Source organism: Phaenicophaeus curvirostris, chromosome 4, assembly GCF_032191515.1.
Source record: "Phaenicophaeus curvirostris isolate KB17595 chromosome 4, BPBGC_Pcur_1.0, whole genome shotgun sequence".
Classification (NCBI taxonomy): domain Eukaryota; kingdom Metazoa; phylum Chordata; class Aves; order Cuculiformes; family Cuculidae; genus Phaenicophaeus; species Phaenicophaeus curvirostris.
Window position 1 is genome coordinate 24,443,347 of NC_091395.1, and position 141,657 is coordinate 24,585,003.

General features: G+C 38.7%; 2 protein-coding genes across 2 annotated transcripts; both read right to left on the reverse strand.

Annotated features, from left to right (window-relative positions):
• Nucleotides 1-520: 520 nt before the first annotated feature.
• Nucleotides 521-54,886, reverse strand: NPNT (nephronectin). Its single transcript, XM_069855527.1, is given in 14 exon segments — nt 521-2,696; nt 5,320-5,576; nt 8,345-8,443; nt 8,856-8,951; nt 18,659-19,136; nt 19,138-19,190; nt 20,975-21,097; nt 22,236-22,370; nt 27,707-27,826; nt 28,625-28,744; nt 37,056-37,148; nt 44,864-44,914; nt 52,984-53,084; nt 54,816-54,886. Coding segments are annotated over 14 exon segments (1,893 nt in total). The 3' UTR covers nt 521-2,600.
• A 19,790-nt stretch (nt 54,887-74,676) lies between these two features.
• GSTCD (glutathione S-transferase C-terminal domain containing) lies at nt 74,677-139,387 on the reverse strand. The gene is made up of 11 exons (XM_069855526.1): nt 138,926-139,387; nt 135,904-136,365; nt 131,203-131,457; nt 130,411-130,504; nt 92,915-93,030; nt 92,649-92,693; nt 92,121-92,249; nt 88,201-88,334; nt 86,390-86,420; nt 82,242-82,311; nt 74,677-77,249 (listed from the first exon to the last, which is right to left on the reverse strand). The coding sequence occupies exons 1-11, from the start codon at nt 139,385-139,387 to the stop codon at nt 77,113-77,115; spliced, it is 1,935 nt and encodes a 644-aa protein (XP_069711627.1). The 3' UTR covers nt 74,677-77,112.
• Between the last annotated feature and the right edge of the window lie 2,270 nt (nt 139,388-141,657).

Below are 141,657 nucleotides of genomic sequence, written 5' to 3' on the forward strand. Positions count from 1 at the left end.
GAGTACTTATTTCTGTTTACCCTCTGAATTCATTCAGATTCTAGGCTCTAAGAGCCATTTGTAAAGGGGAAAGATAACTCCTCTTTCAGTCTTGATTTGTCTACAGGAGACAGAGATTTGTTTTAACCAGCCAGTCTCAATATGTAGTAATATATGGTAAAGACCATCTTCATCCACTGTAGATGACCCAAAACAAAATGTGTTTTTCTTGTTAGATGTCAAAGAACTTAACACTTCGTGCAGGTTCAGTAATGTGTGGAACTATGGTTGCTGCTGCTGCTTGTAAAATGCACATTTTATATTGCAGAAGCTCTTAAATTATTTGTGTTGAAAATTTTCATTCTTCCTTTTGAATAACACATAACACTCTTGTCATATTATAGTGAAATGTACTTACATTTTTTAAATCTGGTAACAAGAGCTACTTGGTTGAAGAGTCATCTTTTGGTTCATTTTTCTGCAATAAAAATGAGATTTTTTGGGTCCAGAAATAAAAACAAGATTTCCAATTGGTAGCAAGTAACAGCCTCCTTTACTGATTACTTTAAAATAATGACAAGGTGTTTCAACTATTCACAGATATTTCTGACATATTACAAAGTAATGTAAAAGATCATATTTGAAGCAAAACAGATTAAAAGTGTTTACAAATGCATTGTTGGGTTTTTTTTCCTTTTGAAAAAGTTTCTGGACACAGTTTTGCAGGATACTATCTGTTTGGCTGAATAAACTTCAGCTATACACACCGTGCTTTGTCCTAGGGGCTAAGCTGGAAATATATTGACTGTCAAAGCACTACTTTGTCAGAAACAGGATGGTTTGTTTTTTTTTCATAGAATCACAGAGTCCTGGAACAGTTTTTATTGGAAAGAACCTTAAAGATCATCTAATTTCAACCCCCCTGCCATAGGCAGGGACACGTCCCACTAGATCAGGCTGCCCAAGGCCCCATCCAACCTTGTCTTGAACACCTCCAGGGTTGGGTTTGGGATATGGCATCTAACGGTCTTGCAGTTTTGTCTCTGTGGACTTTGTGCAAGGCTTAACATGATTTTTTTTTTTTTTAAATGATGGTCTTATAAAACCATGTTATAACATGATATGAAGCTGATATTTATTTTACATTGCATTTAAGTATTTAAAAGATCCAAAACCTGTTTCTTCTATATAAACATTTTTTAAGCCTTAAGGCTGCACCACTAACAACATTTTATTGATCTCGTCATTTTCTTAAATGTTACAGTTACTTTGTCAAATTTAGCATTCTTAGCAGCAAAGATGATGGTGTTCCTCATTTGAAAATCCAAAACCAAACAGAAGAATTCCCTGGGAAACTGTGCACCAAATGCATGATACATAACTAAAAAATTAGTCCAAAGTTCTGACAAATATTTTGTTCCAGCTAGAGCTAATAGTTGTTCTAGTTCTAAAGAATGAGTTGTTTATTATGTACAGAAAGGTTGGAGGCAATATGGACATTTGACAAAGATCACTCAAGGCATTTCATGGTCTGAGTTGTTCATATGGCATTAACACAGCTGCCCTTTTTGCTTATGCAAAGGCTTGTACCACCTGTGGGAAGGGAACATTCCTGGCAGTGTCAAGGGGCTCAGTCTTACAAGATGTAAATTATCTTCTTCACGCTGCTCAGTCTTCAACTGAACCAGGAGTTTCTTGCAGAATTGAGAGCTCTTTAGAGCTTGCTCCTGAGCTAAATGCAAGCTTTGTACAGCATTATCAGATGCCAGTTTACATCAGGTAAAGGTTTGGTCTTTCGCCTTAAGCATATTACAATATGATAAACTGCATCAGCATTTTTCAATAAGCACCATTATCTGATTTTGGTAATGTATCTATTGGCATGACCAGCAGGATCAAAGAATATGTTGAACTGCTGTCTTGTACAATAAGAAAGCGCAGCTACTAATTACCTTGCAACTAGATTCTGTAAATATTAAAAACTTAAATATGTTAATAACCATACACATATACACAAAACACAGCAGTAGCAATATTACAGGGTGCAGTGCCTGTTCAATATAACTGCTTTTCGTTAATACAGTTGTGACACCAAAATAAATGCTATTTAATAAGAAGCAAACCCTTCTTTAAAGGTCAGTGGCAGTAAGGCAAAGTTCAGGTCCAGGCTTCTGCTAATCTAAGGTGACGCTGAAGCCAGATTAATCCCACCGTCTAGCAAATCTAAGCAATGAAAGTATAGCACTATGGGAAGATATTGACTAGCAGCACTAAAATCTTCTGAACTGGAGCTTTCTTTTGCCACCACTTGTAATTAATACTCCCTTGTTCACAAGTGCTCTTTGTGTGAGCACTCACCAGGCTAAACAAGGGTTCATGTTATTAATAGGAAATAGGGGTAAGGATTAATAAAAACAACCAAAATGAGGCTGGAGTTCCTGAATCATAGGAGGTACTCTCCATGTTTTTAAGTGAAGTTTCAGTGAGATTGCACTTAGCAGACCAATAAGAAGTTATCAGTCTCCAAGTTGTTGTTCTTTTTATTAAGTTCTCTTTCAAAGCTTGGCAGGAATAGCACAAGAAGGGCTATAGGAGATGAGTCTGCTGGTCAATTGTCTCTGCTAATGCTCTTCAGAGCAGCGTCCTCTCCTCAAGATCACATCATCCAGTCCAATATCTCCAGTTCTTCCTTTCCCTTTCTCCCCTCTGAAAATAACCTGGGAAGAGAAATAGAACAAATTGAGTGCAAAAAAATAAAGCAAAAGGGAAGAAGGTTTGGTTGAGAGAGGTCTCAACGGCTATAAAGCAGAAACATAAGAAAGCTCAGGCACTCGTAACTGACTCAAAAAACCCTATTTATCCTGCTCAGAATTAGGGCTCTGTTTCCTATTTCTGATCCTATCCCTTCTTCACTTTGGCAGGATCTTTGTGAAGAAACAGCAGTTCAGGACAGAACTGCACCAGCTGCTAAGGTGTGATGAACTTCCACATAAGAGAATCTCAGGCACTTTCTACATATCCTCTCTGCACTGTTTTCAATGGCATTCATGGCAAACACATAAAAACCTCTCTATTCTTAAAAATCATGTCTAATAGAGGAGCTTTCCATTGCTAAAGCACCTTGCAACTGTCTTCATTGTGGGAACTAGAAACACTCATCTTTTATTTAACAAATTCTGACCCCTGCAGATTAAAGGTAATCTACGGAAGGACTGGCTGCTCGCAAAATGGCAGAGGATGCTTGGGCAAATCATTGATTAAAGCAAATCATTAGCAGTCCAGATTTAGCCTGAGTAGGAGAAATTCAACAAATATAAAGCTTGACTTGAAGGACTGGAGTGCAACTAGAGTTGACAGACAGAATGGTCAGCTGACTTTAAGAAACACTTCCCACAAATCTGTATTGCTCACCTGTGCTACTGCTGTGGACTCAGAAGCCTGAACTGTTCAATACAGTCAGGTTCTTTTACCAAGGTTTAAAAATTATTCAAAGACTAAAGCAAAACTTGTTAAGAGTCTCCTGTTATCACTCAGCTGGAAAGAGTTAACACAGATTCATAGATCAGAAATTCAGCTGTGTACTTAAAAATAATTTGAATACTTGCTGAAAGCACACTTTTAAATAAGGAGTGGAAGTAAGAGAAACTCTGTGTTGAACACTGAATTAATTTTTTATTCAACTCAAATGAATAAATGAATTAATTTTAGAAATTAATTATTTTGGGCATGCTTTATAAATACTTTACACAGAGCTAATTAATTGGAACGCCTAATGAAGCAGTCTGGTCTCCATTCGTATTCTCCTCAGATTTCCAGTAGGCCCCCTAAAATCACTACTATTTAGTTGCTTTTGGTTTATAAATAAAAAAGAAATGGCCGCCATTTCTTCCCCAAACAGTTCATTCATGAGTCCTGTTTTTCCTCACAAAGACTCAGAGGGCACCAGCTAGAAAATAAAGCTTCCATGTTTCTTTCTGATTTCTCTATGGCAGAGACCTTTCTGGCTTACCTAGAGCTTTCTCATTCCCCAATCCTGGGAATAAATGTCCCAGTGATCCAGGCTCCTCATTTCAAGCTCAACTGTTCTGTAAGGTGCTGTGAGGCAGCTCTGGCCTGGTTATGGCTGGCAAGCCACAATGACATCTACTGCTGAGGTGGTCAAAAGAGGCAGGGGACAGTGCAAGAGTACTGATGGTCTTGTTTGCCATCTCTAAAACTCATCTGCTTTTCTGTCAGGCAATATGTTAGTGATACACGCTTATTTAATGAACTGCTCTGTAAGGTGAGGCAAAACTGAGGATTCCAAGAAGCGTTAAACTTGATGGAAAAAAGTAGGAATGGGGCAAATATATTGTTCACCTGCTATAAACATCCACATTCACAGTCTGATATTCATTTACAGCTAAGAAAAGGTCAGGCATCTTTGTTACTTTCACTGAGGTAAAGTTTTCAGAAAATTATCTGCAGTAATTATAGCCTTAGTATTACATTTTAGAACCATATACTCTGTGTGTGTTGTAGCCTACTCCCACCAGGAACACTATGATGTGTGATTTTTTTTTTTAGACCACTTGATATAAGTCAGAGCAAAGCAGGCCCTGAGCCACTTCAGATCTGAAATAGAAACAACCTTCAAAGCTAAGCAGAGGTTGAAGAAAAATGCTGAGCTTTTGATATATCATTTCATCACCCAAAGATTCTAATGTTTCCAGGTATTAAAAAACTCTTGATGGCTCTTCAGACAGCTTCTTTTGATTGCATTAAACCAGTTTGTGCTATTGGCTGAGTTAGGTCATTAATTACCTCCTTGGCCAGACCAGCTGCAGGTATGCTGAAGAGCATAAAACTATGTGAGATGGCACATGTAAACTCCCTGTGTTATAAAAAAATACTTATTTTCAGTATTTTTTCGTGGCTTAGTTATTAATCCACAGGGGATGATTCTTCCTATTTCATGGCACTGTATTAGTAAAAGCATTATTTATGAGCAATCTTGATTCAGGCTTCTTGGAAATCCACGTATAGTACATCATTGTTAGACTCCTCTTTCTGATAAGGTGATTCCCTTAAAACAGGCTGTACAAGGTAGCTCAGGACAGGCTGTTTTGCAGTTTCCTACATGTCTGTTGCTGTAGGTGGAGTTTTTGCTTGCAAAATATTAATTTGACAAGATGCACAATGACTTTTTTATCCTTCATGTGATTTCATTGACAGGGATCAAAGAAGTAAAACAGGCTCAAATGATACCCAGAAGACAAAGTGGTCCAGTACTACATCATCTGTCTTCATCTTCTCATGCAAAAAACCAAAATACAGCACACATCACATATCGGTACTTACACTCTTGATGTCTAGTCCTCGCAAGGTTATGTGTGTCTGTCTCCAGCCGTGGCCACCAGTCCTTCCCCAAATGGCTGGTCCGTGAGCACCGTTTTTCCTTACAAAAACTTGGAGGGCACCAGAATGCAGTCCAGGTACCTTATGCCTAAAGGACAGGCACAAGTCACCAGCCTGAGCCAAGTGACCCAATGGCAGGATAAGATGTGCTACTCTTCCTTCTTTGCCTTTGGGGTCGGAGATGGTAAGATACTGTCCCCCTGCAAATGAAAAAGCAGTTAGGTTTGGTTTGTTTTTTTAAATTCTACTGTGTTGCAGGACCAAATGTATAAGAGTCATTACAAAACCAGAGAATAAAAAAAGGGCTCCACAAGTTCTAGTTAGTCTCAAATAAGGCATATAGTCACTGGAACATGAACCAGAACTGATGCATCTGCCTTCTCCAGGGTGAGGTGCACAGTGCTGGTCTTCATTTTCATCAGTAGCAGGCTGGGTCTTGCCCCTGTAATTTCTTTTATTAATTTTTTTAAAATAATGTGATCATTTTTGTAATATTTTTTTAATTAAAAAGAAAGCTTAATGAACTGAAGCTAAAGGTGGCATTTAGGCTCCTTAGTTGAAACGGATGATGTAGACATACCAGGGGTTTGTAATGTTGTTGACATACACAGTCTTTACTTAATTATAAAACAGGAAAATATGATTGATTTTGTCACCCTGTTACTGGTCAACCAGAGGTTTATTTTATTAAAGCATCTTTTTGAAAGCCACAACTCTTTCCCTCAAAAGCTGAGGGATTTAATGATAGTGTACCAGGGCTTATCTCACAGTCAAAAGGAAAGCCAGTCTTGTCTCCAGTCCACCACTTCTACATAGGTTTGCAAGTCCTTTAGTCTCAGTGACATTTAACAAAGTAAAGTGTTACGCTGCTGTCTGGGGCCCAAGCTCTGCATCTGGGTATGAACTGGGATCCAGTTGTCCAAGGATCTGTTAAACTTTATTGTTGTTTGGTTTTTAATGCATTCTTTTTGCATCAAGGTCACCAACTGCTAAAATAAGCACAATAGAATTTAAATAACTGCACCCCTTTTGTTGTAGATACAATTATATCCCTATAAAAGTACTGACTTGACTGATTAGCTGCATGTGTTTCAGATAGTTACAGTGACTGAATCCAATCAATAGGAAACAGATTTAGGTGAGCACAAACCCAATGTAACTGTAGACAAGCCCCTACAGGAAAAGGTGCCCTCAAATGAGCATTTTCTGTAGGCAAGATAAGCTTATAAAGCTTCAGCATGGCACCTTTCAAAACATAGATTCTGATAAAGCAATAAATTGCAAACTTTGAAAGGTGTTCAAGCAAACACTCAAGAGCAAGCTGTGAAAATAACTCTCTGCAACAAAGTATTCCAGACAGGAGGGAGTGGGTGGGTGACTTCAAGGGACTAGTTTTAACAGGTTATGTCAACAGCAGCAGAACATACACAGGAAACAAAAAGCTGAGATTGTCTGTGACTGGGAAGCAACGCAGTAGGAAAAAAAGGTCTAAAAAAAAAGCCAGTTAAAAATCATAGTTCTGGAACTTAATATATATTAGCAGCAACTTTGGAGAACAGATAATTAATATGCTTTGAGTGACTGACTGACTTTCTCAGAAACAAAGCAATTTAAAATCCATTGTTTCAAAAAGATGATTGAATTACATATGATCTTTTTTAGAATGCTAGTCTGCATGCAGGGGACACCTGCCTGTTTTCTCATCTGCAGGAGGAAGGAGTGCTTCTCTTCTCATCATTTAGAAGACCTCTAAAGTATCACAAGGAGCATGCAAAATACCAGAGTGTGCTGGTAGGCAGGGAGGGGGCCTGCCCAGTAAGCAAAGCCAGTGCCAGTGCTTCCTCTTAGCCAGCTTAATGGCATGAAAAAGCTGCCAGGTCACCCGCTGCGGTGGCAGATGACTCTCTAATCAATGGTAGTGTAAGGACAGACATCTGTGAGGAGGTGGTGTGTCAGGAAAATGGTTCTCAGTTGCCCTTGCCCTCCCTCAACTTAACCTATAACATTTTACCACCTGAGAACGTGTTTCCTGCTGAAGTCAGCCATCCCCTCACATAATGTAAGCATTGTGCATTTCAAAGGCTGCTCTTCTGGGTATGAAGTAATCCCATCATTATAGGGAGCCAGAGATGTGTATCTAATCCCTAGCGCTGAGGGACAAGCACTGCTGGGGGAAGGGTACGCAGGCAAGGATAGCCAGCTTCTCGGTGCCATACCGTAAAATCAACAGGGGATGAAATATAACTACCTTCCAGCAATGCAGATGCTCGGTTCTGCTGGGACTCTGCACCCGCAGAGGTCTGTAAATGGAAGGGGTCACTGCTTTGGCTGACCGTCAGTCTTCTCCTATCCTGCAAGTGGCTCATGCACGCTCCCCTGTAATATGCGTTGCAAGGGCATGTTTTACCACCACAAACATACCCACATTCAGAAGTTTCTGCGTATGAGCATCTAAGTTGTCTTCCTACCTGTTACTAGAACAGTTTTCCTATTTACAGGTTGCTCTAACTTAGAGTAGAATTCAGTAAAATCAAACTGAGAAGTTAAATTAGAACCTTATAGTTGGCAGCAGAACAAAGACTATTTCCAGCACTTTCTGTAATTTGTGTGGTGGTTTGAAAAATAAGCTTAGCTTCACTGTAAATAAAAGTTGTTCTATAGTCGACATTTTTGTTCTTTCTGATTGATTTAAGCAGATAATCTTTTACTGAATACATTTACTACTCCTTCAGAGACATTCCCATTGTAAAGATACCAGCTATGATAAAAGTGCAAATACTCAACTGCTCTTTCATATTGGGAATTCATGTTTTGATTTTTATACAAGGAAGACGTGTGGGTGAGAAATATATCCCAGACCTAAAGGGAACAGAAGCTGTGTAAACTCCTCATAAAGCAAGAATCATCATCAGCCTCAAGCCTGAGTGGTTCTTCAACTAGAGGATGCAATCATACATGGGTATCTTACCTGATCCATCTCTTACTGGTTCCCAGTGCAAGTCATCATCTTTGTCCTTGATCCAATCACACAGTCCACTGTCAAAATTACAGTTATGCACCAGCACACCTAGGCAGAATAGAGTCAAAGGTCAGAAAAAAAGAAGTGGGAGTGGATTTAGATTGCTTTGGTTGGTCAACAACAGCGACCTCCCTTGGTGCTCACACTAGCAAGAAAATATGAAAATTAAATGCAGCAGAAGGCATACTACAAAAAGAATCTATAAAAAAAATACTAAAACAATAGAGGGAACATTAGTGTTATTATTAATAATTCATACTATTTTTGTGCCGAAACATTTAGGAAACAAAACTATAAAAGGTTGCTTAGGTGTGGAGGCGCTTGTTTTGTTTCCTTTTTACAAAGGATAATTTAAACAAGGGGTATAAGATGCAAAAGTCCTATAAAAAAAGCATTAAACCCCAAGACATCACAACAAAACCCTGAACCCTAAGCACTGAACAAGAGATGTGATCTTTACCTGGGTCATCATTTGCTTCAAATTCATCGGCAGTGATCCCTCTTTCAATTTCAAGTATTTCAAACAGATTATTGCTCACTCCCGGCTGGCGTGGAACTGCAAGAAAAGTAGTTTTTCAGAAATTAATGAGATGATAGGTAAAGGTAGTTCGGGACCTACTTCCTTATCTTTATTAAAAAGCAGCAGAGCAGCTCTGGGCATTGTGCTTTTCTTGGAGAATTCAATGTATTTAATTACATTTGACATGAAGATTCATAAACATTTTCCTATGTAATTTACGGGGTTTTGTTACAACCTTTAACTGGGTCCTCTAAAAGGTGATTCCAAACCTGCTAAAGGCTTGTTGAATGAAAACTCCATTTTAACCAGAGGAAAAGAGGAGTTTTAACTTCAAAGCACGCTATTTGCCTCTAAACACACTTTTGAAGATAAAGATATTATATTGAGTGGTTTCTCAATAAAATAAAGCCACATTAAAGTCCTTACTCAAACTTTCCAATCCACTCACCTTCCACAGATGTTTATATAGGAGAATCTCATCAGGAGGCAGTGATACTTGCAAAACGCTCCACACGCCCCTAAACAGAGCTCAAGGGACATCCATCTGTCTGCAAAGGATTAGTGCTTCCTAAACAATTACCAGGATTGTACTGAGAGCTGAAAAGAAGGAGCTCTAGTGGAAGCTGGAATTCAACTGGAACTGTACTTTTTGGTTTCTAACACAGTCTGTCTGTCCTTCAGCTGCTTTTCTCAGCTACAAGGAGAAGGAACACTCTTGGTAATTAATGGGCCCAAAGGTTATCAGGCATCCGAAAGCCAGGGCAACCTAAAATTTATGAGGTCTTTGTGGGAACAATGGCTCCTAAAGTCAGGTGGCTACAAAGACTTCCACTTCTCTCGGATGACACTATGCCAGTCTGTATAAGTCTCCATCAAAAACACACCGATGTCACGCTTGATGGACAGCTGTCAACTAGAGATAACCAGATTGCACTGCCTTGGAAACTTGTCTTTCAGACAGGCCTAGCGCATAATTAATAACAGGAGTGATATGTTTTCAGACACGTCCTGAGATGTTACAGACGCCTCTGACACCTCCAGTGTTTGTAAAGGCCTTATCTATTAAAAACTTGACACAATAACATTCACAGTGCTAAAATAATTAACGTCTCTATAGGCTTCTTAGGCAAGTGGGAACAAGAATCGAGATGATTTACAATTCTAAACTGAAATAAAAGACTGTTCACAGGAAATCAAATCAAAAGTAAGAAGGAACTTCTTTTGCACTAGGACAGGATGTAAATAGCACCGCCACGACAGTTCTTCTAAAGCAAGAAGACAGAGGACAATGAAAAATAAGAACGAAATAGCTACCTGTTTTTTTGAATGAGGACAAAATAAGCAGCCAGATAAAAGGTCAACCAAATGCTAGTGTTTTTAAAAAGAAATATTACAGGAAAGAGATCTGGGGTAGAAATTTTGTATAAGAAAAATAAACAAACAAATGAATATATAACTTTAAGCTGTGTGGCGCAGCCGACACGCTGGAGGGAAGGCATGCTATCAAGAAAGTCCTTGACAGGCTTGAGATAGGCCCCTGTGAACCTTATGAAGTTCAACAAGGCCAAGTGCAAGGCTGTCTGTCTATTAGCAGTCTAGGATATTAAAGCTCAAACAGCCACAAGGGCTTTAGATTGGCTTGGGTAGTAAAGACCTGTTCATTTTTGAGGGTACATTGTTTGTAATAATATTTTTGCTGCTTTGTTTGATCTGTTTTCTTACTTAAGTGATGAGAATTTTGAGATTTAACATGAAAGGAATCATAGAATCGCCAGGTTGGAAGAGACCCACTGGATCATCGAGTCCAACCATTCCTAACAATCACTAACCCATGCCCCTCAGCGCTTCGTCCACCCATCCCTTAAACACCTCCAGGGACGGTGGCTCAACCACCTCCCTGGGCAGCTTGTGCCAGTGCCCAATGACCCTTTCCATGAAAAAGAAATCTTGCAGATGTGCACAGCCCACATCACCTCAGCCAATAATCACCCTCTGGTACATATCTACACAAATACTATATACAACTATATAAGGAAAAAAGATCTGTTTACCGCATGCAGCAAAAAATGAAAATAGGAATGCTCTAAACCACTGTTCATCCTGAATCCCTCCCAGCAGTGTACTGCTGTCTCTGCTAAGAGCTCTAGGTGGGACAGTTGAACAAGCACATTGTGCAGCGATAGTCCCACCTGCCCAGAGGTGCTTACAGCCACATAAACTGTTCTAACAGCACACACACTCTCACACTGCTCTAACTGCCTTACAACCATGGACCACCATGCACAGTAGCACATGGAGTAGATCGGTGTGTGAACTGTCCACGCCCGCCTGCACCACTGCTGCTGTTGTACACACAGCAGCTATTCGCACCAGATAAATCCAGCTGCATGGCTTTGCTCAGGGATGCTAAAAACTGGGAAATCAATTCCTCGTGTTTAGTGCAGGCAGCCACCTGGGACAGCAGATTCTGCAGGAGTATTTCTTAACAAAGCGTGCTAAACTAACAGCATTCTGTAAGTAAGTTACTGTAGTTTCTGTCAGGACACAGCTGACTGCAATGCTGCTTTAGATAAGCCCTCACAGTGCAGTTTTGCCTCACACTGCAACCACACTAGCAGGCTGCTGCTCCTCATGGAATGCAGCAATCCCCCCCATACACAAGACACATCTATTCTGCACTCCCAGGGATCATCACCTTGTTTTTCCTCTTCTCAGACCATGCTAAGGGAACAAGGCACTGTCCATTTCCTACACTATGAAGAACAAGTCAGGAATTTGTTTCAAAACCACTGAGCACAGTGTACGTTTTACTGTAGCTGCTAGTCTGGAATGGGCACGCAGCCTTTTCTTGAAGTGTCTTTACATCTGCCACATCCACACACCGCAGGGATGGAAAGAGGCCAGCCCATGGGGGTAGATGGAAAAGAAATCTGCCCTCTCCTGTAGCTTCAGAAGGACTCCAGCCTGCTAGGAACCTCACAGTGCCATCACCCTTGGGCCCCTGGCACCCACATCCTCTTCTCATCTAAGGTAACATTGAACTTACCGCTCTGCACCTCCATATCTTCCTGTTCTTCCCCTGCATCTTAAATTAAATTTTTCTTAGAGACCAAAGGCTCAGATCATAGACTTGCAGAGAGGTACTCATAGGCTCAGAATGAACACTGTGGCAGAGAGCACCCAGGAAAACCACTGCCAGACTATAGGATTTGTAGGATACACAGGGGTCACAGCCTCAAGGCTGCTCATTGGCTTGCTCTGTGGGTCCCCTTACCAGTCCCCCATAGCTCTTGTTTATGGAAAACACCACAGGGGATATTAGGAATTAATTTATTTTCCAAGCTACTTTGGTTTACTTACTAAAACACCATTTCTAGTGCATGGTTAGTTTTTACAAATCTGAGTTACGTCTGTGCACACATACAAGCATTCCCCAAAGCAAAGTTGATATATTTCCTTAAATCAAAGCTCTACAATAAAATATTTCTTCAAAACTTTTCTGTGAAGTCCTCTCTAAACATTGTTATTATGAACTTCTAGAAGAACATGTTGCAGAGCTTTAAGCCAATCACTTTAGTGCTCAGACCTAATTAGAGGAATGTGTGCTCAATATGAAACAAGAGGTGCAGGACTCTAAATATGATCCACGTGTACACTTCTTTTCGATACAACAACTAATACGCTGAGTGGCAATTGTGAGAGAAAGCATTTGGCACAATTATTTTCTGCAAGCTTTCCAAGTCCTTTCTGTGTACTTAATATTGCATATCAGTGTGCTTTTCTCTTAACTTCAATGGTTTGATAAAGCTTGTTAAATATAAACTTGGCTTCTTTTTCTTGGAGATTTTGAGTGAGCCAATGCATCAACAGGACCATATTCTCAAAGTTCATGTGCCAAGATGCACGAATGTGGGAGGGAACATTTAATAACTGCCTAAGACTAATTAATTTTCAGTGTTTTAATCCTTTGGGAAAACAGTAGGATGTTTTTTCATTTAGTTGCTAATTGCCAAGTATGTGAGTACAAGAGATGTTGAGTGCATATGTCAGGCTATTTGTAATTACAGAATAATCACTGTTTTGGTGTTACAAAACCAAAACAAACATGGAGTACAGCTTAATGTTATTAGTAACTGTTATTTCTATTACTAATGCAGTGTTCTGCCTTACAACAAAAACTTGGTTCTTATGCAATTCCATTCCACATGATAATCACAACCAAGCTTTCCATTTGTTAAAAACAGCAACAACAAAAAGACAAAGATTTTCTTGACTGAATAGTTACAATTCAAAATTCTTCAATTCCACTTTGAAAAAAACCCTGACAAATGATGGCATCTCATGCAGAAATAGTAGAAAATATCTAAATGGGAGGGTAGTCCAGAGGTCAGTCAGACCTCATAAACAAAAATAAGTCCTGTTTTCCTCCAAGGAACACTTGAGCTAAAAAGAAAGGACAACAGATATGTACACTTCACCCTCTTATCTGTATCTCCACAGCATCCAGGATATGTTGTCTAAAACTCTGCAGCTTCAAATTCTGCAGTAAGAACTATTTCAGGCACTGTCACACTCGCTACAGTAGCATTTGCCTAAGAGGGGAAAGATGGTGTTAGCATGTGATTCTATGTGACCACACTGAAGTCCAGTCTTGCACTTCTCAGGCAGTTACAGGGCTTATTAACTTTGATCTAAATCAAATATCTTATTATCTATATATCCAGACGATTTTCTGAAAAGTGCTTTTCTATGAGGAGTTATTCAGCAGGTGGAGAGTGCTGAGTTTCAGGGAAACACAACTAAAATTAGTAGTTTACGGAAGCTTCCACATCATATCTAGGGATAAAACCAGCTGGAAGACTGATAGGGGTGTGTGACTTCTAAGACTCCTAGATCTCATGAGATCTTTAGCTCCAGAGTACAAACAGGAACAAAGTGCCTATCTTAAATGCTTAAATATTATGAGAAATACATTTTAATAGGTGCCAGAGCAGTGAAGACAAATGAAATGTGATTGTAAAATGATTATACTCTAATGACATAAAGGAATAAAGGAAACTATATTCATTGCTTCTAGCATTTTGCTTTTTTCAACAGTTTCAAGGATCACATAACTGATTTACTTCACTAACGACTTTTCAGTCATTGAAAACCAGAAAGAATCAAGTTTTAATCCACTCTTTAGAATTTTTAATAGCTGTTACAAGTCTCCTAATTCCAATCTTTTCAGCTCCACTTAGGGCTAAGAAGGAAAATTTCTCAACTATCTTTTAATACAGATAAGGGGTTTTGTTCTTGCTCTGCTGATATCTAGTACTATGCTTTGCCTTTATGTTTATGCTTTTAATGCTTATCACCCAGATCCCAAAGGCAGGAGAAATTCATAGCCTTATTGAGAAGCTCCTTCTGTTTGTTAGAGACTTTATCCATCCAAGTAACCAGAAAAGATTCCTCTGTACTTCACTGTAGTTTGAATCAGTCCTGAAATAGTTAAATATCAAGCCATCACTGCATTCCTCCCTCATTGCCATGCCCCCATATCCATATCAGGAGAAGATTATCCTTGGTGCCAGATTTCCACTGTCTGCATCTGACTAAGTGGTTCAAAGGCCAAGTGTAAGAATTCCATTTTAAAAGAAATATCCATTATTTTTTCTTCTCTGAAAAAGAAGCTCCCCAAAGTCACTCAAAGAGTGACTAGGCGAGGGGGAAAGCATCTAAGGAAACACAACAACCCAATACCTTTCAAAAGCTGCAAAGGCATTTCAATAACATTACTAGCATTATTATCATTTGTGCTCTTTGTCACCACTGAACAGACCAATTTCACTAGGCCTAAACTGATTACAAGCTGAGTAGCACACCAAAGAGAGATTTGAAGTGAAAGCTTTGGACAATTATACTCGACATGTGGGACAGTAGGTCAAGTAACAACGAAGGAAGAAAACAGGGAGCAATGAGTCACCAAGGGACTCAGGAAAAGATGAAATAATGAAAAACTAAAATTTGGCAGACGTTTGCAGAAAACAAGAGCACTTGCCCAGGCATTTTTCCTCTCTCCCGATGCGGACCAGTCACAGCTCACCAATACGTTTGCAGGATTTGAGCTAGTGCACTAAGACATCTATCAGTGTACAGCCCACCAACCAAACCTTTGCCTCAGATTGCCTCAAAGACAACCTAGTTTAAAAACACAACTTTAAATACCAAGGTCTTCAGCAGATGCTAAAGGTTGGAAAATCATGATTGCTAGAGGTTGCTGGCTACAGTGCTCCTTTTGCTGAGTTCTGCACACCCTTGTGTGATAAAACACTACTTCTTGTGACTTTTTTGGGATACAACAGCCCTTGGCAACACACAAGGAAGCAGCCATCTAAGAAAACCTTGTAACTCTTCTGAAGACTTTACAAAACTGAAGTTAAGTCCTACTTCATGAACTTAGTGGTTCTAGCATCAGCTTTCTGCTTTCCAAGACAACGAGTGTTGTAAGATGACTGAATTGCTGCCTGCATTCTCTTGTGGCAAACAAACAAAGGTGGCAAAAGGGAGGATTTCTCTTATCTTTTCAGACAAGCAAATGAGGACATGAGTGCAAATTCATTTTTGAGAACTAGCTTCTTTGCTGCCTCAACTGAAGAAGAAGATCATGTGAGGAAATGAACCTAAAGAGGCTCACTATAAGCCAAATCACATTAGCTCATATCCACAACCCAGGTACACTGCAAAGATATCTGATGTAGGTGAGATTAAAACATCAACAGTTTTAAAGAAGCTGAAGGAAGCAGCTGAAAAGCCTCTTCCCTGAGGAAATGGAAGAGGCAAGTGCAAAAAATCCACAAATGTTCTTGGAGGTGGGGAGGGTTTGGCACATCCACATGGCAGATAAGAAGCACATCAGAGATTAGCTAAATGTTACTAGTTATTTTGATTTAAAATTCTGTATTGTTTTCACATCGTTGTTGTTAACATTGTGTTTGGCCTTGAGGGATGCTTTTTGAGAGGCCCTGGTTTGCACTTAGTGGAAGTGCTGCTGTCCTGAACTTGCGGTGCCTCATGCAGAGCAGCTGCAGCTGAACAGAGCCAACCACTGCTCTCCCACGGCCCTGGAGCAGGGACAGGGCCAGCCTGCAGCACACTAGCAGGAATGTGAAGCTTAAGTCACCCAGCAAATGCCCCCTGGAAGCTAACATAAAAGTCACTTGAGCTAATGCACTTTACTTTGTGTTTGCCACCAGCCAAGAGCATGCACGCTATCAGCTCTGCAGCCCGGCTAAAACTCGGGGACTCAGCATATGGCAGTAACACTTCCATGTTTCTGAAACCGTGGTGCAACCACATTTGGGGATGTATGAGTATCTCTCATATCTCTCAGTATCTCTCTGTATTATCCTTAGAAGTGTAGCACTCGGAGGAGGTGAGGACAGGCTCAGTCATGCTCTGCATATCCCACTGTTGTAAAGTATGTGGCTCTAAATTTTCTAGCTGATTTCCTAGACATCCCACATGAGGAAATCTAGCTTCTCCCCTTCCCTCAAAACTCCTGTACTAACAGGATTCAATAAGTGAAATAATACCTTATTCCAAAAGCAATGCTTTCCTTTACAATGAATGTAGCACATTCTTCTGGAACAGAACTGTTTTGCACTGGACCATAGGTTTCAAATCCTAAACAAATGCTTTTATGCAATCACTGCAAAAATGCTTCTGGACATAGAGATGGTAGGAAGGGACACCAGTATCACTACCTAGATGACACTTTCAAAGCAGCCAGAAAGTAAAAGAGAGAAAAAAGGAGCAGAAAGGAGAAAAAATAGAGAAAAGAGAACAGACATCAGCTTCGTTAAGGATCACGCACTACTAGTACCATGCAAATTCCTACCACCTAGAGTACAGATGGAATAATATGCCTTCAGTCACACAGTTATGTCACACACATATGTACATCAAGTATATCTTTAGCAGGGGATAGTAGAAATAATATGGGATTCAAAGGCATACATAAGATCTATTAACTTAATCTGAGGAGCTATCTCACCCTGTATTACCTCCTGAGGCCAGTAACAGCTGCTGGTGCTTGGCTTGCTGGAATCCTGCCGTATAGAGCACTGAAACCTTTGAAGCTATGTATGTATACCACAAACTTGAAAGAGTGGCAGCTGACACAAATAGTTGATGCACATTTTGCAAAGATCACTTCTTTCTTGTGTTTGTTATACGTGCCATGATTTAAGCTTACACTCAGAAAACAAACTTAAAATGCTTTTACTTTTCTACTTTCCAAACCCCTGTATCTGAAGCACAGTTCTTAAAAGCATTAGCTTCAAAACCTAGTCTCTCAGGAGAATACAGAAAGACTAACTGTAAGTAATAGGCCTTCTCCAGATCATTGTTATGACATCACAAAAATACCTGAAAACTATCCCTCTGCTTTAGAATTTCAAAGAACATTTGCAATGTGAGACACCTGTGAAGCATAGTGCTAGAGTCTACAATAATTTTTCACAGAATTCCATATTTTTAACTATTGGTTCCCATTAAATAAAATTTTGGGAGTCTCTACTATATTTCTTTTTAGAATTTTACATTAAAACATTTTTTTAATTTTTAACTAAATATAGACTGTTTAAAAATAACCTTGAAAAATCCAAAAGCACACTCCTCTGCGCAGTGTCAGGATTTATCTTTCCAAATTCTAAGTCTGCTCTTGTCTCCATTTCAAATTTATCGAACAGTATACAATAGATAAAATTTGAACAGGGAAAACAACTTGATTTTTACAAGGAACAAAAATCTTTTGCTGTGTAATGACAGCCCAAAAAGCTACCACACAGATGCCAAAGCAAAAAAAAAATCCCACGTTGCTTGTACACCTGCTCTGCGACAGCAAACTTTTCCTCCTACTACACTGCTTCAGCAGCTTCACTGTGTGTCAACCTAAGTGAGAAGGGCTGGTCCAGCACACTCTCTCCATCTCTAAAATTAGCAGCAGAACTAAAGATGAAATCGGGTGTTGAGTACTTCTTGGCAGATACGTATAACTCTCCATGTGCCAGTAATGTCTTCTGTGGTATGCACTAAAGCTGGCGTAGAGATGGTGCTGTAGAATTCAGAGCGGCTCTTAAAATGACATGTGTTTAAGCTATGAGAATCTTTACTATCTTCAGCTTTTCATGTATCCATTTTCATAGATGCAGCCCATAAAATTAGCCTCTATATTATTTTTATGCAATTTTGCCACCGCTTAGTCATAAACATTCAAGACTACTTGAATTCATATTATATGGTGACATAACAGAGTCTTTGGGTAATCAGACAGACATGGTCCCCATTTTTAAAGCTAAGGAAATATGCTGTGTGAGAGTGACTCTCAGCACCCTGAATTTGAATCAATTAACTGTTTATGAGTTATGTTGCATTTCAATGTTTTTCAATAAAAGCCTTTTGTTTTCCACAACTTTTGTCTGAAACTGTAATTACATTAAGCACTTACACAGGACAACATACAAATAATTTCAGGAAATAAAGCTGAAATTTTCAGTTGAATTGATCCAGAACTTCCTCCACACATTTTTGTCAGGTCATAAAATCAATTATTTGTGCAGTTTCACCATATGAACGCTTTGAGTTTCATGTCTTTGATCTCACTGCTGAAGTGTTCAAAAAAAATCACACAGTATAGTGCATGCTTTCGCCTCATTGCATCTACAGTTCTGATAAATGAAAGGATATACAAAATTACTTACTGAACACATCGCCTCGTGGTTTCTGAGGATCTCTCTGGATCCTGTTGTCATCTGTAATTCCTTGGGAAGATGTAGTTTCAACAGGAACATGTGAAGGCTCTTCAGTCCTGAGCAGAGGGGTTGTTTGTGGTGGTAGTGTAGGTCTTAATGTTGTAGGTTGAGGTGGTGTTGGAGGTGGAGGCCTCGTCACTGGCATTGTTATTGCCCTTGTTGTGATTGGCACAGGCCTAGTGGTTGGCTTTGGTGTCAGTCGAGTTGTTGGCCTGGGTGTGGGACGAGTCATTGGCCTGAGTGTAGGCTGAGTCGTTGGCCTGGGTGTAGGCTGAGTCGTTGGCCTGATCACCGGCCTTTCTGTAACAACAGCAGGTACATATGCTGATCTGAGGGGTTGCCTTGTGCCTCCAACATCAGGAATCCTATTGGTTATACCACTATCTCCCTTAGAGAGCGTGCTGTTGCCCTTGAATATATGATATAGAATCATAGAATCTTAGAATAAGACCAGGTGGTTCAATCATAACATTAGGAATAACTGCAAAGAGAATCAAAATGGGACCAAAATAGACAACTGAATCTCTCACTCCAGAAACTTAACAATATATTTAATTATGACACTGAGAGTCTTCACTGAAATAATTTCTCTTCTTCAAACTGTTTCCACTAATTAGAAACACACTTTAGCATCCGTGCTACTGAATTATCACATCCCTTTAATTGTACTTCTCATTACAGCAGTTTAGAGATGATTTAGAATGACTAAAGGCCAAGAGACCTCCACCTCCACCTCCTCCCAAGCATCAACTCTCTTTCAGAGGTGGTAAAACCTACCAAAAGCACTCTTAGTAAAAAAGTATGGACAGGAAGATGTGCTCAGCAGCCCTTGAAACTGTACAAATTTGTACTCAGGAGTAGAGGCAAGTTTAGTAAGATTCCAATGTTACAACTGTTTTGGTCATGGATGGATAAGCAGCTTTGGCTTAAGAAAGTTATCTTTCAGACCTCTCCACTTCTTCTAAACCATTCTTCTTGTCAATAAGCATTCATCATTTTGCAGAGATGGCACCTATGGCAATAGCCTTCATTTAGACCTTTAGCTTTGTGAAACACCAATAAACTAAGTAAACGGCAGTTTTTCAGCCTCCACAAAAAAGGAGGTGAACTGAGCAACATCTACACCACACCAGCAGTGCCTACAGCGCCATCTCCCCCAATACTTCATGAAGAAAAAAACCAAAATTTAACTTGCCTTCACAAGGGGAGTTTGTGCAGACATGAAATGCAAGAACATCTGTTTTGTTATTTATAGTTTGCAATGTTAATAAATGTTTTATATCTCACTGGAGATCTTAAAAGCCTCAAGAACAACTCTAGTCACATATTTTGTGTACAAGCGTTTCAAGTATAACAGACCTAAAATGATGTTCTACTGTTTGTTAAACAATGAATTGTTTGATGACAGCAGGTAAAAAGGTTATCTCTCTGGCCACCTGTTTATCGCTATTATTTTGAATACCCTGTGGTTTTTACATTATGGTATATTAAAATGTAAAATGCACCTTAGATTATGTTCTAGTAACACATGCAAAGTGTGTCCACATACAGTTGAAGCACTAAGTTAGTAAAAGATCACCTTAATCAAATCACATTACCATGACAACTACAGCCAAAAGAAACAAGTCTGCAATGGTGCTTCTCTTTAAAAAGATCAGTGAATCACAGCAGACCAGAACCCATGTATGAATACAGGGTCCTCAAAAAGATTCAGCAGATGTCATGGAGTTGCATAGTCCCAAGGCATGTCAAATGTAGGGGAGCTCCAATGGCCTATTCTGTACCAAGGTGGAGAGACGCTTCTCCCAAGAGAAAGCTGAGGAAGGGAATCGTCCAACAGGGAATTCTTCCAGAGAAATCCTCCATCTGGGCTCTGTTCACATCTGGGACGCAGTGGGGAGTCGATTGGGTAAGTTGCTGAAATGGGCCAGTGGCAGAGCGTACATAATAACAGGGCATGAGTAATATGTACTGTTTGACCAGACCTACCCCTCTTTACTCAGTTGTTCTCATCCCGAAGCAATCTCTAGAATCAAGCTGTGAATAGGGAGAGGTGAATTTCTTTCTAATTATGAAAATGTCTCAGGCAAAGGTATTTTTACCAAGGCATGTTAAGACTCAAAAAATTCTGACTACATTCCCTGGCCTCTTATTAAGTATTAAAAATAGTTAAGAGAACTGATCCTGGTAGTGCTGTCTCTAAAAATTTGCAACATGGGACACATTTAGTTTCAGAATCTCTTTTTTAAAAGGAGCATTACATACGTATGCAGTTTGTTCCATTGTCTCTGTAACCTTCTTTACACTTGCATTTGTAGGATCCTGGTGTATTGTAACATCGTGAAAAACTACCACACTGATGGTGGCCAAGGGAACATTCATCTATATCTGCAACAAAAAGTTACATTAAAAAAAAAATCAATTACATCAAAGAAACTTGACTTTCCGCTTACCCCTGCAAAACCACAAACAGCAGTATAGTCATTAGGAAAATATTAATTTTAAAAAATTTAACAGACAGTCACAAATCAACACAGTGATACAAACTTCAGGATAAAAAGGGATTATTATACAACTCTGGTATTGCTCAGCTGGTACCTTAGCATCAGGTTCAATGATGTGCTGTGGGTATACTGCAGTTGAGATCATGAAGATCATGATTCTAATAACTACTTCTTAAAGACGACATGATAAGAAAAGAAAAACTGAGTGTAGGAATATGCAGGTTCTTAATCATATAGGTATTAAAGATTTTTTTCATAAAATGCTTCCTTATTATATATCTGTACAGATGTTTCTGCATCAAGTAGAAACTATTTGAAAAGTCTTATGTCTGCTGTTAGTGATACAAGCACAAATCTCCAAATTCCAGTGCTCTGCATAGAGATTTCTCTCCAAAAAATACACTGAAACAAACAGAAAGTAGTGCCTCATTATCTCCACATGATCCTTTTTTCAGTTAAAGGATCATACCCAGTTAAGGCCCTGGGAAACTAAGGCAGTGAGACCTGGGAACATCTTTGTTGAAGGGCATAGACCAGTTGCATTCCAGTATCATGTCCAGACAAAGACAGGTTATTTCCCAACCCTTGCCTTTTCCCCACCTGTCTTCAGAGGAAGGAAAGTTGGGCAGCCTGGGTCACAAGGAGCTGGGGTGTGCTCCAGCCACATTTTCTTATCTTGGACCTTGGGGCATGCTATGGGGCACACTTGCATTACAGCTCAGTCACAGCCTAAGCTTATACATTGGTCCAAACCTACAACTGCCTGTGCGCAGTGAAACTTGTAGGGACAAAGGCTCTAGAAAGGAATTCCTGGGGTCGTCAGCTCTGCTCTCTTGCTAGCTACAAGAATAGGAGCCAAATATATGCTTTCTTTTTCATAGTCTGTTTCTATATTCCACCCTTTCCTGAAACACAGATGCACTGCAACCTAAAACAACCTGCTTCAACATTCCTATTTAAACCATTAACTTCAGTTTAGAATACACAGCTCTATTACATGCACATAAGAAATAAGTTATTACCATGGCATTGATATTTGCCTCCAATGTACATTAGATCAAACCCTTTATGACACTTGCACATGTAGCTTCCAAAAGTATTCACACAGTGCCTAAATCGTGGACAGATAACTCTCCCAGTAGCACATTCATCAATATCTGTGGAAAGAAAGGAACTGTATTATTCTTAATAGCAGTCTATACTATCTAAATTTAACTGTTTTCATATACTGAAATCTAAAGAAGAATAGTCGGAGTATTTTTTAGAAGGTCCTTTTGGCTAGAAGCTGGTCAGCCACAAATAATACCTGAGCACTTCTTCTGGCAGTGCCATCTCAGTTCAGGTCTTGGTCGCGCAACCAAATTGTTATGCCTCCTGTGCCAGAAGCCTTTACAAATATTGTGAGTAACAAGAGATGAACTGGCATAACAAGCATTGTTACTGAATTTGGATCGCTTGCTCTATGCTCTTGCCATCCTGGTACCCGTCCCCTTGGAGAGGAGACATTCTCTAATTCCCCACAGAACGTATGACAGCTTCTTCAAGGCCTCAGAACACTCATCCTCAAAATTGTAATGGTTCTTGTCTGACGAAAAGCTATTTTGTGCTATTTGTATAACTTTTCTTTTGGTCCCGCCAGCCTTGTCTGGTTATAAAGACAGCATCCAGATTTACAGGCAAGGAATAGTAATAAAAACTATCCCAGTAATTCCTTCTAAGATATAGGCATAAAATATTGTTCTTGTAGCACAGGTCTATGTGCATATTCAAAGTACATCACCTTGCAGTAGGAAATGGTTTGTTTATTTGTTTGTTTTGTTAAAAACTCAGGTGTCCCTAATCCATGACCTGGCCATTGAGCCTATCAGGAAATCTCCATCTGTTCAGGATTTGCTCTAAACAGAGTTCAAGCTAATGCTAGGGGCACAGTATTTCTGGTTTACCCACCAGTCAGTTGCCACAGGCCAAATGCTTTTTCTGTATCTGTGCTTTGCTATCTCTTACTCTGCACAGTGCTTGTGCTGTAGCTGACCCCTCTTTCACAGAGATGTTGGTTACCTAAGCGACCTTAAATTATCTCTTGAGGTGCTGAGATACATGGCTCCCATTTGCCCTGCCAGGCTCCCAGCAGGAACTGAAGTAGTGCTGCAGCAAGCAACACCCTGGCAAGGACAGAGGAGCAGAAAGACATTAGTGATGCTCAGTAAATGTCTGATGCTCTCACAGAAGATGCTTCCTCCATGCTGAGTAGTAAGCCAGGCAAAGGCCCAGGAAGCAGCAAACGCTCACCCAGCACTGTTTTTGCTGCCTAGGAAACTCTCAGAAGAGGTCAGGCTGATACACAAAAGCCAGTTCAACTACCACTCACTTTATAGCCCTTGAAAACCAGGCTGAAGCCGGCTGAGTGCTTAAACCCTCATTCCTCACTGAGGTAGAGCCATGCACGGCTGCCTCTGACGCATGCTGTTCCTGACATTTGTTGGTTATCTACAGGGCACAGTTCAAGCCTTTGCTCTGCAGCTCTGTCAGAGTCTTGATCTATGAGAAAGCAAGATTTTGCTCTCCATGCAATTCTTTTCCCAAAAGGAGCACTTCAGCAGCAGGTGTTGAGTCCAAAACAAAGTAGAGTGATTGATGCCCTGCTGCTTGTGAAAGAGCCCTGAACAAGGCACGAAGTTTGAGCAACCAAGTTCTATTCTATGATTCAAGTTGGTGAGGGGGCAGGAGAACAAGTCTTATGAGGAGCAGCTGAGGGAACTGGGGTTGTTTAGCCTTGAGAAGAGGAGGCTGAGGGGGAGACCTCATTGCTGTCTACAACTACCTGAAAGAAGGTTGTAGAGAGGAGGGAGCTGGCCTCTTCTCCCAAGTGACAGGGAACAGTAGGAGGGGGAATGGCCTCAAGCTCCGCCAGGGGAGGTTCAGGCTGGACATCAGAAAAACAATTTTCACAGGAAGGGTCATTGGGCACTGGAACAGGCTGCCCAGGGAGGTGGTTGAGTCACCATCCCTGGAGGTATTTAAAAGACGGGTAGATGAGGTGCTGAGGGGCATGGTTTAGTGGTTGATAGGAATGGTTGGACTCAATGATCCTGTGGGTCTTTTCCAACCTAGTTATTCTGTGACTCTGATTCTGTGAAGTCAGAAAGAAGCTCTCTCTTGCACAGAACTGAAAAAATACTACCACAGAACTGCTGGTTAGTTAGGGCAGTTACCTGAGGCAGGGGAGGTGTAGCTTCAAGGTCTCCAAGCTGTTTCCCACAAACAAAAGAAGTGACATAAAGCCATGAATTACTGGCTGGACAGGCTCTACCAATAGCTTCTGCTGGCACTGTCCCACCCTGCAAGGAGAACCACCAAGGACAGCAAGGATTTAAGCCCTAAAATCCCACATCCCTGGCCCAGACCGCTCCAAAATAACAGCCTTCCTTCACTCTCAGATGGGAGCGCTTTTGCAATGCCATTCTAAAGGCCTGAATGAGGAAGAAAATGAGGCCAATACTGAGCACCTCTCCACATGCCTGAATCTCCCTATAAATCTGCCACCTGGTTTGAATATACTGTGATTGTTTCAGGCATTGAGTACATTATTAACAGTTCCACAAATTCTACCATTTAATTAACAGTCATTTAATTAACAAGTCATAATTTTCTACTTTCTACTCTAATAGAGTTTCAAGGCTGCAATTTTCTGACTCTTGATTACTATGAATTAGGTGTTTTGTTTTTTCAATCTTTAAATCACAACTTCAAAAAGCAATCCAGTAAGAAAAAGATTAGCCACTGAATATACCTCGTTATGGCACAGATTAATGGTCTTAAGCTTTACCAGGGGAAGTTTAGATTGGACATTAGGTAAAAATTCTTCACCGAAAGGGTTATCAACCACTGGCAGAGGCTGCCCAGGGAGGTGGGTTGAGTCACCGTCCCTGGAGGTGTTTAAAAGGCAGGTAGATAAGGTGCTAAGGGATCTGATTCAGTAGTGGACAGGTACGGTTGGAGCTGATGATCTCAAAGGTCTTTTCCAACCTAATGATTCTATGATTCCATGTTCTTTAAAACCAAACACAGCTTCTTTTGCCTTTGCCTCTGTACACATTCATGTTTTTGTAAATTCCATGAGGGAAGAAGCATGTTAAATGATGAGAGCCCTGTAGTGGTATTGTTTAATTTTCTAGGCAGTTATATACGTCCTAAAGACACAGGACTGAATTGCTAATCAATACACTGTTGAAAACTGGTTCAAAAGTAATGGAAAAAAGGAGGTGTCTGCTGCCTGCTTTTAATATGAGAGGTGGGTGGATGCTTGTTACTGCTGGGAAAGCCACTTCTTGATCATTAGCTAGAAGATGGTATGCAAATGTTTATGATTTGTTTCCTGCAGTTCTTAAATAATACAGTGACCGTGACTTGTTTCAAGTCCATGGACCCATGCCAATTCGCACCTGAGCTCAAATAGCACGAGGCTGTTTCCCTTTTCCTGCTGCAACATGCTGGGTCTCACACCTGCTTCCTATGAAAACCAGTCAGGGCATGAGTGCATCGTTTGTATTCTGATCTCAGCTTGATCTGCAATGGAGGTGCATGCCCAGGCTTAGCACCAGGAATCTGCTCCAAAGGCACATAATTCCTACAGCACCTAATGAGTGCGATGGTCAGTGCCACAGAGAAGCAGAATTAGAGTCCTGCTTCTCTGTTGCTGTGAATGTGACCATATTACCAACTCACGCACTAAACAATTATGAGATTGATTTAAAAATAGTATGATTTTTAAATTTACAAGGCTGTATTTTCAAGTTTCTATACACAAACAACTAGGAAGAATTCATTCTACATTGGAAGTAATTCTTTTTAGTCCTCAAATAATTTCAGATGTTCTGAAGCTGAAATGTGTATAATACTAATTTAATTAAATGAAAATCCCAATTCAAAAAGCAGGCAACACCGATTGATATATTAATCCAAGAGTCATTAATTAATTAATTAGTTAATTAATTAGTCAATTGATCCATATTTTCATGGAATACTTAGCTAAATTCTTTTTCAATTCATTGTTATTTAGCTTATATAATTTACCTTCATAGCTGAATTGTTTGGTGGCTCCTTACTGATTGTCTGGAGGAACATTTTAATAAAAGAATGATCAGCATGGGTTAGAGCAAGAACAGAATAATGCCTAGAGGAATTTACACCTGTGCTAAAAATAAGCATTACATCCCCAGCTGTCTTTCAAACTCTCTTCAAACAAGGATTTCATGAGCTGCAGCCAAGGTACACTTACACTTTGATTTCCAAGTATGAAGTTTGCCTGAATATGAAAATGCACATTAGGAGAATCTTGCAAGTATTTTAAGTTATACCACATTTCCATACGTGGTATAACTTTCTTGAATTTGCACTTAAAATCACTTAGCTCTATGGCGTGGCACAAGTCTCTTCCAAAGGTTTCTCTCTGCCACAGTGTCCACAGCGTGATTAATCTCAACTCAATCCCTTCAGCATGTGACAACGGTAGGGCTTTTTCTCCTGTCCTACCCTTTCTTTTGCAAACATAGATGTGCCAGTTGTGCACTACAGAAAGCCTATGACTTAGAGCTGAGCCTTCTCTTCACATCAGATCTAGAATCTGCTCCTTGCTCTGCCAACAAATTCTGGGTCAGTGTGGGTCAGTCACTTGGAGAACCTGTGTCCCTGTGGACAGCCATGATACTCAAATGGATGATTAGAGCATCCACATTCTCTTACATTCTTTCAGTGCAAGTGTTGTTACTGGTTATGGAACTGTAGCACTGCAATGGATATAAATAATAAAATCACTGGAGCATCATATCCACTCAGGATGTATAGTTAATGACTAATGAAATCACACGTCATGCTGTTCTTCAGACCATAGCATACAGCCTGATTAACCATAAGCACCTATTCCACATTCACAAACATGGGAACAAAACATTTCACTTTTATACTGTCTGAATTCCTGAGTTTATTTTAACTCAGAGCTTTCACATTACGGAAAACAGACAGTAGCTTCAATCCCACTCATACTGTGAGCCTGCACAAACCTTTACCTTGTCCCAGTACAATCTTGATGATCTGAACAAATTCTTCCTCTACCATCTCTAAGCATCATCTTTTCGAGTATGAAGGAAAACTGAACTCCCTACTCCTTTTTTTATGCCAATGGGTATTTTGGAGTCTCTGTAAGCAATGGTTTAAAATGACTGAGTAACACGAGTGGTAAGGGCCAAGGACGAGGATACCAAGCAGCCTGTGCAGGCTTTAAGCAGTCAATGAAACTTGCAGGGCTGGAGAAAAATACTGGGGATCTCTGACACAGACTTGAGAGCAACATGCCTATTCCAATTCTTGTTTCTTACAGCTTTAAATAGCGTGTATGATGCATCCTAAATAAATCTGATAAACTATCTGGAATGGTGTTCAGTGTGAGGATAAAACATTTTGAAGAAAAAGAATAAACCTACATTTGACCACCTACCTATGCAGGTCCTGCCGTCTGGCCCCAGCTGCAGCCCTGGAGAAGGACAGCGGCAGCGTACTTCCCCTTTCAGCACATCACAGCCATACTGACAGTTTGCCATCGAGCAAGAAACAGCATCTAGGGAAAAGTAATTCAAAATATCTAGATAAGGACTCTGATCAGCACCAGAAAATGACTGAAAAATTTAGAAAATTAGGACATCATATAACTATGATAGAAGTGGAAAAATGCACTTTGAATTTGACAGGCAAACATTCAGACTTCAAAAAGTAAATGTATATGCAGTAATTTTTTTTCTTTCCGCCAACTGCCTAAGAAGAAACATCATTACAATTGTAGCAAGTTATATCATGGAATATAGCCACCACAAGGAATATAAAGCCCAGTGTGTACCATAAACCCCCCCTGGACACTATTGCCATTTTAAAATAGAAGCATCTCTAATTAAAGGTAATTTCTCACCCTTCTCTCTCTGTCCAGACACTCAAAATATCCACTTTCACATCTCTGATATCCAGAGAGATGACAGTAAAATTTTATACAGTAAAACAAGCAACATCTGCAGCTTTAATGATTTCACATTCATAAGGACATAACATAGCAGAACTGCAGGTGTCCTACTGGAATGAAAACTGCAAATACTCGTCCTTGAAGGCCAATTAACAGTGATTTACAGCACTGAAGAATGCTTCTGGGGAAACCTACCATAAAACTAATAAAATCAAAATATTTGCTCTTGTTTTGTTCAGCCTAATTTCATCAGAAAAAAGAACCTCATCTTGCACAACTGCCTAATTTCCAGTAAGATTAATCTTTTACTTTGGGACTCATCTTCACTTCATGAAAATTCCCTAGGGAAACACGAGCAGGGATCTTGAGGAGCTTGAAAAAAGCAAGCAACAAGCCTTGCCGTACTCGAGCACGTTCCATCTGGCATAAGCATGTAGCCATTCAGACAGTAGCACTTGTAGCTGCCATAGGTATTCATACACCGGTGTTTGCATGGCCGTGGCTTTAGTCCACACTCATTTAGATCTGAAATGAAAAGTACAAGAGAAGGAGGTGGGAAAAGAAAACACACAAAGCATATGTGAAAGAAGTTCTAGTTCAAGTTCCTGGAGAAAGCAGGAAAAAAATGGCAATTAGCTTTTTATGTGCAGTCCAGCTGGTAGCAAGTGTCCAGAAAAGCCTACATGAAGCACCCTTCAGCCCTCCTGCTAAGTGGCATATTTTCTTTTGTTTCACAGATATCTTTTCAGAAGTCATAATATTAACATTAGATTAAGGGCCAACAGAAGTTTTATTAGGGAATGCATAAGCTCAGGCTGCTCACGTAATGCCACTGTTAACGCTGATGCCATGTCAAGGACTGGCCAGAGGAGGACAGAGAAAGCAAATGTCACCACTACAATCACTGTCAGTGTTTCTGATAGTGATTCAGTGATTCACTGTCATGCTTCAAAATTAGTTGCAAAGGAAGGCAGGAAAGCTGATGCTAAACCACTTAAAACAATCTCATGGAGAAAATTTATTCCTTACCATCCAGAAAATACATAAAAAACAGTATCTGACATCAGTGATATTTGTCAAGGATTATCCATGAAGACTAGTATTTCAGATTTACAAGTTAATACAGAATTCATGACTTAAACCAAACGTATTCAGCCTACAATTTTCATATTAGTAGACAAGACTTCTAATGAGAAGTAAAGATTAAGCGAGGAATTCCTTCAGAATTCTCCTCGAAGAATAAGTACTCGTTTTATCTGGGTAAACCAGAACAGTTTGTGTACTGATGAGTAAAGACAACAATAAAGGTGAAAATAATAAATCTATTCACAAATCCAGCCAGCAAGTACTTAAACACCTGAGTTACTGACCCCCATCTCCAATACTGCACAATGTCACCTGGAACTGTGTTCAGTTCTGGGCCCCTCACCACAAGAAGGATGTCAAGGCTCTGGAACGAGTCCAGAGAAGAGCAATGAAGTTGGTGAAGGGGCTGGAGAACAGGCCTTATGAGGAGCGGCTGAGAGAGCTGGGGTTGTTTAGCCTGGAGAAGAGGAGGCTGAGGGGAGACCTCATTGCTCTCTACAACTACCTGAAAGGAGGTTGTAGAGAGGAGGGAGCTGGCCTCTTCTCCCAAGTGACAGGGGACAGGACAAGAGGGAATGGCCTCAAGCTCCACCAGGGGAGATTTAGGCTGAACATTAGGAAAAAATTTTTCACAGAAAGGGTCATTGGGCACTGGAACAGGCTGCCCAGGGAGGTGGTTGATTCACCCAGGGAGGTGGTTGATGTTTAAGGCACGGGTGGACAAGGTGCTGAGGGGCATGGTTTAGTGGTTGATAGGAATGGTTGGACTCGATGATCCGGTGGGTCTCTTCCAACCTGGTTATTCTATGATTCTATGAAGTCTGTTACCATAAAAGAGTCACTATTATTTCCAGCAACTTTTCAAAGAGCCATCCCCACCGTTAAGCCCTTTCTCATCAAGCGTCACTCTCTAACCCATGAAGCAGAGAGGTATGCCTTGTAGCTCCTGACGTGTGGTAAACACAAACACACACAGCAGCCACATAGTGTGCAACATAGTCTTTCTATGGATTAGATGTGAAGGCTTAGAGTTAAGACATTAAAACCTAAAAACAAACATACCTCTGGTTAGAATGAAGCCAGTAATTCAATGATCACTTTATGGGGTACAAGTAGCAAACTTAACGAGATCTACGTTGTAAATGGAGTGTAAATTATGTTTACTGTGGAGAGGAAGTCAGAGAAAGCATTGCTTCTAGCCAGCTACATCTGGAATTCTTCAAATTCCTAGTACTTGGGTTTCAAATTCATCTTGAAACATTTTAATGACTTAGTTTTGGAGGACAACATCCTTCACCTTATTTTTTACAGAGCAAAGAATTTTCAAATGGTATGCTAAAATTGAGAATTGTTTTCCTGTTCACTATGGCTGATACACTGCAGAGCAATCAAGAGAAAAATAAATGTATCCAACTACAAGTCATTGATCTAATCCAAAACCCGCCACAAGGATTTTGCCAGTGCCTGTGATGAGCACTCTGTTATGTCACTGCTGTTTCTGAGAGCTCCTAACACTGTTTATCTCTATAATAACATTTATAATCTTCTGACCTACTTTTCTTTCATATTCATGAAGCCAAGGAAGAACAAGTGTCATGCAGACAGATATTTACCCCTCTCCGCAACCTTTCCCCTAACTGATGGATATGACCTTTTCTACTTTATTTTCCAAGGTCTCACGGAGAGTAGCTGGCTTAGGGATAAGAATACTTCCTGCTCTCCTCTGCTATGAGTCGGTAGGCATGTAATTTTCCCTTTCTTCCTGCAGAAAGCTGAACAAGTTGTTTCTAGAAAACGGCAAGAAAAAACAGGTAAGCATAGGCAGGACTTTGGTAAGGAAAGTTTGCCAAAATAAGGATTGGGCCTGTGCATGAAAAACAAGGAGTGATGACGATTTCTACATCATATGCTGCAGAAAAAGCATCCCTTTTCAACTCTCACTCTTGGGGAGTTTGAATAATTTCTGGAGTTGCTAGGAGAACATACTTCTCCAGGCAGGCACTGATGTCACAAGAGCATACCAACTTGATTTGAGAGAAACAGCTATAAGAGAGACATAAAGATCCTTCCACAGTAGAAACGTAACTAAGAGTTGTGACTATTGATATGAGCCATAGGTCAAATGGAAAAGCAGGAGGTGATGATGCTAGAGGGGGAGGGTAAATTTTCATTGTAAAAATCTTCATGTAGAAAAAACTTTACAAAAAAATGATCAGTAATAAACAGGTGAAAGTTCACATTTTGGGAGGCAAACTTCTGCAGACAGCACAACAAGCTGGAGTTTTTTTCTCTGTAAAACTTACTACAACTAGGCACTTCCTGACAGACATTATAGCTACATTTTCATTGCACGTGCAACAGGTCTGTTAAAAAGTCACTGTTGAATTCAAACCTCCATTAGAGTTTGATGTCAATTGATAAAAGTATCCCTACAAAGCCTGCATTATTGACTATTCTGAGACTCTTGGACAACATTTTGCAGTACAAAATACTGAACTACAAGCAGAGACAGAATGAGGAATGGAAATGTTTAAATTAAGTCAATGGGATAGGATTTTAACAGTGTCTGTGTTAATTTCCAGTGCTTACATTCCCCTGCACTTCAGCTCCTAAATTTGGATGCTCCCGAAGACTTTACCTTTAATAACTGCCTTGCACTTATTTCCAGAGCTACAGCATCAATTAAAAGTTGAAAACTATAAGAATTTATGACTGTTCTCAGTTTACCGTCTTGCATAAAGTACAGATTATATTCTGAGCCTGAAATAATTGGATCTTTCTACAGGACTCTGAATACTACACCACCATTTGGTTCAAAATACTTAGTACAGAAACGAAATTCCTGATCTTAAAAAAGTAGGTGTAACAAACCGTATAAGCATATCACATCACATGCTTTTCATTTGTGGAAGTTTGAGTAAATTATTTCTGTGTCTTCACTTCATTCTACTTCTGCGTGTGAACAAATGCTGTCAACATCACCTTATGATTCATGTCTTAAAAAACATGCTGAAAGTAAAATGCCTGTGTGTCGAAAAAGTTCACGTTTTTATCCTCGGCTGACATAACAGGAAGTGAAGTACACAAGGCAGTAGAAACAGACCGTTAGAACAACTCCACTTAAACCTAAACCTCCTGTGTCATGGGTTTTCACTTTTGCCTTTGAAATTAGCTTTTAACCTTACAGATTCAGAATGAATGCTACGGTTTAGAAAAACAAGAGCTGGCAGTGCTGTGGCTCGTTAAAAGAGAAGCCAGCCTGCAAATGTGTGCAGTGTGTTAGAGCGTATTGTTCAGCCCATCTTATTTTCACCAAAATGCAACTTGTCTTTTTTTCCTTTTCACCAGCGCAGACAGACACATACTTGGAAACTGCACGACAAGCAGCACTCAGTTTCCTAGGAAGCACATTGTATGATTACTGGCAGGTTCTGCTGGTTCTTCATAAAGGCCTGTACGAGTCTGCTGACAGCTTTCTTGATCTCCCTCCTTATAATCTCTAACAGATCCCTAAGAACACTCTGGATGTACTGCACACGGACTGGCAGAGTGCTGAAATATTCGTGCTATTTATATACTCAATCTGCTTGTGTGTTTCTTGTTCCTTAAGTAGAGTCTATTTTGTCAAGAACAAGTTCAGGCTAATGTTAGCAGACAAGAAGTCAGCGATAGCAACATAACCCTTGAACAAATGCTGGTTTTAAAAATGTCAGGTTACTTATCAGCTGTGTATTTCAAGCAATATCCATAAAGACATCTCAGTATAAATGGCTATGCTTCAAAAGAGGAAAGCAGAAAACTGCAGATATTTCTTCTAAAAAAAGTGAAAGCTAAAGTTGATAAACTCAAAGACTAATAAAAATAACAGTTTTATCTCATTTTCTCTTTTCAATAATACCATAATTTCTTTTAGTCACTTACCATTTCATACTGGAATTTAAAATCTAAAGCTCAACACTACCAAGAGGTTTAACAAATCTCTTCAATTTCTTTGTGGGAATGTCCACTCACTGTCCTGCACTTGAAAATTTCATTGTTCAGTCACTTAAATTCCCATGTTGCCTACAATTGCAGTCAGTGCAAACCCAGCATTCTTTATTTCAAAATAAGGCAGTACTGTACACAAGAGCAAATCAACAGCTTTGGGCACTATGGAAAGCAGGTCTGTAAGATAAATGCTGGCTACTGACCACAAATATTTTCTTTTTAAAAGAAATGAAATGAGAATTTGAATGAGAGGAAAGGATTACAAGTGCTATGCTGGCAAATCCAGATTTGACTCCTTTGACTACTGAATGGCATCACACATGATCTTGGATAATGAGCGACTTCAGTGCACACCAAACAATGGGGCTCTTATTCCTAGGAGGATGCACTACATCATGCTATTTTCTTTCATTAGCTTCTGCAGAAGACCCCAGTGCTCAAATCTTTTCTGACTTTTCCTGCCTTTTAACTAACTTGGATCAGGCAACACAGAAGTCAATTATACAATACCAAATTTACTCAGACTTTGAAAACAGAAAGCCAGGGATGAGAAACCAAGTACAGAATTCCACTGTTAACATCATACTATAAAGAGTAGATTAGCTTTCACTTCCAGCAAGCCATCACATTACCATGTTAAACTTCATTATTAAAGGAGGTTTCTATCACCCTAAGAGAGCTTTGTTCACATCACTTGGTCTGATTCATCAACAGCTGCCAAATGCAAAACAAGTTTTGTTTTCTTTGACTTCTGGCTTTATGTAAATCACAGTTTTGTCTTTATTTAACCCGATAAACAATTTCCATCACTCTCACTTTACAAGGGAGCTTAGAAACAAATAAAAAGTGCAGACCCTGAAAAAAGAGCAGAGGAAAGAAAAAAGCAAGTTACAACCACAAGTGTGGTCGAGAGTCAAGCCTTTTCAGTGCACAGGCACACAGCATCAAGGGAATACAATTAGTTATTTGCTCTGCATGCTAATGACACTGCATGTTCAGCTTTCACGTTGCAGCCATTGGTCGATTAGACTCCAATGCCTTTACAAGAAATTGTATTGCTGTTTCAAGCCGTGCGGGTAGAAGGAGGATGCCATCTGAAATACAGGACAATCTCACCCCTTGATGCTATACTTCTTGCATGATGATCCAGGGGGTAGAATAAGAGTGCTTCACTGCTCTGACCAGGTACACTTGTATATAGCTGCTCATCTTCACAAGATGGGAAGAAGGCATAGTAAAAATGAAATTACCATATCTTTGTAATATGCATTACTTCATCATTAAAATCAATCAATCAGTAAATAAAAATAAAGCACTGACAAGAGCTGCATTACAAAAAGAGAAAGTTGCAAACTTTTGCATCATGTTCCTGGAACAGGAAAAGGGAAGAGTAAGTGACTGAAGAGCTGTCTTCCATTCTTTGCATAAAGACAACCTTTGCCAGCCACGTGAAATTACATTTCAGCTATTTCTATCTGTCTGTGAACTCAGATCTTACTGAAGAACAGGTATCAATTTTCCAAGATGAGCACATTTTGAAAGAAGCATTAATCCTGTTGTTATTACTATAAATTAGAGAGCTGGCATGGGATATTTTCTTTCAAGTTGCTCAGCTTTTTTCTTAACTGGTTACAGCTGTAAAACTGGGATCAAAAAGCTAGAATGGAAACACTAAAGCCGCTCAGGAGATTTGAATGCTCTTGGGAAAGCACGTGGTTAGCTCTCCTGCAAAGTCACTGCATTTTACTTGCTGAATATAGCAACATAATAAAAGAGATGGTATGAGCTAATCCTAACTTCTGAGTGACACAAAGCAAGGTCCAGCTTGCCACAGCCACTGCAGTGCTGCTGGAACAGAACAAGCATCCAGGTACCATCTGCTGTTGAGGCTGGGTTCTTCTCTTGGATTAGTCCCTGGAATACGGCTTGATGAACAAGGACCACAAAGACATGAGATGTAAAGCCTGTTCATCAGTGCTTTTACTCAAAGAACACCTTTCAGCAAGAACCTGAGCACATTTTACAGCCTCGTACAATTCACATAGACTAGAAAGACTTTGATGTCTGTGGAGGAACTCCAACATTTCTTTTGCCAACACCATTACTTTCTGTTATTACTTATTATTATTCTGAAACAAGAAAGATGGCCCATGGACTGAACAGGACAGCTCCTATATTAAGGTACAATAACGGAAGCCACATTTATCCTGTGCAATGTGTGAATTTCCTCCCAGCAAAAGCAGACTCCGAATCCACTATGCACATTCAGGTCTCATCCTAACGTGGAATTAGCACATGGCAAGACGCATACCCCAACCCAGGAGTAGCTGACAGGTCACACCATATAATAGGATAGATGTAGGTTGTAGTCACCTGAACCAACGCACAACTGGGGACATTGTTGTCATGAGGCATCTCAGAAACCTCATGTGCATCTACCATGACAGCTTTGTCACTCATACTGTACAGGAATATTTGATCCATACTGCTTCAAAGTCTTCCTTTAATCATTCATCTCCATATTTTTTCCTTCCTTAATATTTAGTGGCAAGTGAATAGTTCGAGACTGCAGCTTACAGCAATTTGCACAGCATTCTTCTGATATTATTAAGGAATTACTACATATAAAAACTGTTATACATGCACAGAACAACTGTTAGTTCACTGCATTGTTTTCTAGAAAAAGTTCAAGACAGATTAAAACAAGTGTAGAATAATAAAATCATAACAACCAAACCTTTAAAATGTCCACCCGAGGTAAAAGGAAAAGGAGAAATTATAATTTGACATATGCTAGAATAAATGAGACGTAAAACAAAACTGAAAAATACAACATTCATTTCCACATCAGTTTGGAAGGATTAGTAAATCTGAAAATAAATATGTATCTATTTTTAAATAAATTCATTCATTCTAAAACCAACTTGTCAAAAGAAGGCTGGCAAACATCAGGGTACATTTTTGAACAATATAGTTCAGAATGTCACATTTTCTACCATACTTCCTCAGCACTATCAGAAAACATGCGAACATTTTCTGCAGGCTGAGACAACTCAAAAAGAGAACAGTCCTACTAAGATATTTTTAGTTAAACATCTCTTAGGCATGAAAATCTAATAAATCATGTACCACAATTCTGTATCATAGTCTATGATCTTTATACCGTTACATGGTTCAGAGATAATTTTCTGGCAAAAAAAACCCCACAATGAAACTATATTGATAACTCAGTAAGAGAATATTTCATCATTCCAGCTCTTAAGTACACTCTACTTTTTACTGCTACCTAGCTAGTTCAGGATTAGAAACACAGCAATGAGAATGCATGAGTGAAATTGTCTTTAATTAAAAAATATTATTTCACTATTCAAACTGGAAAATCGCCATTTTGTGAAATAACTATCCTGACCACAAGATGTAAATAATTTGATTCAGATTCAGGAAAGCATGTAAACACACACTTGAAAATAATGTCACTGATTTCATGCGATTCTTTTTCCACCGTCTTATCCCACTGCAGATGTCATTCTCCCTACAAATGTCAGTCCCAACATCAGACAGCTACAGTAGTAACAGGCCTGGTATGAGAGTTTGCTACCCTTTAACTGCAGGCGACACACATAGCGTTTAGGGGGAGAGTGGTTTAATGGTTGGACTCAACGATCCTGAAGGTCTTTTCCAACCAAGTGATTCTGTGATAGGGACCAGCAATACTTCAGTAATTTCAAGAAGAAAATCTCTTTCTTGGACTTCATTTTCTTACCATGGTTGCAGGTTTTTCCAGTGTATCCTGGGTGGCACTTGCACTTGTTTGGCCCAATGCATTCACCATGCTTGCATCCTGGCTGGCATATAGCTGCAAATAGAGGAATACTCATTATTCTTCCTCTCCAGACACTGCTGAGGACTTTACTCTGAAATAAATGGCAATAACCTAACAAACAGTACCCTCCCTGCAACATCACTATACCCTTCAAATACCACTGTTCAAACAACAGGTGCACTTCTAAAAATCACAACACCAACAGACACACTCGCTAGTAGTCTATTTTTTTTACAACACTACCTCTTGCTCTTTCTGGGATATTAAACTTGTAATGCCTAATCAGCAAGCAGGCATTGCGCTTTCACTTGCTCTGTGTATGTATGTACTATGACTCATGCCATTAAATGTGGTAAACCTGCGATACATCCCAGCTACACAGAAAATCATAGAATAGTTTGGGTTGGAAGGGACCTTAAAGTTCATGCAGTTCCAACCACTCTGCCATGGGCAGGGACACCTCCCACCAGCTGAGGCTGCCCAAGGTCCCATCTAATTTGGCCTTGAACAACTCCTGGGAAGGGCAGCCACAGCTTCTCTAGGCAACCTGTTCCAGTGCCTCATCACTCTCATGGTGAAGAAATTCATCCTTACGTCTAGTCTAAATCTGCCCCTCTCCAGTTTATACCCATTGTCCCTCGTCCTATCACTACAACCTTTGTAAACAGCCCCTCCCCAGCTTTCTTGTCTGCCCCCTCCAGGTACTGGAATGCCTACACCAATGCCACAGTTCAGTCACCGCCAGGCAGCAGCAGCACAGATCACTGGTTCCTCTCTGGCCATAAGGCAAAATCACTGTTCACTGTATTCCTCTATGACCATATGGCAAAACTCTTTATTAAGAAATGTTTTGCCTGAATCTCTCCATTTCAGTTGTCTGCATTCTGGCACAGGAATTACTTTTACTTCATTTTTGTTTTGCAGGAAAAAGGACTGGGTAAAAATAACAGTAACTGTAATATTCTGCTTTATCACTGCACATATCCAAGGCACTTCTACTCAGAATATTTCAACCATTCACTGTCCAACCTGCTATACAGATAAAGTCTCAAAATGCGAAGTTATGATCTTTTCTGCTTCCACAGTCAAATTTGCCAGGTAATTTCTAACTACTGAGGTGAAGCATAAATACAGAATTCCAAGAAACAACAGTTAGGAAGTCATTTTTTGGTATGCCTCTAATATAAAACAGATGAAGTTCATGAAAGAAACTTTCAAAACTTCAATGGTGAAACAAGCATTGCTTTTGAAGAAATAGAAGAACTAATCCACAAATTTATTTCTCTGACGTAGGGCTAGCTAACAAGAATATTTTATTGAGTGTAATGAATCCTGCATAACTGAAAGCTACTTTACAGCTGATGATTTTAAACATTTCCAAGTCTTTTTTATTACAGATGTCTACTACTAAACATACTTTTTGAACCTACTGGACAACTAAAGTACTTACTATGCTCTAAAATATTATCATTATATGACAAAATGCAAACGTAAAATTCAGGTGAGCTTACTGCTTAAGGAAGATGGACACAAATTAGACAGAAAACAAAGGATGGCATAACTTGGATACCCTGTAATCAGTATTTACTATTTACCTTGGCTATAAGTTGATTTTCTAAATTAGCAATATCATTTGGAATTTGCAAAGTGTCTAACTAGATCCAGCTGTAATATTAATTAATCTGACAACAGGACATATCATAAAAATGGATGTATTAGGGACGAAATCTAACTGTCAGTCAGCACTGAAAAATGTAGCTTGCACTCTAGCCAAGCTGTTCAACAAGGTTGAATTAACCAAAATTGAAACAGAAACAAGAGATTTGTTTTTGTTGTGAGAGAACTATGCAAATACATCTCTGGTGTTCTAAAAACTTTTCAGTAAGATTCAACGCATCCAGAATCAGCAACTCCCACAACTCCATCCACAAAAGCAACTGTTAGCATAGAAGGAGTTTGCTCCAGTTTTAGGACTGCCTTTGCCCTTTATTATTGGGACATTCTTTCATTCAAACATTATATATATATATGGCCAGTGACATCCCTCAAGAACATAAACATTTGTTTTAAATCTACAGCATTGCTCTTGATGGATCTTCCTAACATGATGATGCAGTCTCTTTCCTAAAACTTAGTTAAGGAACATCTTAAAAGGAAACAGAGAAGGATGTTTCTAGTTAATGATGTTTCTACACAATTCCCCCTCCCCACAAATAAACATTGTCAAGAAACAAAGAAATGGGATTTAGGGAAAAGTGCTGCTTAGACTACAAAAAGGTGTCTTCAAAAAGTGTCCCCTTGGGTGATGGGCAGATTTGACTGAAGAGCAACTGATAACACTATGAAAAACTTCCAGAACATTGTGCTTGGAAACAATCACAGTTTTTTTAAATCACTATGGTCATAAAGAGACTTCTTTGTGTAAGAGCTCATCTAGACACTGAGATTCTGATCTTTCTGACACCACAGACCCAAGTCTAATGCTGGTGGTGGCAGCAAAACAAAGACCTTGAAGGCCAACTTCATGACTTTGAAGTCACTGAAGAAAAAGATGTGATCTAAACTACAGTAGAGAAACAGAAATATCTATAAATAGTTTTCGAAAGTTTCCATGAAATTTCAACTGAAACCCATATTGTGGAGTGGGATACTGTTAGGCAATAATTACTTTTTTAAAAATACCATGAGATAGCTTGGTGTGAAATGTTACAGTTCAGTAGCTGAACCTGTGGTAACTTCAGTAGACGTTAAGTCTTGGTCCCCCCCTCAACTGTACAGACTGTAAATTTGCAGAAAACTCAGATAGAGAAAAAAAAATGTCATACTTGAAGTCAAAAAGCCTTCTAAAATCCATCACTGGAATAAATGATATTTTAATTTCATTGAGAAATAAAGATGTTCCTCTAATTCAGAAGATCAAATATGTTTGTATTAGGAATCAGATGTTTTGTTTCATTCTCTCTGTTAAGCAAGTAGGTAAGTTAACATACTAGAAAAAAATTACGTATTAACATTTGTTTAAAATAACTAATAATACAACTGCTTACAGATACGAAACGTAATATACACCACATTATGAAATCAAGCAATTGGATCTATGGAAACTTTAAGTGGTCATCTAGTCCAATACATCTCAACAAACTTAGCTCCATACTATGCGGTATTTAATGTCTTGTATAACATACAGGTGCTTAACTCCTGATCTAGTCTACCCCTGCTCTCAAGATATAATTAAGAAACACACTTAAATCACATAATAGACATCACTCTTGTCTGGTTTTAAAAGTCTCAGTTAAAGGAGATTTCAGCCCTTCAGTGCAAGAATCTCTACTATCACAACGAAACTTTCCTAATGATTAGCAAATCACTATCCATAATGTCAAAGTCATCATAAAATGCTTTTAAAGCACATTAAACAGGTATTGGAAACCTGTGTTTGCTGGAAAGCACTGTAGTCAAAGAAATCCTGTTGTAGGAGTACATTCTGTGAACCTTCTCACTGACCTCTGCCAGAGGTGAGCATTCTGATGTGACTAGGTTTCTTCTTTGAATTTTCCACTTTACTTAAAAATTCCAGATATTCTGCTCACACATGAATACATGGAGTTTATCCATTTTTTTTAGCACCATTAGACTCATAAGTAGTGGGAAAAAAAGTCTCCCAACTAATATTATCTGTATCTTGACAACTAAAAACTTCCCCCACGATCAACCACAACAATCAACAGGACACCATTTCCCTCCGATCAACTCTCATTCACAATGAAGGAAATAAGCCACATCCATAGACTTTAGCCTGCTATGTAACGCTCACTTCCCTGCTAGGCAAGAAGGAAATGAAGACGGTGGAGAGTTACACCAGGCTGAGAAAGTCACTCTCATACACACCTAGGGCAATAAAGTCTGAAAAGGTTGCCAAAAAGAAGCAACAACTGTCCACTCTTTATGATACTAATTGTTATAAACAAAAGTTAGAAGTACACTTGTATAGACAAGTGCCACTAAAACTAAGACGCTTATTTATTGTTGAATCAATATCAACAAAGACTACCATTTCTCTGAGGTTTCCTCTCTGAAAGCATTTAAACTGACACTCCCATCAGGTAGCAACATGGACTGAGGTAGAAGGTACTACTAAGCACAGTTATTTTCATCTTTTAGTCAACTGCTGCTTTTTATCTAGGCCGTAGTATAAACTACAACTAAATTGTTTCCCAATTCATTCAAGAGATATTAGCAAATAAACTCTGATCTCACGATTATTCATTTCAGTTTGATCATTTTAAATTCTGGTTTGGGGCCAGACGTAAAGACCTGCTCTGACTGAGTTCCCACTGACTTCAATGGAGTCAAGGAGGTATTCTTAAGACTTTTATTTGGCCATAAATCTACCAGACTACCTATTTTATAGGTTGGTAAGAACTACTTTTTCCTCCAAAACAAGATGATACATACCGCATTTTAAGTCACATTTAAACTTCAGGACAAATTAAATTTCCTCTAAAAATAACACAAGGTATTGAAACATGAATGAGTGTTTTGGGTTTAGGGGTTGGGGTATTTTTTCAAGTGTGGAAGAGAGGAAGAAGGAATTTCTGGTGAAATGTACATGCTGTTAGCACCACATGTTATGCATGTGTAACAGCCAGAAGCCAATCTTCCCAGCCACAGGGAGCTGCTGGTGGTGTCTGAGCATGACTCAATCATTCTGGATAATTATTTTTTAATTGTTGCATAAATACAATAAATGAAAAACACATTTAAACCAGTCATTATGGGTCTATAATGCTGGGGGTTTTAAATTTCATCTGTACTTTCTCAGTGCACACGGTTCTATCAGAAATGTTTTCGAAGTCCCCCTCATTTTTTTTGAGTTACTCTGCACTAAGCTGCCCACCTTTTGAGGGCATGAGTGACTAGTACATGCTATTCCCTGTATTCCTTCCTATCTCGAATGTGAATGTTAATGATTTATTTCTTGACTACCAAACACCATTTAGTGGGAGTTCTAGCCACATGGTTGCACTGTCTGGTTCCTACCTTCCTAACTCCTCCTCCTCACTCATGGCCAACAATGGAAATCCCTTCACTTTCTCTATGAATTTAACTCTTCTTTTGTTTTCCAGCATTCCTAGCTACAACTTTTATCAAAACAGCCTTGAGTATCATTCTATGTATATTTCTTAAATTCTTTTGCTCTGCTTTGCATCTTAATTTCTGTTACTTAAGTTACTTCTTATTCCTTGCATCTTTCTTGTGTGATGCCCACAAGAGGGTTTCATTGACGGAAGTTGCCCTCAAAATTTTTATTTGCTCTTTCTGCATCTCTCCATTCAAATCTGCCTCAAAATGCCAGACTGCAGATGTCCAACCTGTCCTTGAACTTCTATTTTCACTTCTCTGAAGCCTAAAAATATGCATAAGCATACCTGCATCTGAAATAAACCAGGGGGGCCATCTGCCTGCTTCTGCCCTCTCTTCCCAAGTAATATATAGCCCCTTCTTTATTTTGCCTTTAAATCCCAGCTCCTTAAAATTCAGTTTGCCTAAACACAAAGAAATTTGTATATCAGGCCAGAAATGATTACATACTACTCAGTTTCACAAACCCTTATACTGCTGAATGTAGAACAGACTTCCAAACTTAAGATCGCTACTTGCATTCCCCCAGTGCCAACTTCATAACAAGACTTGCACACTGGTAAAACAAGCTTTCTGCTATGCTTCCTCCTTCACCTGAAAGTGGCTCCCTTTTTCCTGTGGCACTAAAAGACCACAACCTCAAGTTCTGTGCTTCTCTTCCTCAGAGCCAGCTTCAGCTCACATTTGCCTCTTTCTATACACTTTTTTTGCAATTCTTTGCAAATTATGCAATTGCTTAAGTGCACGCTCAGGAAAATAAATCTGCCTTATACGCAGTAATTTGGATCTAGGATCCTGAAGGTATGAGCTAATTTGTAAAATGGATCACTGCAACTCTTTCAGAGTTAAATATTTTTCTTTTGTTCAACTACACACAAATGCAGCAGAATGCATAAAGCCTAACCCACCACACAGCTACCAGTAGGTGGTAAACACATGTTACACCCATAATTCACATTACAAAATTGCTTTTGGAAAAATAACTTTCCTTCCCAAATAAGTGTACTAGCAGTCACAACATATATCTCTGCAGAGCTTATTAAGCTTTACTAGGGCAACTGGGTATTAATTTTCAGATAATTTCATACACAAAATATTCCTTATTCTATTTTTTGAAAGATAATAAGTCTCCTTGACCGACTTCCGTAACTAGAGACTGATAACATCATCAGATAAAACGGTAGTATCTAATGACGGATATTTTTTTACAAATTACTTGCACTTATTTATAACATTCATGGTAACAAATGCTGTCAAAATGCATGCTTAAGCTTCCATCTAGAATATACAGACCCATTAAGTAGGCAGGTCCTAATTTTTCATGCACAACTACTACATTTGCCTGGGTAAATCAGTTACTCAGTTTGCACATATGATTATTGTAACAGAACATTAACATGACAAACTGCAACGAGTGTGAGTTTATTCATTGCAGTGAATTCTTCACTTGGCTGTGACTGCTGCCAAACATGTTTCTAAACTGCATAGACAAACCCAGACCCTGGTTCATGAATGCCTTGCTATTCAGAACCACATTTAAAAGCATGCATGACTTAAGCATGGGTAACACTGAAATCAATAGGATTTAAAGACGTCAGTAAAAGTCAATCTAATGCCTGTACACTCAAATAATCTTTTTTAAAAATCAGTGAAAATTTGATCTAACCAGAACACAAAATTAGAAAAGCAAGAGATACTTCATGCTTTGTCAATCTATTCATGTTTGCATTTCAAGTGGCCTATGATAATTTCTTAAAGAACAGTGCTCTGGCATTTCAAATGTCTGTTACCTGAATCCTTCTCTGTGTGTACTGAATTCCAGCAGGTAGAAGCAGGCTGGCATGAGTGTCTCTATGTGCGGTGACAGAAACCAAACTGATCCCTATCGCTATTTCAGTTTTTCAGAACGTAACACCCACTGGCTTAGGGAGAGTAACTTCAAGCTAACTTTCACGGACAGATGAACAGTTGATTGCTTTGCTCTCCTTTCTCAAGCCCAGTACTTCCACCACAGGAGTAAGTAAACAAGACACACAAATTCCTTAGCAGCAGCAGACAGCCCTGGGTACCAATGTAAACTAGTGTTGATTTCATTTTGCTCTAACAGGCCAGGTTGAACGCTGCTGCAGAGCTCCCTGTTGTGGGAATGACAAACTGTAGTGGAAGTGCAAAGCAGGCAACGGGGGGCAGTAAGTGCTTCAGCTACGCCAAACTAACCACCCACAGCACATGATTCAATACAGTGAAAGCAAATTAGGCTTCCTAAGTCTGACAGCTTGTAAAGATGATGCTGGGAGTATAAGCAATTTGCAGGACCAAAAAAAAAAAAAAGGCAAACTGTCTGGGGCTTAAGGGTAAAATAAAGAAAAAGAGAGAAGTGCAATAAGAAAATATGTGCCTCATCTGATAGCTCACTGGGATAGAACAGCCTTATTAATTTCCTTCCACCCGAACCTTCCCCGAATTAAATGTTTTAAAAAGGAAAAAATAAAATAACATCTATATTTTGTCACTTATTACAGTTATCATGTAAATTTATGACTTAGAGGCTGTAAGTCCAAGTCATAACCTTGCCAAAGTTAATTCAAGAAATATGTTCAGCTAACCTTTGGGCTGGCACCTTAGGCTGGCTATTCTCTGCCTTAAGACGTAGAAAGCTGCAAAACAACCAAAAAAAGAAATTCCAGGGTTTTTTTTTCTGTAAGGAGGATGGACTTGGCTGGGGTTTTTATCAACTTGTTACATTCCTGGAGACTTACATACATTCAACATTCAAAGCCTTTCTGAAATAAAAAAAAATTCTGGTACACATTTAAAAATGGAAATACCTTACATCAGTATTTCATTATGAAATTTAAGAAACATATTCTGAAACAGAAGAGTAATTAAATGCAATGAAGTAATGCTATTCTTATTCAATTAACTAAGGAGCTATTCTGTCATGTTTCATAAAGTGCATAGCTGTAAAAATTCTCATGTTTCAGGATTTAGGTTCAACGTTTCCATCAACAGACTATAAATGCTTTTCTTAAAGAGACGGTATCCTTTCCGTTAAATACAGGTAAATATTTTTAATTCTCTGTCTCCACAGAGCAAACACAAACGGTTAGCATCTGGATGCTAGTTTGAGAGTGATTAAAATTACACCCATTTATAAGCATCTGAACATCTGCAACGAATAAACATGCTGGCACATAAATTTACTGATCGTTTTTATAATGTTTAAATTTTGAATGTCATCTAAATTATAACTAATGCTTAGAGACCTTTTTAGCTCTTATTACCACATGAAACTAGATACTCTACAAAAGTTAAATAAGATGGAAACACAGATTTATGTTTCAGCCTTATTTTAAATCAATTTATTTGCCAATAAAATAAAGTTAGCTGCATAGCCTGTAAGCTTCACAGCCATATTATAAAAGACTGGGACTTAAGCAACAACAGGTCTTTGTATTTTAAGCAGTATGTGACCAACACTTAAGGGTTTGCTCTGATTGTAACTTGTATTAGTTTAAATTAAACCAGAAAATCCCTTAACATTTGTTACAGTGGAGGGAGGCTCCCCACGTTGTTGATGAGTTTGAGAGAAGTTCCAAATATGAATACACTACAGCTGTAAATGGTCAGATCATGCTACCGTTGAGATTTGCTTGGGAAAAACTGGACTGCAAAACTGGTATTCAAGGCATGAAGTGCAGGATGGATGCAGCAGGGAAGTGGAAAAGGATACTGTATCTTTCAAGTCATAACTGCTTCAAAATCATAAAGCTTCTAAACTAAAACAAATCTTAAGTGAATAAAAATAGCAAAACCTCATTTTTTCTTGCACAGCAGTGTTAAAGCAGTATTGCAATTCTGTATAAAACATCTTTTCTTTGAAAAGTACCAGAGATGCACAAAAATATCAGTCATTTTATAATGAGCAGTCATGGTGTGTATCAACATTAATTGAACATTGCAAACACAATGAATAAATATAGACCGTATTCTTGCAATCACAAATTCTGTAACAAAAGAGGAGGTTTTTCCTAGCAGGTCAGCCTCCTGGAAACCAGTCTTTCATGGTTTGTTATTGATGAAACCACAGTTTTATTTTTGTGCATCTTGGATCATACAGAATTGCCATTTCCACTGAAAGCATCATTATGTGCAAGAAACAGAAGTCTTAAGCAGCTCATGGCCTCTCCTCCCATTGATGTATGAGACGATTTATGCAGGTGAACTCCCACCAACATTATCGTTGGTCATACAAAATCTCCTCCTCATCATCAATGAGAGCACAGCCACCTCTTCCTCCCCCTCCCACCAACCTGCATCTCTGTAAATGGATCACACAGGACAGATACAGTCTTTAAGCACATTAGGACAGAAGCAGCAGCACGGACACTCTAAGTTTCTTCACAACTGTTTTAAGAAGGCAGCAGCATGCACAGTTCCCAGCAAAGCATTTTGTTATGCCTGCACCTGCTATATCAGCTTGCACAAGCTCCCCTCTCTCCCTTGCAGGTCCTCTCAAGAAGCTCCTGAAATAGTACACTTTGTACTAGGTTTGAATAAATCAAAACGCTAACTTGACACCCTTCAATTAACATTTTTAACGATCCAGTGCTAAGAGGAGGTGTGAACTGATGGCTTGACTTGCACTTTTACTAATGGCTTGTTGTAGTGTATAACTTCTTGACTGCTCTGTCCCTAAGCTTTGAAGCCAATTGTCATGGTTTTAATGTAAGGTGGTGGGAAACTACTTTGCTGACCTATTCTGGTTTTGCTGTTTAGGTAGAATGCTCAGACCTCAGCACAAGGGGATAAAGAGATGGAGTCACAACAGACGGATGCTCCGAAATAACATACTCATCTTCACAACCCGTTCTCAAAAGAGACTTTATAGAACTTGTTGTTGTTTAAAAAGAATTCAGCATTCAAGTGAATGAAGTAATCAAATAACACCACTACCTGTAAAATCTGAGTTCAGTGGGATTTTATTCCTGTTAAGGATCTTCTTTTTGTCAAGCTTTCTGTCCACCAGACAGAATTTCATAGTACCCTCTGCTGACTCCAACAGTCATGCAGACTCATGCATCAGAGAATCCGACAGTAGATCTGCATCTGTTTATAAAAGCTGCTATCCAATTTTCTATTTTGTATTTATGCAAACACAGCAAAAGGAACCGTTTTTTGCCATCACCTCTAGCAAAGGAGTTGTCCAAACTGCAATCCAGAATGAGAATTTAAGCTGTTTTATGCTGCTTTTCTTTAAAAAAAAAAAGTCTTGCTTAACCTTTTAAATCTATGTTACAGTGGTATCTCCTTCTACAGTTTGTGGCTGTTGAACTGGAGCTGAAATTTTGAAGCAAAAGGCAGCCTGCTTCTTTAGTATATTTTGACTACGTACAATTAGCATACATATCAGATACAAACAGACAGGCAGCCAAGTACAAAGCAGATGTACTTTGTTCATGAAAGACACATGCATGTGGAAACCATTTTTATATTTCTTGAGAGAACTACAGATATATTTGTAAGCCAGCTAAAAGCAAGGCAGGTAGACCATTAGTTCTAAAAATAACTATCAGGGAACAAAGATGGATTGGTGGCAAAAACTATTGATGACAAAGAACTATTTTTCAAATAACCCCCAGCATGGCCTATTGGAAACAGAAATTAAGAACTTCCATTTTCATAGTGAAGAATAAAAAGCACCATACTTCTCACATAAGACTCTGCATGATATGTGCGCATCTCATTCTATATTTTAGTTTTCTGAAAGGCTATGTTCCAGGACTCAGTACATGAATCTGTATTCACAGTTTGCTTTTTTTACACTGGATTATCAGTGAGGGTCAGTCAGTAGAGGTTCTGAGGACTTTCCTGCTGCTTGGCTTACCTCTGACCTAGCAGGGACACTTGGACAACAAAGCCCAGGCTATCCTTTCCTTGAAAACATTCAGGAAGACAGCCATTCTGCAGAACACTGTCACAGACATCTTATCAGGAGGATGAGATGACAAGCTTCAGTAGGTCTCATAGACTACAGTAGCTAGAATACAAGAATGGACATGACTTTTTTTCTGTTCTGCGGTTGATATTTCTCATCCAGCTCAAAAGGCTGAGCTCTAGCTCTACCACTGTTGGAAATTCTCTTCCACCAGATATTTCAAACCATGAAAATTAATGCTGAATAACAGATTGAAAAAAAAAAAGTTAAATCAGCTTCTTAAGGCACTTTTTTTCCTCTGGCACACAGAAAAGTGTATGTGCAATGATACATGCCCTGACTTGATTTTCCCTGTAAGCTTTAGAACCGATTATATGGGTTCTGGATTAGGACAACACACTCAGTATCACAGATGCAACTGCCTTACAATGCAAAAGGTGTTATGTACTGTTGATATCTGCTCTTACCAAACATATTCTCTCACAGGAAGTCAAAACCCCTTACTCAGAAAGAAGAAATCTGAAAGATTTCTCTTTCTACCCTCACTTTTGCTCTGGTTTAATGTTTTCCTGTGTGCATGACAATAACTTATCAAATGCAAGATAGCCTCGTTTTTACACACATCTCATCAGGTACTTTATCAACATACCATCTTTCACAGAAGTAGGCTTTTGTGTGGTTACTCCCACTCACAGCTATTACTCCTACTTCTACTTATTAAGGTGCAAGTAAATCCCACAGGTTGGGCAACAACATGGGATTTTTGGACTAATTTCAACTGGGATATTTTATGTCTGTCTTTAAAGTTCTGATGCTGTAAGTCGGTCAGTGAAAATAATCAGCTGATAATGTTACTTCTCATGAACTAAGAGCTGTTGCTCAAACAACATTGCTGCTGCTGTTTCCTAATTAGCCTTTCTACACACCAGGTTTAACCAATAAATCTGGTTTACGTACCAGATCAAAAGTTCTGAAAAGCTACCTAGTTACATTAGGGATGGAATATATCCACAGTTCTATATCTAGATAAGGCCACTAAGCAACTGTTGTTGGATTTTCAGTTTACAAGGACCAAGAAATGCCAAAGAATTTACGTGAGTTACATTTGTTCAGCCCCTTTGAAAATATGGCTATGCATGTATCGATCTCAAAATGGATCCAGTTGTCTAAACATGGATCTCACAGTGGTGTTCACAACTTGCAAGAAATAAAATTCCTACTCATTTCAAAGTTCTTGATTATTTCAGTTGGAGGGACATCTTCTAAGTGAATTTGCTGGAATTGGAAAGGAATTTGGGAAGGCAATTTCATGTCACTGAAGAGAGAATACTTCTACAAGCTGAGATATTACAGCTGACGTTGGCAGCCTTTGGAACCATGTTTACCAACAAATCAGACCTATGTGCACTTCCTCACATTCACAAGTCTTGATTAGTGCAAATTTATTAACAGAAGACAGGATATTTTAAAGAGTGTAAATTAAAGGAAGGGCCTGATTTCATTTTCTTCCTACATGTTTATAAGAGTGAAAAAGACAGCTGAATTATGCTGACTTGTGTTACTAAGCAGCAGTAAGCACGATTATGCTCCATGTGCACTCCTTTGTCAGTCAAAGGGACACAAAAGGAATTACTCTACTCTTCACAAAAGCAAGTGTAGCTAACACAGTTCAGTTTCCATCTGCAACTGTATGGATGAATTATGGATAGAACATCAGGGGCACTCAGTTACCAAGGCTTAATGAGCTACTGCTTGTCAGCAATGCCACAATCCAGCCCCTAGAGCGGATACATACAGGCTTAAGCATCTGTCACAATTAAATCATTACTTTAAATAACACAGTTGATTTAAACACTTTTTTTTCCCCCTCAATAGCTGTGGGCAGAAGGCAGGCCCATGCATGTTTGGTGGAGCAGCTCAGCTGGGCAGCAGAAAACAGGTACATTAGCGATCACTTGTCCATGGTTCAAAAGTCTCCATAAACTAGGACAACCCTGTCATGTATCAGAGCCTACATTCTTCCTACATTCTGACTCCAGCACGGCTCTCACCTTACATTTGTTGTCAGAAAGATAAATTCAGAAGGTCATTAGTGTCTACATCGTAAACTATGCATGAGTAAGCCGGTGAGAGTCCAAAGGTGCTGTAGCACTCACAGGCATACCAAGGATAGCTCAAACTCATTTGAGAAAAGCAGTTCAAGCTCAGTATAAAGAGCTCAGAATGACTGCCTGGACATTACTCCTTCTGGTTTGGACTAATTGTAAAGTGAATCCCATTACTAATTTTCAAGCCTGACTCTATCCTTGTTCTCATTGTGCAAATACAATTTATTCTAGAAATGGCAAAGGAAACTTGTATCTAGTAGAGAAAGTCTGACATGTTATTTATGCCACTCATTTCAGCAACAGGGCTAAGAAATTAGCCTTTCTCTATAGATAAGGCAAGAGAAATAATTGTGTACTTGGCTTTTTGGAAATTTTTCAGTGATATCCCTTTGTACAATAAAGTACCCAGGTTCTCCTTCGAGGCTAGGAATGCTGCCTTCAGTGCCAGGTTAATCCTTCATACTGAATGCCACATTCCCAAGGTGAAGAGCTGACTAAAGATTCTCTATTTGGCTGCAAGCACTAGAAAGATTCACTTTCATTTAGTGTAATCTCCCACTCTGTGATATGACTGGAATTTTCAACACCCACAAACGGGGCAGACTTTCTTGCTTTGTTTTGCTAAGAGTTTGGCTCCCTCGAAGGAGCTGCTAAGTTTTTTGTAAGTCCTTCACCCAAAAGTCTGAGACTCTTCTGAACCAGCAATTCAAAAAATCATCAGCAGACAGTGTGTGAAAAAGAAAAAAAAATGGAGGAAAAAATACATTTAGACACCTAAGTGAAAACTGTATTCTTTTGAAAATCTGGTCCCAGCTACTGGAGACCACATAAAAATCCATCCCAGCACTTCTCAGAAGTGTGCATGAAGAACAAATCTGTGACTGATGGACTAAAATGCAGTAGAAGAAGGCAAGAATTCACCTAGCTTTAGCATTTAAAAAAAAAAAAAGCATTTGTGCCATCTGAAAAAGCTGCCACTACAAACTGCCTCTCTGACTAAATTCAGTGACTAAAAAAACCCCACTTTATGCGTATTATTATTTTTGTGTTGTTTTGAGCTTTTACTGATGAATCTTTATAACACAATCACTTCGTGCTATTTCTGTCTCCCAATATCATAAAAACACAACCCCAAAACAGATGTGGTAATAGTAAAAATTTAAAAGACAAATATAACAGACTTCTGCCTAAAGGAGCAGCAAATTAGAGTCACAACACAGGAGAAAACTTGTCTAAGAAATGGGCCACAGTGAGACCCTTTTAGTGTCTGGGGTTTTTTTCATTTTGTTATTGTTTGGTTGGTTCTGGTAAACAATGAGAATTATTGACATTTTCAAGTTAAACCTTTGCAGCCTCAAACATTTAAATGCTCAGTGATTTTTCAATAAAACTGTGTCAGGTTAAGGTGGACAGAGATTTTATCACCTCTGGAGTAGCTTCAATCAACCTGCTTCAAGTTGTCCTTCCTTCTCTACAAACATTCATCTCACGGGAGGTGGACTACTTGTTACCAACTACAGCCCTAAAAAATCAAACTGATTCACGATGTGGCCTATCGACCTGAGAGCTCTGCATCAAAGATCCTACCTGGGATGTTATGTTCCAGAAGTACTTTACATAGTTGTTTGTTGTTTTTTTTTACCAGCCATCTTATATACCTATTAAACAGTGTGGGCTTTCAACACACTTGGGATGGAAGAAGTCAGTCTGCTGTTTACAGATTTGAACAAAACCTTTGCTGAGAGTCTACAGTTGCATTGCCAATGCTGTTTCTGTCTTTTGCCTAACATTTGCCACCTACAATCACTGCCCTGCAGACTAAGCTACTTACAGTATTTAATACTCGTTTCACTTTAAAAATGGCTTGGCAGAAAATTATCTAGTACACAGACATTTTCATCTAAGTAAAAAAAAAACAACCCAAGAACCAGTGTTTATTGGTTCATTGCTGCAAAAACTAAGGGGATATCACTGTTAAATACATGAGAGTGAGTTCCCTGTATCGAAGGCTGTAATTTTAACAATCTGAGGTCTTCATGACACTCCTAAAACTTTTAACTTCTACACAGTGCTAGCTGCCACCACAGAATAATTTTTGAAGACTAAGTTAATGGTGAAGACTTATCTGCTAGGTTATCCTGCAGTTATATCAAAGACTCCAGATAGATGTGAGAATCTCAGAGATGGTTCTCTTCACGTGTGACCCAGTAAAAGGATGCTGTCAGGTGTATTTATCCCCTTAGTTTGAGGTTACAGGAAGAATGTTTTAATTTAATACCAACTGGAATATTCCATCGACTTCCTAAGCAAAATGTCAATAATTTGGGTTTCCATCGCAGACGCACGTATTCTGAGCCTGCAATGCTTGTAGCATGACACAGTGCAGTGCTACATTAGGCAATTAGACCAGAACATGAAACAAAGTGGAAATCAAACAAATTCCCAAATTCTCATTGCCCTAACTAAATTTTACCTTACTTGATTGCAACCATTTTTAGTATTGTTAATAATACACAGAATTTTAACCTGACAACATCCTTCTAAGTAAATCAGACTCACACGTGCAAAAGCCTAAGCCCTGCATTACAAGAATGTGTGTAAACATGGGAAAGACGTGTGAGTAGGTGTGGACAAGCCTTTTCTACAAGTGACTAGAAGCCCCAGCAGCAATGATACTCACGTTGGCATTGTCCCCAGGACAATCGGGCCCAGCCCCAGCAGCAGTCAATTCTACTTCCAAACCGACAGAGTCCTGGGGAGGATACTATTTGTCTGGGCCACCTGAATAACACAGTTCAAAAAACTCTGGTGAAACGTTTTTAAAGTAGCTAAAATCATACTAGATTAAGAAAAACAAAAGACAAAGACCAGCAAAAACCGATCCTGCATAGAGATATTTATCCTTTTTTTTTAAAAAAAAAACAAACAGTAACTGCTCTAAGCTGAGTCTGTGCTATTTCTATCATTATTACTGTGTTTAGTTCAGAAAACATAAATTACTATAGGCAAAAGAGGGGAAAAGATAATAAGGATAACTTTGTAAAGCCTTAAAAACTGACACATGCTTTGCAATATGCTCACTGCTGCCACTCCCAGGCTGGTATTATTCAGCTGCAGAGGTTCGAAACAGACATCCAGTTCCAACCCTCCTGCCATGGGCAGGGACACCTCCCACCAGCCCAGGCTGCTCAAGACTCCATCCAGCCTGGCCTTGAACACCTCCAGGGATGGGGCAGCCACAGCTTCCCTGGGCAACCTGTGCCAGTGCCTCACCACCCTCATCGTGAAAAAGTTCTTCCTTATGTCTAGTCTAAATCATAACACAGAATAAACCACCACCATAAAGTTTCAGCATCAATTTATTTCACAACCTATGGCCAAATATTCTCACTGAAACATCAAAGAAAAAAAAAAAGCAATGAAAAGCTTCCTGAACTGTGAAACAGAAATCAAACAGAAAAGGAGAGCCGTTCCAAGGAAAAGGTATCACAGCCTCAAGCAGTTACAAACCATTGACATAACCTGTTCACGTTTTTAATGACAAGCTGAAACAACGTGAACTCCACATTTCAACAAGCCCTGAGAAGAAACCGTCGGCGAGGGGATCACGGTGGCTGTCAAGCAGAACTTGCAGCATCCATGAAGCCTTCCCAACTTCTCTTCCAGCCACTCGCTCCACCTGGCGCATCCCAGAGCAACCCGCGAGGCAGCGCTTCCCGAGCTGTGCTTCTTGTTGGAACTTGAGCCCCAGCCCTCACCCTACTCTGTCTCGAGGGCCTCAAGGCGTCAATAAACCCATTTTATTTTTACGGCGCGCAAGGCGCTTTGGGTTTGGTTCTCGCAGGACTCGGCCCGAGCGAGGGCTCCTCGCACCCCAGCTCACCTTGGGGGCAAGAGCACCGGGGCTCGGCGAGGCTCCTGCTTCTCGTGGGGGCTCGGACCCCCCTGCCCACCCCGGGAGGGCTGGGGCTCGCTCTGACTTCCCTGCGGGGGCTCTGGCCGGCCTGAAGCACTGACTCCCCAGCCCGAGGAAGCGCTGACTTCCCATTACGAGAAAATATTGACTCCCCAGCCCGAGGAAGCACTGATTTTCCAGCCCGAGGAAGCACTGTCTTCTCCCCAGCCCGAGGAAGCGTTGCTTCTTCCAAGCCCGGGGAAGCACTGGGTTCCCATTACGAGAAAATATTGATTCTCCCCAGCCCGGGGAAGCACTGGTTCCCAGTACAAGAAAGCACTGACCTCCCAGCCCAAGGAAGCATTGATTTCGCAGCCCCGAGGAAGCACTGGGTTCCCAGTATGAGAAAGCACTGATTTCCCAGCCTGAGGAAGCCCTGGGTTCCCATTACGAGAAGATATTGACTCCCCAGCCCAAGGAAGCACTGATTCTCCCCAGCCCGGGGAAGCACCGGCTTCTCCCCAGCCCGGGGAAGCCCTGGGTTCCCAGTACGAGAAAATCTCCCCAGTACTCCCCATCCCGAGGAAGCCCCGTCCCGGTGCCGGGGGAGCCCCTACCTGTCGCCGAGGCGCCCGGCCGCCCTGAGGGCGAGGCAGGCGGCCAGCAGGAGCGCGAGCCCCCTCTCCATGGCCCGCGGCTGCCGGCGCGCGGAGGCGGCGCGGGGCGGGGGCACGAGCCGCGGCTGCTCCCGGCGCCGGGGGAGGGCGAGACGCGGCTCCGCCAGAGGCCACGGCCGAGCCGCCGGCCCCCTCCGGCCGGCCAAACCCCCTCCAGCTGCTCCAAACGATTATAAGGTGTACGTGGGTTTTTTTTTTTTTTGTTTGTTCGTTTATTTATTTATTTATTTCCTGGCTCAGACATCCCTATTAAGAGCTCCCAGATGCTGGAGTGGCGTGTTCCAGCCTCACGGACGTGACCCACCCGTGTAAGGGCATCCCAGAGCCGCCACCCACAGCCTCCGGGTTTGAGCTGTGCCTGAATCAAGGCTAAATCTCATCAGCTGCTCTTAAGGGTTTGGCCGCAGCTTAGAATCACAGAATCACCAGGTTGGAAAGGACCCGCTCCACCATCGAGTCCGACCATAGAAGCAGGAAAACAAAGCTGAACCGTTTAGGGAGCGTTCAGATGCCAAATACAATTTCAGGCTTTAGATTCGAGCTGGTAGTCATGTACAGAGCGTTTTCCACCTTCAAAGCACCTCACGGATAATCGAAGCAGCGCTACACAAAGATAACACCTTTGTGCACGATACAAATAATGCCAGTGGGCTTCCAAAAGTTGTGCCCTTCCCAAGTGGTTTTCTGCTCAAGTTGCCAGCAGAAAGCCCCCCCTGTGTCCCTTCCCACCTCTGTCATCTTTGCAGGACACACGTTCCCCACGCTAAGCTTTCTGTCCACAGCCTCAACCCAGCACCTTTCAGACTCAGAGAAAAAACAACTGTAAAATCAATTCTGCAAGGTGCTCGCTAGAGGACTGAGGTATAAAAACCACACCAGGGACCAGACACGGTTCCTCTCACTACATGAGATGCTGATAGCCAAACAGTGAAGATCACACAGCAGCATTTGGGAAAGAGAGAAGAACATCTGGCTCAGATTAGGTTCTTGGTGAAATATAGAGCTGATTTCTAGCTCTTGACCAATTGATCACTTTTCATTTTTTATTGGTTGGTTTTGGGTTTTTTTTTTTTTGACTTGGATGTGTGCTGTGGGATAACAGACCTTGCAGAGTGAATTCACTGTCAAGATTTTATGGACACACGGGGAGAAATTGTATTTGTGATAACCACAGGGATTTCTCTCTGGTAACAGCATCTGCCAGTTTGTAGAAAGAAAGTGTCTGCAAATTATACTGCAGCCAAGTTCAGCACAGGTGCCAAAAGCAACATTTGACCTTCACTGTGAATTAAAGTCTCAGGCAACCTGACACTTTCCTTCTGATGTCCAGAGGGACGTGTCATAAAATCAATTCCTTTCCTGCAATGCTGCACGGTGATACTTATGTACACAGCAACTTTACAGCACACACTGCTCCTTTAAAGCATGCATGCTCTCAAATAATAGTAAGATCATTTAATCTCTCCAGACTGCACTTTAAGATTTCCTCGGCAGCCTGTTTGGCACTCTTGTATGTTAACACTAGCGTGCTGGTCAGACGTGGTGCCTACTCCAATTAAGACTGTCTGCTCTTGGGTAACTTCTGCTGCCTTCACAATTTGTTTTGGAACATCAGCCTGAAAAAAAACAGTTAACCAGCCACTGAAAGATCACATATTTCACTTCCATACTCATCAATGGGACTGAACATCCTGTCATTTATGAATTCATTTATTTTGGCAATGCTTTATCAATGCCAGTGGAGTATTCTTAATAAGGCAATTTCTCATATCCCGGACACGAGAAGGATTACTGAGTGAGCTGGCAAAGAACCATACCTCTCAACAATTTAAAGGTGCATAAAGCTGTCTTCCATACCCTATTGCTTTATGAGTGTCCATCAAGGTAATATATAGAAAGTAGAGATGGAGAAGTTATTGGATGTGTTTGTTGTGAGGGTGGTGAGGGACTGGAACAGGTTGCCCAGAGACATAGTAGATGTCCCATCCCTGGAGACGTTCAAGGCCAGGTTGGATGAGGCTTTGAGCAACATGACTGAGTGGGAGGTGCCCTGCCCATGGCATGGTGGGGGGGGGGGCCTGGAATTGGATGATATTTAAGGTCCCTTCCAAGCTAAACTACTCTATGATTTTATGATTACTAGCAGCACGTTGGTGCCTTATGTTTAGTCAAACAGTGTGAAAGCCTGGCTAATGTTGAAGCCAGAGGGTGGGCTGACCTGATGTCCTGATGTTCAGCAAGACATGAGCATCAACAGTCCCGCAGCAGGGCGTCAAGTGCTCAGATGAGTAGCAATGCCCAACTACTAAGCACAGGATGAAGTGAAGCAGGGACAGAAGGACAAGTGTCCAAGAAAGCTTTTTGAAAGTTACTAATAAGACACTAAACCAGTTGAGTGCAACATGATAGTCAGCTTTTTGGCTGCGAGTTAGCAACAGTGAAGAGGGAACACGAGGAAGACATGGTATTTTGAACAGCAATGCTGTACCCTTGTGTATGGAAAAGTCAAAATGCACACAGGAATTACAAATAGGGATGTACGTTTTTCCTGGAAAGGTATTTATTTGATGCAAACATCTTGACCCTTCCCACCATGCTTATTTTACTCTTCTGCATTTCCATATAAATATCTTTAGATACTTTGTGCCAAAGAAGCCACACTATCAGCCATGATCCTCATCTCAGACTTTCAGTCTTCTGAGACCCTTCTATGAAAATCAAGACCCTACATCTGTTAAGACACCTTTTGTTAAGATACTGTGAGAACAGACGAAGAGTCAAAAATACTGACAATTGCCTGTGCCACTAGAAAGCCCGCTAGGTTCTGAGTCATCTAGAATTTCCGAGGGGATGAAGCTCTAGTTATATATTATATCACTGTGTTCTACACTGTAAGTGATAAGGGCACATCTGACTGGAAACAAACCCAAATTTTAGTGATAAGGTGGCAGAGAGTGAAGAAATGTCCTAATCAGTGAGGCCTGCTAATTCTGCTGCAGCGAGGGTAAGGGTGGTGATTAGAACTGCTGCTTCTGGGATTGCAAAAGTGATGGAGTGATGTCTGGCACAGTGCAATTATACAATGCATGCAGGGTTGTGTTCAATATATCATTCAGTATATTACTTGTATTTCCTCCCCTCCCCCAAAAATACAGCTCCATTAAAGAATCAAAGCCACGAGCAATATATATAACTGGTAATACAAGCAATATCAGCTAAAACAAAACAAAACAAAACCCCAATTTAAACAACAGGAAGCTCAGTTCTATTGAAATGAGGCTTCCTTATAGTTTTCTCAAGTGAAATGAACCTTTCTTTTATGTGTGGGACCTGTTCCTCTTGAACAATAATACTTACTTTACTTCACTTGGGGTAGACTGTGCCCATCAGTCTCAGCGTTTAAAACTTCGGCTGCAGGGCTAAATATGGGTTTCTAATACACTCTTTGCAGATATAACTATTTCTGAAGGGAAGCAGTTTCTGGAATACTCTCTGGCATCAACTGGACAGGCAATATTAAGAAAGAAAAGAGAGAAAACATGTAAGTTGTGGATATGTTAGGCTGACAGATATTGGTAGATATGGTAGATGATAGAAAATGGTAGATATGATGGAAATCACACAGAAACAACTTTAAAATGTATCTTCATTGTTACAGGTAGCTGTGAATTTAATATATCAGTAAAAGATACTGCTTTCAGGGCAATCTACTGTCAGGTAACTTCTGTTTGAGGGAGGCATTAAATAAGTAACTTCATTCAAGCACGCCTTTTTAAAATTAACTTCCTCCTTGTTGTCTTAAATCATTAATATTTGTAACATGTTTTAAGCCCTCTATTCAGCAGAATCAGGCAATACTTTTTGTAACTCTGTTATGTAAGCAGAAATTAAGGAAATTATTTTTCCACAAATCAAATAATCTCTCACCAAACAACAAACAAATCTCTTGTTTTCCAATTTCACACTTAAACCACGAATCCATCCTTTCAAGTCCTTTCTAGGTATTTCACCCTCATTGAGGCTAATCCAGTAAACCACTAATACCACATTACCCCAAGTCACTAAATCTTACTATTTCACATGTAAAAACCACTTGATTTGTAGTTAATGGCAAGCATGATCATATTCTGCATTTGTGTGGCTAATGTAATGTGCATGTATACTTACTGCAAAATGGAACAGAAGAAAAGAATCCAAGTCCAAATTATCTGCGATACTTTCAATGTCATAACTTTCCCTCTGGGGCTATGCAATTCTGCTTTTCAACCAACTTTATATATGATATATTTAAACTAGTATTTATTGACGAAATATTATCTTCACCATATGCTAGGTAACAATCTCTGTCAGTTCCATGTTAAAAAGAAAACTGTGAGGCATAAAGAAAATCCAGCAATTCAATCAGCTACATCAATCTTGGTACTCCACCTCCCTTTTAGTAAATCTAGTTGAAAGGGTAAGAAAGTCATAACTACCAGACACTGTAGTATCAAATTACATTCTGAACAGATTAACACTGTCATTTAGAAACACTGATTCCAAAGTTTTCAAATGCTTTCTCTGCATCAGGTTTTCCAAATTAATTTGCTGGTTTTCTGGTCAGCTTTTTCCACACACACTTGATCCTTCTTTAAAAACTACAGGTGGCATTTGTGTTGAAGCTTCCTGCATTTCATTACAGTATAAAGAATTTATTTTCCCCTGTAAATAAACAATAACTTACCTTTTAAAGCCCAGTAAAATTTCGTTTTCCATTCTGCATATGTCTTTTAAACAGATTTCTAACTGTTCATGTTATCAATTTTCGTTCCAAAGGTATTTTGCATAAGGGGTTCAGAACGGTAATCCTCCAAATTTAACATTATCCTGTTAATTAGGGAGTCAGTCAACTTGGCCTCACTTGCAACGTTATCACTGAATGCAGAAAAATCTGCAAGTGATTTAAAAGACATCTTCAGCAGGATGGTGAGGGACAGCATAAACAACTTCAAAATATGGGGCTAAACTGCCTGCATTGATCCCAGCCTTGCACATCCTGCACCTCTCAGTGATGCCAGCAATGAAATAGATGCAACTGTTGGAAAACATGGGCTTAAGAAATTTTTTTGTGGACAGGACTAGAAACTACACTGCATTGATTCCCTTGCAGGCAGGGAACAGGGTGGAATAGGGATGAGTTCCACATATGAGTGAAATAATTGTGAATGCCTTCGCAGATTGAACAGGAAAACATGGACACAGCCTCTGACACTGCCTGGGAAAGGGAGAAAGAGAAGAAAATTTTAGGAACTTGTTGAATTAGTGACTGTTTTACACAATCAAACTGTCAGCATTGAATATAATGGCTCCAACGACACATTAGCATCATTGTGATCTAGTCCAGGTTGTTTCAACCAGTTAGCTCTCGTTATTCACCACACTAGCTCAGTCAGCCTTTGGGAAAGCCTCATAACACACCAGCTGGGTTCGATGAGAAGGAGGCAGGGCTAAGTTTCCTCTGGAGAACCCTGGCTTAGTCACGCTTCTGTAACAGCATTTTCCACATAATCTTAGAATGGTCCTACTGTTCCAATAGTACAATAGTGAGCCCAATACCACTCCTATGGCTTTATGGCACGTGTTTTGAAAACTGTACTACAGCTCTTCACGTCCAGTTTTACACCGTGCAGCCAATGTCCCATGCTGTCTCCTTTCCTCAGGAAACCAAATGCTTGAACACAAGAAAACAGTCCTATACATCACTAATACATTGTCATCTAATTTGTTATTATCTCCATGAGCTACAGGCACACGCACTTAGCAGTCAGAGTGAAGAGATCAGAACTGATGCACAAGACTGAGTGGAAATTACTAAAGAAATATATTACATAGCAATATAAATATACACATACTCAGCAACAATCAGAATCAACAGTGTACTGTCTTTTTCATGTGCAAGAAGCGCATAAAAACCTTTTGTTCTACAACAGTAAGAGTTTATGACAGATTCTTTAAAAAAATCAAACAAAAAATCAAATCAGCAGATTACAATCTATAACTAAAAGAAAATATAAAGAAAACAAAACAAGAGTCACGTATGCCATAGAGAGGATAATTACAAAAAAAGCTGTTAAGAATCAAAAAACCACAAATACGTGAGCTGAAACCAAACTTGACCTCCCACTTTCTGCTATAACTTTAAAAAAGAAAAAAGCAATGTTAACAGGAGAGATCTCCTTGAAGACAAGTTTTCAACCACAGTTCTAATGTAAACCAATTTGAATCAAGCAGGCCAACCATTCTGTATAGTACCTGAAATAATTATGGGCTTTATGTGAGTTTTCTCTTTCATGATCCCAGACTGCAAGCTAGGACTTCCTGGGCTACATGAGAATATTAACATATAAGAAATAGCCATGAGTCACCCTGAAAAGTTACCAGAATTGTCTTTAGGACAAAAGAAGCGAATAATCTGGTGTGGCATGGATTCAATTTTTTTCTGCTCATGAAATACACTCCTGAGAGCAAGAAATACACTGGGAGATGCAGAACCAGGAGGAAATTATTTACGGTAGCCTACGATATCACCCCTGACTATCACACAGTTTGTAACTCTGTTTTTCCCCATGCCTTGGGCTCATTGCCAATATCAGATAGAAAAAAAAGCCGGAGGTCCATACATTGATACAGGTATTCTACCCAGACTGCCTATGTAAATTATAATTTACGGCAATGACTTGCCAGAGAAAAATGATCCTTTAGATTGTTTGGTTTGGTTTTTTTTCATACTGAACCCAAATTACTACACAAATTCTGGCAAAGATGGAACAAATTATCTCAAAAGATATAAATTACACTATGTCCTGAATCTTCCATCTGTTTCATTTCATTTCAGGTGCTGCAACTTTGCTTGCCTAACCTGAGCTACAGTTGTGTGAGATGGATCTTCCACTATGGGTTGCTGATGAATTGACCTAGAACTACTTATACAATTAAGCCTAAATTGTGATTCTCAAGGGGAATATGGGCTTGTCTAATTGCTTGAATTACATATTTCCATCTTGTTTCGACCTACAGAAAATTCCTAGTGCATTCTGAGATACCAAGGGGGAATAGTAGGCAGGAAAACCTACTATAGGTGTTCTGAAGGAGAGTTTTCATATAGTTATGATCCTGTTGACTGTTCATTTCTATACAATTGCAATCTCCTAAAGAACTTTCTAAAGTTAAAAACACTGGACAGCCAATTATTTCTATTGCTGTTTCCCAGAACAGTTGACATCGGAAGGATGTCTGCAGGTCATCTGGTCCAAACCCCCTCCTCAAGCAGGGTCACCTACAGCTGGTTGCCCAGCACCATGCCCAGGCAGGTTTTGAATAGCTTCAGTGGTGGAGAACCCACAATCTGTGGGCAACCCATGCCAGTGCTCAGTCATCCTCACAGTGAAAAATTGTTTCCTTGTTGTTCAAATGGAATCTCCTGCTTGTGTCCATCGCTTCTTGTCTCATCTTGTTGCACACCACTGAAAAGCACCTGGCTCCATCTTCCTTACACTCTCCTTTCAGATACGTGTCTACATTGATGAAATTCCCCCAGAGCCTTCTCTTCCCCAGGCTAAATGTCCCCAGCTCCCTTGACCTTTCCTCACAGGAGAGATGCTGTTGTCCCTAAGTGACCCTTTGCTGGACTGTCACCACTAGCTTTATATCTCTCTTGTACTGGGGAGCCTAGAACTGGTCATAACACTCCAGGTACGTCCATATCAGTGTTGAATGGAGGGGAAGGATCACCTCCTTTAACCTGCTGGCAACAGTCCTAAATGCAGCCCAGGATACTGTTAGCTGCCTTTGCAGCAAGGGCACATTGCTTGCTCACGTTCAGCTTGGGGTCCACCAGGACCCCCAGGTTTATTTCAGCAAAGGTGCTTCCCAGCCAGCCAGCTGTCAGCACATAGTGTGTGGGTCATTCCTCCCCAGGTGCAAGGCTTCGCACTTTCCTTTGCATGAGGTTCTCGTCAGCCCATCACTCCAGCCTGCCACCATCCCTCTGGATGACAGCTTGACCCTGTGGCATATCAGCCACTCCTCCCAGTCTTGTGTCACCAGTAACCTTGCTGAGGGTGCACTGTACCCCATCATCCAGACCATCGATGAAGATGTTAAATGAAACTGGACCCAGAACTGACCTATGTGAAACTAACGATTTATACCAATAAAATCTTTGTATGTTTTAAGTCAAAACCAAAAAAAGATTTCATAGTAGTGTAGTAACAGTTAAATAAAGCACATGACTGGTATGATGACTATTGTACAGACAGCTGCTTGTGAGCCTTCTAATGCCTTTCAGCATTATAGGTTTTGTTTGTGGCTTTCATTAGGTAGGATTTGTGAGACTAAAGCATGCATGAAATTCACGTCTTCAGAATACATTATGAGAAAGAAAAGGATGGAAAAGATTTAAGATGGGCTTAAGTGCTCAGTATGAAAGGAAATTAAGCAATTTCAGGGTTATCTATAGGTTTTGGGAGACAGTTAATGATTCTTCTATATGCTGCTAAAACAATGCAGTAACATTCAATTTTGCTTTGTAGTGCTTCCTCTTGAAGCTGTATATTCAAAACCAGTAAGTCCAAATAACACTTCTAAAGACAACTGTGAGTTTTCATTGATATCTTTTAAGAGAAGACAATTAATTTGGGATTCTGTTTTAAAATGTAATTCAACACATGCTTGAACTGTTGAACTAAACCAGGTTGTACCTGAACTGCAATTTTCAAAAGGCTGTTAAGTGCAACAGTTCTGGCTAGCATCAGACCAGAAGATTTTCCCATCAGCAATGACACTCTGTGGAAGGAAAAGTGAGAAAATATCAGGTATAGAAAACAAGTTGTTATGGCTAGCATGAAAGGGGAGGGGAAACCCAAGAAAGAGACTGGAGCAAGTCTGTTGATAATTTTAAAAACTGGTTTGCAGGCCCTATCAAAATGTTCTAGGACAAATGGAAAACAGTCTAAATTCTAAAGGGCCTTGTAGAGCTTTAAACAGCAGAAAGCACATTTAACAGAAATAATGACAGAATTAATGAACAGATATACAGTCAGACATAAGATGGAACTAGGAAAAAGGGATAAAAGCTGGTTCCCATCATATTTCAGAAAATTCCTTTTATTCCTGTCTTTTCAGTTCTAATACATAAATAACCATGGCTTGGTCAAGTAGGGGAAGTTTTAAGAATTGAAAAGACAGACAGGGAAGTGTCTATAAAAAACTCTACCTTCTTCCAAGTACTATAGCCTGAACTACTCTAAAATATTTTGCAATAATCTGGCCAGTGTAAAAGTTTCACCTGTAAACTGACAAACTGTCAGCTCTCAAATACAGAAATTATCCATATAAATGAGGTGTCATTTTACCTTTGAGTCCAGTTCAAGGATGTCAACTGCCCATCAGAAAATTAGACTTTTGAGCTTGCATAATACTCAGTTTCTACTTTTACTGAAGCTAAAGGCAATGATCATATAAGGAAAAAGTAACACATTTTAAACATATTAAATCAGGGAGCAATCAAATGAAGTCCACTTAAATAATTAGATTTGTTTGTACCGTAAATGACATTAAAGATGGTAATCTCTGGTTCTTGGCTCCAACAAAGCTTGTGATGTAGGCATCCAAACCAACAAATACTTGAACCCAAACCTAGCTGTACTGAACAGTTAGTTAATTTAGTTTATGAATCACTTCCCCAATATTGACAGCATTACTGACATGAATAAAAAGTTAGTTATGCACACTTGTAGGGCAACTCTGGACATTATATGCAACTTCAAAGAACACTGCATGTAGGGATGTGTTTCATTAAGCAGACAAGTCATAGAAATCTATAGAATCCTCTTGTATGCCAGAACCTGACTGATTTTCTCACTCTTCACACACTGACAGCACAACAAGGTCTGGAGTATAGCTGAGAATTAAACTAGCACCTTCTAGTACTTACTGATTTAGTAATTTCTTCCTACTCAGCTCATGGCTGTAAATTTCAGCTTTGATTTTCTTGGTTTAAACCAGAAAATTACAGAGTAAAGAAAGGTATTTTCTACTATTTCTCAATGTGTGGAAGGCACACACAATTAGGAGAGCCAGAGAGCACTTACAGAAAACCTGCCATGCTTCAAGTAAGGTTTGAGTCTAGTAGGCTTGATCACCTAGGAATAAAGCGTTACCGTTCAAAAACAGCTTGAGAGCAATAGCTAAATACTTTGTCATACTGCTTTCTGCACTGTGTTGACTCTTCTCTGTAGATGAAGGTAGATACTATGTCATAGCAATTTTACGTATGTGTATGCCTCCGTTTTCAGGGTTATAACTACGCTGAAAATTTTTATAACTATACTTTCTAGTGATCTCTACATAATACAGCAAATTATGATTAAGGACGGTAGACACAGAATGGTGCCCTGTTATCCTCAGAACCTGAATGATGCCAGTTCTTTCAAATGCTAACATCAAATTGATTAGATTATTTACGCCTGTCAGCTTGGCAGTGTACAGGTCAATGGTATTTATTCTTGTAACGGTAGCTATTGTGTGTACTGATTGTATGTAGATATACTGCTAATGTGATTATCAAGAGCTAAAAGCAACTGCAGTTGCAAATTCTCTCAGTAAGGATTATTCAGCTGGAACTTGTTCTACTTCAGAGGGCTTTTTGGTATTTATTATGGAGCACATAATAGTAATCCAGTTGTAATAAAGATTATTACAGGGAAGTTGTGAAGGAAGGTTGTGGAGAGGAGGGAGCTGGCCTCTTCTCCCAAGTGACAGGGGACAGGACAAGAGGGAATGGCCTCAAGCTCCGCCAGGGGAGGTTCAGGCTTGACATAAGGAAAAAATTCTTCACTGAGAGGGTCATTAAGCAATGGAACAGTCTGCCCAGGGAGGTGGTTGACTTGCCTTTCCTGGAGGTGTTTAAGGTGCGGGTGGATATGGTACTGAGGGGCATGGTTTAGAGATTGGTGGGAATGGTTGGACTCGATGATCCAGTGGGTGTCTTCCAACCTGGTGATTCTATGATTCATAAACTAACTGAAGGTTTCATATTGCATAATTGGTTTAAAACACTTGAAAAAGTATTTTCTTTTCCAGAACTCTACTTTGAACATGAAATGCTACTCCAACATAGATGAAGTATCTATTTATAACCAAATGTTTGTGTGTAATGGTCAAATGTTAAAGAGAGGAATTGAATGTTTATTTTAGCCTTGATTTTCATCCAATACTTTGTGTGATTTATCCTGAAATTCTAATTATATCCCCCTATACAGGCACTGCAAATGTGAAAACTGAGAGAAAATCTATTTTCTAGAGCTTCTTTCCTCTTCTTTTTCCAAAGGAGAGAGATACTTGCGGTCAAATTACTTAATGAGAAGAATTCAGTGTGTCAGCAATGATCCCAACAAAGAAAACATGTCCATTTACAGTATTGTTTAACTATTTCTATAGTTGGTGACCGCATTAAATGGGTATTTGAATGGGAACATGCCAGATGAATAAAAACAACCTTCATGGGTGCCAAACATTAGCTATTACTACAAAATTAGCTAAAAGCATGCAAAAGCAATGCACAAAATTGCAAGCACCCACTATAACTACTGGCGTCTTAGGCAACATGCATAGTCTATGGCTGATGTGATTTTGTTTAAGAAAGCAATGTCAATAAAACACACCAGGAGTTATTGCCAGCCCATTATGTCACCATCTAAGCTTATGTGAACCACAGCTATACATACGTATTATAGCTCAGGAACTGTAACACAGCGGGGATATGAAAATAGGTATCTATTCATGAAAGAAATCTACAGTTTATGCTTAAGTACACGAAAAACAATGTTAGGTGGACAAAAGAAAAAAATCATAACCAGAAGCTGTGCAGTTCAACCGCCTTCTAGTGGTTGAAGAATAAAAGCAAATAAAGGTTAATTTTAAGGAGTCAGCCACCGCAGACCTCAATTAAAGGAAGGCGCCTGGGATTTGCAACAGTGAATTAGAACTTTGATTCTTCTGGTCTCCAGTCTGGTCCAGACTGGAGGCCTCTCAGAAAGGAGCGGCAATTTTTTTAATCAACAGCAGTTGGCTCAACGTTCTTGGCCTAAGTCCTAAAACATGAGGCTTCCAGCCCCATGATCCTTCCTGATCATCTATTTTAACTATGGATAATTTCATTACCCTTATTTAAAAAAAACCCCTTCTATTTAAATCCCTGACTTAAAGCCTGGCTCAGTGATAGTCTGTCATGGGGAATTCCACTGGCTAAATACAGATGCCACAAAGAAACAGGCATGTTATAAACATGATCACTTACCTTGAAGTTTGGCAACTTCTTGGCACGCCCAGAGTTCTATACCCAGTTGGTTATGTTATCCCAGAGCACCACTTATGCATTTTCTTTGCAAACCACAGGATTCTTTGTATACAAGCTATTAAAATCACCTACATGATTTTATTCACCTTTTACCTGTGTTTTAGTATGTACTTTTATATAGACTGAATGAACCAAATAGCAGGTCAGCTTGTCAAAAAACCCCATATAAGCAGCTTTTGCTGTCTATCTATTCAAACAGCCATAGACAACCCAGAGATGGTCCACAGTCCAGGAAATACCAGATGAAAAACATCTCTGCAAACATATGGGAGGGCAGGGAAACAAAATTGCTAGAGGGAGTGAGTTCCACAGCTGCAGTATCTCAAATAACCATCCTTCATTCAACTCACCCTTCCCTCTTCACATTTACACCCCACTGCTCCTCTTCACATGCCTGCACCAAAAGTGTCCTGGCTGCCTTGAAAATATTAGGTTAAATCACTGATAAAAGTCAGATGTTCCTCAGTGGAATAGTTACTGTGTGGCTTTTTTTTTTGTTTTTGTAAAGAGTGAATTAAAAGTGAATTTTAGACTTGTTCATGTTTGTTTCATAAGCGAGAAAACTTACCCATTTCATCCATGTTTAACATTTCCCAGTATGCCATACCCACAGACTGTTCCCTCCCCCGAGTCAGTCACTGTTCTCTAACCCCTACAAGTCCATAGAAGCAGATAGGACACACTGGAAAGTACTAGGAGAGCTGGCTGGCATCATCATGAGGCTTCTCTCTGTTGTCTTTAAAAGGTTGTGAAGCCTGTGGATGTTGCTCAATGACTTCAGAAAGGTAAATCTTACAGCTAGGATAACACAGGGAACCATATGCAGGTCACCCTCACTTCCGTCCCTGGGAAAATCACAGAGCAAGGTCTCTTGGAAGCCCTCCAACCTGGTAAGTCTATGATTTCCATCTAACTCTGCAGCCTGCTTAAGCAACAGGTATCAAGTCCCCGTGCAAGCTCTATAACTGCAAAAGTTTTCTCTTCTTTTTCTTAACTGCAACATCTTTTTAGGAACATTTATTCTGGCATATCAATCCCTAATCCTTCCAAAATGATACATCTGTAACAGGAGTTACACCAAGGCCTTTGACATGTTTGAGAGTGAACAAAATTACAGAAATATAAAGAAAAAACACTAAACTGAGAAACATATCAAAAGTTGAGCATCAAGACAATGCTGGAGATAAAGGAAAGCTAACTTTTGAGTTTTCCATTCCAGGGCACAAATAAATTTACTGTTGCATTTTCCCCCCTTTAGTATTTTCAGGTAAGGCAGCTGATTTTCCTTCGTTTCTTACATCCATCACCAAACACTTGCATTTCTCTTGAATATAAGAATTATATGGCTATAACTGAAGGTGTTTGAGCTACAACACAGTTGTACTGGTAATAGTTCAAAGTACAGTAACTCACTCTTCATACATTCAGTTCAAAAACTTCCAAATTCTCATTCTAATTTTAAATTAAACTAAATGCAGGAAAAGCAACCAAATAATAATAAAAATGTTAAAAATCACAGCAATGATACATTAGAATAAAGGGTGCATTAGGTACACCAGTGCATTACTTTAAATTGTCATGTTCATGCTCAGAAAAAGCTATTAACAATTAAAAATATGCACGGAATGCTGTTCAAACACACCCAAAGTAACAATCTGTGCTGGTAAACTAGCACTGGAGAGGGAAAAGCAAGAAAATTGGGAGCTATAATAGCACACTAATACAAAGATAAAATTACTTATAACTGACAAATGTAGACAATTTTTTATGGAAACTAATGTTTTTGTTGGATTAAATGCACAAAATATTAAAACCAGTTTCTGAAGTTATACTTTGGCTTTAGCATATGAAGTGAACACAGGTAAGTAAATGCCTTTTTCCTGTATGCTATATTAATTTATTTCTTTTTTTTTTGCAATTAACAAATGGTAGTTTATCCAAATTTAATGATCACACATATAACAACATAATTATTGATATTATTTTCGTTCTGAAATACGTAGGATTCTCCTGACTCCACTACTCATTTAATTGCACTCAGATTTTGAAGGCAGACAGAAGAGATTTTTTTCTAGGCTTCAAGAAATGCAACTCAGTCCTCACTGATATACAAACACCACATCATAGAATCACCAGGTTGGAAAAGACGCACTGGATCATCAAGTCCAACCATTCCTATCAATCACTAAACCATGCCCCTCAGCACCTCATCCACCCGTCCTTTAAACATCTCCAGGGATGGTGAATCAACCACCTCCCTGGGCAGCCTGTGCCAGTGCCCAATTACCCTTTCTGTGAAAAATTTTTTTTCCTAATGTCCAGTCTGAACCTCCCCTAGCGGAGCTTGAGGCCATTCCCTCTTATCCTGTCCCCTGTCACTTGGGAGAAGAGGCCAGCTCCCTCCTCTCTACAACCTCCTTTCAGGTAGTTGCAGAGAGCAATGAGGTCTCCCCTCAACCTCCTCTTCTCCAGGCTAAACAGCCCCAGTTCTCTCACCTGCTCCTCATAAGACTTGTTCTCCAGCCCCCTCACCAGCTTTGTTGCTCCTCAGCAGGAGAGCTGATACTGCTTTTTTTTTTAATTATCTTTTCTTTTCAGTGGATGTCTTTTTGAGTTTCATCAACACTAGTGTCCAATATCCAATAGAAGCAGCATCAACAGTAATATGATCAGCAATAATTATTTCTACGCTCCAATGTACTTGCTGCAAACTAACCCAACCACAGAAGGCAAAAAAGCATGTATATACAGTAAGTCTGAAAAGGACAACAAATGATATTACGTCAGCATTATGTCACCACATCAGCAGGATCAATCAGCCTTCAGATTTGTTAAGTGAGAAAAAGTACTTCTCTGCATATGGTTTATTTGTGCATTTTTATTGCTGGGTAGCGCAAATGTTTGACCAAACAAATGTTTGTCCAACAAAACTGGGTTGCAATACACCTTACATATGATTGTCCCATATATAGGTCCAGAATTTTACAATCTGCTGATATAGATAAAACAGTCCAAGAGCTTTTCAACAGGAGATCGCAGCTCCGATGTATTACAGATTCTATTAGCCAAGTCTCTCTCAGTGTTCAAAAAGATCAATTTAACACCCTCAAAAAGGTTAGTATTTACATTTGAAAATAACTCAGATGTTTTTAAAACAGAAGCCCTTAAAACTTTCCAAACACCCACAACAATGGTGTCTAAACAGAGAAGGGGCTCACTACACAAAAATGAAGTTGTGTTACATGGATTCGAAAGTCAGTAGATGAGAACCTTTTGTCCTCAGTATCATGGAGAGCTTGCCATCTTCAGTGCAGCCATGATTTCAACCCTTGTGTATCCTGAGTAAGTGCTCTTCTAATTCTTAAAGCACAAGGGAAATCTTTCACTCAAGGAAGAATGACAAATTTATCACAAGGAATGTGACAGTAAAACTGTTAAAGCAATACAGGGACATTTCAATTCACGCAACAGGTTAATATTTCTCAATGATAATAGACACTTCTATTTTTTTAAAAAAATGGGTTAGCACTAAACTTAGTATTCACATTCAATATTAATAAAACTATCATTTAGCAAACCTCTCTCAAGGCTCAATGACAACTGATGCTGTGCAGACTTAAGAAAGGTCAGTCAATGACCACGTAAAATACAATCTGAAGGGGATAAAGCATAGAATTAGTCAATAATTTAATTTATAGAATCAGTGATTATTTAATTAACAAGAATACTCAAATAATATCACTCAGTTTCCATAAAATGAATATTTCCACTAGCACCTTTAAAAATAAAATGGTACGAGAAAAATTCAAACATTTAACCAAAATGACTTTGAGTTACAAGTTAGGAAATATTTCACTTGACACATGCAAAGTTTAAAAACTGTTCTGTTTTCACTCAGAAATGACCTGAGTGATTTATTACAAAACTATCCTAAACACTCTTCCTTACATAAGAGGCTTTTTGGGGAATCTTGAAAATACAGGTATTTTCTTAAATTCATTCTGAGGAGAAAAGTGCAGAGCAGGATGCTTCATTACTCATTTAATTTCTGAGTAAACAAAAGCTACAAGCAAAGTGAAAATTAATTTGGTTTCAGTTTTAACGTTTGCATCTAATCTTAATATATTATTATATTAGGAAATTTAATTTCTTTTAATAAAAGTTGTAATAAGCGGTAAACTTGCTAAGGACAAGGTACTGAACTAAAACCACGATAACCTGGTAGTTTCAGTGCAAGTCTAAGCATGGAAAGTTCTGGGGATTTCTTCATTTTATTAAAGAGGAAGGTAAGGAACATTTCTGACATTCAATATGTAAACAGGTACATGTATGATATCTATCATTTCCCTTTGCTTTAAAAAAAATTGTAATAAAATTACAGGGACTTAGACTGAGATTGTATATCAGGATTTTGGTTACACAGACCAATGCTCCCAGGCAAAACCATTGAAAGTAGTACTTGAACAGCCTTAAAGGAAAAAATTGTGGTTTTCTTTCTGCTGACAACTAAGCACTAAGACTGAAACCAACACTTCTGCTGTCTGGTTTCCTTTTGTTAGGCAATGCTTTTTTAGCTCAATAATCTTTAAAATACGTATATATTCAATGAAAGGGTAAAAGACTAATCCTAAACCAAAATCTTGACAGAAAATAGCTGCAGCTGATGGTACCTAGCCAAAGCAATATCCATATAAACCCATTATAAAATCAGCTGTGCGCTATTTCAGTACGGATTACTTAAATCTCATAAAGTTATATGTGTACATACTTGACTATACATGGTTTTTTAATTGTACTTTTCAATAAGAAATACCGGTAAAGCACATCACCTAGGAAGACAGCTATTTTAAAAAAACATTTCTGCTTATTATCATTACCTTTTCAAATGATGTCCACCAGGCAGCTGCAAATCAAGCAGTAATCAGAAACAGAGAACATCAATCTAAAATTTATGGCAGCTCTGCAAATGAATCACTCCATGGGTGTTTTTGTAAGAATGATCAATATGTAATTTTGACAACACATGTAATTTACATTTTTTAAAAAATAATAGATTGGTTTAGTAGTCTCATACTAACATCTCAATCTTTTTTTATTAAGATCAAGCCACAGAATAATGAGGGGGCCCGATGTACCTACTATGAATGCCCCATGCCTAAATATGGAAACACTAACATCTCTTGAAATAGGACTGAGGAAGCAGATAATTAACAGAAGAAAGACAAAACTGAAAGAAGAAAACAAAACATACATGCCCACACGAATGACTAAGTTTAACATACACAGGAGCTCAGTTCAGTTTGGGAATCTGTTTCCTGTTATAAACTTACTTTTTCCAGCATTACTGGCTACAAGGGTGACATAAAAGAAGATGGGCAAGACAATGGAAAATGATGACTATACAAGGATAAAATTTTGTTCATCCTGCAGCTGGTCCCAGTGGGGCTACACATGCAAGAAACACAAACAGTATTTAGGTCTGCATCTTGGACATGAACAAGCTTCCAGAGGAGCAAAGTTGTTCACTTAACCAGGACGACAATGTCCAGTCACCTTTTTTAGGGAATTCTAGGCTTTATTCATTCCATACTACTTAGGTATACAGAAACGTGTAACAAATTACTACACCTAAAAATTATCATAATTGAGCTCACATTTGTAGAGGGAAGGATATGGCACAGAATGGCAATCTAATCTGGTAAATTGACTTTTAGCAACTCCTGAAAATATCTTCTTCCTCGTATATTTTTTCATCTTCCTCTCTTCAGTTTTCAATAAACAAAACATCAGTTTACCTCAAGTATCATTCAAGCTTTACTATTCATCCTTAGACATGACAAAGATTCTGTTCTCCTGAGAAAAGAAGAAAAGAAACCAGAGCCCATTGATGTGACAAGGTCACAAAGCAGTATTACAAATGGGATGCAATTTCATTATCCTGTAAGCCATCAAGATAATGTATACTACAAGATACCATCAAAATATCCCTAATCTCAGAAAAAAAAAAAAATCTGACACAAATTCACTTTTTGTAGTTTGGCCTATGCAAGAGAAATGGGATTCCATGATGTGTGTAAAAACAGTGCATTGAATTGCTGGTTTTCTCCCTTGCTTCCACGCATCTTTTCTTCTTGTGAAGCCTAGTTCTATGTGGAACAGCAGATATAAAATGATTTACTTAAGCCACAAATAAGCAACACCTATGGAAAACTGCATCACTAATGAAATCAAGTACTTTAAAAAATGGAAATAAACTCCAGATGTAACAGAAATTGGTGTTAGGATTCTTGTGTGACTTTAGCATAGTCAAGAAAAACAGCTAAGTTTCTAACAACTTCTCAAACATTTGTCCACATAAGGCTCCTTACGCCCTTCTGTTTTCAAGAAATACTGGGTTTGCCTGTTAAAAAAGACATTTTCATCTTTTATCCAGTGGCACATGTGGTCCCTATGGCACATCCCAAGTGCATTCCTTCTCCATTTTCTGGCAGATCCAAAACCTATTACAGACTGTAGAGACAGATATTGTCGAAATTTTGAAGCATGTAACGGCACAGATTTTGCTCTACTGAAAGCTATCTATTATTGTATAATAACAGACCATGCCAAACACTCAACATCACCCCAGTGTAGGAGAATATCATGTTTGAAACCACCTAAGAAACCTGAAAGTGCACAAGTCCAAGAGACCTGATGAGATGCATCTGTGGGTCCTGAGGGAACTGTCAGACGAAGTCACTAAAGCCGCTGTCCATTATATTTGAGAAGTCATGGCAGCCCAGTGAAGTTCCCACTGACTGGAAAAGGCAAAACATAACCCCCATTTTTAAAAAGGGAAAAAGGGGAGACTGGAGCAACTACAGGCCAGTCAGTCTCACCTCTTGCACCCAGCAGGATCACACAGTAGATCCTCACAGGAACTCTGCTAAGGCACTTCAAAGACAAGGAGGTGATTGGTGATAGCAACATGGCTTCACTAAGGGCAAATCATGCCTGACAAATTTGGTGCTCTTCTTACAGCAGGTTTACAGTGTTATTGGCTAAGGGAAGAGCAACTGACATTATCTACCTGGACTTGTGCAAAGCATTCAACACTGTCCCGCACAACACCCTTGTCTCTAAATTGTGAGGAGATATGGATTTGACAGATGGATCACTCAGTGGATAAGGAATTGGATGGTTGCGCTCATAAGAGTTGTGGTCAACAGCTTGATGTCCAAGTGAAGACCAGTGACAAGCAGTGTTCCTCAGGGGCTGGTATCGGGACCAGTGTTGTTTAAGATCTTTGTTGGAGTCATGGATAGTGGGATTGAGGGCACCCTCAGCAAATCTGCTGATGACACCAAGCTGTGTGGTCCAGCCAGCACACTGGGGATGCCATGCATAGGGACCTTCACAGGCTGAAGAGGTGGGCCTGTGCAAACCTCATGAGTTCAAAAAGGCCAAATGCAAGATCCTGCACATGGGTTGAGGCAACTACAAACACAATTACAAGCTGGGCACAGAATGGATTGGAAGCAGCCCTGAAGAGAAAAACTTAGGGGTGCTTGTGGATGTGAAACTCAACATGACCTGGCAAGGTGCACTTGCAGCCCAGAAAGCCAACCGTACCCTGGGCTGCATCAAAAGATTTTCAGGAAATGAGAGACAGACTTGCGTGTTGGAAACTAAAATTGACACAGCTTTAATGAAACAATAATGATAAAAAGGGAAAACAGCAATATTAATAAGAAAATAGTAAAATATATACAAATCTACAAAACCAATTCCAACTCCCCAGATGAAGATACATCACCATTGACACTGCAGTGCAGGCACAGGGAAAGGCCTAGGCTGGACTCAGCAGCAGATGGGAGCTGGACTCAGGAACTGGATTCATGAACATGTGGATGGGTTTGGGGGCAGACAAAATCCTCCCTGAATGTCAACCATCAAAGAAGAGGGATGACCCTCATGATCCCTAAGATTTTATAGTAAGAATGATGTGTTGGCATGGAATACTTTGTTGGATCACCTCTCCTGTCCACTCTTCCCAGCAGGTGTGACACCCTGTACACCAGCTCTGGGATGGCCTTTCTTTACATAGGAATAGCTGTGAGCAGTGGCCTCTGCACATCAATGGCCTGTTAGCTTGGTGAAACTATTTGGCTTATCACTTCTAGAGGCAGCGACTGTCTGAAAAACTGTACCTTCAGGAGCTGAAGTTTTGAAAGAAGCTTAGCTGAAAACTCAGAGAATATGATCTGCTTTAGAACAAACCAGAATTCTCCCTTCAGCATAAAAAGATAGAGAAGTGACATTTTCTCACTCCAGGCATAGTATCTAGAGTTCTAAATAAAGAAATTCAACATGGATAATATTCAGACTTAGCACTGCAACTGAGTTCTCTTTGGGCAAGTACGAGAGAAAACCCTGGAAGCAATTGGTATTGCCATATATTTAATATTTGCTCTGTATTCTCCCAACCTCTAGAAAAAGTTGCAGAAAAAGTACTACATCATTACTGACTGAATCTAACATCATGAAATCATACCTACTTGCTTACCTTTGTGCTTCCAAATAAGCCTGCAGTTCCCTTCAGACTTCATACTAAAAAAACCCAAGTGTTTGGATCTTCTAGAGATACAAGTTTCATGAAGAATAAAATATTTCAGCATTTTTTTTTTCCTGCAATACCTAATGTTGTTTGTAATTCCGTTTGCCACATGCACTGAAGGTATGTTCACATCAACCAAACTTCAGATATATTTAAATTAATCTGTGGCTGAAATCATAAACATATCAAAACCATACACATACCAAAACCATAAACATGCAGGAAAAAATAATCTCACTAGAAGCGATATTCCATTGTGTTAGTCAACAGATGATTTTAAATTAGGGTAGAAAAAAGCCTAAAGAGCACAGAGGAACATTTCTTTTCATTTTATAGTTAACAGGTCTGCGGTTGATCTTTTCAAGTAGTTCCACAACCACAACTTTGTTCAAATTTTAAACTGAATATAAAATGAATGAATATCATGTGTATAGACCCATGAATTGTCCATAAAAATTTCTTCTGACGACAAGTTTCTTAAGAATGGGAAGCAATTCACTTTAATTAGCAGAGGTAGAAGTGCTAATACCACCACTAGCTCCTGTTATGTGTTCAATGGATAAATAAGAGTTTGCTTTCTTTAACTAAACACACTTTCAAATGCTTGGTTACAGAATTCTTGTGTAGTATTTATAATTTTTAAGTCTTTTTAAAAAGATTGGTAAGTTAGAATACATTTTTCTATAAGCAGAATGATGCCCAAAGTATTATTATGAACTTCTATTAAAAAAATCTTCCTACAGTAGTACAGAATTCTTTAGCCAAACCAAGCCACTACCTAGCCTTCTTCACTAACACCATAAATATGGTATTTTCTGGTCCTCTAGTGACCTGCACTATAGGCTGGTAATTGCTCCGCTTATGAGCACAAATGCAGTTTTGAAGATGTATGCAATCTTGAAGCAGCCAAGACTGCTCTACTAAAAAGGAAATATCCTTCCCTTTAGCAAGACCAGTTTTGTTCTAAACCTTTGCAGATGGATATGATTTCATCCACGCTCAGTTGTTAGATCCAGAAACTTCTTAGTAAGAGAATCAAAAGTTGCTTAATGACACATAACAAGTATGATTTGTGATGCTCTGCATGCAGTTCATTTTTGAAGATTTTTTGTGCTGCTTCCTTTTCCCAATGGAATGGGTTCAAGATGCATGATGTCTGGTTCCCAGCTATGTTTGTACCTGCTGGATGTCATTATGTGCCGAAGATTTATGTTCAACTTCAAATCAAATGCGAGTTTCACACTTCAAGTAGGGATGCCCACAAACATATTGTTCTTTGGAGAACAACTCTCTGGCTCCATAGATGTAACTTGGACAGAGTAGTTGCATTCTTCTGCAGCCCATGCCCGATCCAGATCCACAAGCCCCATGCACTGTTTCCCTAAAGCAAGAGCAAAGGAGAGCATGGAAACTCTAAAAATGCAGACGTATCAGAAACATGCTCTTCGATATTCAACGTTAGGAAAACACATCAGTAAGTCATCTGAAAAATAAGTTCCAAATCTACTTAAAAAGCTATCTTAATCTGTTTTATTTCAAACAGGCAGTCATTAATAGCACTATATCACATATGTGACTTCTAACCTTTATCTAGCAAAGAGCTTGAGAAGGTTTATTAATTCTTCATATACGAAGAATCAGAACAGTCACAACTATTTTTAAGTATTCCCAAAACTTACAGAATAATCCATGTGTTCATTTAAAAGCCACAGGAAGAAAAATAATGTCTAGCTTAACCCATAGCTCTCTGAAGTGCCAAATTAATACTCCCTTTATAACTGTAACTGTTTTCCTCCTGTACTTCCATCTAAAATCTGAAATTTTCTGGTTATTTAATACCAATTAAAGACTAAAATACCAAACAGTGATGCAATATAATTGATTTGAGACATATAAATGAAACTCCTTATAAACAAAACCACTACATTACTAACAAAAACTAATTACATCTACCTGCAGAAAAAATAAGGATAAATTCAAGGTTTTTTTCTGCTTAGATGTTTGTATTAAGATAGAGCCATGCCAAGATGATGGGGCCATTTGTCTTTACATGTTTACTCATTATTATTTATTATTATGTTCTGAAATACAGAATTGATTTGCCAGATTGTATTTTCAGCAGTTTGAAACTCTCTTGCAAGAAATATTTAGCACTTTCCTGAAATTTTTTGTCTCCAATGGTTATACAGTTTTAAGTCACGAACAAGGCAAAATCCTGCTTCAGGCTCACAGCTGACGAACCTATGTCTTCTCTTGTTCCTAATGGAATTGTAGAGCTAAATATATTTGGGGTCTGACACCAAGCTGTGCAGCAATGTCAATCTGCTTGAGGGAAGGAACTCTGCAGAGGGATCTGAACAGGTTGAATTGATGGGTTGGGGCCAACTGAACCGGACTCAACAAGACCAAGCGCCAGGTCCTGCCCTTGGGTCACAATAACCCTGTGCAGTGCTACAGGCTTGGGGAAAAATGCCTGGAAAACTGCCTGGCAGAAAAGGACTTGGGGGTGTTGGTCGACAGCTGGTTGAATATGGGTAAGCAGTGTGCCCAGGTGGCCAAGAAGGCCAATAGCATCCTGGTTGTATCAGAAATAGTGTGGCCAGCAGGGCTAGGGAAGTGATCATCCCTCTGTACTCAACGCTGGTGAGGCTGCACCTCAAATACTGTGCTCAGTTTTGGGCCTCTCAGTACAAGAAAGACATTGAGGTGCTGAAGCATGTCCAGAGAAGAGTGACAAAGCTGGTGAAGGGTCTGGAGAACAAGGCTAATGAGAGGCGGCTGAGGAAACTGGCACTGCTTCGTCTGGAGCAAGGAAGCTGAGGGAAGACCTTATCACTCTACAGCTTCCTGAAAGGAGGTTGCAGCAAGGTGGATGTCAGTTTCTTCTCCAGAGTAACAAACAATAGGATGAGAGGAAATGGCCTCAAGTTACATCAGGGAAGATTTAGACTGGATGTTATGAAAAATGTCTTCACCAAAAGGGTTGTCAAGGATTGGAACAGGCTGTCCACGGAGGTGGACTTGGCAGTGTTAGGTTTACAGTTGGATTCAATGATCTTAAAGGTCTTTTTGAACCTAAACAATTCTATGATTTTATGAAGGGAAGAAACAGGATCATTCATTCTGTTTACCACTAGAATGCAAGTCTGGCATACCAAACAATCCTCTGAGACTGCCTACCTATCTCCCCTGCACATACAGAGCTCGAGTGCTTGTATCGTTACATGCCCTGGTATGCATCTGTTAGGAGCCTGCAGAAGTTCTGGGTAGGTGGTACTAACATGCCCCTCAGTATCCCTGTATTTCAGAACAGCTAATGCACATCACATTTTAATATAATAATCAGGCCAATATATTCTGGTTTTCCACAATGAGTCGATGAACAGAAGTATTTTCTCCTTTTCAGCTGAATTCTTTACTTAGAAACGAAACACTAACTTCACCCCCATTATGACATTGTTCTGTTGGCAGCTTGGAATATGAGAGAGGTAGTAATTGAGCAGGAGACAATATAGATACAAATATAAAGTTAGGCCTGACAAAGAACTTTCCAACACAGTCCTGCATGGATTTATATGTTGCAGGGAGGAATTACCAGTTCATATAACCAACCAGGCTAGATCTCCGTAAATGACTTCTTGAGGCACTACTCTCCTACACTTATGGTTTTGTGGAAAACCACCTTCTGTGGGTGGCTGAACAAAGTGGCTTGTATACCCTCCTGCCACTGACAGCAGTATTGTTATTATTCAAAGTGTACAGTTAATTGAGCTGAGATTGTCACAATTAGGGCCTGGTTCCCCAAGTGATCTTGGTGACACTATGAAATACATGGAGCAGTTCTGTGATCAGACAGAATACATCAGGTACACTCTAGTAATCTTCACAAAATCACGCTTGCACTCGGGTCCCACAGCTCTATATAGCAGATAAAACACACCTCCAGTGAAAATGGGAAACAGAAGTCTGTTCATTTAAGAGGGAACAGTGTGTAGCAGAACTGGGTACAACTGCATATTTTACATTCACAGATACTACAGAAAATGGTGATAACTCCTTTGCCAAATGTCTTGTTTCAGTTGGTCATGACAGTCACAGACAGAATGCTGTACTTTAGTGCTGTAGGGCCTTACAGGTAATGAAATAAAATTATTTGTCACTTCACCGAAGCTGCATAAATTCAGTGTTAATTGCTAAAATACAGCTTACAACACAACCTTAAACATTTAAAAAAATAGCAGAATGAGTCTTTTTGCCGCTATTTACAATAAAAAAAGAAAGGCTCCACCTGTTCAGGAATATTCTTGTTAAATGATATCTATACCTGATCATGCATTGCACAAAATTTAAATTAAAAATACCCCAATGTGGCTGTAACACTGATCTGATTCAATCTTCAATTATTTTCAAACAAAACTTAAAAGTACGGCAACAAGATTCCTGTAAAACCAGTCTCAAAGGTGAAACAGAACACTGAAATGGGAATGATTTTTACTGAAAGTTTAGTGTTACATGAAACTTAAAGTAAAAAAAACAAAACCAAACATTCTTTAAACCAGAAAAAGCAATGATGTAGGGGAAGGGAGAGAAATAAGATTTATGCTTGTTTTTTTATCAGGGCGAAATACATAAAAATTAAATTTGTGAAAAAAAATGCAGTTTCTGAGAGAGAGTACAGGTAAAAGTTAATATCCTTTCAAAGAACTTTTTTGAGTTCTTTTCCAATTTTCAGTCCACCTGGCAAGAAGCAGGAAACACTGTGGGGTGCTACACTGGTAATGGAACTCTGCTCTTTCTTACAAAAAAAAAATTCAAATACTGTGGTGGTAGGAAAATAGCTGAAAAATTTATAGAATAATTATTTCATAATCTGTATTATAATTATTACCATTATATTTTTGTGCAGCAAGTATAGGAAATACTTTGAACTCTTCAAAGCAAACTTTTACAAAACATTATTATTATTTCCTAATACTGCTTTAATATACTTTCCCATTTTTTCCTGCAAGTCAAGAATGGACAGTTACATCCTGCGAGTTCCTAGCCTCTTCTGTCTTTTTTGACATGGAAGCTACTTTATAGCTTCTATCAGAACATTAATACCAGACAGGAGCATGTTACACCCTTTTCTAGGTCAAAGAATACTAGAATATGCCAGATTATGAAGAAACAGCTTTGCTTATTCCAAATTTTTTAAGTATTCCAAATTTTTGATGTATTTTTCTGTCCATCTGAGTAATGAAATTACTACTATCTTATTGATAGCTTCTTGCAATTATTTTCCTTAGAAATCATTGACACCTGACCAAGGAACTAAAATCTCAGGGATCAACTTATTTTGGCTGTTAATTGCACGAAAATGACACAACAGAAGGCAGCTGCTCTTACTCAGAACGGCAATAAAGTACAAACGTGAAACAGAACTGATTATGGAAAGATAAAAATAAGAGTCATGCATAGCTGTAGCTGTCACATAAGTTTCCCCACAACAGGAAGGCTGAAACCCTAGGTAGGTGATAAGCTTAACACCTTCTGGTATTTTTTCTAAAAATATTACAATGATCTCAATAAAGAGGTGGGCAAATAGGTTTGCACGCTCTTAAGCTTGCCTGTACCAAAGCCAGCCCAACCTTTGCAATTAAGCCTTATTTTTTCCAGCTGGCATTAGATTACAAGCAACACAAATAATGCACACTGAAAATCACTACTGCAAATAACCTGTGCTTTTAATGTTATATAAACTAGCAATAGCAAGACTTTATTAAACTTTACAAAGGCCTCATTCTTTTCAGAGAATGATGGAAGGGAAAAAAAAAGGTGAAGCAACAAAAATCAGTAAAATCATAGAATCATAGAATAGTTTGGGATGGGAGGGACCTTAAAGATCATCCAGTTCCAACTCCCTGCCATGGGCAGGGTCACCTCCCACTAGATCAGGCTGCTCAAAGCCCCAGCCAAACTGGCCTTGGACACCTCCAGGGATGAAGCATCCACAGCTTCCCTGGGCAACCTGTTCCTGTGCCTCACTACTCTCAAGGTGAAGAAATTCTTCATTATGTCTAGTCTAAATCTGCCCCTCTCCAGTTTATACCCATTGCCCCTAGTCCTATCACTACAAGCCTTTATGAACAGTCCCTCAAACTCAAAACAAAAGCAAACTCTGTTTCAAACTCTCTCATATTGATAATTCTGAAAGAAGTGTGTTTCTATATCATAGTTCTGAATACCAAGAATAAAAATGTGAAGAAACTAAAATTTTTCAAGTGCTATGTGAAGACAACAATTTAATGCCCTGTTCATAAATGTACTATTTCCTTTATATAGCAAGGTAAATACATTATTAATTTTACACAACAGCTGCAGAAATTCATACCTATTAGCCTGCGTTCAGGTGGAAGCTGAACAGCTGTCTGATCTGCAAATCTGCAAAGGATCATGTGCTCCTAGGAAAAAAAGTAAAGAAATTCAGTCCAGTAGCATTTCCCTTTTCCAAATAAAGCTAGAAAAATCTATTAAAATGGCTAAAAGTACCAAACCCACTATCATGTAGAAGACTATGTTTTGAGAAAAATTATCTGCATGCAAATACCAGTTTTAATACTGCTTAAGTATGTGTGTAAATCAAATGTTTGTAACCACAACCACATTTCTATTCATGAATATTTATTTCTTGCTAAATTTCTCTACTTCTATGTAGTAGTTGAATTGGATGTAAAGCCTGCAGTATGTCTTTGAAGAATGCAATCTTGTAGACTAATTTTGCCTTCAATTACTGATGAGCAACACAGCGATCTTTTAGCATAGTCACCACGGGGCAGCATCTCTGCATCAACAAACAAAGACAAAGTTCTTAAATAGGTGATTTGACCTACTGCATATTTCTCTCAAGCCATGATTTTGAATCTCAGAAGAATTGTCTTGTGGGTCAAACTTCTTCTGCTCTGCCAAATCCATTCAGGATCAACCTTGAAGGCCAAAAATACCTGGCCATGAACAGGAAAGTTTCCTATGTCAAAATGAGCACAATTGACTTTCAAACTATCCCTGTTCCACTGTTTCTGCAGAGGCTTCTGCAACAGCTGCTGTTGATTTCTTGTCACCCAGGGGTATGGTGCAGTGGAGGGTGAGCCTCACCATCTAACTCTGTACCTGAATCACTACACAAGCAGGCAGAACCCCACCTGCATCTTCTTTTGAAAACACATCACCTATACTAGCATAAAGGTTTCTCAAAGACCAGCAAAGCCACAGAAGGGAAGTTAGCCAGATGGTGAAAGAAAAAGCCCCGAAGGTGCAACAACTTAATGAATGCTCTGATGACAACTGTGCTTTTTGGGACAGCTATAATATTAAGTACGGGACGGAGTAAATCAGAACCATTTCAGAACTGTACAACATTCCCAAGTGTCCTATAATGTCATGGGGAGAAAACAGAAACGGACAACAAAGAACACTCTTTTAAGCAAAATTTCCAGAGCTAAAGTTCTGGAAAAAAAGGATGTCTTGCATCAAAAAAACTCACTTTAAAAAAAGAAATTATTATTCTTGTCTGTGATAAAATGGTAATTTTAAAGGATTTGGTTCCTATGACACAGAGAGAACATTTTCATGTCCAGGAACCTCAGTTTCCTTCAGTATCCTGAAGTAAGGATACTTACTCAGGCTTTTTGTTAGCAGGAAATAAACATTCAAAAGTCTTCATTTCACAAAAAAAATTGAATGAAATCTGATCTTTGTATTTAATCAAGATGGTAACTCCCTCCAACAGTACACTTCATCTAATTCACAGATTTAATAGGTGCCTGACCACAAAAAAGTTTGCCCACGTAAAATAAAATATTATTGCTACTTGATTCTCAGCTATTGCTCATTTGAATACATCTACAGTATCTTGAGGCAGCAGTATTTGCTTCCTAACACAACTGATTCACATGAAGGTTTTCAGCTCACAGATCCATAAGAAACATGCAAGCCAAATGATAAGATTTTATAATTTAGGATTTAAATCCATTATGTCCAGCTCAAATATGGCTATTTTTGTAGTACATAACAGCTGAAAATGTGAAAGCCAGATGTGACCACTGGAGAACAGAGAAGAAGCAGAGGCACAGGCAATGTGGCTGCCATTAGGGAAGAAGAAAGAGTGACAGGTAGCTTGGGAGAAAAAGAGGTTTTCAGAGGAAAGGGAGGAGAGCCACACTAGCGCAAAACCCCTCACCAGCCTTCAGGCACTCAACACAACCTGGCTCTTTTCTCAGCACATCCGACCAGAACAGACCTAAGGTAAGCCTCGCCACTTAACTTGAAAATCTGGACTGACTCTAATGCCTTGGCTTTCCACAGAGATGATCCAAAGTTAACCTAGAGCCTAAGTTGTGGCTACATCATTCTCCCATGACACAATCACTAAATTGTCACATGTCCTGTTGGTAGAAATAAAAAGAGAAACACTTCTAAAAAGACAAAGAGAGCAATTATAAACTGCCCAAACTTTGTGTGTGCATGAGCAGTCACCTTGCTAACTAGAACATCCACACCTTCAATTCCTATTAAGTTTTCAAAACTGTATGTGTAAAATTATCCAGTTTTACTTTTCAATTCTCTTATAGGAAGATGTCTTGACAAACAGAGTCTCAAAATGTATCATGGTAGAAATCTACAGCTATCATAACCTCATTCTTTGCAGCTATAAACTAATGAATTACAGCATAATGTTCTCATCAAAAAGTTTAGGAATTGCCAGACTTCTGGATGTCTTTTTAGATCTCACTAAAATGAAAGATAAGAGAAATGAATTTAAAATGGGGGCTCAAGGGGGGTGATGAAGACAACATCTGGCTAACACATGGCAGCTTAGGCTAGTAGCCAATAACCTGCAACAATTTATTCATATGAAATATAAAAATGCATCTAGCTAGCTGTGTAACAAAAGTTATTTATAACTAGGATTATCTGAGGCACCATCCAGCCTAGACTGTTTGTATAGACTCTTACATTATTAACAGCAGCAATATTTTTTAGCGTTGTCCAGCCCCCTGTGCCCTTCTTCAATACAAATAATAAAATCATGGAATTTTTACCCTGTGATTTAAACCTCCGTGGATTAGCAGATTAAGGAAAAAAAAAAATCACTTATCTGTAATGAGATTATACACACTATTGTAATCTAGACAGCCTTGACTTTATAATTGTCACCATGTCCGCCTGTACTGTTAACAGGTCTACTTTTAATAATATGTTTGTAAATAAACCAAGTTCTTCATGATTACATTAGAAACATATAAATGCATTGAAAAGAATATTAATCAAGGGGAAAAACAATGTCAAATCCAAATTCAGTGTACCACTTTTACCATCTCCATCTATGGACATGTATTTCCCTGTAAATTAGTAAAGTGTTCATGAACCAGACTATCATGAAGATTAGATTAATGTATTAGCAGATAATTGAACTTCCCTATATAAAATATCTGGAAATTGTCTGAATTTTTAAATGTCTTCATGTGTAAGGTTTAAAAAGGATAATCTCAATTTCCCTGCTACATATAGCATCTTTGCGATGCTCACTGTCCCCAAAATATTTAGATATTAGAAATACCTTCTCTCTTTCATATTTCTGTTACAAGGGATTATTCTGCATCTCCAAAATTCATTTTTTATATTGTAAACACAAAGAACCTTGTCTAGGATTTGACACATACACTTAGCTAGTTTCTATATAACCTTGCTTCTCTCAAATGGAAACATTTTCTTTCCATGTCACATTAAGTGCACCTAACCTTCAAGCTCCTGGTTGCTCAGCACTAACTATAATACTTTAAATCCACTAGACAGAGCGTAACACATCAGTACCAGTTGTCTGCTCTTCACTTCTCTGCTATTGTCATTTTTAACTCCCCCGTTACCTGTTATCTTCATTCTGTCAGATCTGCATGCGTGACTCTTTCTCCCACTTCTCTCTCAGATTATCTCCACAAAGACACTGGCTCTCCAGAGTCATAACACATTTGTATTTCTGAAATCATTTTGAATAATGTTTTTACAACAATACAGTATAAAATCCTTGCTGACGAGTATAAGCTCTTCTTGCTCACTATGTCTAATCTTCTAAACATAGAGGGGGGAATCTAATGTTTATCAGAAAATAATATCTATAAAGCAGTAATTTTACCTAAAAAAAGATCAGATATTTCCACAGTATAAATAGTAGTATTTAAGACCTAAATAAACTGGTATTCTATAACTGTTAACTAATATATGCTAAAGTATCTTAGGAATGGCTCACTTATACATCATGATAAAGTTCTTTTGTGGAGAAACCATTTCACTTTATTGGAGAAAAAAAGCCTTAAAAATGGATGGTGGAGAGAAAGTAACACAATGACATCTCCGCTGCTAATGAACATTTCACATGCTTCCTCTTGCAATTAAAACATAACCACTTATATTTCATTTGATAATCAGATCCAGTGAAAGACAGGAAATGGCACATAATCTTACCCCTCTCATCCCTTTACGTACCTTGTAGGACAAAATTTCTTTGAACTGGTGACTGAAAAAAAAAATAGACTGATTCAATTAACAGCAAAAAAGGCAGGTGGAAAATACAAGCAATCATTACGTACCTGAACACATTTTAAACAAAACAGCAATATCTGTATCCTACAGAAAGGTATTAAAGAAACTCAGAAACCATTGCAGTTCCAGTTCACTAGAAAAGGAAAAGTATACTTAGTGTCTTTTTCTTTTTATCTATTGTATTATTCATAAAAATCTCTCTTTAAATCATTATAAATGCTTACACAGATTTACTGGGATTTCCACATTGTCACATAAATAGTTTGTATTAAATATACACAACATCAAGACATGTATATATTTTGTTTATATCATAAAAGTAAGGTGCGTCTACAATGGGTTATGGACAGGCTATCATGTTTTATGATCATATAAAATCAGGAAAAAAGAAAAGGCAAATCCTAAAATGTAGCTCAACCAATGGTTGATATGTTATGAATCAAATAATTTTCTAGAGTGTCTTACAATTCAAAATTTTAGTAAACCCAAACCCATAATTTACATCCTTGCAGCAGCTAGAGCAACAATTTTTTTTCTAACATTTGTGAGCATTTCCAGTTTTCATGATCTATAAACAAACTGGTCAAAAGTTAAATAGTAATCAGTCAATTTTGAAATAAGTCAACAAAGAAAAGCTACATGCCTGCTGACTTCGAAGGCTTAAAATTTTATTGCCTCTTCCCTAAAAATACTTATTTGTTTTACTGTGTCACAAGAGAAAACAAAAAGGGACACACATAAAGAGACAGAAGACTCAAATTGACTAAGAAAACACTGTTAAAACCAAAGTATATCAAACTGACAAATTCTGAGTATTTACTCTACACGTCCTTACGTGACAGCACACTTCGATATTACAGAACAATATGAAAAATATTTATCATGGATGCATGAGGGTTTTTTTAGATTTGTTGGTTCCTTTTAAGACAGAATGTTTCAGTTTCTCATTTTAGCATTTATACACCTAAGACAATGTTGTAACTTGTTGTAGAATTAAATCTGATTAATCTTGGGCATCCAAAATGCCATGGCCAGCTTTATGAAAAAAAAACCCCACAATCATCTTTACCCATCTATTTCTGCCTCAGAAAGCTGTTAGCCTTTTATCTTCTCCCACTTTATGCTTTTCTTTTACATTCTATTTATATCAAAGCCATTAAAATTCTTAAGCCTAAGATATGCAAGTCTCTCCAACACGGCAGATTTTAAGATGACAAAATATCTACACAGACCACTGAAAAGGTATTAAAAATATAAACTGAAATATGAGAGAGCGCATCTACTTAGGAATAAATCATAAGTTTCATAAGCGGCAAACTGTAGAATAAAGCAGACCCATTCCTTTAAGCTGATCGCTTACATCTTCCTCCACCATTAAAATGTCAATTCCCCTTCTTATAGTAATTTTCATGAGTTTTCTATTAACTTTATGATTTCAAGGTAAAAGGCCTGCATATTACATAGATTCCCACATGCTGTATCTACTGTGCTGATGATATAAAGTCTTCTGAACTATGAACAGAAATCCAGAAAAAAATAAGCAAGGAATTACCAATCTGTCTCCCTTTCAGGATTGGTTTGCAAAGAGAAACAGGGGGAAACAGTTACATTGTAACTGAGAACCAATCTAGCTTAGACACTTGTAACGATCTTCAATTGACTGAAGACCCTTCTACAATTCTATACTCTTCTAGTATTTTCTTCCATCACTTAAGGTGGTATTTTAAAGCTTATCATCTTAGGTTTTGTTTTACCTTCGTGGATATTTAAACTTCACTGTGTTTTGAATGAAGCCATAACAACACGGGGAGATGACAAAGGCTGCCCGTGCCTTGATGCAGTGTTCTATCACCATGTCTGTTGCTACTCCACACGCATGCAGAGCCACCTGGTGCATTAAAAACAAAGAACAAGGAAACAAGCAAATTCCTACAGCAACAGTCTGCATGCAATCCCATTCCAGTATTTCTTGGCTGACTGAGTTAAACGTATGAGGAAGTTTTTACAATGAAAGCTGTCATACCAAAGGCCTGGTCCTTAATTCCTCAGTTTTTCATTCCTCTCCTTCATATTATGGCTTACTACATTACCAAGGAAATCATCAACACGCAACAAAGATAACTCACCAAAAGCACTCAAAGGTAGGTGCACTGCATTGTGATATCAAATAAATTAAAAACAAAACTCCAGAAAAATATTAAGATAAAAAACACTGGGTGATTAGTCAAAAGTCTTTGCCGAGCAAAAAGGACTTAGAAATACAAAGAATGACTTCAAAACTGGATTTCAATTTAGCAGTAAGAGAAGTAACAGATATACCCAAAGTCACATTTCAGAAAGCTGGAGAGAGAATTTTTACAAGAGTATCCAGTGATAGGACAAGGAGTAACTGCTTTAAATTGAAAGAAAGTTGATTTAGATCAGAGACAAGGAAGAAATTCTTCACTGTGAGGGTAGTGAGGCACTAGAACTGGTTGTCCAGAGAAGTTTTGAATGACTCATCCCTGAAGGTGTTCAAGACTAGGCTGGATGGGGCTGTTAGCAACCTGACCCAGTGGAAGGCGTCCCTACCCATGACAAGGGGACTAGAACTAGACAATATATTTAAGGTCCCTTCTAAGCCATTCTACAATTCTATGATTTGATTGTAAGGTATTGAGTAAAAACCTTAGAAAACAAACATTTGGCAAAGGGGGAAGGATCAAATACAACTTGCCCTCCTTCTGCCTTTTTTCTCATCATTCTTTTCTTTCTTTTTCTTAGTGATGGGCCCTCAAACTGCAACTAGAATGCCATTCAATAGTATCAGCTACTTGCAAGCATTGATGTGTGTTTGGGCAATGCACAGTTTGTACTCAAGTTCTTCATGCTCTCTTACAGAAAGGCAAGTTATCACTGTACCCAATATACTGCAAGGAAAGGCAAGCAGCTCTCTCTTAGCAATACCTGTGATACCAAAAACGGCCAGGTGAAACACAGGCATTGCTTTCTCTGCCTTCTTCCACATACTCAGTAGCTCAGAGAGTAGGCCTGGTGCATACACATTGCTCTATGTTTTCATAAGCTAAGGACATTTTTGAGGCACATTTTTAATTTTATGCAATGGTATGGATTCATAAAACCGCATTGTTTTATTTGCTTTTTCTTCACTGTAAATGTAGGAAAAAAGGCTTAAAACTGCAAAGCTTAGATTTCAGGGTTCAAGGTTGTTTTCCAAGGTATAGCAACTGGAAGATAAAAACTTTGCTGTCAGATATAGATAAAAAAAAAGACTTTTTTGTTTGCAGACCAGTTGATGTAAGCTCAGCTGAGCAGACCATTAATCATCAACTGAACTGTAACAGCATACAAAGTGCAACAAATATTCTTGTCTCAAGCAAAATATTAAAAATTACTAACAAAATAATTTTACAATGGAAGTTTACTGCTCATATGAATTTAACAACAAAACATCAGAAATAGATTCTTATTATCATAGCTATTAGATCATAATGGAATATACTTAGTTCCCCAACTATCCAAGCAGAAAATGAAGACCTCCACTTTGCTTGCATGTTTATAAGAGAGACCTTAAAGCTTAAAGTAGCAGGGATAAAACCAGTAGCTTTGTTGAGCCTGTATGAACTTTTATAGCACCTGATTTCTTCTTTGAGTTTCTCAGAATCAATTTAGTTAAGTGAAAAATCACAAACAAAATTCAAGAAAAGCTTTCTCAGGGTATTGTATATATTAAACTCGCTATGGGAAACAAAACGTCCCCCAGCCAAACACTAAACTTTTCAACCTCTTCTCAAAGATTAGCTGAGACACTATAAATACTATACAGCTATTATAAACAACTAAGATCTCCAAAACTCCTCTGGCTGTTGGCATCTAAATGAACACCGCATGCAAATACTTGGAAGCTTTAAATTTTAGATGGAACTCCTTCATTGTGGTTGGTGGTTGCACTACACCATGCAATATTACAACATACCAGTAAGTCTGGCACTTAAACTGGTTGTTTCATGACCTTGACTTTCATTACCACAACAATTCATACAGATGGAAATTTTATGTGGAGCAAAAGGGAAGCAGTCGACACTATTTTTAACCTGCTTTTGAACTCCTGGCGGATAACAGATAAGAAAACAGCTAAGTAATGCAGATTTGATGTTAAGGTACCTAAAATGCAAATAAACATGTTTTAAACTAATAGCAAAAGCAGAAAGATGAAGATTCTGTCACGTTCATTTTTCTATAATTCTTTAAATTTCAAGTGCTATAAACAGTGAATTTCTTGTCATCATGTTCATCCCCACATTTACAGTGTTTTACTGAAACTGGTGGGGTCATGCAATGAGTTCTTGGGTTTACAAGCCTCAAAAGATGGTTTTAGAAATGACGTCTTGCCAATCTTTGTACATATCTATGTGCTATGGTACTATATTGTCATTTTTGTATCTGACCAATGTTTACGACATAATAATACAAAGGCAGCTAAACTTAACATTATTATTTTTGAAAGAAATCTCTTGTTTATCCACTGCAATTTATATGACAATGCAGCACAGAAAACTAAGCTAGAGAACTGGAAATTTACACTTGGAAGGACTGGGCTAAAATAATTTATCTCCTCTTTCTCCTGCACTGTATTTCTTTTCCTTTATTAAATAAACCAACTAAATAGTTAAACAGCACTCGTCGTGTACCATAAGCTTTCAGCATTAAACATTCTAAGCAATAACTTAATCATCCACCCAAGAGCTTGTTTTAAGAACAGTCAGATTCACACTGAAAGCTTGGGGCTTGCTGCCCAAGTTCATATTCTATTAACAGAATAAAAAACTGCAAGATAGCTATCTTTACAGAGTTACAAAAGACTGTTTATGCCTTATGAGGGCTGCAGAATCCTGGAGAGGGCATTCATCTCATTTACTTTCAGTGTCTAACACAGATGCTTGGAATCAGTATTTAAATCATCTGCTTTGCTCCTGCAAAACTCAAGATTCCTGCTTTGGTCTGCTCATATACAGTTAACTGGGTGTCAGAACATCCCCTGCTGACTACAGTATGAGTGCTTGGCACAAGTCCTATAAAACTGAGATATCACTCTGCCTTTATAAATTTAGATCGAGCATACTTTACTCAACAAATACAAGTTTATCATTAGTTAAACACACACTGTCATTATCGTTCCTTCTCAGTTCTGCATCATGGAGTCCTGAAGTGTTTGCTTTATCTTAAAATGCTTTTACTGTCACCTAACTACACTTTTGATCTCACTTTAGTGTAGTCAGGGTTAATGCGAGCAACAGTATTATTCTCTTCCCGTTTTCAAAACCTTATCCAGAGTATCCATTAAAGAATCCCTGATTTTAAAATAACACGATTAAACCAAGAATTTATGCCACTTTTTCTTCAACATAGTCGGGCAGCACTCACGTTTTTGTATTTGACTGGAGCAGATGCTCCTTTCTTCACTCATGTAATACATAAGGAGTGCCAATTTGCAACAAATAATAAATACAAAATGAACCTAATAGAGATTAATATAACAAGGGTGCTTCTCATAGTACCAAAAATACTTGTCCGTAAGGACACACAAAATTTTCTTTTCTCAGATATATTAGTTGTATTAAGCATAATAAACCAGACACTGAAGCTTTGAAGTGGAAAATTTATAATCACTTACCCCAATGTTAAAATTCCCCTTAAAGTAGTCCAAATTTGCTTGAATGAACCAGATATTGTTTAAACCAAGTTCATCACTTCTGTCTTTAGCACGGATCAGAGACAACTCCTTATTCTCTACAAGCACCACCTAGATTTCATACATAGCAGAAAGTAAGGCAAAATCATACTGAGAAGTCAAAGTACAACACTACCAACAAGCACAAAACTTAGCTTAGTTGAGAAAATCTCTAAATGGCAGAGTCTGAGATCTCCAAAATTATTAGCAGGAAACCCAGCAATGGAAGGCATTTAATACTTGCCAATAGCAACCAGCTTGCAAATATTTTATATTTTCCTACAACTTTAGTTTTGTCAGGAAAGCACTGCATACATTTAGGATTAGGTTAAAAATCTGCATATTTCAAATCTAAGTCCTGACCTGTGACAACCGTGTCTTCATATTTATTTTCCCTACATGCACATCTTTTTAAAATGGTTATCAGAGACCAAAAGTTCATACTATCGGTACTCTTCATTTAGAAATTACCTGACATGATGGCATCATGTGAGCAAGAACAATTCCAACATGGCCCTATGAAAACAAAAACAAACAACAAAATCAAATCTGAGTCGCTTTTCAGCGTCCCCTGTTGTTGACTCATTACTTGATACACATCCCCTAACCAGTGGCAGAACCTTTGAAAGCAGATGAAATTTCAGCATTTGTGCTTCCACTTCATGGCAGCACCCACCTAGAAGTGCAAAGATGAAATCTGAAAGAAACTGCATCATGTAAACAAAAATATACATTACCCCTCCGCTGCAAAAATCCACAATCACATCTCCAGGCTTAGCAAGCTTTGTCACCGCTGCTACCAAATTATTCAATTGCTGCTGCTTCCTCAGAGCTCGGTCTCTAGACATCTTTCCTGGGGATGACAGAGAAAATGCCTAAGTAGTGATGAGGAGTTCTCAGCATTGATAATTTTAAATGGGTAACAGCCAAGTATTGCAAATGAAACTTATCACTGAGACTGAAAAACTGGCTGGCGTGCTTGGGCATGCAAATCCACTTTTAGCTAAATTCACAAATATTTGGTTGAACTTTCTCTATGCCTCTAGCATACTCAAAAATTTGCTTTCTGTTGTTGCTGTTAATGTATCTTTAGGAACAGACTTGTATAGAAACTTAATATACAGTAATCAAATCAGTGTAAGCTCCAGCCTGATTATATTCCAAATCTGTGAATCATGCCCAGAAACAAAGCTCAAACCCAGTCACAGTAAGGTTGCCAAAATAAATCCCAGTTTACTAGATCTATACACGATCCTTAAGCATCTTGTTTTTAAAAGTTGTACTCCTTCTGCACTCAATTTTCACTTTTCATAATAAGCAGCCCTGTTTATTTAAATGTCTGTGTGCAAGGAGGTACTTCTGAGATGTGCAAGTGACTAGCACATCTGTAGCAAATTCTGGCTTTCCATCACATCTGCAATACAACCAGAAAAGGAGAAACTATTAATATTTTTCAGATGCGCTTGGTAAAGTCCAAAATACAATTGTCTCAGATATAATGAATTTGTTTAGTCAGCACTTAGGTATTTGTAAAGATGCATTTCGCATAAATGCTAACAAAGTGCTGACAGTCCTATGTCATAGAATCACAGAATCAATTAGGCTGGAAAATACCTTTAGGATCATTGAGTGTAACCATTAATCTAGCACTACCAAGTTCACCACTAAACCATAACCCTGAGCACCACCTCTACATGTCTTTTCAATACCTCGAGGGATGGTGACTCAAACCACCTCCTTGGGCAGTCTGCTCCAATGCTTAACAACCCTCTTGGTAAAGAAATTCTTCCTAACATCCAGTCTAAACCTGCCCTGGCACAACTTGAGGTCATTTCCTCTCATCTTATTGCTTGTTATTTGGGAGAAGAGACCAACACCAACCTTTCTACAACCTCAGCTGAGGTAGCTGTAGAGGGCGATAAAGTCTCTCCTCAACTTCCTTTTCTCCAGACTGAAACAGACCCAGTTCCCTCAGCCGTCCCAGATAATACTTGTGCTCCAGCTCCTTGACCTTCCCTGAACGTGCTCCAGAGAATCATTTCCCCGGGGAAGTGGTGGATTTCCCAACATTGGACACTTCTAAGATTCAGCGGGACAGGGTGGTGAGCTATCCTGTCTTTGCATCCTTGAGGCATCTTCCAATCTGGCATTGTATGATCTTTACAAATTTTCTCGCTTTACATTTGATGAAAGCAAGTAATAAAAGTACTTAAAGCTCATTCATGATTTAAAGTTGCACACTCCTTTGGTGGAAAGCATTCAGAATTCAAGGCTTTCTGAACTCAAGTAACTGCCACAATTAATTTAATGGGATTTGTTGTAAGGGCTTTTTTCCTTTGTAACTTTTGTATCACTCTCTTATATCTACTTTCAACGTCAATCTTCATAATTACCAGAGGTACTAAGTACACAATTTTGTTTCCAATTCCTTCCTCTCATAAGGGATTAGAACAAATGTTCTCAGCCATTTTTATGCACAATACTAAAGGACGGACCACACCTGTCATGCCATAAACAATACAAAAATCCATGCATGCAAACATTTACTTCCCTACACAACTTCTCTATTCTTATTCCCCAACATTAAGGTTCTCCTGAGAGGTCTTAGGATTTTGTCAGTACAACATCTGAAAAATGTCATCACGTTTTCATACTGTGCAAAATCAGCAAACAGAATCTAGAGTCACTAGAAATCAAAAAGTAAAATGAAAATACATTTCATCAGCAACAACAGATACACTGATTAGTACTCAGTCACAGAGCATTAGAAAAGTAAAAGAGGTACTTTAAAAACCACTAGCCCACAGCCTTTAAAAACTCCCTAAAAATTAACTCTTCATGGGTTACCAACAAAAAGGTTTTTATCCTCCCTTACTGTGCAAACAATAAGCAGCATACATTCCATTGAAAGACAGAGAAAACAAAGCTAGAATAAATAGGTCTCTTATCTGCTCTACCTCTGCATTTCAAGCTCAGTAGCTAGAATTATGTAAACACAGTGAGCCATGACACAGTATGTAGAGAATGTTAGTTAGCACAGCTGGGCACGCTAGTCCTTCATTAGGTTAATTTATTGCCTATTTGCTCTAAAACTTTTGCATCTAAAACCACTAAAGCTTATTTCACATTTCTCTAGCCTAGTGACAGTAAACAATACTAATTGTTGTCTTCAAGAACAATAAGAGAGAAGGTAGCTTGAAATTTTGCCCTGCAAGGTAAAATGTTGAAGAACGTGACCTTTTCCTACAACACACTGAAAAGCCTCCACATAAAGTGCTTTGCTCCCTTCCTAAGAACCCAGCTGACAGAATTTCCATACAGTCCCAGAAAGATTTAGTTTCATTTTTAATTAATATTCACAACAAATATATTTTATCTAGCTTCGTGAATCAAACATTACTGTTAATTCAGCCCTTGTCAAGCAGAGCTTTTAAGTCTCTGTTGGCACAAAGAAATACAACTTCCCAGCATGTAAAAAGCCCTTGTCAGTGTTGAAGTTCATATACTCTTTCACTCCTCAAATAATACTTGCATATTTCTCAAGTTAAACTTCAAAAGCCATGAAAGTTTCCTTAAATAAGCAAAACCCAAATATAACCTCTAAGACTTGAACCCTATCCAACTCTGAATTCATAACACAGTACAACAGAACACAAAGGTACCAAAACATATATAGCGCACAATACATGTGTTCTCCTACTTCACATGGCAGAATTGCCTACTTCAATTATTTTAGCACAAGTATCTTGTTATTCAAATGATAATGTGAATCTACTTGTCATGGAAATTTAGGTACAGAATATTTATTGATGTATTGATTTAATCTTAGTACAGCAAAAAGGCTCAGTAACTATAAAACAAAAGCCAAAAGAGACAGTTTTACTATTTTACACCAAGCTGAACACATCCTTCTGAAACCAATGCTTTTTTTCCTGTTTGGTCCTTATGATAATTCAGCATAGCCTCATTATTTCTTAATACTCAGCTCATATCTCCTTCACTTTGATGATGTTATCTCCTGCTACACTATTTTTGGTACTTGTTGGGGGATAAGAGGGTTCTTTGCTTTGCCTTTTTTTTTTTGTTGTGGCTTTGCATTATGGGTGTTTTTTTCTTTTCTTTTTAACTATACTGTTTGTCAGATTAATATAGCTGTGGTTCCCACGTAACTGCTAGAAAAAGCAGAATTCAAACAAGTGAAGGATGCCAGGTCAGCTGACATTTATTTACAAAGAAATAGCCTTACTAGGCAGAAATAATAATACCTTCTTATAAAGAAGTCTGCCAAACTTGCAATAAATAGAATTAGCAAGGACAATAACTGCTATAGTGCAGCAGTCACCTCACTTACTGGAACAGTATTCTTCAACTACAGCTGCTTTAATTCAATCTATGTGGGCCAGGGCTGAAAGACAAAGATCTGCCCTCCCCTTCTCCAGTTTAGGGCCACCTTCCAGCTGCCCCATTTCACTGCACTGACCTGTCTCCCTTCTCCTTCCTCCCAAGGAGGGAACTGTTAGCTTTCAGCCACATCTGTTTACTACTCTTACTGCATGACAACACCAGAGGAGAAGCAGAAGGAGAAAGCCACCCAGTCTCAGCATCGTAGAATCATAGAATAGGTTGGGTTGGAAGGGACCTTAAAGATCATTTAGTTCCAAACCCCCTGCCACGGGCAGGGACACCTCCCATTAGATCAGGCTGCTCAAGGCCCCATCCAACCTGGCCTTGAACACCTCCAGGGATGGGGCAGCCACAGCTTCCCTGGGCAACCCATGCCAGTACCTCACCACTCTCATTGTGAAGAAATTCCTCCTTATGTCTGGTCTAAATCATCTATAAGTGCGTCACAGCAAAGACACAGCTGAACTGCAGTCTGAAATACATACTAAATCAAAAGCCAAACTTGCCCAAAAGGCATGTGAGAGGCAAGTGTATCTCAGTCCTCCTCCCACTCTCACCCGCCTTTCATAACAAATGGAGGGAGGCAAATTTGACAGGGCAAGCAGGATGATTATCTTTTTTTGAGTAGTATTTGAATTCAATACAGCAAATAGCATCTTTGTATTTTTTACACCTGGGCATAACTCAAAGAGGAGGACCCAGAAAAGAAAGTGTGGCTGTTGAGATAGAAGTCTGAGCACACACTCTATCAGAGCTTGTGTATCTCCTAATTCATTTAAAGCTGTCCATTTAAAAGCAAAAAGTTACGTTTTTCAGAGTATGGATTCAGCTTTGCGAATAAAGCACACTCTTACTCCAGAGTAGCTGTAAAACAATTAACACCACACAACGTTCCCGGTAGAGAATTGTTTCAAACTTACAAAGACTGCTCGTAACAGTGCTGGTAGGTTTTCTTATGCATATGGCCATGACTGAAGCCCTCAAAATGTATATCGTTTCCTCTATTTAATCAGGAATAAATTCCTGTGCAAAATCAGACTAGAAGAGAAGCTTTGCTACTTGTACCACCAAGGGTCAACATTAACCATCCTTTTCCTTAACTCTGCCTATAACATTTAAAACATTAAAAAAAGTCCTAAGGGAGCTTGTAGGTGAATTGAAAAATGGCTTGTGGAACAATTCTCAATAGAAAATGTTAAGTAAAGCAGAATAAGTTCTATGGTGAGCAATCACCTGCTTCCTAACTTTCCTACGTATATTAGTCAAGACAAATAATCATTTTGCAGTTCTCAGAGAAATAGGACCCCATTGTCGTGCTTGTTTACAGAGACTAAAATATTTGTTCAATCAGATAAAGCATCTGAAAGCTCCGTGTTATAATTGACTCATTTGATCTTCCTTTACTTTTGCAAACTGCTATTCTGGTCTTCCTTACCACACACTGGATATGAAAATACAATGTATGAATATATATACACATATGCTTACTTAGGCACATATATACATGCATGTATATATACAAAAGCATTCTATGTTAAGCAAAACCAATGTAGCTATTCAATATTAGCTATTCAACATTAGCTAATACAATACAGACCCATTTACTCCTTTTCAGCTTGGACTTCCTGCATTGCCTTAACTTAATTTCCTCTTAGAACAGTTTTTCCACTGATTTAATTTCAAAAGGAACTGAATTTGGCCAAATATAAAAAAAAAAACCAAACAAAAAAATTGAGCTCTGATTGTATATTTCTTTACTCACACATCAGAATTTTAATGCGTTATTCCTATCATGAAATATCCTACTCTATCACAGACATAAGCAAAAGAGAGCAAGTGAGCAATAAAAACCAGCAAAACTCACTAAAGTACTGTGCTTTTATTACTGTTCATCACAACTCACTTCCTCCCAGTTTTTAAGCTCTCTCTCCATTCACTCTTGAAGAATAAAAATGTGAGCTAAGGATTCAGGGAAAACATTGTTTTACACATCAGGCTGCAATGGAGAAGACCTCATTTTCCTCTATTTCTTTTAATAAAACCTTATAAAATAACGTGTTTCAAAGCAGACAGGAAGATATCTTACTCCCCAAAGTGCGTTTTTATAAATAGAAGTAATCAGCAGCCACATTTATCCAAACAGTTCAGAGGAAGGAGGTTTTTTGGTTGGGCTTTTACTTTTGTTTCTTTTGTTTCAGTTTTAACTCTGAGTGGATGTTTATCAAAACACATCCCGGAACTATGAAGTTTGGAAACGCTCCTCATGCTTTTATTTGTTGGCAAAAGGACATGTAAATGCTTACTTAATGGGTACATATGCCAGTTCTACAGCTTCATATATGTCTAAAGGCAGCAATCCCTATGAAACTAAGCAAATTGCTATTAAGTTGTCTTGACATACCTTCCATTTACCTTTTCCAATCAGATCACTGGATATTTTCATTGTTACTTTGTGTCTTAGCTTTTCGTCACAACAATAATTAGATTTTCAGGAAACTAGTGTTGTTTTGGTTTACTGGTTTTTAACTGACCTCTGCCAAGGATGGGACTAACAAATGGGTTGACAAAAGCCAACATTTGTTGCCTGAAGCCTTGTTACAGCTAAGAACACACAGCTGCTCTACACTTTGCAGTTCTGAATGCATGAGTCTTCATTCTGTAAAGACCAGATTTGGATGCTCCTGTCAAGTCTAAAAGAACTAGCAGCATTCATGAAGTTACTAATGTGCACATATGTAAAATAATACTAATAGCATTTGTTCAGAGGGTAGAAGAGTGGGTAACAACAAACCAGAAAAACCAAACATTACAAATATAGCCTATAAACTATAAACTATCCTTCTGGAAAATATATAGCATGCACTTTCAGTCAACAGATTCAGGCAGAACAGAAAACCTCAGAGTACCTATTATTTTTTACTATACAGAGGCTCTAATGATCAAATAAGTTGATATTTTAGCTACATCAGGACATCAGGAAATCACCAGGATCATTTTTCCTGATCAACATCAGGAAAATTTTCTTCACCAAAAGGGTTCTCAGGCACTGGCAGAGGCTGCCCAGGGAGTTGGTTCAGTCACCATCCCTCTGTTTAAAAGATGGGTAGATGAGAGATATGGTTTAGTAGTGGACAGGTACGGTTGGACTCAATGATCTTAAAGGTCTTTTCCAATCAAGCAATTCTATGATTCGATGATACACTCAAGGGAGTAGTAGAACAGAATGCCACAATGCACAGTTTAAAATATAGAGATATTGAGCTATAACCAAAAGAACAGGAAAGGCAACTGAACTCCATAAGAACATATATATTTTTAAATAGGAGTCCTGCCTGAGCTTACTAACCAATCTGCTCTTTATTAAGGCAGGCTTTGCAAAATAGCTTTATCACTTCAGGCATAAAACCCCCTTTCACCTCACATACACTATCTTGGTGTAGCCTAAAAAGGTCAGACAGCTATGAAAACTGGCCTTTGACAATCTAAGCATGAATTTGGTCTGCTTCCTTTTCTGTATTAGAGAACTTTAAACAACAAAACCATAAGTCACCTTTAAAAGAATGAAGATCGACAAATGCCAGTGAAAAGAGATGAAACTTAATGCTGGGCTCTCCCTGAATGCAAGTATGTTCTACTTACAAAGTTCTTAGGTTTTTTTTTCAATTGCTCAACTTCAAACATCTTCTGAATATTCAACAAAAAAGCAACCCAGGCACAAACAGTTAATCTATTTTTTACACATCGAATCTAGTGCTTACATTATTTTAAAACTTTTTTTGTGATAGATTATGATGCCTCTATATGAAGTCAAATTAACGACTACATGTATTTGTAACAAGCATGCACTTGTTGGAGCCATGCTAGTTTAGGTTTCTCACATATAATATTGCCAAACAGCAACCTGCAGAAAAATCATAAATCATCACCTCTCCTAAAATGCTAGATTAGTTCCAAAATTCTGAGCTACTACACCTCCTTCTCATTTGGAAGCCTTTGAAATTCAGTTTTCAAGGTATTTTTCCAGAATCCCAAAGATTACGGAATTATTTTGTTTTAAAATGAAAGCAGGCAATACAATACAACCACGGGATTTCAAGGAAAATATCAAATACATGATGGAACTATGAGAAAAACATACACTGCATTCACACTTCTTTTGCTTCTTGTTCTCCCATTTATTCATACACTGCTTCTCCACTCCTCTCTTTTTTGTTTCATCTTTCTCCTTTACCTTCTTTTCTTTAGGGCCAAGATATCATAAAGAGAAGTGAATGTGTTCAGAACTCATGAACAGCTGCAAGACCTCATAACTCATCCTACTGGACTATATAGAATCATGACCACCTGAGGACCCTTCCAACATTAATTACGATTCTGTGAATCAGAGAATTACTAGGTTGGAAAAGACCTCCAGGATCATCAAGTCCAACCATTCCCATCAAACACTAAATCATGTCCCTGAGCACCTCATCTACTCATCTTTTAAATATCTCCAGGGATGGTGACTCAAACACCTCCCTGGGCAGCCTCTGTGCCCAATGACCCTTTCTGTAAAAAATTTCTTTCTGATATCTAGTCTGAACCTCCCCTGGTGGAGCTTGAGGCCACTCCCTCTTGTCCTGTCCCCTGTCACTTGGGAGAAGAGGCCAGCACCCTCCTCTCTACAACCTCCTTTCAGGTAGTTGTAGAGAGCAATGAGGTCTCCCCTCAGCCTCCTCTTCTCCAGGCTAAACAACCCCAGCTCTCTCAGCCGCTCCTCATAAGACCTGTTCTCCAGCCCCTTCACCAGCTTCATCGCTCTTCTCTGGGCTCGCTCCAGAGCCTCAATATCCTTCTTGTGGTGAGGGGCCCAGAACTGAACACAGGATTCAAGGAGCAGTCTCACCAGTGCCGAGTACAGAGGGAGGATAACCTCCCTGGACCTGCTGGTCACGCCGTTTCTGATACAAGCCAAGATGCCATTGGCCTTCTTGGCCACCTGGGCACACTGCTGGCTCATGTTCAGTCACTGTCAACCAACACCCCCAGGTCCTTCTCCCCCAGGCAGCTTTCTAGCCACTCTTCTCCTAGTCTGTAGCACTGCATAGGGTTGTTGTGCCCCAAGTGCAGGACCCGGCATTTGGCCTTGTTAAACCTCATGCCATTGGACTCTGCCCAGCGGTCCAGCCTGTTCAGATCCCTTTGCAGAGCCTCCCTACCCTCCAGCAGATCAACAATTCCACCCAGCTTAATGTCATCTGCAAACTTGCTAAGGGTGCACTCAATGCCTTCATCCAGGTCATTGATAAAGACATTGAACAGGGCTGGACCCAGCACTGAGCCCTGGGGAACCCCACTTGTCACTGGCCTCCAGCTGGATTTCACACCATTTACCACCACTCTCTGGGCCCTGCCATCCAACCAGTTTTCCACTCAGGAGAGTGTGCGCCTGTCCAGGCCAGAGGCTGACAGTTTCTCAAGCAGAACGCTGTGAGAAACTGTGTCCAAGGCTTTACTGAAGTCCAGGAAGACCACATCCACAGCCTTTCCCTTGTCCAGCAAGCGGGTCACCTTGTCACAGAAGGCGATCAGGTTAGTCTGGCAGGACCTGCATTTCATGAACCCGTGCTGACTGGGCCTGATCACCTGGTTCTCTTGCATGTGCTGTACGATAGCACTCAATATCACCTGCTCCATGACCTTCCTCGGCACTGAGGTCAGACTGACAGGCCTGTAGTTTCCTGGATCCTCCTTCTGACCCTTCTTGTAAATGGGTATAACACCACTCAGCCAGTGGAACTTCCCCAGTCAGCCAGGACTGCTGGTAGACAATAGAAAGGGGTTTGGCAAGCACATCTGCCAGCTTCCTCAATACCTTCAGGTGGATCCCATCTGGCCCCATAGACCTGTGAGTGTCTAATTGGCCAAGGAAGTCTGTAACCACCTCCTCTTGGATCATGGGAGCTTTGTTCTGCTCCTCTAGCTCCTGGGGATGTACACACAGGGAACAACTTTCCTTACTATTAAAGACTGAGGCAAAGAAGGAGTTAATTCTTTCACAGAATTAGCCAGTCTCAGCTCTAGTTGGGCTTTAGCCCTCCTGATTTTTCCTCTCCATGATCTCACTTCCACCCTGTAGCCCACCCAAGATTCCTGCCCCTTCTTTCAAAGCTCATAGACATTCCTCTTCTTTTTGATGTCCACCCAGATCTCCCTGCTCAACTAAGCTGTTTTTTTCCCCCCCGATGGCTCCTTTTCCAGCACATGGGGACAGCTTGCTCCTGTGCTGACTGGATTTCCTTCTTAAAGAGCACCCATCCCTCTTGGGCTCCCTTGCCTTTAAGGACTGTCTCCCATGGGACTTTATGAACCAGCCTTCTGAACAGTTCGAAGTCTGCCCTCTGGAAGTTTAAGGTGGCCGTTCTGCCAACCCCCCTCCTCACCTCACCTAGAACTGAGAATTCTACCATCTCATTATTGCTTTGCCCTAGGCATCCTCCAACTGTCACATCCCCCACAAGGCCTTCTCTGTTCACAAACAGCAGGTCCAGGAGGGTGCCTTCCCTTGTTGGCTCACTCACCAGTTGTGTGAGGAAGTTGTCTTCCACACACTCCAGAAACCTCCTAGACTGCTTCCTCTCTGCCATATTGTACTTCCAGCAGACATCTGGTAGATTAAAGTCTCCCACAAGGACAAGAGTTATCGATCTTGAGACTTCTCCCAGTTGTTTGCAGAAGAGCTCATCGCTTCTTCTTCTTGGCTAGGTGGTCTAGAACAGACTCCCATCACAATATCTGCCTTCTTGTGGGCTCGTCTGATTTTTACCCACAGATGCTCAATCCTGTCATCATCATTGTCGAGCTCAAGGGTATCAAAGCACTCTCTAACATAGTGGGCTACCCCACCACCTCTCCTACCTTTCCTATCCTGACTGAAAAGTTTATAGCCCATCATATCAGCAGTCCAGTATACTTGTCATCCCACCATGTTTCCATGATGGCAACTACATCATGGTCTTCTTGCCCTGCAATAGCTTCCAACTCCTCCTATTCATTGCCCATGCTGTGTGCATTGATGTAGATGCACTTCGGTTGGGCTGTTAATCCCACAACTCTTATAAAGGGAATAGTCTTTATTCTCAAGTCACTGGTCCTTAGATTATCTAACCCATCAGTGCCAATTACACCTTTTCTGTCACGAGATGTACTTGCCCCCACTCGCTATGAGTAGATATACTGGAGGTTCTCATCAGTACACCATCTCTCAGGCACTGGAGTGCCATTTCCAGGCTCACTCCTGTGTAGCCTAGCTTCATCTCCCTCCCTCTTCCTATCTAGTTTAAAGCTCTGTTAAGAAGCCCTGCTAGATTTTTGGTAAGAATTTTTGTACCCCTAGGTACAAAATGACAAGCATGCCCTATCCCTGGTAAGGAAGCCTGGAGGTGTGTAGGTCAGTCCATGATCAAAGAACCCAAGGTTTTGCTCCTCACACCAGGTTTGGAGCCAGGTATTAATTGACTGATTTTCCTTGCTCTCTCCCTCTTTGTTCCTTGTTGTTGGAATGGTGGAGATAAACACTACGTGTGGCCTGGAGCCCTTCACCATTCTCCCCAGGGCCCTGAGGTCCCTTTTAATCACCCTCAGTTTCTTCCTCTGGATATCGTTATATCCTACTTGGAACACTAACAGAGGGCAATGATCTGTAGGCTTTACGAGGGAATTAAGCTGTGTAGTGGGTTTGGTCCGCAGACAGGGCCCTCTGTTCCCTTCAGAAGGGAATCCCCCAAGACAATCACTCTTCTTTTCTTTTTCTCAGAGGTTGTTTTGATGGTCAATTCAGAATGGTGCAGCCTAGGGAATGTTTCTAGGCTCTGGGAGCCATCCTCCTCTTCCTCTGTGGAGTTTGATTCCACCCGCAGCATTTCATATCTATTCCGCAAGGGAACCTGGGAGTCTGTTGTCTGAATGGGGACAATGTACCTGCTGTGCCGGGCAGGAACTTGCTGCCATTCCCCATCATTCTTCTCCTCAGCCTTAGACATAGTGCACGAGGAGTTCTCAACTGTGCTCGCTCTGGCTGCCTGCTTAGATTGTGAGAGGGAGAATAGGGTGTTGCTCCACTGGTCTATCTCCTGCTCACATTCTCTAATGGCCCTCAGTCTAGTTACGTCCTCCCTTAGCTCTGACACCAAGTGGAGGAGTTCCCTAACCTGAGCACAGCTTCCACAAGTGAAGTCAGTACTGATGATGTGAGTCTTGGCTGAAGAGCAGGGGTCAGACCAACAGTTCAGCAGACAGATTTGTAACAGCTTTACAACAGTGGTGTTCCTTTAAATTTACACCTCCTGTCCTCACTGTACCCCCTCTGGTGCTGCTTTTCTTTTCCATTATCTCACTACACCTGAGCAGTCAATCCTTTTGCCTTTATCTTCCGCTCCTTTAGGTGCTCAAATTCATCTATCACTTATAGCAAAATGTTGGAGTAAGAGGTGAGGAGGAAAGCACACCAATACAAACCTCAAAAAGTAAAAGACTATAAAACCTAAGGGAAAGCATAAAGGAAAGGGAAAAGCAACCTCTGCTGCGCTGAATGTGGAAAAAGGTCTCTAACCCTCAAAGGAGTGCTGCTTTAACTATGCATAATATTATACCAAATCTCAGTACTGTCCAGGCTTGTGAGGTAGAGGCTGCTCACCTTTTGAAAAATTTCTTCAGATGAAGACGTCACTGCCTGACAACGGAACGGGAATCAAATGGTTCCTTTACCTCTCACAAGCCTAATACACTGATTGATAGCTACTGCCTTGTTGAGAAAGGGGAACAGCTGATTCCTGCTGAATTCAGTGCTCACTGTGGGCTAAGATGCTTGTGTCTTGTAGCAAAAGGAGAGCAGGAAAGACAGATGGAGCCCTGCTGGGGTCAGAAACCCCTGTAACTCACCATCACAGGTGTTCAACAGGACCTTGCTTCCAGGGGACCAACGACTGGTAGTTAAGAGGCAGCCTATACACGATACATGGAGGAACACAGCAGATTTCCCTTTCTGAGCTCCTTCTGCTGAATAACTGATTGTTAAGGAAAAGGTAGGAGCTAAACATCTCTGTACAGTAAGAAGCAGTGAGACATACATATGCAAAAGGAAGACCAAAAGACAGCTTCTGACATATTATTGCATTAATTTCCACCAAAGGTTCTAAACAAGCAAAATAATTTTAAATATAAGTTATACGAGTAATTTGGATGATCCCTGTCTCCAATTTGCTTATTAATAAGAGTAGGAAACAGGAAAAGCTGGCTTAGAAGTCAGACATGATTCATTTGGCTCTTGTGTGTCAAGCAATTGAACAGCTCACTGCTGGACAAACAGCAGTACTTTCAGCTTAACTTTACACGTCATGTCTGTTTACTGTATGAAGGTTAATGGCTGGAGGAATCCCTCCAAAATGCTTAGCCTGATAGAAAGGAATGTAATCCTTGAAATTTCACCCTGCATTTCAGTTATTACAAAAATTAAATCCCACACTGCAAAGCGTTTGATGACCAATTCAGAATTTGCCAACACTTTAATATGCAAATAACCACATCATTTCACAACGGCTGGGAACTGCTTTCAAACAGAAGGTATACTAGTTGCACATGGAAAAGCCAAGGTTACAGATTTCTACCTTGTCTGATCTACACTGCAATTACCACAGCATTTATAGCTTAATCCTGTGTAAATCTGGAGTTTATGAAAATTTTACTCAATTCAATCAATTTTACTGTATAAAATGAGTATCTCTGGTATTCATGTGGTTTATGTTAGTTAAAAGGGCTGAAAAAACATACAAGAGTTCATAGGAAATACAGGAATTACATGACTCCATCATAAGGTTTTAATTCAGTCATAGTAACTGCTTGACCACTTAACTCTTTTCCTTTCATTTCTTTTTTTTCCGATTACTTTCCTTAGCAAAGCTGGTGGAGTGGTAATCAAAATGATCTGCAGTTTAGACAGAAAACACAATTAATTTCTTTGAATACCTAGCTAACTAGGATGTTTTCTACACAGTTTTGAAGCGAGCCACCCGCTTTGGATAATTGTGCTTCGCGTCTCTGACATTGAAGGTCAGTATCTCCTTTTGCTAGGTTGCCAGTCTACCACTGTTAATCCTGATGATCAGCATCAAATTTTGTATAACCTCCAAAATTGCATTTTGGCATGTACTATCATGAAAGAAATAAGAATTAAGATATTAATAAAGATAGTTCATTGGTACACCCACCACTGTAGTAGCTGTAGTAGATATGACATTTATCCACACTAGTAGAATAAGGGCATTTTGCAGAATGCTTCTGTTTAACCTGCTCCTTTTTCATCACTGCCAGTAATCCAAACCACCCATTCAAATCCTTCCAAATTAGGTAAAGCACAAACTGACCATAATCAGCACGAGCTAATTACACTGAACTGGTAGACAAAGGAATAAAACAAACAGAATAAATATCTATTATTTTCCTTTTAATAAATGAAAATAATGGAGTGATCATCTGGCTCACACTTCATAGCAACAGCCATCTCTTACAATCAAATGCTATATACCTTACTGCACGCTTCATGATAGAAAGATTGTGAAGTTAAATAACCCTAGCATAAAAGGAAATCTCTCATGACAGGTCAAAAATATGCAACATGCAAACAACATTTTACATCAAGTTTACAAAAAGAAAATGTTATAGAATTTCAACATGTTTTACTGCACTTCAGAAGGACTACACATAAGGGGAAACGTCTCTCAAATAACACAGAAGCATGGGCTTATGTGATACAGCACTTATTCACAAATAAACACATTCCTAGAAGATTTTCAGAGTAAGTATAAAATATAAATTAGAGACAATTTAGACATATTACTTAAAAAAGCTGCCTAAAGGTATAAAATACTTTAATTTTGACTAATCCCATGGAAGATCACTTCAGAAACACTGCTGAAAAGCTAATCGTGAATAAAGTTCTCCACTACAAACATGCATGCCTTTGAAAAATGAGCAAAAGACACTCTTTCCATACTGATATTACACAGAATAAAAGTACTTAAGGTTGCAAAGACTGTCACAGGTTAACTCATTTTCCTGAAATCCAAAGCAGAGGCAAAATTTAAGTTTCCAAGACAATGAATACATGCAATTGGCACTTGTTGCCTAATCAACAATTCTAATAACAAAAAGCTCCTTTTACTTGTGTCATAAGCGGCTTTTTGCTGGGTGGCCTTCTGTATTATTCTTAAATACTTTATGAAAGCAAATAGCCAGGAAAATCCACAAATCCCTTCAAGCACCTTTGAAACAGAGACCAAGATTTAAATGGAAAAAAAAAAAGTTAATGAAACTGTGGGCAGGAGCCCAGTGCTGTACTCCAGTCCCCTAGGCTTCACAAGTAAAGAACATTAGGAAACAAAGACATGATTCATTTTGCTCTTCAATAGCAAGTAACTCTGAGCAGCTGGCTGCTGGACAAACAGCAGTACTTTCAGCTTAACTTTATGCATCGCTTCTGTTTATTGTACAAACTATCAGCATACTTAAGGCCATCTAACTAAACAGTAAACTCATCCACAAACTTATACGCCGCATGAAAACTCTGTATTAATTAACTTACAGGAGGAAATGCACGATAGCATCTTCTTGTTCTTTATGTCAACGCCGAGTTCTTTGCAGAAGGGAAAACATTAGCACATTTCTCTCCCTCACTTCCACAGTATCTTTTAATTACTTTAGGATACTTGATCAAAATTAGACAAGCAGTTCTAAGGGGACAGAGAGAGACAGAAAAATTGAGTAGCATGGACTGAAGTAATTCAAATAGCTTGCTGAATTCCCATAAATATTTCAGAAATTGTCCTGAAGCCAGCAGAAATGAAAAATTATAAACCCTTTTCCAATAGAAATTAATCAGCTCAGTCAACTAAACAAAGGCTCAAGCTAAAGAAACATCTGCCTTCAGAAACTTAAAAAAAGAAAGTACATCTCCTGCTAATTGCCAGAAGACAGGTTCATAGAAACTTCTGCCTTAATGAAAAATACACACCTGAACAGAAGAAAATAGTAAAACCATGAGATAGTTCAAGAGTAGCACAGAACATAAACCTAAGAGCTTTAAAAAACAGGCAAATATTTGTAGGGCATTTTGTAGAAAATGCTCTCTGATACAGAATTTGTATGCCAGCATACTGTCAAAGGGCCAAAAGCTGGAAAATGCCCAACAAAAACAGCACAACGAATCATCACAGCAATGGGTTTTTTTGGATAAGAGCTCTGGAGTCACTCTGGTGCAATCATCTGCTCCAGCTAGAGCTACTATCAAGACTTGGTCAGGTCTTGTTGAGTCTTAATAACCTTCATCATGCAAATACCACATGCCCTTGGGTAACCCATTTGAGTGCTATACTGCCCTTCTAATGCAAAAGTAATCTAGAGTCCTTCTTCCTTCATCAACACCATCTTTGGATAAAGAGTTGTAGTATTGGAGATTATACATTTATTGCACCATAATCATCTAATGCTGATGCCAAAATTGACTTAATAGGTCACCGAGTATCTGTGGCTATAGACCTCTTCACCACCTAATAAATTGTTAGAGGGGATGTATAGAACTGAAAAAAATGAAGTTTATATACTCATAGCAATACCTGTTTAAGAAATACGACGACAGTGCTTCTGGCTAAGCAATGCCTCAGGTAAGAGTTCTTAAATATAAAATCTAGTCTAATATGTAGATAAACATACATTTTTCTGATAGTTCACTGTAGGAATGCTTTGCATCATTTACAAATGGAGACACTAAAAAATCACAACATAAAAGAGGAAAACAAATTATATTCTTCTCGAAGCTATTTAACTTTCAAAAATGTATGGATACCAAAATGTTAAGCCACCTTAGCATCACTTTCTCCTTAAAATTCCTTCCTTTGTATATAACAAAATAAAAAAATATTTCATTTTCTCAGGCAAGCAATCACAGTCATCCCATACTGATGAAAACCAGTAATTATACCCTTGCTCACTACTCTAACTACGGACATCAAACGCCACTTTTGCTAGAAAGTTGGGAACATAAACTGCTCTGTATAATTGAGCTCAACAACATTCACACTAAGGCTAATAAAGAATTCCAAGCGGCAGCAACATAAGATACATAACTGCTGTGTACTGCACAGATTATTTGGTGTATTTGAACAAAGTTTGCCTGTCACACATGTATGCATGGACAAATTTGGCTTATGCAAATGCATATGAAGTTAAGACAACAATATTGTCACCTACTTCAGAGTCACTTCAGACTGGGGTTATCCTATTTTCCTAAGCTGTCCTGTCTACAAACTCCACACAGAAAAATCTGCAAGATTCCTACTGCATCTCATTCTACCTACAATGTAGGCACTGACAGAAGGAATTATTTCTCTGGACCTCTAACAATGTGGGGGGTTGAGAAGGGATGATCCCAGAAAGACAAGTCATCAGGAAGCCAAAGCTCCTCAAAGTAGCTGCAAGTAATTGAGGTACATGGGGACCCTTCACGTCTGCATGCACACAACCTATGATAGCAAGGCAGATGCATACTCCTGTGATACTTATGAAACAGAAGTTCTGCAGATCCTTAAACCCTTACACACCTACAGCATAAAGCAAGCACTCAAAGAAGAGCAAGCTAAAGGGGTATTCACATTGCAAGCAAATTCTCCCCAAGGCCAAAGACATAAAACTGTTTTGACAGTAACTAATGCAGACAAAGCCTAACCTAAAAAGAAGAAGCGTCATCAGTCAGAACAATATTATTATACAAATACAAACCTTAAAATGGTTTCTGGTGTAAGAGTGGGATTATTCCAAGGCTATTTAATGGGATTATTTTATTCAGATTAAACCACTTTTTGAATAAAACAGACTGAAAAGACATGAAGCCACAACAAGCACCTCTGTACTAAAAGAATTATATTGCAATGATAGGGAAAAGTGTTCCTCACAATAGGACAAAAAAAGACATAACGCAAGCCTAGGAGTATCCATAACTGAGTATTCAGTAATTTTATGAAGTATTTTTAATTACAAAATCCCAGAAAACCTGAGCTGTGATAGTAACCACAATCCTCGTCGTGTACTTGCATAATGGTGAATATTAGTAGAAAAGTGCAATATAAATAGTCTACAGTCACTGAAATCTGAGGATGGAAGATAAAGTAATGAATGGCTTTCAATTCATTTCCTCCTTTAAATGCAAAGGAGCTCAACATCCTTTTATAATCAACAGCTGTTATAAAGCCCATTACTCCTCTTGTATTGCAGCTTTATATAAAAATATAATCATGAGTAAGCTTAGAATTTGACAAATGCAGCAGTTGCTAGATATCTTATGAATGGACTACACACAACATTCCATCAGATTTTATTTCTTCATAAAGCTATTTTGAGTTAATGACTGAAATATTACAGGATTAGGGGTTTTTCAATTAATTTATTATTACAGAATTGAAAGTACTTCAGAAAAGTAATTAACAAAAAAAAAATAAAACGGCTTGAGCACTATACTCTGCCCCAGTCTGGCATACAACGAAATTAAATCAAGTGGGAAATGAATGCAGGAAGGAGCACTTGACTATGCAGTATATTTGTGATACAAAACTAAAAGAATGTGCTAAAAAAAGTAAGAGCCTTGAAATTTATTTCTTCAGCTTTGTGTATACTGCACAGTAGCAAAACTAACTGAATCAACTTAATGAACAACATAAAACTAAAGCTGTGATTCTATTGAAGCTCTTGCTGCTCAATTTTTACAAATTTTACCTCAACAGGACTACTCCTACATTTAAACAAAGTATACACATGGTTGCAGTAAAGAAGAATAAGCTCCACAAGTCCCTGTAAAAATTTAATTTACTAAAAAAACAAAACCACAAGGAAGTTTCCCTACCTTTTTTTAACCAACTTAAGAAACTACTGCTTTTAAGCAAGCATTCCCCTATGGCATTTATTAAAATGATGAAAAACTTATGCAAAAAAAGCTCTATGCTCAAAAAATGTCTCCAATTAGAGGTAAGATATTATCTAATTATTAGAGATTACCTTATCCTGGCAGGACCTTCGGGGAAAAAGTATAGCACAAAATCTGCCCTTCTCCCTAATAACAAAATCATGCACAGATACATTCATATAGACCTCCACATTTTGAACCTGACACAAACCCAGACGAAGCTGAATCTAATAGCACAACCAAACAGCATGTTCTGTGAAAAGTTACTGCAGTGATTTGCAGCCCAACTGCTTGCCATTGCAACAGCTACAAACCAAATCTTTAAACAAAATTTCTGACACTACAGCCCAAATAGGAGTTTGACATTCATAATCTCTGCCATGTACGGAGCAAGCTGAACATAAGGCAGGATCAACTGCGGCTGTAATCTTTATGCCACAGTTAAAAACATGAAGAGATGCAAACTGCATGTATTAACCATGAAACAAGAAAAAAATGGAAGATACAAATGTAGAAAGAACAATCTAACCTTTGTTTACAAAGCAACTGAGATCCAAAATGTTAAGAAAACTTGATCAAATGCATGATTTATTTTCTACATCACATCTTAACATCAGCCAAAATAAGTTACAGATAACTTAAAATTCCAGTATATATCAAGCAGGATCACAACTGGACTGAAGCATCCAGTAACAAGCACAAGTGGAGGAATGTCAGATACGTGCTGCAGATAAGATGGAAAGTAATCCACTTGGCAGATGTTTTTTGAATAGCGTAGAACACAGGCTTAAGAAATGTTCTGTCTCAGCTCAAACTGGGGTTTTGTTTTTAGAGAAACAGATTATTTTAATTAAGAAATTTCCAGTTTTTAAAAAAAAACTAGATGAGAGTCAAGGGAAGAAATTATGACAATGCTTCACAAATACTGCACAGCAATAGATTATGCTCAAAAAATACATTATGGAATATAGGGACACTAGCAATTTTGAAATATGGCTACGTACCCATTTACATTGGCTTTCACATTTTAGATCAGGTAAACTGAGAAGAACCATGTGAACAAAATTTATTTCTGTTGTCATAATGGCTCAAAAATGACACCTGCCTAGCAGGCTATAGTTACTCCACATAAATCTGAAATACATTTTGAGGACGACAAATCTGAATAACAAAGAATAAGAGTCTAGCAATGGGCAAGCACTGTTTAAATTTATAGACTTTTTTTAAAAAATAAAAATCACTAGAATAAAAAATGGCTAATTTAAGAAAGCATGAAACTTTCACTCGATTTGGAAATGAACAAAGTGAAATCAAAGCACAATTCAATTTATGGAGGAAGTGGCAGAATCAAACTCTTTTAGGAAGAACAAGGGACAGATTCTCCAGACAATAAGTTGTTCTGGGACAAGAACTCTAATTATGGGTACATGCAGTATTAAGCACAAGAAAGGATCCTAGGTAAGGTGGAGGGTAAGCAAGTTACTAAATCATGCTTGAGTGCTATTACTACCAGACCAAAATTGCAGCTTTCTTGTATTGCAAATCATTGATTTGATACCACTCTGGGGGCTCAAACAACACGTCTAGTTCCACACACATGCACACCCTCTTTTTTGGACATTCAACTGGTTCCGAAAAGCTTAATTTAGAAAACATACCCTCTATTTATAGCACTGTTTTCAAGCCAAGTCAGGTTTCAGGTGTCGTTTCACAGCTAGCACAACAGCACCTAGGCACAAGGTGCAGGCTGTGTACTAATTTGTCACAGATACAGTATCATGCTGATGTCTAATGCAGATCAGACTTGTACTACAAAGAGATCTGGCAGTGAAAACATTGCTTCTGTTGAAAAACTTAAGTACTACAGCAACACAAATAAAAGTCCATGGCCTTAGAACTCTGCAAACTAGCAGATGCCTAGTATGATTAGGAAGCTCAAAATAAGCAAATATTCACAAACTGGAAGTAAAGGAAGTCATACCAGAGCCACCCATGACTAAGGTCACAGTGACAGAACTGAGACAGTCTCTCTAATTTATTTTATTCTAGAGCATTGAACTGTGGAAGTACGTTGCAATGCTTTTTTTCTGAGGACACTTGAAAGTCACGCCTTCAAGAAGACATATAGCACAAAAGTAAATGGAATACAGAACTAAAATGAATAAAACTAAAACAGTTTTCAGTGTCAGCATTGTTGCTTCATCCCTTTCTCTATTTTGTTAAATAGAAAAGTAACATTTTTCAATGTCTAGAGGACACTCTTGACAGCAGACTAATAATATATATTTAAAAAAAGCTAGTTTAACTTCTCACTGCAGACTGAACTGTGCTTTCCCTCTACCATTAAGAGGAAAAAGTTTACTAATTTCAGAATCAAAAGAATTCACTTCCATTCAACATGCAACATCAACTCCCGTGAACAACCACCTCTGGTGAACAACAGCCTTCAAGCAAACTGCTAACTTCTGCTTTTTAAAATAAAAATTCTCCATTCTTCAGACTACCAAGTCTACCTGTTTTTAAAAAATTCCACTGTAGAATCTAGCCAGAGGACTGAAAATATACTCAAACAGAAATAAACATTATGAGACAATACAGAGGAATAGAAATACTGCAACCTCTAAAGAGCAGTAAAAAAAACAAAAAGAAATTCCACTCACAGATTTGCAGCATTAATATGAAGCTTGTTAAAAGTAAAAACAGTAATTCTCTCTATTACAGCTGACAAGGTCAAAACTTATATTCAGTCAAAAAAGCCCAAATCATCAATTAAAAATATGGAAAACATTAGAAATTTATCCATATTAATGCCAAAGTTTATCTTGTATGGCAAGTCTGGTTTCTCAAGCTTACCTATGTGTATTTAATACCTTGGTTCATTTATCAAGTATTTACATCCTTTTACCTGTATGAGGGAAAATGAGCTACAAACACCAAATCCCTGTTCTCATTATTGAAACATGCATTTGGAGAACAGGGAACACATGTACAAGCAGCTTTTGTTGATGATACAGTAACATAGTAATGATATAGACAGATAAATAAAATTTCAGGCAAAACATACCATATATTACTATAAAACATAATAGAAATATGAGGCCTGATACAAAGCACTATACCTACAAATTGCCTTATTTCTTGCACAAAATAAGCCTGTCCTGCTGGAAGTAACAGCACTGTGTTCTTTCATAAATATACTAGCTAGTTAAGTTCCACTGAACTTCCAACTAAACATGTGAAGTCATCCAGGATGCAGCCTGAAATGCTAGTTCATTGAAGTCCATAACATAAACCAGTATTTCCCAGTGTCTTTAACAGATGAATGACAGGGAAAGGGAGCCAGTGTCCATATGCAGTCTTGAATGTTGTATGTACAGCCTAGAACCATTTACAAGCTAAGCTAACTTTCAGTACAAACTTCAAAATAACAGGTTCAAAGTCTAGGGCAGCAAAGAGTGTTTCAATAAAAAGAAGAGTGCAATTTTATTTTTTCCAGCATACTCTACCTAACAACAGGACGGCAGAAATGCAACTGAGAGCCGAGATGAGAATTTCATCCAGTTTAGCATTTCTTCATGGAAGCACTCAAAATAGTTTATATTGCTAAGAGGCATCTTAGTCTTTGGGGGTGGGGGGGATGTTCTGTTTCTTGTCTCTAAAAATGCAAGAACACAGAAAAGATCTACAAAGAGAATATTAAAAAGCATTTAAGCTGATTTAAGAGCGCTTCACCAGTCAGAAAATTATAGAATTCCAGGCACAGTGTGCTGATGGAATGACTAAATGAATACTCTCTCAACTGATCTATTCACAAGTTACACAAGCAATTTTAACATCACCACAAAGACCAACAATTCTGTGACAGATCTGCAAAAGTTTTAAAGTAACATCACAAATTGAAAGGCACAAATTGAAATAGAAGTGTCATATCTCTCCCTGTCATCCCTAGATTTTTAGATTAACGATCCACAACAACAGGGGACAATTTCTATTGCTTCAGATTAGATTTGACTGACTTCAATATTGTGATTATTCTCTAATTCTTCAAGGCTTACAAGATAATCCTACAAAGAGCTGAATTTCCTACGTGCTTTTGCTCTTCGATACTTGGAAAGTTTTTAAAGGATGTGATTTCCGTATGATTGCTACGGTAAGATGCCAGAAATTTGACATGAGATATGTGCCAAAAATTAGCTTTTCAGAAGTTACTCCAGACCATCTGGAGAAGATGCATTTCAAGTAGAAAATAATTAATACCATCTTCACTGTAACACTAAACTTACAGTAGTCTGGCCTTTTCTTCACATAATTAAAGCTTTAAAAGTATCAGACTACTCGGAACAGGTTACAAATCACTTATAATGAATTAATTTTACTTTTTTCTCCTTTTCTTTTTCCCTAAACATAGCAGTGCTGGCCTTGAAATTGCTTACTAGAACTTTAAATGCACAGATGTGGCCTAAGAACTCACTTTCAGGAAGACTTAAAATTGAAGTCCTGACCTTCTCCAATGTGGGATTGTGTTCAAATAAAGTAATACATTCATGGCTCTTAATGTGGAAATCTAACAACACTTAAAAATGCAGATGAAACCGTAAGTAACTTCAACAGACAGAAAAATTCCTCCTTATCTTGTATTTTGTCCCAAATGATTTATGGATTGGAAATAGAATCTGTACCTGAATTCTGCAGCAATGATCAGGGGACAGAAAAGGAAGGTCTTCACAGCCACTCGTAGAATTTGCGTAACTTCTGTATTTCTAGCAGAAATATTGCTTTCAAAGTATCTTTGATATACACAAGCCTATTGTATTGTCTCAATGAAATATGCTGTGCTTCGTAACTCCTTATAAAATGTCAATAAAGAGCTTACAGAAAGTCACTAATGCCACACAAAACTTTACAGTACCTCAATAGTGATGGATTTTTACATTAAAATGAGGCAGTCCTGCATCCCCAACATACAAAATTCTGACACTGCAAAGTAAGGTTGTTCAAAACATGTTTTCCTAAATCTTTGAAGGAAACTGTCTAGTTTAATAGTCACAGTCACAGAAGTCACAGAATCACCAGGTTGGAAGAGACCCACCAGATCATCGAGTCCAACCATTCCTATCAAACACTAAACGAGGCCCCTCAGCACCTTGTCAACCTGTCCCTTAAACACCTCCAGGAAAGGTGAATCAACTACCTCCCTGGGCAGCCTCTGCCAGTGCCCAATGACCCTTTCTGTGAAAAAACATTTCCTAATGTCCAGCCTAAATAATCACAAAATAAACCTCCATTTCATTTATTATGATCATTTGTGAGTTGACATAAAATCTAGGCAATCACAAACTCTAGAAACAACCAGTTGCCTTAGAAATAGCTCCTTAAGAATATTAATATTACGTAACAGAGATTAATAGTTTCATTAAACCAGTGAAATAAGAAATTGTGAACTAAGAATACAGGTTGAATTATTTTTTACAAATAATCTACAAATAATTTAATGAGCTAAAGATCATTACAAAAAAATAATGTAAATGATGGACAAAATATTTCAGCTTCCAGCAAATCCTCTGCTCCTTCCCTCCCAAATCATACCAAATATTTTTAAAGAACCTACCCCCAGAACAAACTACAAGCGAATGTCAATGAATTGAGTGAGAAGAACATATAAAATCTTCTTTTATGTTGGCCGTATTTTATTACTACATAAGAGAAGAGAGAGACCTGCTCAGGCTCAGTTTCAGTCACTCTCTGGGCCGCAGCCTCTTCTGTGCCCAAGCACAGAGACTATACCTTCCTTCTCATGTTTGGATCTTAACTTCTGTGTAATTTCTCAGTGCCTGTATTTCCTTTTTTGGAAGCAAGATTATGCCAGGAAGTGAAGGTGTGAGAGGTTCAACTAAGAAAAAGAATCTTGTTTGACTTGTTTCTGGGGAACATTTTCAAATGCTTACATAGGCTGACAGCTCTTTCACACTGACTCCTGCCCTCCTCTCCTAATGAAGCGGCTCACATATTCTCATGGGCTCAGAGTGCTGCTACAAAAAAATAAATAAATACTGGTTAGATGCTTAAAATTCACCTCTTTATATCCTTTCATTTGCCTAGTTTTTTCTTCTGCCACATCAAACAAATAATTTCCCTTTCCTCCGCATTTCAGCCCATAACCTAGCCTTTGATGCTAACCATCTTTATTGATTACCAAAATGTTGGTCAGTGAAATAAGGCAGCATTTATTGATCAATTAAAAATAAATATTAAATCACTTGCACAATTCTTCTCAAGTTGTTACACGTATGCCAGGAAAAAAAATCCAGACATTTCCATTGAGCTCCTCATTCTTTTACAGATGTCTTCCCAGCATTCTCCTTTGTCCCAAAAGATATAAAACTACAGAAGAGGTAGTTGAGCTGATCAACTTTCCCCCTCCATCACTCCCTGCTCAGCTGTCACCTCTTTTCTTAAGAACTGAAAACATTCAAGGTAGAAGGCATTTCCCTGCAATGTGTTCATACAGCACTGACCACAACAAACTCCGCAATTATTGCTTTTCGGTCATACTCTCACAGAACAAGTACTTCAACTGTTAAATCAGCAACTCTAATTTGAAGGAACAAAAGAATTTTTTGAATCACTTTTTCCAACAGGTGGTCCCAAATTTTGGGATTAGAGATTACTGAGCTGAGAACTGCCACAAAGAAAGCAATTTTCTCTTGGATGACTTCTTACATGTAGGGCACAGCTCCATCCATTCAGGTATTTTATTAACCAAACAGATTTTGCTGCCCTCCTGTGGCCTGTGAGGATTTTAAATTCCAAAAGTCACACACACCAGCACACTGGGGAAACAGCTAAGAAAAAAAATCTATTTCCACTCGACCAAAAAACCTGCTGTCTTTTGGGTGCTTATGAGCAAGAATTCTGTTACATGTGCTATATGTGTCTAAGTACAGACTTTATCGTTTAGTGGTCTTTGGCCCTTTTGGCTGAAAAGGATTCCTACACTGAGCAGCTGGAGATCATGAATTGTATGTTGGTTGTGTGATGTAATCCTTCGAAATGAATTTGACCTCAGATCATGAAATAAAAATTAAATAATTATTTGACGTGTTACACATTCCCTCACTTATAAAAACAAAAAATCGCAGAATTCCATGTGCCAAAATGCTGTTGCAGGGGTAATAAAGGTCTCTTAATGCCTCTGCTTGAAATGACTGCTTAAGCTTCGTAGCAGAAATAGAGATGAGTCACATTCATTTAACAGTAGAACGGAGAAATCTCAGCTGCCCCTCAGGTAACGTGCAGAAAACCAAAATCTAAGTGACCTATAAAAATACTGCAAAGAAAGAGGAAAAATTAACTTTAAATCCGAGTGTTGATTATGCTACACAGCTATAAGTGTTACAGATCCCCATACTCTCAGCTATAGCAAATGAATGACACACTGAAATAGCTAAAGGACCCAAGCTATGCAGAGGTTATACCTGTCACTGGTGTGGCTGGGATTTAAGTCTAATGAGAAAACTTTCAGAACAATCTTCAAATAAGCAGTGAAGACATTTTACAGCAAGAAATACCAGAACGCTGGGGTAGATTAAATATCTCTTTTAATGCTAGTGCCACAGAAGATACGTTTAAATTGTACAGCAACTGGAATTCTAAGATATTAGGATATTCTGGAAAAAAAATTATGAAGACTAATGTTATCAACAATTTAATGTTTTACCCAATAGCATATTCAGAATATCTGGAGACAAAGAGAGCCTTTAATTCCCCTTCTTCCTAAATCTTTGTAATTAATACAAATATGCTGATGATATGGGATTCATTACTACAACATTTGATTAAAATATTCATAAAGTTAACACAGATCTTTCAAAAAAGGAAAATATATTGACCTCAATAAAATAAAAGCAATCTTTTCACTTGATTAGAAACTGGACAGGTTTTTTTTTTTACACATCTACCAAGTTTATAGATGATATCCAAAGGTTTTTAAAGGAATTCATTATCAAAAAACTGGCACAACATTACAAAAGCATGCTGAAAATCAGGTGCATACAGATTTAAAACTGGACAAGGTATAAAAATATATTTGCTGTAAGTTTGAACACTGTGTATAGTCTGTAGGAAAGTTCTCATCTACTAGTGCAAAGAGTAAAACTTCTAAAACAAGCATTTAATTGTTTCTTATAGTGGCAACTGTAAAGTCTATTTTGATCTATTCAGAAGCATGCAAGAGAAAATAAATGGAACATGAACCAAAAAGCCAGCATTCCTCCATCTAACTATTCATTTATATTTTTGCTGAAGTTCCAAAACAGGCAGAATTTTTTTTTTACTAGTTATCCAGCTGCCATGAGGACCTTCTGAGGGCCAGCAGAGGACAGTATCTATGTAATTCTGATTGGATGGCATATATGGAATCAGCTATTATGAAATGACAACACTATAAACAGGACTCAAAAAAAAAAAAAAAAAAAAGTAGTTATGTGCGTTCTTATATGAGATGTGTCATCACAGCCTTCTCAACAAAGTGTCACTTTGTACCACAGCAGCACCACCCCTAAGTTCACCTTATTGACCATTGAAGCAGTAAATTTCTATATACTCTGGCTTCCCCAAAATTGCCCTGATGATGACTTTGAGCCATGTTTAGAAGAAAATATCTTTTTGGATCACATTAATCACGGGTCCTCGATTTTTGCTGGATATTGTCCCAAACAAAACTTGCTAGAATGGACCATCAATCCTTCTTTCCTCAACAGTCATCTGTAAAGAATAACCTGCACCCCATCTTTCGGAATACTTAGCAGAAACTTGTTCTCTAAACCTTCGACTTAAAAGATATATCATGTAACTTGGGGAATCTGCTATCCCATGAATGAGGAACATAGAAACATAAAAGGGGTAAAGAAAGAAGTAAACTCTACTATAGTGGTATCAGAAGAAGAAAGATCAATTAGTTTAAATGAAATAAAGGCCAGAGTTTCTTAGCATGCTACTTAACATTCATTAAAGATTTCTGAGGAAGACATGGAAAATTAATTCAAAAGTCCTGTTAAAAAAAAAAAAATCTGCTAGTCATTTCTGAGTTAATGATTTTAGTTTTTATGTCCTTCCATCTGTGCAACAACTTTATACACAAAAGGGAAAAAAATACACAGTCTAATGAATAAAACTACTTTTTCTGTCTAGGGCAGATCACACTCAAACTCAATCTACACATACCCAGCTTAAGCCAGTCACTGTCAAGCGCAGACAAGTTCACTCTTATATATCAAGAACATGCTTTAACTTAACTGTCAGAATTAAGACTGCTGTGAATTTACAAAAATGAATGATTAAGAATTGCCCTTGCTTCCCAAATTCATGAATCCCTAAAACATTTCACCCAGCAAACTGCAGCATTTATTTTTGCAGCATTATTCGATACCTTCAGTAAACAAGCACAAACCACAACGTTGCTTAAAAAAAGCCTCCACTGAACTTTATATACTGTATTCTATAAACCAAACCTCTCAGAAGCCTAATAAGCTCACAATTAACAAGGACTTGTGAGTTGTAAAACCATACCTCTAGGGATTACACTTCATCAAAAACTGAACTGCTGTTACAGAGGATATTCAATATGAAGGACTAAGGCTTCAGTAATTCTCTGAGGGTTTCCATTTATTATCCAAAGCAAGACATTAAAACAAAGGTGACACTTTTCAGTATGATTATCAGCCATATGGAAAGTCCTTCAGTCACCCTCATCATAATAACTTCTTACAAACACCAGTGAGAATGTGTCCTTACTGAACTAAAATGCAACTGTTAGAACTTGATATTATCCTCTCTATTAAGCTTTTCAGGCACACTAGCAACTGGTGGTTTTGCTTTGCAGATTTTGAGTATTTCAGATGCTGTTAAGCATGTTATTTAGATCAAAATGTCACTTTAAAAATGCAACAGACTTCAAGCAAACATAAATGTACTGAAATGCAGGGAGAACATGGTAACAGTAGGAACGCTGTATATTGCCATAGACAGGTTATCTGGTTTGGTGGCACGCATAATTTACTATTTTCAGCTTCACATAAAGATTTGGGGTTTTTGTCTAAAAAGTTGTAATTGCATTCAAACTCCCATCAAAATTGTCCTCAGGCCAACTGTGCGGTGCTATATCCCAGTGTAGTCAAAAGACCCGAAGAAGTCACATAGGAAATGTAAAGTTTTGCAAGAATCCTCTTTTTAAGATAAGTCACGTAAAAGAAGAAATAGCAGTCATAAGCTTTCATTTTCTCACACTTATCACCTGAACTACCAGTGTTGCCTATATTCAAGCCATGGGCATTTCACTTTCTCTGTTACTGAAAATTATTTACTTCTCGAGTGTTTATTAAGAATATGAAGCAACCTGGCTCCATTGCCAACACAGATTTTCCAGATCGTGAATTGCAAAACACAATATAATTGTAAATGTGGTTTAAACTTTTAAATGAGTGCAGCAAAACTTCAACTTTAAGAAGAGGTTAATGAGAAGCAGCTTCAGTTGAGTTTCCCTTGGGTTGTTACCCATGTGGTTTGCAGGCAAAGAGCTGTCTGATATGGAAAAATCAGTTGGAAGAAGAAGGATGAGTTCCTGCTTCAGGATGCTTGAGATACTGAAACAGGCTACAAAACTATTAAATAAAAAAATCTTCAAAGTCTTTCAAAAAGTTCTGACAGGCTTGGAAGGGAAATAGAGAACTTTAAAGGGTTTCTTTTAACTCTCTTTGTTTTGTGGAATAAATGACTCCCTGGATTTCATTTTAGAAACACTGTTGCTTTTAACATTTAAAGTAAAACACATAATTTGCATCTCTTGATTAGCAAATATTTTAATAAAATATCAGCTTCCCTAGAAGAGCTGTGATTTTTAAGTGTCATATATTCTCATCTCAGAAAGTATCTCTAAAGTCTAAAACACTCCAAAGGTAATACCAACATAATCGCCTTCTATGACAAAGAGACTCGGCTGCTGGATGAGGGAAAGGCTGTGGATGTGGTCTTCCCGGACTTCAGCAAAGCCTTTGACACAGTTTCTCACAGCATTCTGCTTGAGAAACTGTCAGCCTCTGGCCTGGACAGGCGCACACTCTCCTGGGTGCAAAACTGGTTGGATGGCCGGGCCCAGAGAGTGGTGGGAAATGGTGTGAAATCCAGCTGGAGGCCAGTGACAAGTGGGGTTCCCCAGGGCTCAGTGCTGGGTCCAGCCCTGTTCAATGTCTTTATCAATGATCTGGATGAAGGCATCGAGTGCACCCTTAGCAAGCTTGCAGACGACACTAAGCTGGGTGGAAGTGTTGATCTGCTGGAGGGTCAGGAGGCTCTGCAAAGGGATCTGAAGAGGCTGGACCGCTGGGCAGAGTCCAATGGCATGAGGTTTAACAAGGCCAAGTGCCAGGTCCTGCACTTGGGGCACAACAACCCTATGCAGTGCTACAGACTAGGAGAAGTCTGTCTAGAAAGCTGCCAGGAGGAGAGGGACCTGGGGGTGTTGGTTGACAGCCGACTGAACATGAGCCAGCAGTGTGCCCAGGTGGCCAAGAAGGCCAATGGCATCTTGGCTTGTATCAGAAACGGCGTGACCAGCAGGTCCAGGGAGGTTATTCTCCCTCCGCACTTGGCACTGGTGAGACCGCTCCTCGAATCCTGTGTTCAGTTCTGGGCCCCTCACCACAAGAAGGATGTTGAGGCTCTGGAGCGAGCCCAGAGAAGAGCAATGAAGCTGGTGAAGGGGCTGGAGAACAGGCCTTATGAGGAATGGCTGAATGAATTAATGAATTAGCTTCACTAAAGCTAATTTTATAGCTCGTAACTGAGGGCTGAAAATTTTTCAGAGGTTTCTTCTGCCAAGTCCATACCCATCCCGTGTTGAGATGCCACACTACATTAAAGTATCTCTGTTTAGTATCAGTTCAGGAAGCAATTCCACAGTAGTATAAGTTCTGTGTTACTGTTATTGTTCCAGCCAATGTTATTTAAAAGTACTTAAGTATGGAAGACGTTTCTAAACTAAACTCGTAAACAATGTTCTAATTCCTGTTGGTCCAACTGATACATTTAACAAAAGCTCTTTTTAAAAACTGCAGTCCTTCATAACTCGTTCTTTCACTTTAGAATATCTAATTTACTGTTTGATCTCCAATTTGGGGAAAAAAATCATAGACTTATTGGGTGAGGTAGGGAGTAGGAGGAGCTAGGAAGAGTTTGTGGACCTGAGGAGACATTTTATAGAACAACATCCTAGCAAATAGGTAAATTAATCTTAAAAGTAGCCTCACAACTACTTGGTCTCCAAAGAAGGACCAGAGGTTTTATATCATCTGAAGACAAAGCAGCTGATGCCTTGATTCATGTGTTATGCATACTGGAAATCAAGACTAAAGATCACTCTGAATAGTGACATTGGTCAAACCCAAAGAACAAGCATCATGGGGAAACTTGTTTTGATTGTGCTAATTTGTAATTTAATGAAGGAATGGCAGCCAGACTATACTTGTATTGTTAGTTTGTAAATGGAAAAACACTTAAGTTGCTGCCTTACAGAAAGCAGACAGGAAAACTATTGAAAAACTATTGAAACACATACCTCTGCATACTTTATTTACAAAAACTTTCTCAAAGCCTAATGCAAGTTTCTCTTAAAATGTACTATAAAATAAGTATTTATGGATACGCAAGGAAAGGAGAGGAGGTATGGAGAGGAGGTATGCACAGTAGCAAATTACTGACACAGTACATGCAAAACATGTCCAATGAATGAACTCAGTCCTTGAGAGCTGACTCCAGAGAGCTTTGGAATAATATACATAAATGGGATCTCCAAGATCAATGGTTGTTCAACTATAAAACCACTTTTGAGGTCCACATCCCAGTGAATTTTTATTTAGCAGATTTGGTTTTGCCAATGAAGGAAAACACTCACGCCTTTCCAAGATATTTTAACAATTCCAGTGCAACAAAGTGTCAGCCAAATAGCTGTAATTCATTTTGCTTTCTGCCAGAAAACTATTTCTAACAAAATAATCCTAAATTATATTGGAGAGCAAGTAAAAAACAAAACCTGATTAGCTAGTAATTATTGACACAAAGAAAACATGAGCATTAGCTGTATGCAAGAGTTGTGGAACACAAAGATCGCCCCTTCTGCAGGTAAGCAAGTTTCAATGCCTTGGGCTTTCAAAGATGTGTTTTTAAAGAGGGTAAGACATTGTGACAAACAATTCCTCTGCAGACATATACCATCAAGAGATTCCAAAGACAGTGGAAATATCAATCTTCCCAAATTCTTAATTCATAAGCAGACTTTTCCTAAAATTTCCTAAACATTATGTTAAAACATTCTCTGTTCTTCATGTGACCATACATATTACGTCACTTCTCAAAGCCACATACTAGATTTACTCAGAATTTCATATCATACTCAAATGAGATAACCATTCATCAGAAATTACATTCAAAAAGAGTGACTTATGTTTTTGCCAAATAAAACAGTATCTCAATCCCAAATATGGAGCATTTCCTTTTGGATAGAAATTGTCACTGCTACTAAACATAAAGAAAGGTGGCACAGTAAGAAGATCTTCATTCTCATGTCACTACTCTTTCCGTAATTCAGGCAAGTTCTCTATTTCTAATATGAACATTCTGTTTTCTATATGTATATAAATAACTGAACACGGCACCTTTAGTATGATTTATATTTATACATACACTAAAATACTCCTATTAATAAAAGCAGGCCTCTCAAAAAAAAAACAAAACAAAAGCATTGAGGAACAAATTCTCAGCTGACATAAATTATTTAGGAAAAGATGACAACATAAAGGCAGTCTTTTAAATATTATATACTTCTAGTTCCTGAATTCTGATTACCATTTTTTTTCCTCCCTGAAAACAACATTTATAATTTATTATGAATTATTTTGTGGCTTATAAATCAAGGTAACAAATCTCTTCTCAAAAACCATGTAAGGGACAGCCTCATCCCTGAACAGTAGACATTGAGCTTTCCAAATTTTGTTGTTTTAAAAGCTAAGCATTCTAAAAATCCAGCAACTTTTTCAAAATCTGAAGACTTGAATGCAATCAAGGGGCAAGACTCAATCAGGGTATCATTCTATTCAGGTTAACCTTTCTGTGACAGTATATAATCATTTAATTTGGCCATCAACTTGCTACTGATCACAAAGCAAACATAAATTAAACAAACTTGATGAGAGCCATTCTGCACTTCAGCCAGATAGGTATGCATTGCCTTGCAATGGATTGACACCCTTTCTTACAGCTGTGCACTGGACACAGAAGATGTGAAACGCCTGATCTTTTTCCATATTGGCTTTTTTAAAAATTCATACATAGAAAATCTCACCTCCTCAAGTCAAACACTTGTCCAAATCAATTGATTTCTTACTAGAAATAACAAAGTACATAAAATACATGCTTCCTTGGGATTTGTGTTTATACACAACCCATTAAAATGCACTTGTTTTGGAAAAAATGGCCCTATGAATAGGGTCAATTGCAAATTAAAGGGGTGCATGTCTTCCATTAATTGGTAAGAGGAAGCTGCACTTGTAAAACACATTTTATATTATTTTGGTTTAGCTTTTTTTGTTTACATACATTTTTTAAACTAACTCCCCCTACCACAAACTCTTCACAGATTCTGTAATTGAATCCTCTATCTTCTACTGTGCTTGCACTCCTATTATTATTATAGTGGTCTTCCCAAACTCACTTGACAGTAAGTTGTATTTCAGCTACAGGAGGTCTTTTCTGACCTACTACAATTCCTTCATTTAAGAAAAAAATATTCTTATGAGGAAGAGAGAATTACTGACAAGCCTACAGAACATAGTTTACCACTTGCTACGTTCATTCTGTGAGAAGTTTCACACTTTGGAAAGAACAGTACACATTTTGTTCACAGCTATCCACTACCTTTGTAAGTAAACACACACTCTTATCAGTCTTGCTGGTAATTTCAGAATGAGATAGCACAAGAAAAAACACTTTTCTTTTAAGTACTTCCTTCTTAGCAAGTATTTTAACTTCTTAGAGGAGAAGTAATGGTTTGTGAGGTTGTGTGTCAGTTATTTCTCATTCTTGAATTTCACAGTTGGGAAAAAAACTTAAATTAATAAATAGCTGTTTTAGAGAGAGAAAAAACAGATTCCTGCTAAAAAACATAACCTTTCTGCCTTTTTTTTTTTTGTTTCACAGTAAATACAACACTAGATGAAAAAATGACAGTACGGAGACTTACATCCCCATATAACATCAGAATCATAAAGCGGTGACAAGGGTTATATACACATACTTTCATCCTCCCCTTAATGTGCTTTGGGTGAGCCTAAAGAAAGTACTTCTAATCATAACCAGTCAAAGGGATTTTGATATCCACAAAGACAAAACGTTTTCCATGCTGACATATATCACATGATGACATCCCTGTACTGCTGATGCAAGTCTCTGATTTTCCTTACCTCTTATATTCTGACCTGTCACCCTCTTCTTTTACTGTCTGTACATATTTACAACCCCATGTACCTTTACTTCTATGGAAAGGTCAACACTCCCAGCCACTGAGCTTTGTTAGGACCTCTGGCTTGTGTCTCCTGCCAACTTAAGTATTTATTGCAAATACTTTAAGTATTTCATTAAATATTTTAATAATACATTTCCAGTATTTGCCCCTAAAATAATTTAGAAATGCTACATTTTGTTCTAGTATTTTGCACAAACTAATATTTCAATATCAAGAGATGCATTTACCCAGACAGACTTGGTCTGTGCACGTGGGGGTAAGTATATAGTATGTGATTTGGAAGAAACAACAAAGTGATGAGAGGTTTTGGCTTCTGTACTTAACAGGCAATATCCATATATTTCTAATCTAAACATAGAATCAGAAAATAAGCTTTGAAAAAATACAGTAAAAGTGCTGGCCAAGTTTTATACAGTAAACTAAAACAGAAATCAGCATTTCCAATACGTTTTAAAATACACAGTGTTAAATTCCTTCAAAAAGTGAAAGTTTATAAGACAACTCAACAGCTACAACATCCCAGAATATCAACAGTTACAGAGGGCACTAAGATACTAGATACTGGGATATTTTGCAATGTTTCAAATACAGTCCAGATGCTCACAAAGCCTTAGATTCACACATCTCAAGGGTGATACACAAAACTTTAGAAGCCAAATATTTTAGAAGTAATTGACATAACAGCAGGAATTTAAAAAGCTGGAGTCTATCTAGAGTGTAAACATGGCTCCATTTTAGTCATTCAAATACCTTTTACAAATTGTATCAGGACTAGAAATAACAGATGTGTAACTATCTCATTCTCCTTCAGAAGTAAGAATAAGCAAATCAAATGCAAATTATGATGTTATAATCTTCAGCTTTGCAACAGTAAATAATCCATATTAAAAAAAAAAGAATTAACTTAAAACACATAATCTAAATAATACATTAGAACTTGTAGTGTTTACACTAAGTCTAGACTTCTCAGCTTCTCATGCTGTCAGGAGAAGAAGCTGGTAGAGGGCACAGCTAGGACAGCAGACCCAAGCTGGTCAAAGGTATATTCCATACCATATGATGTCATGGCCAGCACATAAACTGGGGGGCGTTGGCTGGGGCAGGATCGTGGTCTGGGGATGGGCTGGGCACCAGTCAGGGGGTGGTGAACAATTGCCCTGTGCAACACTTGTTTTGTGTATTCTTTTATCATTATTATTTTCTCTCCCTTTGTTGTCCTGTTAAACTGTCTATACCTCAATGCATGAGTTTAACCATTTCCTCTCCCCCTCCAATTCTCTTCTCCATCCCAACGGGAGGGCGAGGATAAGTCAGTGAGCAGCTGTGTCGCACTTGGTTGCCAGATGGAGTTAAACAATTACAGAAAGTTTGGATTGCATTACTCAAGACCAGTTTAAAACCCTGTTAGAGTCAGTGTCTATTTTCATAGTAGTCAGGTTTTAGTAGTAAAATACTGAGAATTTCATTCATAAAACAATGATCACACTATACTAGCAGAAGAATCAGGAAACAAAGACCAATACCACTTAAAGGTAAGCATGAAGATGTATCTAACTGAAAAGCAAAATCAGTTCTCGTATCAGGAATTTTTTTTTTCCTATGCGACTCTGGTGCTCCTGGACTAAAAGCAGAACCATTTGGAGTTTCCCTATCAAGAAACAGCATCAGTCTCACTGTGATCTTGGGTGGAGGGAGATGAAATCTCTGTCTATCATCACCTTCCTAAGTTAGCAAATCTTCCCAAAAATAGAACTGAAAACCAATTTCAGACATTGACATCATGAGTAACTATTTCAGCAAATGTGAGAAAAGAAAGAGTAAGCACGCACACAGGCAGGAAGCAGCAGGAGCTGATTTTTCTCCCAGAGTCAAAAGATTCCTTCCAGCACAAAATTTCCAAATATACATTCACTACGTGTTTTATATATTATGCATCTTTTTTTAATTTTTTTTTTCTAATAGAAAAAAAGAGATATCTTGACAAAAGTATGAACTAAAACTTACAGCCAAAAACCTGTGCTTTGGAAATAATCAAAAAATATTTATTAATTTCTGACATGACCCTGGAATTTATCATAGACGTTAAACAGACATAATCCTCCCTGAGTATTTCAGCAGTCAGACTACAAAGCTATTGTAGCTTAAGAACTGCATGCAAGACATTCACACAAAGTCTGAGGAAACATGATGCAATATTGACAGATGCAAATCCAAATTTTGGGATTTTTCCTTCCATGCTAACAGAAAGACAATTAAATCAATAATTAAAGTACAGTGTGCAACTTCCCAATAAAGAGAAGGACAAAGCCAGAGGAAAACAGTTCATCTTAGCAGGATGGATACTTTATATAAAAAGTATTAATCTGTTCATGGTACACATGGGCTTTTCTCATGGCTTTGTGAACTACACACAGATCCAAAACAGCAAGTTTTACAAGTTTTATCTTGTTTTCATAGCCTGTATGCCATAGTCAGGAATACATGCATATTTCTGTATTCTTTAAATCAGAAGTTCTATGCCATTGAGGCTACACTGACTCCAGTGTCTATGTTACCTTTTTGACACAAAAGAACACAAGTCTTTCTTCTCTGCAGAAATGAGTTACTGTCCACCAACTTTTTACTGTCTGGCAGTACACATAAGATCTTTTAAAGGAAACTCTACTGTGTGGTGGAAGAGGTGTTCAACATTTGCAACACCAATGAAAACAACAAACACTGTGATAAATCACTTTTTTCTCTGCAGAACTATACCCACTAGGCAACAAACCGCCCCACAATCCAGCAAAGCAAACAACCCCTACAGGACAGGCAGCACTGCCACAAAAGGGAAGACGCACTCATATATAGCTACCAAACTTTGCTAATTAATATTGCTTTAATTAGTATAAAATCAGCTGCTGCTGCTTTGTGAGACATAGTCCATGTACAATATTTATGCTGATTATATTAAAGTCATGTAATCAGTGTTTATGCTTCTAGATAAGAAGAAAAGTTCAGAAAAGTGGGAAACAGGAAAAATATTTGTTTGAAATCAAGGTCAAGCTTTTATTTCCAGTTTGTTTATCAACAGTTGATGATCTGACAGAAGTCATCTCACTACTTGCCCCTGAATTTTAGGCTGAATTTTAAAACAGATTTAAAACTGCTTACCTGTTTTACAGAGTTCTGAAATACACTGAAAAGCGACATTTTCTCATGAAACAGTTAAGCAGCTTCATCAGAAGGCAGCACTCTTAAACACATACATGCACACATATAAACCGCCTTACCTTCTCCAGGACTGACTGCAGATGGTAGATTGGTCCAGTCTAGGCTCCAGCTGGGACATGGATGAGGAGAAAACTTTGCTTCAATGCCATTTTCCTATGTGAAAGATGGGGGAAATAATAAGACCCTGTTCCTTTACCCACCAAAGTCTATAGCAAAATTCCCACTGAATTTACTGGCATCGGGTCAAACTGTACAATGCTTTCAGCCTAACTGAAAGTAAGCAGCCAGCTGAGTTGACTCTACGTTACATGGCATTCAAATTTTCTATTTTTCTCATTTTCACAAGAAAGCCCTATTCATTTTCCTTAGGAAATACTGTCAATCTCTACACAAAAAATACTGAGAGTTACGGAACATGATGGAGAGTTTTCTTCAGCACAACTCATTAGGGTTTCCAGATGTTCAAAGCTCTCATCAAACAGCAAAAAAACAACAGCAACGATAGAGTAATGAAGCCCAGCATACAAGCAATAGTTTCTGTCATCCTTTATATAAATACCTGTTAAAGAGTAATACAATATTGCAATTCAAACTAACATTTACTTTAATTAATTAAATAGAATTATTGATAGGGCTTCCAGCAGTCCTATCTTCACTCAATTCCTGAATTACCAATCATCATAACAGAACAAAAAAGCAAAATAAATTCTAAGTCTATGCATAACAGACAGGAGACAAGCAAAATGTATTAAACTGTACAAGGCTGTGAGCTTATGCAATTCTAATTTCACCTATCCCAAAGCAAGCAGCATATTACTATTAAAAATAACTCATTAAAAAGCTTAAATTACCATTAACTTAGTCATAGTTGGCCTTGGACCACCTATAAAATTACTGTCTACACTCTCCTCTTCTAATTCATCAGGAACTGAAGAGAAGTCTTGCAGCTCTTCCTCTGGAGAAGACATCAACTCTGGAAGATGAAGAAGCTCCATTTTGCATTTGCCAGCAGCTTTCTTTACTCCAGGTACTTCTTGAACTCTTTGATACCAACTCGATATCAGAGGCAAATTTACAAGATTTTTGCCTTGTTCTTTGCTGGAAATCTAGAAAAATAAAACAGGAAGTTTTAATTGCAACTGTAAATTTATTCCCATCAGCAGGCAAGAACTACAGAAGTGAGTTCAGCTCCATCCTGAGTGTGCTTACCCATAGCATGGTGGTAACGCAAAATGCTAGCTACTTAAAAGCTAAGGCCTGCAGGTGGAATTGACAGTTGGCCACTTAGACTTTATCTGTTGTAGTTTTGCCTGGAATACAGCTAGTTCTCTTCCCAGCAACTGCTGAGTTTTAGATTTAGTATGACAAGAATATTGATAATACAATGATTTTTTTAGTTGTTGCTAAGAAATCAAAGATTTTTCAGATTTCCATGTTTTGCTAATGTACAGGTGCAGAGGCAGGACAGCTAACCCAAACTGGCCAACAGAATATTCCATACCATCACATCATGCTCAGTATATGAACTGAAACTTGGCCAGGGGGATGAACAGGCAACCCAGGTTCCATGTTTGGGGCTCCGTGCTTCCTGCTATCACTGCTCAGGATAGGCTAATCACTGGGATGTGAGCAGCTGTGTTTTAATTGTTCTAATAAATCTGTCTTTATATCAACCAATGAGCTTTCCTTTTCTGATTCTTCTCATCCTGCTGGCAGGGGTAGGATGGCAGCAAGACAGCAGCTGCACCCTATTTGCTGCCAGCTAAGGGCTAAACTACAACAAATTCCTATTTGCTCAATAGGATGAATGTAAATAATATTCTTAATTATCTGCTACATCCTAACAATGCAACATTTCCTTCTGGTTGGCAATCTCCCCCCTAAAAAACCCAAACAAGCTACAACAGTAATTTATAATGAATACTGAACTCTTAGCAAGATGTTACGGTACCTGAACGTTCTTCCTTCCTGCAGGCACCCTGCAGCCCTTAAAAACTCATCCAGTGACAGCTGTTTTGCCACAACTGCCAACATGAAATACCTTGCAACTATGTGGTAACAGCAAGAGGCAAAGGTATACATTGTCTCTGGTCTTTATTGATGCCTCTGCACTACGTCTGCGATTTTTTTTTTTTTGACTAGCACTGAATCCAAAACTTTTTTTAATATTGTATACTTACTCTAGCTTTTTCACCATCTTAACTTGATATTTTTACGAAAAAATGCTAAATAGTATGTTTCTTTTCGGAATTAAGTATATACTACAGTGAGATGAAATTGCCTTCATCAGAAATTAGAATTTTAAGTATATAAAAAAAATCTTAAGCAAGAATACAATGCACTTATCACAAAAAAAAAAAATTAAACCACATTCTTACATGAAGACCAGCTAATTTTAAAAATACATTTGGTGAACCGAATTAAATTTTGTTCAGGTTCCCAAATACTTCAGAACAGTGAAAATCATCCTTTTACAGGAGAGATTATGAAACCTTCATCCTTAAAGACACCAAAAACCTGACTGGGCATGATCGGGGGAAACCAGCTCTAGCTGACCCTACTCTGAGCAGCGGGGTTAGATGAGATGATCTCCAGAGGTTTCGTCCAACCTCAACTATTCTATGATGTTGTGCCTGCCTTAAGCAGAAAACTAAAAATCATGATTACAGGAAAAGGCAGGAAAAGCCATGCAAAAGTGATGCTTTTCCAAATATCAGTCTCCAATGTGGAAATAGGAATTGGTAAAGAACGCTTGAAATGACACAAAATTTCAAGCCGCTTTCTTGCATGCTGTGTTCTTAATGTTCTCAGGGTAATCACATGTATTTAGTAACACTTAAAGAAGCAAAAGGAGGATGAACTGTGTAATTTTAGTACCTAATTCACTATCCTAACAGTAACACAGGTGGAAATATATTAATTCAGCTAATGAAGAAGTATTTTGGAAAGCTATTCTAAGAGGTGCTGTTACAGATGATAACAAGTATTCTCAATTGTATTCTAAAAAGTGAATGGTGGTTTCTCGCAAACGAAGAAAGGAGCTTTTGTTATTCCTCTATTAATTTCAGAAAGTTACAACTAATAGAAAGCATAACAAAGCTAACAGAAATGGAGTGAGGTAATGAAAAACAATTCTTCAGCTTCATTATCTTACATTTGGTAATTAAAATTACAATCACTATCAGCTAGTCAGGTTTCCCCATATTTATTGTGTGATACTTTCCAGACACAAACCCACTGAAGACTTTGTTATTATTCACACCCTAAAGCAAAGCAGAAGTACAACTATAATGATTTTTTTAAACACAGTCCAGGAAGTCCAGTTATATAAGTGCTAAATAACATTTTAATACAGAAATAAACTCTGAAACTTCCATCAACAAGAGCAGTTTCAACCCACTGTCTGCAAGAAGATGTCAGATGCAAGTTATTAAATTTGGATGATAAATGTAGGAATCAAGGTATAATTGCTTAGAAAACTGATAATTCACTGGAGAACAGAAATAAAGCAACATTATTCAAGAGCTCTTATAATTTATGAAATAATGAAACCAAAAGACTTTTTTAGGACAAGCTTTGGTGCAAGTTAACAAAAATATATTAATACAATATATTGTTTGTAAGCTGCAGGCCACCAGGGCTCAACAGTCACACATAAAAGCAAATAAATACAGCATTCTCAGCTGCTCAGAGTACATCTACAGAACAATTTCAACTGGATTGCAGAAAATGCTTAAGCATGTGATCCATGAATCTTCTCATGCCTACCATCAGTAAATCAAGTATTGCTGTAAACAGTCATGCTCTTCTTATTTAAAAAGGCCTTGGAAAAATAAAGGAAACTGAAATATATTGAAGTCTTTAAATAGTAGGAAAGCATTTTGTCTTACTACTTTTGTTTAGTATAATCCATACAGAAGTTGCTGTTAATCCCAGTTACGTGACTTGCAAAACAAACAAACAAAGCAGACGTGAATTAATAAATAACTCATCTTTGTAACTCAAAGGTAGCCATATTCACCTACTTCTGGACTCCCTTATTGCTATCATCATACAGAAATCCGCTGAGGAGGATCATCTTGATATAAGACGTTATAAATTAGACATTTGTCACATATTAATGTTCATTAGTAATTATTGTAAATTTAGAGATTGTTTCTCTGAATCTGACCAACAGATTCTTCTCCAGGAATTCTTTTTCAAACACTGTAAGGCAAATTTGGCAAAACAATCTGCAAAATCAAAATGGAAACACCAACCTCACTCAGAGTTCTTCTGGCAAAAGGCACCAGCTTAAATATCAATCTCATAGACTAATGGCAGGAATACTGGTAGTAAGCAACCTCATTGTATCAATTTATTGTCATGGGAAATAAAGATTCAAGCCATGTTTGCGAGACAAAGTGATTGAAAAGAGCTCAAAAGAACCAAAACAAGGTCACTGGTTTTTGCACCTGTTTAAGTGTTCTTTGCACAAGCACAGCAAGAGAGGTCACAATTTCAGTAGGGGCTTAGAGGGGCCAGCACTCCTGAGGTGAATTGTGCATGTCCATCTGAAAACGGTGCATGGGACCTTATGCACCAAAAGGCTCTTCCTAAAGAAACGCTTGCTGGGCATCAATGGGCGTGATCAGCCCACACCAAGTTGTATGAGGAGGGAAGTCTCCCTGTTTGGAATGAACGTTCCCATCTACTCAAGGATTTCAACAACATTTTTCATTGCAGGATCCCTTGGGAAGGTGAAACTATATTTTTCCCACCACATTTTTTCCACTGTATTTTTCTCTATTTCCTCTTTTTAATTTGCCTCTCTTCTCCTTTCCCCAGTCCTTCTTCTTTACTGAAAAGAATTCCAATTCAGATAACATCCATGCAGTAAAAGTACAACAAACTGGGCAGGAATTAATCTTGCCTTCCCTCCCAGTATACTGAAACCTAGTTCATAATTGCCTACTTTTTTTTCTATGCATAATACAATGTACTTTAAATGCCCATTTTAGATCTCTCATGGGAGATGTCCCTTAGAGAATTTCAAAATTATCACATCCCATTCTCAACCATCCGTCCTTTTGAAATTTGCAATTTACGAAGGAATCAAAATCCCAAATCTCAAAAAATTCCTCACAGATAAAATGGTCTTATTTTAGTAAATATTCGAGTCATGGTCATAAATCTAGTACACTAAATTCAAGCAAGAAATTATGTTCGTGTTCACCTACTTTTGCTTTATGCATACTAGAATGTAGTTTAAGTTCCCAATTCAAGTATTTTCATGTAAGAATTTTCTGGGCAACTTGATGCCAGAGTATTTCAGCGTAATATTTTAATAATTAATAACGTTTACTAAGTATTGATATGCTATGAATTTAAAAGTAATCTTGCCAATCCCTGTATTTTGTTTCAACAGAAACAAAGACAAATATTCTGTTTCAGCTTAAGTTCACACTGAAAGCACCACAATATTTATTTAAATTAACACATTTTACAACTTTCCAGTTCTTAAAAAAAAATATATATACACTACTTAATATTTGCTGAACTTGTCGGCTTACCAAGAACTGATGGATGCATGGCAAAAGCACTATATCTGCCAATGTAAAATAAAGCCCTTCTGCAAAAATGTGATCTAAAAGCGGAAGGTCAGAGGTTTTTGTTCTCCTGATGTGAGGGGCCTCCCTGTTGACCGCATCTGGTAGTTCCTGGACAAGTAGCTTGGAGAAAGCTATGCTCAGTTCCAAACTTGGGAGCAGATGTTCACTAGTTTCCACTGCTTTTCCTTCCTCTGTTGCTTCTTTACCAAGTACAGGCACTGCAGCCTTGGCACCTGCCTTCTGTTGTTGAAGTTTTTGCCTTCGAATTCTGTCATCATTATGTACTCGGACAGGTTCTCCAAGCTTCCTTTCAAGCCGTAAAATGTCAGGAGGAATAGTCTGACAGTGCTCAGGAGATGCTGTCAAAAATCCTTCAACAGCCAGTGGTATGCTGATCTCACAGAGTCTGGTCCACTGGCTAACCTGTCAGATAAATTTATGTAATTAATGTCTCTACAAAAAGAGAAACAAAAACAAAATCCAGGGTACCTTTTTTGTCTACTTTAAGCAAAGAAATTCCATCCAAAGTAGGTAACTTCAGATTTAAATACAGTCTTTGGTAATTTTAGAAGCCCAGATACTCCATATTTCTTTTGTAACAGCAGAATTAAGAAGCTTATCTATTCCAAAATGAAGTTACCTGGTATAGCATATTTGCATTCCTTATTATGGGCAGAAGATTATGGTGGCTGCGTTACCCATGAGAAGCAAATCTGTGATCAATTTATATATATCACCTGTAGCAAGTGCTATTAATAAAACCAGAATTACATCAAACAGATTTTGAGCACATTTATTTTACAGAAATGCATTGCCTTAGTGGTTTTTTTAGCATGCAACATGAAAAAAATTTCAGTCTAACAGAACAACACCTCAAAAAAACATTACTTATTTATGTTCTTACCCTTGTTCTTTTTTCCTTATTATCCGCACTTCAAATGTTTTAAAACTTTTAAACTCCTGTCTTTTCATATTCAATTGACTCACTTTGCAGCCATCTGCAATATGGAATCGGGTTTTCCAGCAGCCAGATCCTATTTAATTATCTTTACACATGACCTGCACATGCAGGAGAACCAGGTGATCAGGTTCAGTCAACATGGGTTCACAAAAGGCAGGTCTTGCCAAACTAACCTGATCGCCTTCTATGACAAAGTGACTCGGCTGCTGGATGAGGGAAAGGCTGTGGATGTGGTCTTCCTGGACTTCAGTAAAGCCTTGGACACAGTTTCTCACAGCATTCTGCTTGAGAAACTGTCAGCCTCTGGCCTGGACAGGCGCACACTCTCCTGGGTGGAAAACTGGTTGGATGGCCAAGCCCAGAGAGTGGTGGTAAATGGTGTGAAATCCAGCTGGAGGCCAGTGACAAGTGGGGCTCCCCAGGGCTCGGTGCTGGGTCCAGCCCTGTTCAATGTCTTTATCAATGACCTGGATGAAGGCATCGAGTGCACCCTTAGCAAGTTTGCAGACGACACTAAGCTGGGTGGAAGTGTTGATCTGCTGGAGGGTAGGGAGGCTCTGCAGAGGGATCTGAAGAGGCTGGACCGCTGGGCAGAGTCCAATGGCATGAGGTTTAACAAGGCCAAATGCCGGGTCCTGCACTTGGGGCACAACAACCCTATGCAGTGCTACAGACTGGGAGAAGTCTGTCTAGAAAGATGCCTGGAGGAGAGGGACCTGGGGGTGTTGGTTGACAGAGACTGAACATGAGCCAGCAGTGTGACCAGGTGGCCAAGAAGGCCAACGGCATCTTGGCTTGTATCAGAAACGGCGTGACCAGCAGGTCCAGGGAGGTTATTCTCCCTCTGTACTCGGCACTGGTGAGACCGCTCCTCGAATCCTGTGTTCAGTTCTGGGCCCCTCACCACAAGGATGTTGAGGCTCTGGAACAAGTCCAGAGAAGAGCAACAAAGCTGGTGAGGGGGCTGGAGAACAGGCCTTATGAGGAGCGGCTGAGAGAGCTGGGGTTGTTTAGCCTGGAGAAGAGGAGGCTGAGGGGAGACCTCATTGCTCTCTACAACTACCTGAAAGGAGGTTGTAGAGAGGAGGGTGCTGGGCTCTTCTCCCAAGTGACAGGGGACAGGACAAGAGGGAATGGCCTCAAGCTCCACCAGGGGAGATTTAGGCTGGACATTAGGAAAAGAATTTTCACAGAAAGGGTCATTGGGCACTGGCACAGGCTGCCCAGGGAGGTGGTTGATTCACCTTCCCTGGAGGTGTTTAAGGCACAGGTGGACGAGGTGCTAAGGGGCATGGTTTAGTGTTTGATGGGAATGGTTGGACTCGATGATCCGGTGGGTCTCTTCCAACCTGGTTATTCTATGATTCTATGATAATATGACCTGGAAGGGGAGATGAAATACACCCACATCAAAGATGGCACAGAGTTCAGCAGAGCAACCAATAAACTGCAAGAAAGGGCTGCCATTCACAGGGGCTTACACAGGCTGGCAGGAATTTAACGAAATTCATTAAAACATCCCACACCTATGATGGCTAAACCCCTGCAGTGGTACAGGCTGGGGGCAGACTACCCGGCCACACAGCAGCTCTGCTGAAAAGACCCTGGCCATCCTGGCGAGCACAAGCCAAACATAAGCTGGTAGTGATGAAGTCTAACTGTATATAGTGCTTTTGAAAGCAAAATTAACAAGAAATTCAGTATTTCTTGGTTCACTTCAAACTGGAAGAGCTATACTTAATAGCTCATTAAACTACACGGCTAGATACGAAATGGAGATCTGACCCGTTTTTTTAAATGTTTAGGTTCTTTTTGTCCCGCTAAAGAACAGTATTTTTAAAAAGAATGGGTTTTCATCTTTATGCCAAAATACAGATGCTCCTCCACTAAGAAAATCTCATTTTCTAAACAAGTTTCTTAATAAAAGAACTTAGTTTATATCAATATTAAGAGTTTACTTCAGAGCATTCAATTGTTATTAAAAAAACTATTAATGCATATAAGAGAAAGAGATGCACTCACTTCAGCACAGGCTTTTAAGCAGGTCTTCTTAAAGCCTAAGAGTTCCAAAACATCCTTTTTAGATGGATCTGCCTCGTATGTTTTCTGTATGATATGCCTTAAGACAACAGAAAGTCCAGCTCGGCAGAACTTGCCATCTTTTTCTACAACAGCAGGCAAACAGCAGCTCTGCACAATCACTGGAAGCTGACATCTGGAGATTAAATGGACCTCAAGACCGCCAAGGAAGTTATTTGTCACAAAACCATCATCCACATTTTCATCAGTTGGCACTAAGAAAATTTTGAATGATTTGCAGTCACAGTAGGATAGCAAAAACAGTGAAATGGATGTATGAAGAGGTAAGATACTATCTCTGTACTGATGACAAAAAGCCAAATATAAATGTTCTTCGGCGACACTACCTTTCATCTTCCTCGTAAGCTGAAGTTCCTGGAACAGAAATGAGAATGCAACATTCATAAAAGAATCAAGAATCTAGAACAAAAAAGAGGGTTTGAAATAGTAGTCCCTCCAGTATCTGCCAGAACTAATTGTAACACAAGACACTGTTAAAGACATTCTGCCTGAATAAGAGGACTGCAGGCCCTTCTTGAGAGAAAAAAATAGTTTCACATAGGTACTGTCTCCATACAGGCAAGTATTTGACAGGGAAACAATCTGTGTAAAAATGTTTTTACATTGTAGCATATTTCTGACATCAAACAAAACATACAAACCAAAAAATATTTCCTTTAAATATTTTTAGTCTATAAATATTCTATAGCAAGGTTTTTAAAAAAAATCAATATTCTCCCACAATATAAATATACATGTTATTTAGGCCATTGGAAATAATATTGGTTTCTGTATTAAAAATTAACCTAACGCCTGGCGAGACACAAACTGAAGGTCAAGAGGATACATAAGAAATAAAATGTTAATTTTAAGAATGAAACATGAACACCTCAAACACACAACTCCTTTAAATTACTTAAACATAGCAGTATTACAGCTGAAATTAATGTCTTCTCATTGTATTAAAAACTTATACTAGTTTTCCTTACACTTGGTTGGAAATTACATTTTTCCATACCTGTTTAATATAAAACAATGATGCAATAATTTATCTGCTTCATTACTCAATAAAATTGTCCATTAACTTATAAATCACAGCTCATACTGAAAAGCTTCAGACACTAGATGGCACTCTTAAAATAATCATTATAGAAGAAAGGTTTATTGCAGTAAGAGAAAGAAAACTGAAAGTTGCTAGGAAAGGCCAGTATGATTTTATAAATATATGCATATAAATATATATATATATATATCAAAAAAGCACAACTGACATTGGAACAGCATCAGTGTTTCAAATGACTGTCTAGATTAATAAGGTATCTGTGAACTTTCATGAATATAATATAGTCATTTAAAAAGCAAAAAAGGTTTTCAGCTGATGTATCTAGATTATTGGATTATTTTTATGTAGATGCTTACATTAAATTTACTATTTTATAACATTTGTCATTGGGCTAAGTCAATTGTCCAAAAAGAGGCAGAGAAAGAATAAAATCAAATCAACCTGACATTAAGTAAAGATCATAACAATTGTTGCAGTGAAGTATTTTTAAACCATCACATTACATGACTTTGTCTCAGAACAACAGTGGCTGAACATAGCAGTGCCCTTCCTTTTCCTCAGTTTATACACCTGCCACACAAAGGACAGTACAAGACAAATCTTGACAAGATGTAAATTCAGACAAGTTCAGTATCAGTTCTGTGGAAGAAACTATATAGTGAAGGTACTTTTGAGGAGATTAGTCAAGAAGAGTTAAGTCTTACCTGGTAATTCCATAGCTACTAGGATTTCAACTCATATTCTCAACTATAATACTTCTTTCAGTATTAAATAATACCCTCATATGATCTGGGGATGTTTTTCTTTCCCCTGGAAACCCATAGAGTATACAACCTGTCTTTCCCTGACCACTCTAGCCACTTAAACATACATATTCACCTTACAGAACACTTCACCACTAATTGTTTTCTTCTGGTTGACCTTACTGGACAGGATTTTTCTATAACATGTCAAGTAATCAGCTTTTTTTTTGTGATTCTCATTCTGTACAGAACTGCTAAATGTTTTGGTAAATTTGGAAGAGGCTTCTGTTTCCAAAGAATATTATTTGGTGGTTTTCATCTGTTAATCACCTGTTCTTACAAATTATTCCAAGTCCATCACTAAGGACTGTAAGAACAAAGCATTAACCTTTTCACCACACAGGTACTGTCAATGGGTGCACCAGCCACTGCTGATTTTCATCCAGAGTAGCAGTTCTGAAGCACTATTTCCCCACATAGGATAATGTATCATTAGACCTAAAACAAAAATAAGTACCTGACAGATGCCCAAATAGAGATACTACTTAATCAGGCTACTGACTAAAATTACAGAAATGTCCTGTTATGAAAACTGGCAGATTAAAGGGTGAACACTATCAATGTGAATTCTCCTCCAATATATTGAACAAAATTACTCCAATCCAGTCACAGCGAGTAACAGACAGCAGCCACCAGTCAATCCCAGAGACTGGAACTTATTGGAAATAATAACTTGCTGATTATTGGTCTGCTCTGTATTCGACCCAGGGAATGCCACAGTTGACACCATCGTATTAATCCACCTGTCTCCTTGAAGTCTGAAATTTGACTTGGAATTTGTCTGGTCAAATTCAAATATTTCTATTCTC

Excerpts from the sequence above, each read along its gene's own strand:
- GSTCD (XM_069855526.1), bottom strand. The coding sequence starts at position 139,387 with ATGAATGTTGCATTCTCATTTCTGTTCCAGGAACTTCAGCTTACGAGG. Across the intron at positions 93,031-130,410 it reads TGCAGTCAGTCCTGGAGAAG|GAAAGATGTCTAGAGACCGA; the intron begins GTAAGGCGGTTT and ends TGTCATCCCCAG. Across the intron at positions 77,250-82,241 it reads ACCTGAACGCAGGCTAATAG|GGAAACAGTGCATGGGGCTT; the intron begins GTATGAATTTCT and ends CTCTTGCTTTAG.